The 135573-nt window shown below is 39.2% G+C and overlaps 2 protein-coding genes and 2 pseudogenes across 8 annotated transcripts in view; 1 reads left to right on the forward strand and 3 right to left on the reverse strand.

Annotated features, from left to right (window-relative positions):
* The window catches only part of SERPINC1 (serpin family C member 1), a 20376-nt gene extending 7328 nt beyond the window's left edge, over positions 1-13048 (reverse strand). Inside the window, exons 1-7 of the mRNA XM_008696498.2 lie at positions 12312-13048; positions 10017-10386; positions 9495-9710; positions 8499-8636; positions 6478-6868; positions 5403-5467; positions 1-2468 (exon numbers count right to left, since the gene is read on the reverse strand). The exon at positions 1-2468 is cut by the window's left edge and continues 7328 nt beyond it. Of these exons, the coding sequence (XP_008694720.2) occupies positions 2292-2468; positions 5403-5467; positions 6478-6868; positions 8499-8636; positions 9495-9710; positions 10017-10386; positions 12312-12352 (1398 nt within the window). The 5' untranslated portion in view covers positions 12353-13048 and the 3' untranslated portion in view covers positions 1-2291. The remainder of the gene's footprint in view (positions 2469-5402; positions 5468-6477; positions 6869-8498; positions 8637-9494; positions 9711-10016; positions 10387-12311) is intronic.
* An 8830-nt stretch (positions 13049-21878) lies between these two features.
* Positions 21879-105217, reverse strand: RC3H1 (ring finger and CCCH-type domains 1). Of its 7 annotated transcripts, XM_040636227.1 has the most exons (21): positions 104946-105217; positions 101458-101657; positions 71874-72252; positions 66848-66968; positions 65478-65717; positions 64863-65038; positions 60573-60773; positions 57255-57387; positions 51734-51852; positions 50162-50274; positions 45767-46048; positions 45215-45429; positions 42519-42889; positions 41540-41707; positions 37006-37158; positions 34822-35035; positions 33958-34048; positions 33546-33678; positions 31512-31682; positions 30500-30615; positions 21879-29533 (listed from the first exon to the last, which is right to left on the reverse strand). In XM_040636227.1, the coding sequence occupies exons 3-21, from the start codon at positions 72102-72104 to the stop codon at positions 29380-29382; spliced, it is 3402 nt and encodes a 1133-aa protein (XP_040492161.1). In that variant the 5' UTR covers positions 72105-72252; positions 101458-101657; positions 104946-105217; the 3' UTR covers positions 21879-29379. The 7 variants fall into 7 exon arrangements, with proteins under 7 accessions (XP_040492161.1, XP_040492164.1, XP_040492163.1 ...); XM_040636230.1 differs by lacking the exon at positions 101458-101657 and having other exon boundaries at positions 21879-29530; positions 31512-31655; XM_040636229.1 differs by lacking the exon at positions 101458-101657 and having other exon boundaries at positions 31512-31655.
* On the forward strand, positions 69611-70913 carry LOC103668879 (annotated as a pseudogene).
* A 12689-nt stretch (positions 105218-117906) lies between the features above and the next one.
* On the reverse strand, positions 117907-118697 carry LOC103668332 (annotated as a pseudogene).
* Positions 118698-135573: the final 16876 nt, after the last annotated feature.

Raw genomic sequence — 135573 nt, forward strand, 5'->3', positions numbered from 1 at the left:
TGGTTTCCTTCAGATGGACATGGTCTGAAAGAAATCTGTCCACCTGTTCTCTATGGTGCTTATATGGTGGGTGACAGCTGTCCCCCATCTACCTGTCCCTGGCACTGTGCCTTCCCACTGGTCACTGTGAAAAGCAGATCACACTGGACTCAGAGGCCAGAACCCAGGACCATTTTCCCCTTCTCATCTTGAGCCCATCACTTCTTCATACAGCTAATAATGTAGCATTTACTTCTCTTTGGAAAACTCTTGGGTTTGTCCCCCAAGAAATAAAGGATTTCAAGGAAAATAGTCAGAAAATAAGATTCTGGTGGTAGCTATCAAATAAAGAGATTATAGGACAATTTCTCTTCCCCTCAGCTGATGCCCCGTCTTCCTGCGTTTTTTAAAGGCTACCATGATATTTGTAAGCGACAAACTTAGGTAACATTTTTTCACAACTTGCTAATCAAAGATTCATATTAAAACAGACAATCAATTTCTAAAATGTTGTTATCCCTGAAAGGGAATGAGGTAGAATTTTAAACTATAAGAACCTACCAGTCTGTTTTTTCCCTTTGAAAAAACAAACATTTGAGGTTTGTGTCTTTCATCTGAAGCTATTACACCATTAATAGAGATGCCTCAGAAAAGTCAGTGAGCCAGGCGAGCGGTCCTCCACCCCCGAGGGTGCTGGCCTGGGTCCGTGCATCTTATTTCCTTAGAGAATATCTGTTTTTATTATGACCTTAATTATAAATACCTATATATAGGAATAGGATTTTCTCTCACCCCACCCTCTTTTAATCATTGTCACTTAAGTGTAAACCGCACCTCCCCTCACCCCCCTTTTACTGAACAAATGCACTTTAATTCCTAAGGAGAGTGGCTGTTCCTGGCCCTGAAGCCAGATTACTTCAGGAGGAGAGTTGAGGAGGGAGAACTCCTGCCAGACCCTGTGAAATGAACCAAATTCCTTAATGTCAACACACAAACCCCACCCATTTTTAAGCTGTCCCCAACACCCTGCCAAAGGGAAAACAGAAACAACCAAAATGAAGTTTAAAATGCCTACCCTGATTGTAGAAGTTTCCCTGGGGAAAATACCCAATATTAAGTTATTTTCTCAGCTACCAAACTGTCAGAAACTTCTAGATTGTTTTGTGGGAGGCTGAGATTTCTTTAAGCAAGAAGTCAAGTAAAAGAGGCTATAAGATATGATTCTGATTTGTGTCATTTCTAAATATTAGATTTGTTCTCTCCCTTAATTTGACAGGTGTTCTCAGTCTCTCCTCCTGTAGATTCTGTCCTTCCCCTGATGACAAGCCAATAGTACTTGGTGGGGTTGCATGTCTCCTAGAGCCCCAGAAACCCTGTCGTGTCGGGGGCGGGGGGAGGGCAGGAGGGCGGGCGAGACTGGGGTTGGGGGAGGGAGATTCAGAAAAAGAGTGAAGATATGGGTTTATATAAACATATTTAAAGCAGTTTAGCAAAAGCTTTCTCGTTGAACAGCTTTAAGAACAATGTGAATGAAATCTTAGCAACTTGGTTAGTAATTTGAAAAGTCTATTAATGTATACTTGAAATTCTGTTTGTATAAAAATACATTTTCCTCTTTATTTTAACACTGTGTAAAAGAACATTATGCATGTGAGTGGTTTGAGAATTAAATTGTTTAATACTCAGATTTGACTATCTGGTTTTTCTGTATATAGAAATTAATTCTTTTACAATTTTTGGATTTTTTTTTTTTTTTTTTTTTTTTTTTTTTTTTTTTTTTTTTTTTTAGTATGATGGGAATACTGACATTTCGGGCTCCCCCTGCCCTTTCGGGATGCTTACCAACCTACCATCTTTCAGGACTCAGCTGTAACGTATTCCTTCCATTACTTTCTTTTCCTTTTAAGATTTTATTTCTTTATTTTAAGAGAGAGCATGTGCGCAAGCGAGCATGGGGATGGGGGAAGTGGAGGGAGAGGGAGAAGTGGACTCTGCCAGGTGCAGAGCCCTACGTGGGCCTCGGGGCTCGGTCTCATGACCCTCACCTAAGCTGAAATCAAGAGTTGGAGGCTTACCCGACTGAGCCACCCAGGCTCCCCACTCCTTCACTTTCTTGACCCAGGTGTGCTCACTGGTAGAGAACAACTGGTCAAGCACTCGCTTGACCAAATGCCCACTAGCATCTCCATCCATATCTCCTGTCCTTGTCTTCATTTCATGGGGCAAAACCCATTCATAATTGGGAGTAGTTGTGTTTATTTTTACTTGTATCACAAACCAAAATAGGAAGAGGTGCAAAAAATAAGAAAACTTCAGTTATCACAAGGGTTGGCTACTCTGCCCATGAAGATAATAGTGTTCAGAGCAACTTCCCTTATAAGAACGAGGAAGGGCCTGTTGGCCTTGAAGGTCACCTTGTTGGGGTTCAGCGAACGGCCAGCAATCCCAATGGCAGTACTTGCCGCTGCCTCACTGCCTTCCTCATTGACCTGCAGACCAGACAGGAAACACAGAGCCTGCATTAGTTCCTCTGCAGTTCACTGGACACGGTAAAAACCCACAGACGCAGCAGTTCCTCAAAATGCTATTTGTTTTCCAGGGGAAAGTACACTTGGGTCAGGTTGCGTTCCCACCAGAACCTGACTTTTATGCCTTCTTTCATCCAGTGAATATTGATGTAAGCACTTGGGTTCCTCCAAGCCCTGTGCTGGGTGAGAGCAAGGATTCCATTCCGAGAACTCCTGAGCCAGGAACGTAGACATACACGAGGCGGTCTCGTGTCTGGCTTGCACCGTGGTATGGGGCATTGCAAGAGGGTTATTTTGTACCAGATGCTAAAAGAGATTTTGACTCAAGATTAGAACTCTAGAGCTGAGATAGTTTCACTCTTGGAGCATCAAGATCCCCGACAGAACTACCCCAAGCAGCCGCTCAGGACATTGGGCCTATGAAAAGACCAGGGTCCTCTGGCTGAATGAGGTGAGTATTTTTGGAGTAATAGTCTGACACAAGTTATACTTGCTGATAAGCAGAATTGCCAGAGAGAGACCTTCAGAAAATTTTTCTTGGGGACCCAGAATATCACCAAAACTCTGTCCCTGCTTCTTAATGAAAGCACTTCAGATCCCTGAGCTTTGGGGAGCTGGTTGAAGACAATTCTCTCCCTGTCACTCTTCTTCCCTGCTTCCTCACCGTCCTATGCCCCATCTCCCCATGCTTTTCATGGTCATTCAGGACTGGGTTTGTGAGCAGACTGGAGCTTTTGCAAGACAGGATCATCTTATTCAAATCAGATACTGGCTTCTAATGGCTTCCCAGGAGATCTACATCAGTTGGAGTCCAGTATATTGGGTTCCCAAGGTTCTCAAGGAAAACAACTTTGATCCAAGAGCTATGGAGAAACCTTGTGCCATTGTTTAGTGGGCTAAGAGGGATAAAGTGAATCCAAACCTCTGCTTCTTCCTAACGGTAACTCAAAGACCTCAAGGTGTCTAAGGTGACTTCTTCTATTTAGGGTCCTTAGAGGAGGATTTTTCAATCATAGTTAAAATACTGAGGACATAGCCTCCCTCGCAGTCTTCCTAAGTGTACTTCCCTTCATAATCCATATGGAAGAGGGTGTCAGTAGTGGCATGTGTACTTCCAAAACCATTAATCCAGTACTTTTGTAAAATCCCTAGGTCTGGTCTCAGTACCTTTAAGATACAGCCCTCTGCTCTTGCTGTTGTCCTACAGGTCACTGACATCTGTGGTCCTATAGATTATATCCCCACATTGAGGATTTCGGCACCTAGCTCATAGCCTTTCTGTCCACCCTAACTCCTGCTATCATTTGATGCAGACAATTAAAATATCCTGGTAGGAGACCCAGTCAACACCCTAACCTCCCCTTCCTTTCATCTTGTGAACCCCAATGAGCATTACCCTCACCCTACCTAAGCAAACCAGTCTCATGGCCATGCCTTGAACTAGCCATCTCTCAGACTTGTTCTACCTTTGAAATTATAATAATGACACCATCCTCTCAGACTATAACCTTTTTTTTTTCAAGCTATTGCGTTTCCTCACTCTTATGACAATTATTCTGCCTTCCTTCTGTCCTTCGATCCTTCCACTTTCCTCCTAACTACGTTTTCTCACTGAGCTTGGACTCTGCCACTATATTTACTAGCACCATGCTCTGAAACCTTTCTCCTTTGACCATAACCTTCTTTCTTTGTGGTTTCCTCAATCCTGTGACCATCTCTGACAGTGGCTATCTCCTTTTCCTCATAGCCCAGTTCCCCCAGAAAACAGTGCTTCCCAAACCTGGTTGTGGATTAAAATCTGAGGAGCTCTGTAAATATGCTGATTCTCAGGCCCCATCCTGGATTCTCGAAGACTCAAGCTTCCCACTTAACTAGTGCTACTGGTCCATAGTTCAGTATTTGTTTGAGAACCAGAATTTCTACAGGCTTTAATATAGCTATTACTCTAGTAAAGGGTTCCATGGGCACCTGAGTTGGGGAAACACTAGGTTAAGCAACATATTTAAGTTTCTATTTTAATTCCAGTGAGTTAACAGTGTTATATTAGGTTCAGGTATACAATACAGTGATTGAACAATTGCATACATTACCCAGTGCTCCTCACAACAAAGTGAACTCCTTAATCCCCACCACCTATTTCACCCATTGCCCCCACCCACCTCCCCTCCAATAGGTTAAACAATATTGAACCGGTTTTTTCACTGTGGACCTTAGACGCCAAAATGCCAGCGTGCATTGTTTATTTCCCAAGAGGAGGATATACATTTATTTCACCACCAAACTGTTTTTGCAGCATAGTCTAGAGTTCTGCTTCTTTGGAACACACTTTAGGACATGATCCACTCTCATCGGCTCCCCTTCTTCACCCTCCATTTGCTCTTCACCTGTTACAATCAGGCCTGTGCCCCTACTGTTCTGTCTAAATTCCTTAGGGAATGGTAACCTGTGGTCAGTTTTCAATCTTGTTACTTTCTGTTTCCTTAAAACTCCTCCCTGGGTTTCTGTGAGCACCTACTCTCCTGGTTCTCCTCCTCTGAATCCCTTCTCCGTGGCCTTTGTTGTCTTTTCCTGTGTCACCCTCCCCTAAATGTTCGACCTGCTTCAGGAGAAGTGGCGGGAGGGAGGGTGGAACAATGGGACCATGAGGCCTTCAGGGGAGGGCTCTCTTGCAGAGCCTCGTGGAGGAGGGGGCTACAGATCTGGGGTTTGAGGGACACTGGAAACATGCCTTTTTCCACAGTTGTGTCCTGCTGTTCACGCACCTGCTGTAAGACCATAGACGCAGTGGAGCAAGAACTTGGATCTCCAGGAACTCAGTTATAAATCACATGAGATACTGATATACTGAAAAATGAAGCGACAGCATAAGAAGAGAGCAAAGAAAGGTGTACCCACCTCAAGAAAGGCCTTATGGAATGCATCTGAGACATAGAGGTCGCTCCGGCCTTCTGCGATTATACCTAGAAGGAAGACCAGAAAAGGTTCTGTGGAATGGGAGAAAGTCGGCTTCAACCCACAGAAAGGAATTCAGTTTGAATTAAGAGGTCCTTTGGGGCTATTTTTGCAAAATAAAAATCCTGAACCCTGGCCTAATGATACTCCCTAAATAAATAATATTAAAAAGAATAAAGTTCTTTAGGCTTTTTCAGCCTGGATCCTGTGAATTTAATCTCACACATCAGCTCTTGGAGGGGGCAGGTGACTCTGTTCTTAAAGAAAAACTCCCACTCCACCTAGTAGGAATGTCTTTCTTTTCGGTCTGACAACGTTTTCAAGAGAGAAGTTGGTTAGACCTAGTTTAATTTTTTTTTCACCTTTATTTATTTAAGTAGTCTCTACACCCGATGTGGGGCTCAAACTCATGACTCCAAGATCAAGAGTCACATGCTCTTCCCCCGAGCCAGCCAGGGGCCCCTGGTTAGACCTCGTTTATAGGCAGCCTATTAAAGGTAAATTCAATTTCCTGACATTGTAAACTTCTCTTGTAAAAAGATATTTTAATGCATATTTTTGAAGGATGGTAGATTGTCGGACCCAAGACCACTATTGCTGAAGTCTCACAGCTACGGAAGGTTGGCCGCATCTGCTGTCCGAGTGACTTTAGGGGAACTCATGAGCCCTTTGGAATATCGAGCTGTTTAACATCAGCGATGCCTATTTCGTGGGACCAAGATGTCCCCAGCTCTGAATCACATCTCTGCTTTGAGTTCTGATGTCTTTTCATGATCTCCCCCTGGTCTCATCCCACACTTCAGTTACAGTCTCATTCCAGGGCCAGCTGCGCTCCTGGAGATCCGGGCGCCAACTGCCCGGGATACAGAAGAGAAGCCAGACCCCAGGACGGAAGGGTTAGCAGTAGAACCCTCGCTCTACTCCTGACCCGTTGCTCTTTTCCCCAATTCTTTCTCCTTTGCTCAGACCACCTGGGGGGGGGGGGCAGAGGGAAGAGACCCGCCCTTCCGAGGCTCACCTGGGAGCCGGGACTTGTCGGGGTTGAACAGGTCGACGAGGCCCATGTCCTGCAGCTGCTCCTTGACGCTGAAGCTGTCCTCGATGCGGAAGTGGGGCATGTGCACCACCAGCAGCGTCTCCGTCGTGTCATCCAGCCACTCCTGCAGCATCTCCGGGGTGAGCTCCTGCTCCACCTTGGCCAGGCGCTTCTCAGGCTTGGGCAGGATGAGCACCATGGTGATGTCATCGCCCTTGAAGGGCAGCTCGAGCACCTGGGTGCCTTCTGCCACTCGCCGGTAGCGGAACTTGCCTTCCTGGTACATCATGGAAGCCGAACACGACTCCCCGTCGGCCTTGTAGAACAGCTCCTTCCTTGTGTTCTCGGGGCTGAACTTGGACTTCCACAGCCCCTGGGAGGAGACAGCAGGGGGGAGAATCACCACGAGACCTAGCCCCTCCGTAGGCGAACACTGACGTGGGAAATAGTCACATGATTTTATCACGCTCACGTGTAGGCAGAACGAGCAGGAGGACAGATCACAGGGCTCTACGTGAACAGGTTTACAATGACTACGGCAGGGTGATGGGATTATGAGTGTTTTTTTCTGTGAACTTTTCTGTATTTCCCAGATTTTCGGCAGTGGCTGTTTATTGGCTTTATAACTAGAAAAATAAAAACTAAAACCGAGAACAACCTACTGGCCTCTTCACAAGCGTCTTTTTGAGTTTAAATTGAATTGCCTTTTGCTTTCCGCCTGCCACCCACCTCTTTCTCAAGGGCCATCCTCCAAAATGCTGGCCTCCGCCCGCGAGAAATAAAGGCCAGACACTGATAATAACCCAGGGGGTTGTTTCGGAGCCCTGCCCGGCAGAGGGTGAATCCTGGCTAACTTCTGCTCACAGACGGAGGGACCCTGGGATACAAGCCATCCCTTCGAAATTTCTGAGTTGTAATTACCATTCCTTGTCCTATTCTGGCTGGTTGATTTGGGGACAAGTCATTTAACTCTTTGAGTGGTGGGTCACTTACTCAGGCCCCTCAGGAAGCCCGTGAGGGAGGTGTATCATTATTCCCACTTTATACATGCAGCATTTGAGGCATAGAAAGTTCTCCGGGACTCACCTGAGATCACAGAGCAGGAATGGAAGAGGCAGGATTTAAACTAAGTAATCTTTCTGAGAGGCCCAAGGTCTCGTTGATGATATTATGAGAATAAAGAGGGCTAATAAACAGCAAAGTGTTCTGTAAACTGTAAAGGGCAATACACATTGGGTAACTACAACCTTCTCCACTCTGGGGGAGAGGGAGGCCCCAGGAGCCAGAGTGGCTGGCACAGCGGTGACTGGCTCAACTCCTGGGCTCTGTGCAGGAGTAAGGGGTAAAGAGCACAACCCAGGATGGGCAAATGTGCCCCAGTTCCCCCCATCTTAAACCTGTGGCCCTCCTATCAATGGTCTGTTTATTCCCAGTACCCTCCCCCTCATTCTCCTTCCTACATGTCTCAAGTTGAAACAGCCTTTAGAAACTCTCAACTCTGAGAAAGACAAAGCCATCCACACAGTCAAATCACAGGAACTCTGCAAAATTTGGAGTGAGCCTGGCACCTGGAGGTTCAGAAGCTTCAGGCAAGGGGAACTTTGAGTCACTGTTGAAGCTGCTCCAGATTACGGAGAAAAATCTCATGACCGAGGACTGTCAACGGAGTTTATCTTGCTGTTCCAGATTTCAAAATGGAGTAAACTGGATAGCAACAATTGTCACACGTGTATGAGAGTTCATCCCAGACCATACTTTGCAGCCGTGCATGCTAAGTTTGTGAGTGTGTACGCTCTTCCTTGGGCCCAGAGACATGACCAGGCCCTCCTGGACTTCAGACCAGCAGCCATGGCCCTAGACGCAGTCCTAGATTCTCAGTAAATTTGTATTTCTGCCCAGGCCATGCATGGACCATTTCGCAGAGAGGACCTATCTAATGCCTAATGGTGTGAAAGCAGGTGAGGTGAAGGACAAGAGGAAGTCCTCTGGGCGATTTTGAATACCTTGAAGTAAATGGTGTTGACCAGCACCAGGACCGTGAACGGGTTGATGGCATCCTGGGGCACGACATCAGTGATACGCCCTTCGGTCTTATTGGATACCCATTTGTTGATGATCATTCTGGACTGCTCTGCATTTTCCTGAGGAGAATAGGAAACAAATCTACCCACCTGTGCTTTCAGTGGGCTTCTCCACTTCCCCACGCAGCATTTCATTTTATTCACCAGCCCCTTGCCCTCTCCCACCATTTCCCACTCTGCCCCAGACTGGGGAGAACTTACATATCTAGTATAAAGCTATGAATCATCCAGATGGTTAGTGAATTAGTAGTTAGATTAATAAATTAGATGTTAGTAAAATTAACAGAAGAGAGAGAAATAAAGAGAAACAGAAATAAGGGAACAGAAAAGAAGAAAACGGTCTGGGAAAAATAAAACAAAATGTTATTTTTTTGGACATGTCCAGAAGCTAGTGAGTTATGCAGGGGTGAGGGGCAGAAGGATGCTCATGTGATCCAAAAAAAAAAAAAAAAGAGAGAGAGAGAGAAATGCTGATTGAATAAAGCCAACAGACTTCTTTGTTGCAAGGCTTCTCAGAAAACTTCATAGGCTTGGGTGCCTCACGAATCTCCAAGAGGAGAACACGGCATGCACCATACACCAGTTTTATTTGACCACGGTAACTTTTAAAAATTAAATAAGGTGTCTTGTAGGACTGGCATCTCCAGAGCCCTTTTCGGTCTTGGTGGACAAGAAGAATTTCTTTATACAACTTTCTCAGAGCAGCAGCTACAACCTAAGCCATAGACACCACTGATGTCTGGGGTTTCAAGCAAGCAGATCTATTCCAGGGGTTCTGACTTCCAGTCCCTCCCCACCCCCAACCTGCCTTCAACCAGCAGAGCCGCGTTCTTGGATCCTGGATCCTGCTTCTCTACCTTCTCTGCCTCTGAGGGAAGACGAAGAACTCTGCGCCCTGGGACGACATCTGCGACTCACCTTGAAGTCCAGGGGCTGGAGCTTGGCTCCGTACACCGCCTCGCTGATGTCCTGGTACGTCTCATTGAAGGTGAGGGATTTGTCTCCAAAGAGGCGGTTGGCCGATATTAACTCGGAGGATTTGTTGACTTTTCGATAGAGTCGGCAGTTCAGTTTGGCAAAGAAAAAGTGCACCTGGTCAGATGTCTTCTCGGAGATGGTATCGAACTTAAAAACCTGTGGAAGCCGAAAGACAGTGGTGGAGAAGCCTGGCTAACGCGGTGGGGAGCACAGTGCTGGTCAGTCCCTGACCAACAGCCACCCCGTCGAGGGGCTCCTCCAAGAGCAGCCCCCGACACAGCACGAGCGCTCCGCTCACGTCTCGTACGTGCACACACGGATGCAAGGAGAGGAAAGGGTAAGCAGGAGACGCCACAAAGAGCGGGGGGACCGCCTAACGTCTCTCCGGGGCTCTAGCCCAACGCACAGGTGGTTTTGCTGGCGACCAGGAACGAGGCTAGGCGGAAGGGCTTCGGACTCTACCTCCATCAGCTGCCTGAGGGTGTTGTCGCAGGCACCCAGCTTGGTCATCGCGAAAGCTGTGGAGATACTCAGGGGCGAGAGGAAAATGTTGTCGTTGTCATTCTTGGAGTCCGCCAGGTGCTGGTAGAAGGCGGTGGCGAAACGGGAATTGGCTCTGGACAGTTCCCAGACCCGCCGGTTGGTGGCCTCGGGGACCTTCTGCTCTGCGCCCTCGTCCTCCACGGCCTTCTTCTCTGCGGACCGGTAGATGCACATGGGGTTCACGGGAATGTCCCGAGGCTTGGCCGTGCAGATGTCCTCCACGGGGCTCCAGTGACAGGTCACACAGCCCCAGAGGCCAATGAGCAGCAAGGACAGAAGATATACCCTCCTAGAGGGGGGCAGAAAGCTGCGTTAAGCTTGCTGGGACAGCCGCTCTCCCGCCGCCCGTCGCAGACCTGCCCCGGTCAAGCACCGGCTTTTCCAGCGCAGCCGGCGTGGCCGGGAGGCGGGCCCCAAGCCTCGCAGAGCGCAAGGGCCCAGCACAGGTCCAGTCGTGGACTCCCGGCACGTGGATAGTTCTACTGGCCTGGACATAGGTTGAAATTAAAATCGACTGTCGAAGCAACCGATGGTTCTAAAGCATCGCGGGCCCAAGGCTGGAAGACACAAAGCACGCGCAGCTCCGGAGTGCGAGCCGGACATGCGCACAGGAAACACAGGCGGGCGCTTGGGCGCCGGCGCGGACGTAGGGCAGGAGGAGGCGCCGTTTACAGAGGCTGCTGAGGAGAGGCCCGCTGGGTGTGAGAGGGCTGGAGACTGGAGTGATGCCGCAGACGTTTCAGTCAGACCACGGGGGTCAGAAGGGCTGAGCAGGGCGAAGCCTCACCTGAGTGCCACAGCCTCCCCGGGCCTCCAACTCCAGCCCTACCCCCCCGCGGAGCTCCACACGGACCGTGTGCGGGACAACGCCCCCCGGATGGCCTGAAGATTCCTTAGTGACCACATTGTCCTTGTAAGTCCCCCCCACCCGCCTGCTTCTCCCCCTCCATCCTCCGGCTCAGCAAATGGGAGCCTCCCGCCGGCGGACATCCAAGCCAGGCCCCGGGGAGCCCCCCTGGATTCCTCCCGTTCTCCCGCATTGGTCAGAGCCTGGCTTCAGAGAACTGTGTGTCCTGCCCTCATCATTTCCCTGCCCGGGAATTTTAATGCTTCCAACACGGGTTCACCAAAAACAAATGAAATTAATCTCACTTTTTAAAAAAACGAGATCATGCTACTGGCAAGTGAGGAGAACGGCAACACTCAGGCCCACCCAGAGAAAATCTCTTGTAGTATTTTTGTGCAACGACAGGGTGGGCCGGGAGCTTGCTCGGCGGGCTTGGGAGTCCGTGTGGATACTGACGCTTCTCAGTTGCCCCCTGGCAGAAACAGACAGGCACGCAGTGCGGCATGGGCTCGCTGAGGTGGTCTGCGGGCCAGTGTCGGGCCGGCTGGAAGCTGGGGGCAACTGAGGGGTGCTCGGCTCCTTGTGTGAAGTGAGGCCAGCTCTGCAGCCCTTCAAGAACAGAGGCACGGGGTGGGAGAGAAGCAGAGACACCCGGGGAGATATAGAAGGCACAGTGAAGAAGCAGAGAGAGAGAGAGAGAGAACCTTCCTTGCCAGTCATCTCCCCATCTTGCTTGCCTTTAGTTTCCGTTTCTGTCCCTCAGCTACATTTGGAAATACGAGTGGAGGCTGAGGGGAATCTGGGAGTGTTGTTCATGGGGAGAAGAAAAACCAAGATGGTGGTTCACAGCCTCATTGTAGCCTCCCAAAACAACCCGTGTCAAGAAGGGCATACGTGTGGTGTCGAGGGAGGAGGGGACCTCACTGTGAGGCAAGGCAACAGGGCTGCTGTCCTTTAGTCAAAGGTCACTGAGATCTTGGAGCGGGGGCAATTGAGTGGAAGGAGAAGCAAAAAGGGAGTTAGGAGAGTCTCACAGGTTGAAATTTCCCTCTTTTCAGCTGTATGGCAGGCCCGGGAATTTGCGTTGGAGTGTCTCCTGGGCTGCTGTGGGGGCTGGTGCTGGCACAGCACCTCTACTCGGGGAAGACATCCCCTTTGTTTCTTGGGCTAAGAACCCAAGGTGTGGCTTACCCCAAGAGAGCGTGGGAGGGAGGGCGCTTGGATGATGTCCTCCAAACACATCTTTTATTGTAACTACCAGGGAGAGGGCCTGGTTTTCTCTAAGTTGTCGAGGCCATCCTCGGGAGAACTTCGAAGGTCAAAAAACCCAATGAGGGCATGCAAAAGAGAAAACTTGCCTCTCTTACCTTTTTCCAGCAGCTACAGTTCCTATCCCATTGGAAAACATGGTTGCTAATCTTCCACAGGGCCAGCCGGGTGGAGATAGTGTGTTCTGAGGCAATCGCTCTGAAAACTGGTTCTTTCCTCTAAATCTGACTGAGGTTCCAGAAGCTGAGGTGGGGGAGGGAGCTGGTGACGAGGGGAAAACTGAGGTCAAAGGCTGATGACCAGCTTCCAGGGTTAAGCAAAGTGTAGAGCCCAGTGTTGTTTAATTAGTAGAGAAGTTTTAAAGTTCAGTCAGGTCGAGGGAAGGCAAGGCCCACCTCTCTTAGCAATATTCCCTAACTCTCTTCTTTATAGAAGAGTAAAAGGAGGACCTGTTCTCAAATTCAAACTTGGTCAGAAAATGCCTGACTGAGAACTTTCTCTTCAAGATTCTTTTTTCTTGGTTAACCAAACCAGGAGGTAGAAAATAGGTGAATGTAACTAGCCAGGTTGAATATCCAGAAATTTCTAGCTTTCTCTCTGCTCAGCTCAATATGCTCTCTTTCACAGCTCTCTTTTGGGGGAGAGAGAGAGAGTCCGTAATATCTAGTCAGAGGAGAGTATTCTGAAACAAGGTACTACCTTCATTAAGGCTTCTAAGGCCCAACGTGTCCACAAACCAGACCAGGACACACAGGGGAGGAACTGATCCCACTAGGGGATCAGGAGACAAATATGGGGCAAGTAAAAAAATACATGCTACTTCTGAAATATTTTTTATTTTTTTAATTATTTATTTATTATTATTATTTTTAAGGATTTTATTTATTTATTCGACAGAGAGAGACAGAGAGGGAACACAAGCAGGGTGAGTGGGAGAGGAAGAAGCAAGCTTCCCAAAGAGCAGGGAGCCCAATGTGGGGCTCGATCCTGGGACCCTGGGATCATGACTTGAGCCAAAGGCAGATGCTTAACGGCTGAACCACCCAGGCGCCTAAAATATTTTCTTTTTAAGACTTTCTACATCCAACCCCAGACTCACAGTCCTGAGATCAAGACTCACATTCTACTGACTGAGCCAGCCAGGCACCCTTGAGATACTTCTTTAAAAGCAAAGAAACCAAATCCTGTTTCTTTGTGTATATTGCTTTTACTTTTAGTTATTGGGGAGATTAAATGAATTCAAACTAATGGAGATAAAGGGTAGGTTTATTTATATTTTCCTTTTCCTAAATAGCCAAAAACAATATCATAAGGATTGCTGCAACAGCACTCACAGGAAAAGTATGCCTCCTTCCGTGTGATTGAAGATTCTTTGAAAGTGGTACACTCATGGGTATAATTCATATGTATATTTATGTAATCCATATTACTTTCTGTACTATTTGGGAGTAAGTTGCAGATATAGTGTCCCTTTATCCCTAAATAGTGTGAAGTTCCTAAAAACAAGCACATGACCTTATGTGACCACGGGGTACAATGATCAAAGTCAGAAAAACCGACCGTGATATAGGACTATATTCAAATCTATAAACTGTACTCTAAGTTTGCCAGTTGTCCCACCAATGTTCTTTACATCAGTGGTTCTCAAACTTTTTGCCCTCAGGATCCCTTTGTAATCTTGTTAAATAACATCTAAGTATTATTAAAAACTGTACATTAAAAGTTTGACCTCATGCATCCATGCAGGAGTTCCCGGGGACTTCCTGGGGCTCCTGGACCACACTTTGGGAAACGTTGATTTAGTGCCCCCTCCTGCATTTTTTCCTTTTCTAGGATCACACGTTGCATTTAGTTGTCATGTCTTTCTCTCTCTCTCTCTCTCTTTTTTGGTTTACAGTCCAGAGGTCTTTTATATTTTCTACACCTGTCATGCCATGAGTTCATAGGGAATGGGTTCCATCAGCTCAGGCTCCTTTTAGCTGGTCCCCACGTGAGCTCCTCTGGGTGGGGCAGGCTGGCACTTCAGTTGAACCAAAGTCTCTTTCTCTCCGGCTTCTTTTTCTGATGATTTTCCTTCACACGCCTCACGAAGCTATCTCAGCTCTTAGAATGCTTAATATGCTCAACATGCCCATTCATTCTCTTGGCAACAATCTTGCCCTTAACTTGTCTACAGTAATGCCAACAGCATCCTGGGTAATGTGGCTGACTTTTCCAGTTTTACCATGTTTTAATATTCATGGGGCATTCTTTTTAGCACAGTGCCCATCCATTGATGTCTACAATTTCATCTTTCTTGTGGATTTGCATGTATGTGGCCAAAGAAACCACCCCATGTTTCCTGAAAGGCCTACAGAACCTACAGTGAGTGCCTCTCCTCTTTCCCTTTGCATTGGTCCTTTTACAGCTCTTCTGGCCGAAAGGGTGTCATGTCTCTAGTGTCTCCTGGTTTGAAAAAGTTGCTCTCTTTTGTCATTTTTTAAGAGTATAAGGCAGTTATTTATTATTTTTTTTTTTACCTTTTTTTTTTTCCAAGTAGGCTCCATGCCCAGTGTGGGTCTTGAACTCAAGACCCTGACTGAGATCAAGAGTCGCATCCTCCATTGACTAAGCCAGCCAGGCATCCCCAAGCCAGTTATTTTTGAAGAATGCCTCTTAATTTGAGTATGTCTGAGGTTTCCTCACAATTAGACTGAATTTATAATTTTTGGGGGGCAGACATATTACAGAAGTAATATTGTGTCTTTCTCAGTGCATGATATCAGGAGACACATGATGTCAATTTGTTCCATTACTGGTGTGATGTTAATAACTTTGATCACTTGGTTAGGATGGTGTCTGCCAAGTTTTGTTCTCTGCTGTAAAATGTGCGATTTTATCTTTTTTATTAAATAAGTATCTTGTGGGCAGATACCTTGAGAGTATATAAATACATTGTTTTTCATCAAACTTTCACTTGCTAATTTTACCATCCCTCAATGATTCCTTTGCAAGACTTTTTAAGCACTGTACTTTCCCAGTTATTTCTCATCTGAGTCCCTCAAAAGGATTATCACTAAATATTATTGGAATTAAAAGAGATTAAGCTAGCACACTCTCTTGAGGGAATGTGAGGAAATAGGCCCTTTTACCCATCGCTTGGGAGGGCAGAATGCTGTAACCGTTTGAAAGGAAATTTGACAATACCAAAAATTACAAATGAATTTAGCCTTTGAGCTGGAAATCTCACTTTAAGAAATGTATCCTACAGATATATCTGCATGGGTGTCGATGAGATTACTAATTGTAACTTGATTTGTAGTAATAGAAGAAGATTACAAACAACTTCCATCTACAAGGGACTAGTTAAATAAATAAACCAAAGTACATTCGGAAGACTATGCCACTGTCAAAAAGAATGAGGATACTTTCTCTGAACTGGTACGGAAAATTTCCAGGATAACTAAGTAGGGAAAAAAGTATGCTGCAGATCAGTGTTCAGTATGCTACCTTTTGTATCACAAAGTGGAGATGATGGGGTGAGGAGTGGACAGACAGGGGAGGACGCAAGGCTTGTCACTATGTACATTCTTATTTGGTGTTCTACTTTTTCTTTTTTTTTTCTTTTTTGGGGAGAGAGAGAGCATGCACACAAGCAGGGGGTGGGGGTGGGGAGGAGCACAGGGAGAGGAGAGAATCTTAAGCAGGCTCCACACCCAGCACGGAGCCCACATGGGGCTCCATCTCACAACCTTGAGATCATGACCTGAGCTGAAATCAAGGGTCAGAGGCTTAACCGATTAAGCCATCCAGGCTCCCCTAGTGTTCTACTTTTTAACATGCCAAGTATCACTTATTCACACAGGTCTTGACTCTGTGAGCAATAAGGGTGTCAGTGTTGTGTTCCAGGCTTGGGGAGAGAGAAGTACCAGGGCATGATGAAGGCGGCACCAAAGAGGGTCTGAAGCAGGCTGAGCCCCTGGCTGGTAACAAAGGAAAAAAGGAGAGGGAGACAAGCCCAGTTCCATGTCTGCAGGTGGAACAGAGGTGTTTAGGTGTCCCTGCTTGGCCATATAATTTCTAATGGCTGTAGAATATTCCATGGTCTATAATTTAACCATAACTTCACCTTAGCTTAGGTCAAATTCTTTACCTCTTTGAATACAATCAATATAATAGGTGTCACTTTAGAACACTTACTATACACCAGGATCTATGCTGAGGGCTTCACAGGCATTAGCTTCTACAATTCTGTCAGCTGTTATCAGTTAGATATTATTATGCCCAGTTTACAGATGAGAAAACTGCTATTCACAAGGCTTAAGAACATGCCCCAATTACAAAGCTAGTGAAGCTGAGATTCAGACCCTTTGTGCCTGTCTCACGGGTTCTGTGCTCCTATAAGACAGCTATGAAGAAAATGTCTCCCCGAGTTAAAACTCACAGGGTCCCGTTGTTTTTCTTGGGTTAGGGTTTATACGTCATCACATGGTTCTCCTCCTCTGGGTATTCTCTACCAAGTTTGTCCACGATCCAAGTTCCTCCGGATCCAGGGCTCCAGGCCCAGAAAGGACCCAAGGACTGCCACCTTCTTTGGTCACACATATTTTAATTAGAGAGCTGTTGTCTCCGATGCACATTCCAAACGAGATTTTCAGTGGGTCTTTGGGAGTCTTTAACACCAGCCTAGTCTCTGGGTCTTATACACCCCCCCCCTTGCCTTTGCACTGCCTAGATTTTCACGACCCCAAATCCCTTTCCTCTCAGTTCATTTCAGCCTGGTTTGATGAGGAAAGGGAAAAAGAGCTTATATGCTGGGCAAGCTAATCTGGATCTTCCCCCTCCCCCAACCCAGCCACCCACAGACTCAACATTCTGTAGTGCTTTAACAATGGTCTATTTTGAAATACATAAAAGTATATTTAAATTGAATTTTTCATCTTCTAACCATTTCTGGCATTGGGGGCAGACGCTATTTTTCTCTGAGTGGAAATAAGGTTGGAAGGAGCCAGAGGCTCTCTGTGCTCTGCTGTTTAGGGGTTGGTTTGAGGAGACACAGTATAGCATTCAGTCACCCTCTCTTTATTTATTTATTAGTTATTTATTGGGTTAAAGATTTATTTATTTGAGAGAGAGAGAGAGGGAGAGCGCACGCACGCGAGTGGGGGGAGGGGCGGTGGGAGAGGGAGAGCCGCAGACTCCCCGAGGGCGTGCAGTCGGATGTGGGGCTCGATCGAACTCGACATCACGAGCTGAGCTGAAACCAAGTCAGACGCCTAACCGACTGAGTCACCCGGCGCCCCACCCTCTCTTTTTAAAAAATACTACTTTGAAGTTGAGTAATAAAGTTTAAAAACGCCTCTTTCCCGATCTGCCTCTCGTCTCAGTAGCAGCTCTTGAGCAGGTAATTCGGCTGATCCTTGCTGTTCGTTCCCTTATATCCTGGGCTGTTCTATTCTTTGGCACCAAGACGATGACCTTGGCGAGTACAAACAGTAGAGCTGAGCTCCTGCTGCTGGTTACTGAGTAACTCAAAGCTTACCTCTTCGTGGAAATCTGGCGAAATACCTAGCACAAAAACCAGAGCCATCCCCAGCTCTCCTGGGCTTCTAGTGGATGAGGTGGTTATGCTATTTTAATTAAGGTGAAATAAAGTTTATCAAAATAACCCTGCATTATTATTGGGCAGCTTTTAGGTACGCGTCTCAAAGCCTCTCACTGGAATTCGTTCAAATTCTCACACAGGTTAGAAAGTCCAGCTTTCGTTTCAGGGACACCAAACCAAAGCCACAAATATTTATTGAACATGCCCAGTGCACATGCCACTGGGTCTTCCACGTACCAGGTACTCAATAAATATTTGTGTTTGAAGAAACCCAGCTTCAGAGTAGTTTTGCTAACTTACTAACAGAAAAATACTTTAAATTCCTCCTAAATGGTAAGTTGAGATTATTAAAAATGCTCTCTTATCCGGAGGGACTGACACCTTGCATGAACCGAAGTCTGGGGCGAGGGTATTCTCGGGAGGCTGAGCAGGACAGTGTTGCATGGAGTCAAAGCTCACTGTCCTACTTTAGTCCGGGAAGCTGTAGGTGGTGAAAGAGAAAGGAGAAGACAGAGAGCAGAAGCAGAGGCATGGGGGAAAGTCAGCCGGAGAAAGAGGGGTTGGCTTGGACAGACCCAGAAGCAACAGGAAACAGCTAGTGAAGCCAAGGCCGAGGGGGCGTGTTTGGTGAGTATGGGTCAATCATGTGACTGGGGTCTCTCACCCACCACTGCGGAGGGGGGGCTGCTTTAGCAAATCGGCCCAAATCCATTTGAGGGCAGAGGTGGAAATGAGCATCTAGGAATAAATGTGGCTTCGTAGCTTTTATCCCTTCAGGACACACGGTTGGTGTTGGGCCCTTTCCAGGCGGCTAGTGCTGAAAACCAACAGATGCTGCTGGGTAATAGGTTGTCCCAACTTTGAACAGAGACGAGCTTCAGGAATCCCACCGTGCGTGCTTACCGAAGTTCAGCTCGGCAGGGAACGGTGCCGAAGGCAAAACCCTCAAGCTGCTCAGTGGGAGAAATGGGCCGGCCCACTCTGGAAAGGTAGCCCGTCATGCCCGCGGTCCGGGATTCCTAGGTCGGGTCAGCTCCCTGAGCTTGTCAGGATAACAAAAGGCCGAATTAGTTAGATGAGGAGGAGGACAAGCTTAGGGACTGAGGAAAATCAGAGGGCCCTGTAATTTAGATCATAATAGCATGAACTCTTTAGACTTGAGAGGATAAGACAATGATAAGCTGAGGTGACAGGTTTTCCTTGAATTTTCAAGAGGTAATTTTTTCCCTTTAACCTGATGATGTAGGAATAGACCTAGTGCTTGGTGAAGGGAACCATGGGGAGCAGCTGACTTTGGTGGCACCTCCTTGGGTGTTTAGTAATGCCAATCACACTTGTACCATTTGTTGTCAAGTTGTGGCTCCATTACACACAATCTTGGACGTTCTTCCCTCCTCTTCATTTGCACTATCCTGGTGCTGGCCAGCCCTCGTTACTTCTCGGAAATCTACTGCAACAGATTCATAACTGGGTTTTCCCCTCAGGCCCTATTCCACTTCCAATCATGATAACCACATCTCACTCTGGCTTAGAATCTTTACTGATTTTAACTGCTAAAAGATAAAATTCAAAGGACTCAGAACTGTACACAAAGCTTTTCAAGGCCTGACCTCCACTTAACTTTTCTAGCTATCCCCTACTCCTCGAAGTTCATTACAAGGCCACATTCTTTCATGATTGTGTATGTGTTCCCAGGCTTGGAGCGTCTACAGTCCACCTTGTTCGTCTTATAAACCCTTTCGTGCCCTTAAGAGTCCACTCTTCAGACGTAAAAACCTCCCTGAATCAGCTTGCTTCCCCAGCTCCACGCATTCTCCTTGAAGTAGTCTGCAGGTAATGCTAATTGTGTCTTACATCTCATTCACTTCACGAAGTCTGATGATGGCAGAAACTGGATCTGCTTCTCAAACTGCTTTTTACTACTCACAAGTGTGGTCTTCGGACAAACAGGACTGGCATCAGCTGCGAGCGTGTTAGATAACACCAGGCTCCACTCTGAAACGGTGACTGCACCGTAACAAGAGCACCAGGTGAGACGTACGGACACAGAAGCTCTCCAGTAAATGCGAATAAGGAGGCACAAATCAGATCCCTTCGTTGCCTGACTCGCAGCCTTTCCTTAGATTCCCTTTACTTTTGGAATAAAATCCAAATACTTTAGCATTGTCTGCAGGCCCCTGTGGTCCAGCTCTACCTCATCTCATGCCATGGTCTCATTCCCTCTACTCTTGCCTCAATCACTGTTTCTGTAACACAGATTCTTCTTTCCAAATACAAACTCACATATTCTGTTTTCTCTAGCAGTCTCCGGTCTCCAGCATTACCTGCCATTCTGTCCGTTCTTCAAGTCTTACTTCAGTGCACCTTCCTCAGGAAAGCCTTTGCTGCTCAGCCAATCAAGGTTAAGTCTTGTGTACATTCTCACAGCTCTTGGCTCTTCTCTTTTGAAGACAATTGTGGCTGAATAGTTTTTTTTGTAATTCTAGTGTTTTGTTGACCATTGGTACCTGTTATGTTTTAAACAACTTTTTTTAAAAAAAGATTTTATTTGAGAGAGAGAGAGAGAGCACGGGCCAAGTGGAGAGGGAGAAGCAGGCTCCCCGCTGAGCAGGGAGCCCAATGTGGGTCTCGATCCCAGAACCCCAAGACCACGACCTGAGCCAAGGGCAGACGCCCAACCGACTGAACAACCCAGGTGCCCCTGTTCCCTATTTTAAAACTGTATTCATGTCAATTTCCATAACTGGAGTCTAAGCTCCTTGAGGATAGACAGTATTCTCTATCTTCTACAGTGTGGTACATATGACTAAATACTCAATAAATCACTTCAGTAAATTCCAAAGGGGGTGTTCAGTGAGTAGCTGAAAGTTCACTTTTGATTTGCAAGGTGTTCCAAATAAGGGTGGCACCATGTTGGAAAGTAGAGGGGATTAATTGATCATTGCAGATTAGCTGGTTACTGGGAGTGAAATGCTAATATACACAAAAAACAAATTCACATTAATGTATGTGAGTCTCAGTGTAAAGGGTCAGAAAACACCCTACTGCTTGTGGGCAGGGTAGGCCTAGAATAGTGGAAAAGATGGCACAGGTGGTTTTGGAATTCCCACTCTAGATTTTTTAACATTCCAAGGATGGTTGCAGTAGTTACCATCCTCCATACCCTCTGACTTTTACTATGGTTCCTTCCCTTGAGGTCAGGTGTGGTACCAAACAAAGGACACCTAATTGCTAACTGTTGGTAGGAGACGTAAATAACCTTCATTGTTTATGTGTACTACTTTTCTTTAAAAATAAAGGAAAGGCCAGCCGTTGTCAGTTATACACCTTTTAAAGATGTGGACATTTACTTATATAAGCATGTTGCTATTATTGAACCCAACAAAAAGGTCATTCATTCCTTGGTCTTACCTAGTACCCAATTTCCTTATTTAAAAAATGTCTTTGCACATTTGATTCGTTGAAATCAGGATCCAAATAAACTCCACATGCTGCATATTTTTTCTCTTAACTTTCTTTTGAATCTAGAGCAGTCCCTTCCCGTCCCCTTTTTTCTTCTTCATACCATTGAATTGCTGAGGAAGGTGTATTTTACATCAGTTCTCTAAGAGAAAATCAACCTACACTTCATCCTCTAATTGCAAGGAATGACTAATGGGTGGGGATTTCAGGACAATTAGAAGTCAGTAAGAATGGAAAGACAAAAATTTTGCATCAGGAAGGTACCCACAGGAAGTCCATGTCGCTTCAACATAAATAAGGTCCTGATTTAAGAGAAGCGGTAAGAACCAGCACTCTGGATGTTAGCCATGGAGTCTCACTGAACACTGACCCTGGGATCTCAGAACCATTTCCTAGTTTACTGTGCAATCACTGTACAACTCAGGAAGGAATGTGGACTGTAGTGTATTTAAGGTTGGAGTAATTCCTATGATATTTCTACAAAACTGGCTACTACAAGTATGTGTTTACTTATACATAGTATCTAATTCTCTATTTTTCACATTAAAAAAAGGTATAATAATCCCAAGGTTAGAATAAAATGGCACAGACTCATTTATAAAAAAAGACTACACATTTCTCCTCATTAATTTATCATTTAATATAAATGCTGACAGAAAGCAGATAAAGACCTTGTAGACACTTTCATGTATTTACAAACCAAAAGGTGAATCACCTCCTTCTACTTATTAAAATAACCCTTTTATCTGCAACTCATGGGAGCTTTAAACACTAGTTAGGAGCAACATGAGGCTGAGTCAGTTTCCAAGGTAATAAAGAAAGGAAATAGCATTTTAACAAAATGTGGCATCTTGGATATAAACAACATGCACACAAATAATACAAAATTGAAAAAGATGGCCTTAATCCTCTTAAAAACCTGACAAATGTAACATGTACTTATTCATACCCAGAATTCTGCTGCCCTAAACATCTTCCTATTACTCTTTATTTCCACCTCACTTGTTTTGAAGGCTGCTTAAAAATTGGAAATATAAACACATTAAAAAGAGAAGAATATGGTCCATTTCAAACACGGTTCTTTTTCCTATCCCAAAAGAACTTTCAAGAGATAGTCTTCAAATCAGATTTCACAGTTTGCCAAAATCTAAAGAATTATTCACAGCTTGTGAAATTCCAACCCATTTGTCTTTTTAAAAGTTGAAAACACTTGGCAAACGTAAAATTTCACAAACTAGCAATTTAAAAATCAGCTGTCACTTTAAGACTCAATATTTTTATTTCTGAACAGGTGGGTGGAGACAGGCAAGAAAAAACAGGGAGCTGAGGCAAGGAAAAAAACAGGAATGCAAGAGAACTTTTTAAAAATGTTATTTTGTCTAGCACTGATTTATAAGAATAGGAGATATAAATTCTCACTATCCAAAACTAAGTGATTTCATGAAGTCATTTTTAACCTGACTCAAATCTCATGGGCTCCTTTATTAACCTAAATTATTTTTGTCTTGTTAAATATACCTCTGCAGGGCACAATCACATACAATCAATACGATTGGTAAATTACACAAGCTCTATCCCAAGCAAATATGCATCAATGTTAAAAAGTTTTTTTTTAAAAAAAAACCAAAAACCAAAAACCAAAGTAAACCAAAATAAAATCCACCCAAAAAGGTGATAATGACTGCAGAATGTCTCGGGGGAGACTGGTATGAGCCTAAAGACCAAATTGACCATAGTCAGGGGAAAAGGGTGGCAAGGGTAACAAGGGAAGAGACAACACACAAAGAGGAATCTCACAACTGGAAAATGCTTCAGTGGGTAAAAGATTTTGCTCATCATCTTAATTCGCTTTTTCCACTGCTCTTGTTCCAAAAAGTCATAGTTATCATCATAAAGTAAGACAAGAAGGCCACTGGATCAGTGAATAAAATAGAAAAAAACAAACAAAAAACAAAAACAAAAAAAACCTCCCCCCAAGTTCCTTTCATTTCCAGAAGGTAAGAAGAGAAAGGACGAAGGGGGTCGGGGTGGGGGATGGGGGATGGCAATGAAAATGTGGGCAACAATACACCTGGAAAAAGCAGCTCTCAGGACAGTGCCTTCGTTGAACAGAGGATGTAAAAATGACATACAAAAGCTTAAAATACCTTTAAATCAGAGGAATATTTTATAGGATTGTTTAGATATTACTGTAAGAATGGCAGCCAATCAGTGATAACACTATAAATGGTGATTAAAAAAAAAAAAACAGGCAATTCCCCCCTCCCCCCACCCACATACCCCCAAATGAAAACCCAACAACAACTCAGCAACCAGTTATCCAATAGTTTCTTTCCATCCTTTTCTTGACCCCTTTATGCACTGGCTGGGGTGGGGGTAAGGGCTGCCTGACAGTTTCCAGTTATAAGATGACTCTGAGTGTACAACCTAAAATGGATGCCAAAGACTTGTGAGCTCTGTCTACGTAAGAGTGAAAAACAACAAAGCAAAACAAAAACCAGAAACAGAGAGACCTCAGTACAAGAAAACAAGTCACCTTATCTAGTATATAATATACTAACTCCACAGGATTTAACTTTCCTAAATACACATTTTTGGACACAATATTATCTTGAGGTTTAACTTCTCTCTCTTGAGTTATTGTGCCTTATAGTCTTGTGAAAATAAATGTTATTACTCTAGGGATGTTTTGTTCAGGAATAAAATTTAAAGTAAATTCAGTGTTTGGCTGAAAATTCAGAGGCTCTGAAAACAAGGATTCCAGTGGTGAGGTTAAGTCCCTTTATCACAATAGGATTTCAAAGGGCTCTACCCACTTTGTTCAGTGCAGTATTGAAAACCCACCTATTGGGAACACATTTATTATTAAAAGGTGTTACTTCTTCCTGGTGGTGGCAGTGTCCTATTATTTATTAACATCATAGCTAGTATTACTTATCAATTAGGATTGGTTACATATGAAAACATCTTTAACAGTCAAAGCAATAAAACCTGAAAAACCAAATCTTAAGTTGGTATTTACTACAATTAATAGTACCTTTTGACAAATACAGCTTTCTTTTTCAAATGGCTCAGAAAAGTTGAATTAAGAATTTAATAAAATATTAACTGCAATCCACCTACAACTCCCAATAAGTCCTTTCAGCAGGAAAATTTCATAAAGCTGAACTGAAGCAACAAATAAATATACAAGTCATAGCTGTCCAAGGTAGAAAGGGTATGAATGAGGACCAGCAAAATGGGTAAAATGATGACAGCAGTAGACTACTTGCTTGTTCAATCCCTAATGTTGAAAGTGAAATCTGCTTTAGTTTAATTGCTCTAATTTTTTATCTAAAAGGACAGGCTGATTTTTCAGGGAAGAGATCATCTTGCAACACTATTATCAGGTATCACCAACTAAAAAATAAACACGATCAGGCTCTTTTAGGGGACAAATTTAAGCAAACACTGCAGTTAAATTCCAGGCAGATTATTAATTTCTCCTAAAAAGTAACTGGGTCTTTCCTTTTAATAAAATATGTATCATTACAGGTGCTTTTTACAGGTAGATTTTATATTATGAAACCTTTACTCAATTCTTTGAAATGAGCAAAAACAAAGTGGAAAAAAGATGGTAAGACCTCCACCCATTACCATTTGTATTTAAAAGCAATCAAACACTTTAGTGAAAAGAATCTGTTTTTCTCCAAATCTAAATATAATCTCACATGCAGTGACTATAGTTTATTTCTCACCAGTCACATGCTCATGAATTCTTTTACCAGTCTCATAGCTTGATCATAGTGATACAGATTGTCCTTCAGACATGAGGAAAAAACCAAAACACACAAGATGCTATCCTGACAAGATAATCTCAAAAAACGGGGGGACTGCTTACATACAATATTGTAAAAGATAACATTCACTGGTTTAGAGAAACTGGTGAATTTTCATTACTTTTACATTTTATAAGGCCAGCTACCTTTAACAGTTAACTTTAGATAAATCTACTTACACAATACAATCAACTCACAAATACTAAAAGGTTTCACAATCAAAATGGCTATCTCCCCCAAAACCAAAACAGAGTAAAGCACAAGTCTTTGGCTCTCCTTTAAAGAAAACAGCAGGTTACCATTCTTAACCAGACCTTTGTTTGCCTACCAGTAGGGCAAATACCACATTTGTGCATCACTGAGTAATAACACCATTAGAAAAGGCAACTTCACAGAAGTTATTGGCTAAGCGAATTCATTTGAATGCTCTGTTTTGAGGCAGCAAACTGTCACTGTTGCAGATTGGGGAGGGCAGTGGGTAAGTCAAGGGGAATTTGCAAGAGAGAAAAGGGCCAGGGGAAAAAAAAAAAAAAAACAACTTTGAGCTCCAACCCTGAAGACCTACGGAAAGTCTGATGGAGTTACATATTCATGGTAGCAAATGAGAATCATATGAATTTTATGTCTTTTAGGCAAAAGAATAAATATACAGTAAAGTCTAGGAGAAGGGAAGGGACATAAGATGAGAGAAGAGAATCAGCCACATTAATGCCACACCAAATAATTTTTTACACATTCTGAATATTTGTATTTGTAGCTGGCATTAGAAATAGTGTCTTATCATGTGAGTATTATTACTAGAAACCTATGCTATAACTAACTGTTCTTTTGACTATAAAAGTAATAAGGAATGGATCTTTGGTCACTTTAGCTTCTGTAAATTACCCAAAACAGGGCAGCTATTGGACTTATCTTGTGACAATATCTATAAGGCAAAAGAACTATATGTAAGTTAGGAAACTGTGTGTCGATATTCTCAGTTCTTCTACTCTTTTCCAGAGATACCTTGGAAAAAAAATAAGTCAAAATACTTTTATATTCCTAGCGATAATGAGATTCTGGTGTCGTTCTATAATCAAGAGTGAACACAATGCTTATTATACTCCTAACTTAACCCTCTAAGAATTGCTCATGTTCATCTGTGACAAGTCTTGCTTCTGAATTCAGTGAAAAGCAAATACTCATCTCCAGAAGAAATTAATATTTTATTTACTAAGTAGAAAGCATAAAAACTGTATTTCCTATCTGATTGATTTAATCTCTTAACTGTCTCTAAAGGCATACATTTTAAAAGCAAAAAAAACAAAAAAATCAATGCCTTTCACAGGTTTTCACAAAAAAAAAAAAAAAAAAAGCAGTTGAAGAGTCAAGCAGTTAAAAAAAAAAGAGTCAAGCCGTTTTATCCCAAAAGGCCACTTACCTATAGGCTCATCATTTCACAAAGTATAACACAGAGAAAAGGAAAAAAAAAAAATCCAAACTTTGGAAGTTTTATTTAATTCCTAAAACTGCTTGTGAGTACTAGGAAAGTTCACAGAATTTCCATGAGATAAGGTAGAATGCCAATTTAAAATAGGTAAGTTATAGGCACAACGGGATAGGATATCATTCTTCTTTCTATCCAACCAGATGTCCTCTAGAGTGTGTGGGGCCTCACTGAGGTACAGCCAGAATTAAGGCTACAATTTAAGAGATCTGCCCCCCACCCCCGTCCCCAATGAAATAACCTTAAAAAGTGAAAGGGACTATTTTAAGTCAATTCAAAACAGTGGCTTTTCTGGTTTTATTCAGAATAAGAGTACTATATAAGTTAACATCTATTCCTGCCTAGCTTATAAAATCAAAATGGTGAAAGCAAGGAGTTTATTTGGAGGATATAAAAACAAGAATAACAGAAGCTGATTTATCAGATGTTTCAATGGATATCCAAAATAGAATTTTACTTTTTATTCTGAACTTCAACAAAATCAATACCCATAAATTCCCTTCCAATACCAGAATCATTCTGAGTTCCAAACTGAACCAACTGCTTCTAAAATTTAGGAATTTTCTAAGATGTCCAAAGGAGAAATAAGATCTGCCCAAATCTGCCTACAGAGGTTGGAGGCCAAGAATGTTGCCTTTTATAGTTGTACAAAGAAATGAAAAATCTTGGGACTCTGTCAGATGTACAAAGTTTCTCTCCTTCTCCCAAAAAACAATAAGCACTTACATGTAAGAGGGTTTTAAGCAAAAAAAGAACACAAAAAAAGCAAAAAAAGCAAGTGTGTATTTTTAAAAAAAGAAAATATGATACTAACTGAAAAAATGCCTCATCTTCATTCAGTGCTTCTACCTCCCAATCAGTCATTTTATCGCAACAGCTGCGCTCATGCGAAAAAATCCTTAAAACATACCCAATATATATACAGATATAGCTATGTATATATGTATATATATAATATATATAAATTTTTATTTAAATAAAAAAGAAAGCTCGAATCCCAAGCCAATATGTGTATATCAAATCCTTGACCAGCCAGGTCTGTAGGGCATAATCAAATTCAATGTGAAATAGTATATAAACACGGTGCCTTGACTGGGCAAATTAAATAATCGCTACTCAAAAGAGTGTTCTGTTTGGACTCTCCTACTGGTAGGCAATGGCAGGACTGTATTTCCCTCCCCCCTCATTTGTTTCCGTTAACAGTGTGATGGACACAGAGCTTACACTGAGGTTGTTATGACCTCAGCAGGAGTTAAGGGTTAAGAAAATAAGAAACAAGAAAAATACAAACTCTTGCTTTTACCCAACCAAAGCAATGCAGTAACTTATTACATAACCAGTGCTTTCTGTTTTAGTAGTATAATCCAGAAAGGGAAATTTTTTAAAAATGAGGCAAACAGAGGGATGAGGAGGGTGACAATATCAAATAATCCCCACCAAACATGTTTTATAAGGTCTTAGTTCAGTATAGACACATGCCATCAGAAGATGTGCAGCAGAACTAAATTTAAAAAATTCTTCCTTATTCTTTTCAACATTTTCATGAAGAATCTCTTTACTCTTGTAAAGTTGAGTCTATGAAAATGGACATTTAGGTACTTTCTACCTACTGGTGCCACTGATTCTGAACAACTAGTCGATTCATGAACTATCCTTAAGATCTGGGCAGTCTGTATTTGCCAAATCTACTGAAAGCCAGAGGCTTCCATTTTATTTTATACTTTTGGGTTTTGACAGTAAAACAAAACAAAAACATCCACTGAAATAACGTGACTGTTCATTTTCAGTTCAAGTCAAGTGCTGCAGTTTTAAAACATGGTTGATTTTCCTGTTTTGTTTTGTTTTTTTTTTTTAACATTTTATGATTTTAGCAAAAGTTTAATTTGAAAAAGCACAGCTCCAAATTTCCAACCATCAGTTCAGTACAGGTAATATACCAACCGTATATTTTCAGTACTAATAAATTACAGTTCATTCTTAAAATAATCTCCATTTAAATCTAATCAAACAGCCTACAATATTGGCCTGGCTTTCTGATTACATTAAGAGAATGAAATGGATTCATAATATGGAAATGAGGACTTCAAAAAATTAATTGGTAATTATTTCTTTGAAAAAGCTGAAATAAAAACAAAAACAAACAAAACCCTTCTGAACAACAAAAGTTTTAGTGCCATATGAAAAACATACACATGAAGCCAGTAACCAGAAAGGGAAAAAAATTATGGCTTTTAAGTAATAGCTCCTGGAAAAGTTGGTTTGCTGCACATTTTCTAATAACTAGTCTACTACTGTCTCTTTGTTTTTCAAGCACCACAGAATTCTCAGTCCGGTGCTTTATGTGTGTTTTAATTTATGGGGTTGTGAAAGTTGGAAAGGATTGGGGGTAAGGAATTATACACTGGGTATGTAATAATACCAAAATACAAGAAAAACCTACTTCATTAAGATCATACAATTAATCAAACAGAGTGTATATATAATATCTTCTTTTTTTTTAAAGCCCTGGATCCAAGGCGTCCAAAGTTATTAAAATAAAGTTCATTCACAGAACAAAAACAAATTTAATCTGAATTGCTTGCAGATACTGCTAATTTTCTTTTTCTTTTTCTTTTTTTTTAAATTAAAAAATGCATTAATGTGAACTATGTGCAGGGTTTGTTTTTAGTAGTGGTGTTTGTGCACATTGCCTCCGGTACTTTTCCTGGATTTCTCTGACCACTCTCAGAGAAGAAGTTTAGAAGTTATCTGTTCTCCTACCCCTATGCCCCACAAATTGATGAGGAGCGAAAGATAAAAGTTGGACTCTTCATAATTTAGGGAGCAGAAGTGGGTGTGACTCCTGCTCTCTGGGAGTCATTGTTGTCACCTCCTCCCTCAGGGTCCTCTGACAGGTTCAGAGAGCCGGTCTTGTTTGACAGAAGGCTGATATTCTCTTGTGTCAAAGCTGAGCCATTTGGTACATCACTGCTGGAATTTTAAATAAGGAGAGAGATAAAAATGATTAACAGAATAAAATCGATAGGGCCTTTCTTTTACGAGTAGGGAAAAATATGCAAGTAGCTTTTCGACTTTAATTTCCAGCTTGATGTCCATGCTTTAGCACAGGGGTTGGCAAACTAAGGCTAACCAGTGCCTATTTTTGTAAGTTTAGTTTTACTAAAACACAGCTTGCCCATTTGTTTTATGTATTGTCTATGGCTGCTTTCACACTACAAGGGCAGAAGTGAGGGTTTCCACAGAGACTATAAGACCCATAATTTTAAATAGTTACTACCTGGACTTTAAGAAAAAGTTCTGACCCCTGCTTTAGAAGGCTTACTAGTACAAGAAATTATTTTGAACCCAGGACAACGCATGGGTTTTAAATAGCTAAAACCTAAGCCTGAAAGCAACAGGGCATTAGAAATTATTGTTACACAATCATCAGGAGGGTAACTCAGGATTATGCAGCAAATGACTTCAAAATATCCTAAGGAAATAATTACTGCTGTGCAAATAAAGAATTACTACACATCTGTTTATTGCAGGGCTGTTCAATGATAGCTGACATGTATCCTTTCACACCTCTAGATGATATGGGATAGACCAAATTAAAAACCAAGGGGATGGAGTGGAAGGTGGATTTGAAAGAGGCTAAACATCCACATACTTTAAAAGGACTGGAAAGGTCTACACCAAAATGTTAACACTGGTTTTAAATAAATTAAAAAAACAGCGGAAAGAAGAAATGGAACAAGAAAAATTCATTTGTTAGGTATTAACAGACAATTCCACCTTGAATCTGTTCTAAAATAAGTTTTATAACTAAATTTATGTGAAAATATTCTTTTCTCAATGTATATAAAATGATATTTTTAAAAACAAATCATATTTATGAGGGCACTTCTGTCAGGATTGGATAATGTAAGACTATGACAACGTCCCTTCCTTTACCTGAATGTCAACGTAAGGTCCTCAGCGGAAACCTTATTCTGTGGTTCTGGTTGTCCATTTTCAGCTTGCTTACTTGTATTCAATTTGCTTTTCATGTCCAGAGAACACTGATTCTCCTTTGAAAGAGAAGGAAGTAAATTCAATTATCTTCTATTTAATAGTGCTAATGAAAGAGAGGCCAAATACAGATAATACAAATTGATAATTCATAAATCATATATAGTTTTATAAAATGACCAAAGAAATGGGCAGCCTAAAATAGAGATGTACACAGTTAGAGGGTACACTTGCTCACTATCCAAGCTAGAAAACAAGGGGGAGAATGTCCCAAGTCAGAAAAACTGATGACTTAGAAAGGTAAGCCAAAATATAATAACTACCTGTAATATACTGACTGAAAGCGGAAAAATGAAATACCCAATTTATTTGCTTAGAAAGAACATGAAAACTATGCACCAAGAGTCAATTACCATGCAACCTGGTGGAATGGCTCAATCCCCCAAAATCCAAAACTCACTAAAATCAGTATTCATACACTATGAAGCAAACCCTAAGCACATCCATGGATACAATTCCTCTTGAAGGAATGTGTAGATTCCATTTCACTTATAACAAAAAACAGGTCTTCCGTAACTAAAGGCCTATAAAAACCAGAATGCTATTTGTGAACACATATTTGCAAAATCATAAACACCATCCCCTCAGCTTCCCTAATCAGTATTGTTAATAGTAATTTAATAATGTCCAATTAACTGCCTTGTTTTCCCCGAAAGTTTTTCATAATGTAGAAGCCTAAGACAAAGAACACACTCAAACCAAAAGGGAATGAGAGGAGGAATGAATAGAATAGGGAAGTAGCCCATCTTCATGAGACTTATTCTAAGTATTAGCCATTGGAGTGCCTGGGGGTGATGATTCTAGAGCTCTGGAGCCCTAAGTTCTGGGACATCACTACACAGAAGCTTTCCTTTCACCTCTCCCGGCTCCCATCCTTTCCCACCACAACACTCACCATACTCAGTTCCCGGGTTCTCTTCCCGATTTCCCTTTCCACCTGGTGCAGTTCCAAGCTCAACTGCTCACTTGAAATCATTCCAGGCCATTTTGGAGGTGGTGGTGGGGGCTGTGACTGGCCTGCCAGGGTGTTCACCTCCCTCTGTAACACCAGCCTGTTACTAACAGCCTAGTGCATAAAGCCAAGCACACATACAACTCAACACATTTCACACTATGCACAGAATGACCAGGCCCAATTTCAGATCACTGCCTCAAGTCGTTTATCATGAAGATATTTGCAATAAAAATGACACTATAAGGCACGATCTCTTTGAGTGCCATTTGAATTAAAAAAGAAAAACTAGGAGATTTAAACTTAGCGAACAGTAATTTAATCTTAGGGATAAGTTGCTCTTACTTTATCTGAAAGAGAAGTCAAGTATAAACGCACATCTTTCCCCCTCTTTTTTAAACTGAATTTTCTGAAGTAAATCCTGCAATTTATTTCAATGAAACCTCAGTAATGGCAAGGACTTTTAACCATACTGAGTTAAATATGTGATAAACTTTCAAATGACGCTGATTATTCTTTTGGAACAGAAAATGGGTCTACAAATTTCAACTAAGACAAAAAGCCATGAATTAATAGGATAAGGAAGAATACTTGGGAGTTAATGGTCTGAATCTTTAAATAAAGTTAATCAACTAAAGAAGGACATAATCAAACACCGCTCTTTTTTTTTACAATAGAAATCAGCAAGAAGTTCTAGACCAATGTAAATAAAATGGTACAAGAAGACAAAATATGAATATTACAGTTAAAAAAAATTCTTAAGCCTTATTGCTTACATAAGAGCACAAGTCAGACATGTGTTCCAAAAAAAAACAATCTCCTATTGCTCTTCATAATATACGAATCTAAGATAGAATTAGCTAAAAATTTATTTCCAAAGGGATGCCTTCCTTATCAAAGATCTTTGTAGAAAGATAATGACTTTTTTTTTTTTAAGATTTTATTTATTTATTTGACAGAGAGAGAGACAGCAAGAGAGGGAACACAAGCAAGGGGGGTGTGAGAGGGAGAAGCAGGCTTCCTGCCGAGCAGGGAACCCGATGCGGGGCTCAATCCCAGGACCCTGGGATCATGACCTGAGCTGAAGGCAGACGCTTAATGGCTGAGCCACCCAAGCGCCCCAACGACTAATGTTCTAATAGTTAATCTTTTTCTCCAGGAGTGAACAATGTATTTAATCAGCAGAATGTCTTCAGTTTTCTTAATTCAAAGAATATGCTCCCATGTAAAGGGTAATGTAAACAAAACCTAGTCGTCTTCATGTGGCACTTCAAAGGATTTTAAAAAATCTTTGTTTTCAGATATTTTTTCTCTTTAATGTTAGGCAGCATCGTGGAAAGAACACTGAATTTGGAATAGCAAGACTTGGGTTTATATTTCAACCTCTATAAAACTCCTATCCTTCAACTGGAAGAGGTGGACTATACCATTTGCCTAATCTACCTGACAGGGTCATTGTAAGGGTCAAATAGGACCTGGGATGGTAACTTATAAACTGAAAGAACTATATTAATGAAAGGTACAATTGCTACACAGAGGCTATACTTTTTTAAGTTCAAGTTCTAAGCTTCTGCCTTTTAAAGATTTATAAATAAATGCTGAGGATTAAACGAAATAAGAGAATTTATTTTTAATTAAGAAAGGCAGTATGAAAAATGAAAAACAAATGTTACGCTAAAGCATTTGTTGACAAAAACTGTATACCTTAAATGTGCCATCAGGGAATATAAGTTTCTGCTGGGAAATTCCAGATAGCCTGTTTTCTATTCTCATGGAACAGACATTGTAAATTTCCTACTGTCCCACACTGAACTCTTAAGTATTTATATTCTTTGAAGAATGGACACCTATACAACTAACTCCTCAAGAAACAGACCTTAAGTTTTTATGTTCATAATACCTTAAAGGTTCTTCCTTTTAAAACCTCTCTGAGAACCCTTCAAAAACTGGAATGAAAAAGTATCTGTAGGCTGGTACCTCTAGTCCACGTAGCTGAGTCTGTTGGCTGATTTGATGGTTTAGTTGTTGCAATTCTAGTCGTAGCTGTTCCCTCTCAGCAGATGGAAGGGGTTTTCCATGACTGGCCACTTCTGACATGGACATTCTCTCCCTTTGGTGGGAAAGAAAAGATGGAATAAATTTTAAGTTTTATTAAAAAAAAAAATACTATTGACCTCATTGTGCCAACTTGTGCCAACTACACTTCAATTGAAAAAAAAAAAATCGAAAGGAAACAAACAAAAAAATCCCCCTAGGTTTGATCTACTACTGTTCTGACATAAAAACCTGTGTTACTTCACTATGAGAAAAAATAAAAATTACTGACAAGAAAAATAAGAAAAGCTGAATAATTTTAAAGGTTTATAAAAGTTACAAGAATGACTCATACCTCTCACTGAAGTGTCCCTGAGAAGGTATGTTTTGATGAGGTGAATACGGAGAACCTCCCCAGCCACCGTGGGTTCCATATGGACTGTAATCTATAAGAGAATAATTTACTGTGGGATGATGCAATTCAGAGATTTCATTCTTCTTTTAAGGTAGCCATAATCTGGGGTGCCTGGGTGGCTCAGTCATTAAGCGTCTGCCTTCGGCTCTGGTCATGATCCCAGGGTCCTGGGATCGAGACCCATATCGGGCTCCCTGCTCAGCGGGGAACCTGCTTCTCCCTCTCCTCCCCTGCTCTCTCTCACTATCTCTGTCTCTCTTTCTCAAATAAATAAATAAACTTTAAAAAAAATAAGGAAGCCATAATCTAAAAGGCACAGGCATGTTTTATACACAGCTATCTGGAAAGATGTCCACTAATATAAGAGGGTACTGATTGTTGTTTCCCCCACTGAAAGATATCAGTCTTTGTAACTGTTTCTTTCTCTTCCTTCCTTGGTAGAGCTTGAACTCACAACCCTGAGATCAAGACCTGAACTGAGATCAAGAGTCAGACACTTAACCAACTGAGCCACCCACGCACCCGTTTCAATTTTTTAAAATGAGAATATATTATTTTAATAAAAGCAACGAAGCTATTAACACAAAACCAACATAGGCAACCTTCACACAGAGACATTTTAGTTTTTACCCTCAGAATTCCCTGGGTTATAATTACCTTTCTACAGGGGTAATTCCATGGAAGAGTTTAAAAGATTACTGCTTTGGAAGATTATGGAAACCACTCATAGTAAATGGGGAGTAGGGATGGGGGCTGAAAGTCATGAATATGAACCCACTAGATCAGCTTACCTTCGAGTCTTACCTGAAATATTAATAGGTTTTGTGGGAGCTCCCTGAGGTGCCAGAGCCTGCATGGGACCAGCACCCTGATATATTGTTTTGGAGGTTCGAGAGATGGCACCAAACCGAGATACGGTTGGTCGGTCTCCGAATGGGATAAGGTCATCATCACTGGTTTCTGCTGCTCGTCTCTGAAGATCCAGTCGCTGATCTCTCATTCCTTTACTCTCCACATTCTGGTAAAAAGTAAAATACTTAGATCTCTAACATTACTTCCTCCAGCTCTGTGATAGAGTTTTTAAAAAAAGAGTACAACGTTCTTATTGGCAGGACTAAAATAATTTGCTTGTCATCATAAACACTGCTTTTTAAACTTTTTTTTTTAAAAGATTTTATTTATTCATTTGACAGAGAGACAGCCAGCGAGAGAGGGAACACAAGCAGGGGGAGTGGGAGAGAAAGAAGCAGGCTCCCAGTGGAGGAGCCCGATGTGGGGCTCGATCCCAGAACACCCCGGGATCACGCCCTGAGCCGAAGGCAGACACTTAACAACTGAGCCACCCAGGCGCCTCTGCTTTTTAAACTTCTGATCACTCCCCACGATAATATATTTTGCATCATGATCCAGTACATACATATACATTCTAATATACAAATATAATTTCATGACAAATATTTACCTCTTACCATATGTGCTCTTGTATTATTATTCTAAATTATTCCTTTAAAAAAAAAAAGATCCATCATAACCCACTCAATTTCAAAACTCAATATTAGAAAACCACTGCCTAAAGATATTAAGTACCAACACAGATTTTTCAAAGGGATTCCAATTAGAAATAAATAAGTACCAAGACAAATGGAAATGGAAATCTAATTGGTAGACCCTTGCTACTCAAAATATAGTTTGAGGACCAAACAGCAGCAGCAGCAGCATGTGGGAACTCATTAGAAATTTCAGGTCCCACCCTAGTCTTACTGAATCAGGACCTGCACTTTAACAGGTTCTAATTAGACTCCAACATAATTTATATGCATATTAATGTCTGAAAAACAGTAATGGTCTTTCACCCATTTGGGAGATTTTCAATTACATCTAGGTTAGATTGACAAATATTTTTATTCTTTAGTGATTTAAGGAAATGAGCCTTATTTTGCCAATTTTTGTTACTTTAATATCATAACCCTCCTCCCCTTTTAAAAAAGATTTTACTTACTTATTCGAGAGAGAGAAAGAGAGCATGAGCAGGGAAGGGGGCAGAGGGAGAGGGAGGAGCAAACTCCCTGCTGAGTAGGGAGCCAGGAAAATAAACAAATAATAATTTGTTTATATATTTACTGTATAATACCAGTTATCATACAATGGTATTTGATAAAAGCAGTTAAAATGAAAGAACTTGACCTATAAACTTGGATACATCTCAAAAACAAAGTTGAATGAAAATGCAAGTTGAAGTATATAATATATATTAAGGCCTATAAACATAGAAAACAAAATTGTTTAGGGAATAGTATAAAAGTATCCATGAAATGATAAACTTTCAATTCAGGATAAAGGTTACCTCCAGGGAAGAAGGGAGAAAGAAAAATGAAATTAGGGAGGTATATACAGGAAGATTTAACAATTTTTATAAAGTTTTATTTTTTTAAAAAATAAAGAAGCAATTAAGATATATAAATATATATAATAATAAACATATAATATATAAATTAAGCTTGAGTATTAGACATATAAAAATAAAATGAAGTGTAATACATTTCAATATACCAGTTCACTTAAAGCTTAGTAGCTACAATTCCGACTCAAATACTACTACTACAGTTCATTAGATTCAACTTCATTGTTTAAACTTCAGAGTTGTAAGAGTTATAATTTACTTGAACAAGAAATCCAAGATCTTGATTAATTATGCAAAGTAATTTAGTTTTGGTTCTAAACATTTGTTGGGTTAACTGCTGGCTGCTCAGAAATATAACAAATGCTCTTCTTTGTCTATCTAGATATGTATTAGAAGATTTGTGTTTATACCTGAAAGAAACAAACAGAAAACCCATATAGTTTAAATGTAATTTGATTCACATCATAGCATATGGCCTGAAATTCTTAAGGAAAGCTCAAATATTTGTGTCTACACTATTAACGGGGTCTGACTTATTTGGCTTATCTTCATTTGTATTAATTATGGCTTAGTTACATCACACATACCATCATTTCCGCACTCCCCGCTGCCACCACATCTTTGGGTTTTGCATCTTTGGTTCCAATGTAGGAGCCGATGGTGTCACATGACCAGGGAGAATATTGGCTATAATCATTTCCTTTGTATTTCCCAGCTACCTTCAAGTCTTCATCCAAAAACTACAGATGGGGGGAAAAATACACACACACACACACACACACACACACGCACACACACAGACAGAGAGAAAATGGGTCTTATAAGTAACAACACAGAGAAAGCAGGAATTTCTTAGAACATTATACTAAAGCAACATAATGATGGTTATCTGATCTGTTTCAACAGAAGACTTTTGTAGACTATGAAAAATATAAAACAAATGAAGAAAGATGTTTAGCTTTTACCCTTTGTTAGCAAACAAGTATCTCAGTATCTTTCAAGGAATCAAGCCAGGATTTCTGAGGTTTGCTCATCCTCTTCTTCATCGGATGGAAGTCAACACAAGCTATTATGTATCAGGCCCTACTTTGCTGGACATTCCTCATTGTTTCTTTCAGTAATATTCCAGGTAAACAAGAGCATTAAAAACTACTTAAAATGTAACTATATCATGCATCATGATACAGTAACTTTTTTACTGAAATCTCTTTAATAGCATTAATTCGTATTTTAAATAAATTCTGGTCCTTAGGTTGATTCTGTGAAGTGAAAAGGGTAAGATACTGAATCTTCTCAAGATGAGTTCTGAAATTATATAATAACAGAACAGCTATTCTAGGTCTAAAGTATTTTCATTAAAATCACAATATTCACATTTGTGTAAAGTTACGGTTTTCAAAGTGCTTTTATGTATACTACCTCATATGTTCCTTGGTCCATGTGAGAACACAGCTGATCTAAGGCTATACCATTATAGGGCAGTACCAGAACTAGAACTTTAAAATTATTGCTTTCACTTTATCACAATATATATACATTGATATACTGATAACGTAGGCTCTATTGATATACCTAAGTGGCTCTATGCCTCCCCCAACTAAAAAAAAAACAAACCTCTTTTTTGAGTCATCATTACTGGTTTTCTATAATGACAAAGGGTTTTGCTGTCCATAAATATTGTTCATTTTCAACCATAACTCCCATTTCTATTGTTTATAAACCGTTTTTATCCTATCTCATTAAAAAATGTTTATCTCCTTTATTTCTCCTTCACATGTAAACTTCATATAGAACAGCTAGCTTTTTAAAGATATGACCTACTAACAAGAGTGCTTACCCTGCCCCACCCTAATATATTATGTGGCTGTTAAAAAGAATGAGATGAATTCACATACTGACAAAGAAAGACATCCAGGATAATCGGTTAAGTAAAAACAATAAACAAAAAAAAGTAAATATAAACAAAACCTCAGGATATATTACTAAATCATCCTACTGGTTAGTTCATGCACACAGAAGTTGAAATATATTTAGAAAGTTGAAATTTATAATAAACTTACAACGATACAGAAAATGAGATTTTGGAGAAATTTCTCTATTTTATGTATTTTTATAATGTATGAATTTATTTTTATTTGAGAGAGAGCAAGAAAGAGAGAGAACAAGCGGGGTGGGGAGGAACAGAGGGAGAGGAAGAAGCAGGCTCCATCCTAGAACTCCAGGATCATGAACTGAGCCAAAGGCAGATGCTTAACCAACTGAGCCACCCAGGTGCCCCATAATGTATGAATTTAATACAATTATATGTAGGTTGTTTATAATCAGAACTCAAGTTTGAATATACAGCTTTGTATGTTAGTAACTAAAATAATTCTAGATAAAGTTCCTTAATAGCAAGGCGTTATTATAATATTTATTAAAAGTAAAAAAAATAGCAAATACAAACAATTATTATTTACTGAATGCCTGACATGGGCCGGATGCCTAATGTCTCATTAAGTCTTTACCAAACCACTACGAAGTGGGCTTTATTATGCTGGATTTACAAATGGAGAAACCTGAGCTTCAGAGTTTAGGGAGGCTGAGTAACTTAGAAAACATCACACAGAGTGACACAGCTGAACTTCAAAAATAAGTATGTTTGATTCCAAAATTAGCTTACTTTTTGCAATGTCACATCAGTTAAAAAAAAAAATTAGTATAGTATCACAAGGTTCTAGGAGGACTCTAACATATAATGTTTGAAAAAATGTAATATTTATACTTAAAAGTAAAATTACATTAATAGAAGATGTTGACTTTCCTAATAAACCTACACCGTGGAAAATTCATATAAAGTTTATATAGAAAAGCTAGATAACGGTCAACAACTTTTATTTAGTAGACCACTTTCAAAGACCCAAAATATTACTGTTTTTTATATGCAATGTGATGCACTTCACTTTTCACTGTTCATTATTCGTAATTTGTCAGACAGCAATGTTGTTTAGAATCATAACTCTATCCATTAAGGATGTAAGACATTTTCTCTACATAATATCAATTGCAACCTTGCTGAGAAAACTGAATGGATTTTTTAAAAAACTTATACACACTATGGTTGAGGCAGTACATACAATCAACACACCAAAATAAATAAATAAGATGAGCAAAGCAAAAGCTGGCTTTTTGAAAAAACAAAATTCATAAATTCCTAGCAAGACTGACCAAGAAAAAAGTTATTACCAATATCATAAGTGGGAAACTGAACACCACTATACACCACGTACACACAAGACAACATTCATTCATGATAACAATCAGCACTGTCCCGTAGAAACACAAAGATAGTCCCCAAGATTATGGTTTAAACCCTGCAGTACATTAACTAATTTATTCTAGCAACTTCGTATTAGTGGTTTTTCCTCTGCCTTTCACACTGCCATATTAGCCTGTCTCTCTTCTTTGAATCAACTTTACCATCCTACTATTTTCCTCATTACTGAGTTAAATAAATCCTTGACAAGTCTCACTTACAAAAAGTCTAAACTAATAATAGAAGGGAATTATTAAGTTGATAAAGATCATCTACCACAAAACCTACAGCAAACATCATAATGGTAAATTATCAAAAGTTCTACTTGCTCAAAGACTAGAAATAAGTCAACAATACCTGCTGTCATCCCTTTTATTCAGTATTAAACTGGAGGATCTTAGCTAGCACAAGGTAAGAAAAAGGAAAAGACATAGAATTGAAAAAGAGAAAGTCAAATGTTCATTATTCACAGAGGATCTGATTGTGTGTATAGGTAATTCAAAAGAATCCACTAACAAATACTAGAACCAAAAAGGAAATTCAGCAACACTGCTGAATACAAGGGTCAATACATAAAAATCTACTTAATTTCTCTGTATTAATAACAAAATGAAATTTTAAAAAGGATTCCATTAGTTTCAAAAAAACATCAGTTATCTAGAAATGTTTAAAGATATGCAAGACACTAAAAACTGAGAGAAATTAAGTAAGATTCAAGTAAATGAAGGGAATACAATGTTCTTGGAGACTCAATATTGTAAAGATGTCACTTCTCCCTAAATGGATCTAAAACGATGCCCAATAGAAATATAATGAGACCTACATATATAATTTTTAAAATTTCTAGCAGCCACATGAAAAAAAGAAACAGGTAAAATTAACTTTAATAATACATTCTATTTAATCTAACACATCCAAAGTATTGTCTTTTTTTTTTTTTTAAAGTAGGCTCCATGCCCACCGTGGATCCCAACAAGGGACTTGAACTTATGACCCTCAGATCAAGACCTGAGCTGAGAAATCAAGAATCGATGCTTAACCAACTGAGCGACCCAGGGCACTCCTAAAGTATTATCATTTTAATATGAAATTAAGAAATATATTAATGAAAAAAAGGAAAAACATATTAATGAAATATTTTACTGCTGGGGTGTACTAAATCTTCAGATCCAGTGTATGTTTTATGCTTACAGTATAAATGAATTTGGACTAGCCACATTATTTTAAGCACTCATTAGCAATATGTGGCTAGTGATTACCATACTGGACAGCACAGGTCCAGAAATTCAATATAACCTCAATAAAAATTGCAGCAGATATTTTTGTGAACATCAACATGCTAATTTAAAAATGTTTGGAAATGGCAAGGACTAAGAACAGGAAAGGTTAACACTGAAAAACAAAACTGGAAAACATACATCACCACATACTAAGATATATTATAAAACTATACTAAGACAATGCGGTGTTGGTGCAAAGACAGAGAAACAGATCAATGAAACAGAACAGAGTCCAGAAACATTTACAGTCACCTGATTATGATTACAGTGACTTCAGGGCACTAGGGAAAAGATGGTCTTTTCATTAAATGGTGCTAGGTCAAGGAGATATCCTTTGGGGAAAAAAATGGATCTTTACTCCTAACACAGTAACAAGAATCAATTCTAGATGGATTGTAGATCTAAATGTAAAATAAAATAAACCTAAGAAGAAAACATAGGAAAATATCTTCGTAAAATTAGAAATAGCCAAGATTACTTAAGACACACAACAAACAACTGAAGGAAAAATTGATAAATGGAACTAAAAATGATGTGCTTACTTACTTCCTCTTGATGAAAGGTAGGAGGCAATGTTGGGGAAGGTGCAAAAGGAGGTGGAGAGATAACCTTCCTTTCCTCTAGCTGGGCCATTATTTCCTTTCGTCTGCGATGGAGCTCATCTAGACTAGGATGGGGCTGAGCAGGAGGAGGAAGCCGGCTATAAGGAGGGTCCTGGAAATGCAAAGATTAGTAAAAACTGAAAAAGAATTTCAAAACACATTAACTCATTTAGCACATATTTTAAATAGGTAGCTGCCTGTGTACTCATTTCAGTATCTGAACATACTAAGACTTAATAAAACAAAGCAAAATAAAACAAACCCCCCCAAAACGCTGAGGTTTTCCCAAAGAGCTAAATTTAAATTTCTTTTCCTTGGCCAGAGACCATAATTTCCAAATACAGTTGACCCCTGAACAATACGAGCTGAACTGTACAGGGCACTTAGACATGGATCTTTTTCAACAAAAACAGTTCTGGAAATATATTTTCTCTAACAATTTTAATAACCTTTTCTCCAGCTTACATATTGTAAGAATACAGTATATAATGCATGTAACATACAAAATATGTGTTGACTGTTTATGTTGGCCTCTGGTCAACAGTAGGCTATTAGTAGTTAAGTTTTTGGGGAGTCAAAAGTTATACGTGGGTTTTCAATTGTATGGGGGGCATTGTGCCCCTTAATGCCTGCATTGCTCAAGGGTCAAATGTAGATCTAGAAATGTTAGTAAAACTATCTCAAGTTCAGAAACTAAGAAGGGTTAGTGGGAGTGGGGTGGGATTTTTTTTCCCTTTAATAGTTAAAAAACCCCAAAACAAAAAATCAACCCTAACCAAATCATGAAAAGATGAGAAAAAAGGAGGGGGGAAGCTTTCTCATAAAAAAGAATTGATCAAAGGGTTACTACCATGGCAAAAAGGTAAATCACTGCAACCAATAATCAAATTAAACGGTATAATAAGAAAAAAAACCCAGCATACTCTCATGTACGAAGGTCTGATCTGAGCTGGATGAGGAGCCACGGGATAGTAACCCTCCATCTGCTGGTATCTTTCTCTGGAGTCTGGTACATAGGATGGTACTGCTGCAGGTGGAATCTCAATGGGTATAGGGCTTTCTCGGAAAATCTCCTCTCTTGCGTAAGACTGAGCAGGGTATACTCGGCGGCCATCATAGTGTGGTGGGTACATAGGTGGGTACTGTTGTGGCTGTGTGCCATACTGAGAGTTTACTACACGATCTTGGAGATATGGTGGATAATGATCCAAGTAGGGAGGACCAGGTTCAGGAGCAGATGGTGGAGGTCTGACAAAACGAGATACACACTGTGGTGGTGTAGTATAGTACATACCTGTACAATACAAAAAAGGAACCAAAAGCAACAATAAGCCAATCTATTTTTCTATATTTTCCTTTTAATATACTTCAACACTAAACAATTAATAATCCACTCATTTCTTTACATGTTTTCCCCTCTGCTTATGTAGTCAGGTTAGCTTTATGAAAAATAGGCAAAAATTAACCTTAATCCTTAAAAGTCATTGATAAAACGAATCTATTGACAATCCATGACAGTAGATTGGCTCTCTCAGTTGTCTGACCATCTTTCTGGTGTGCCTTAATGCAATGCAAACATGGAAAGCAGAAGACTACATTTCCCTGAAATTCAGTTTCTACAGATCCCTTGCGCGAATTCTGAATGGGAAATGGAGTTAACAAGAAAGGAATGCGGCACACACGGGTCTGCTGCTGCAGTGCTAGGAGCTGCTGCACAGCTCTGGAGTTCTGGAGACACCAGTTGCAGAAGTAGCTTCCCAATTTTCAGACTTTGGCCTCAAGTGATGTGATCCCGGAGCATAGACAGGCCCACGCTTTCTATTTCTACTGCTTCCTTTTTTTTTTTTTTTAAGATTTTATTTATTTGAGAGAGAGAGAGCGAGAGCCAGTGAGTGCACAAGCTGGGGGAGAGGCAGAGAGAGAGAGAGAGAGAGAGAAGCAGGCTCCCGCCTGAGCAGGGAGCCCGATGTGGGACTTAATTCTAAGACCCTGGGAATCATGACCTGAGCCGAAGGCAGATGCTTAACTGACTGAGCCACCCAGGGCCCGCCCCCCCCTTCCTCACTAGTAACAGCAGCTACTTCTGGGACTCACTCCTGGAGGCCTAGCTTAAGCCTGCCTTTGCAGTACTTCCACTGATTCTGTAGGCACCTAAACTCCCTGCATTAAACCTCTTTCTGCTTAATACAGCAAGACGATTTCTGATCTCTGCCACTGGACCTTGACTGATACAGTGTATTTAAGGTCACTTTAACAAAAGTAGCTCAATTTTTCCTGTGGTGGATGGCCCAAAGGAAGATCCAAAAAACCATCGTATTTTTACATGTATTAATAATGCCATACCAATTTAAAAGCTCTTCCTTTGATAGCAGAGAAGACATTTCTGATTCAAAATTAAGACAGCTTCGGGAAAAGGAAATGGAGAACACCTTTAATCTACTCCAGTTTAAAAAAATAATAGCACCAGAGGGTCTCTGACAGAGATCCAACACTTTAAAAAATCAGTGTTCCTATTTTTCACAGGAATTGTATATGTGAAGCCTCAGTCATCCCCACTTCTTCACTTTCCATACCTAATATCATCATTAAAGCTGGCTAATTTTTTCAAATTTGACTATTTTCTCAAATCCCTTCTTCTTCTTTCCCACCACACTAATCCAACAATAGTCCCCTCACTCCTCTACACTAGACTGTAATCTTTGCAATCCATTCATAAATCTATCTTTTTATTCCCATATTTCTATTTAGGGCATTCTTTCATAACATCTTTTTGATTCCTCAAGTTCTCCGTGATCTCCCTTGAGTCTTGCAGTTAATCTCTACCACATTAATACTAACCACAACTGAATGCTTACTTTTTAACAGACATATATGCACACACATATACAACGTATGTAAACTCATACTATTTCTTTACTAATATTTTTTTTGTTTTTTTTTTTTAAAGATTTTATTTATTTATTCGACAGGATAGAGACAGCCAGCGAGAGAGGGAACACAAGCAGGGGGAGTGGGAGAGGAAGAAGCAGGCTCATAGCGGAGGAGCCTGATGTGGGGCTCGATCCCATCACACCAGGATCACGCCCTGAGCCGAAGGCAGACGCTTAACCGCTGTGCCACCCAGGCGCCCCATTTCTTTACTAATATTGATTCTACACTATTAACTCTCTACAGTATGTATGCTGCATTTTTTCATATATATTACAGGGTCCCCCAAAAATATAAGGTGATAAATGAAAGCAAGAAAAGCATACTGTGTGTAATTTATACCCACTGTAACATTAAATTCTTTTTCATGCTCAAAGAAAATTTTGGTAAGGAATATATATATTGCCTTAGTTAAGCAAATTTCTACTGTCTACTTGGGTGACTTGTTATTTCCATAAATATATATGCGCATATTTAATACACAACTAGCTCAGTGATGGGCAGTTTGCTTTATATACCTCTGTTAATTTACTTATGCTATACTATTTAGTTGATCATGAAATCTCTTTTTCCGAAGTATTACATAAATGCATTTATTTTCCTTGAGGCTGCTGCAAATATGATCACTCTTTCTTGGAACTGTTCTCTTAACTCCTAAGAAAAGACAGCAACATAAATAAAAGATCATTACCCTGCTGATAAGGTGCTGGTTCAAATGGTGGAGCAGCTCCTCGAGGATCCTGATAGTAAACATCTGTCTGTTGTGCTGGATATAACTGAGAGCCTCGTGGTACCATCTGCAGTGGTTTGGTGACTGGCATAGGAGGCAAGTCTGTCGGCCCCCTTGGAGGTACAGGATGTGGATTCACAGGTAAGGCAGAAATACTCTTAGGGACAGATTCTAGCCTAAAGGAGTAAGATTCTACAAGTCAAGTTTAAGGTCTCGAAAATACTTCTAATATACACCAACTGCTAAATGTTTTTTTTTTTTTTTTTTTAAAGCCTTAATTTGGGAAACTTTTCCCCCCAATAGTCCTTTCTTCTACAAATTTCATAAGCTTTGATCTTATTTCACTTACGCTGCTTCTTAAAAATCACTAGCACAGGAAATAAAAAATAAAATAAAGCCAAAAATGAAGTATTTGTTTTTCTTTTTTTTAAAAAAAGCATTGATTATTCTTTCTTCCCTCTACTTTGTTTGTAAAGGAGAAACTTTAAATAAAAGTTAGGAAAAATGACGTACAGGTCAGGAGGAGATCCAGGGGCACTACTGCTCAGATGATCTATCTTTCCCGGTTTCAGACTAGAATCGTAGGTGGCGTCTGTCCCTCGTGGAATCAGCTGTGTTACTGTATTCCCTGCTGACACAATTCCATTTGGCAGAGCAGGGGTTTTTCTGCTAGGCAGATCCACTGCACCTTCATCTGGAAGGACAGATGCTGAAGGCAGGCCCACCTCATTAAGCTGACCCAAAGAGGCACTCAGGGGTCTTCTGGGAACTAGGCGTTTGTTCATTTTACGAAACCTATATAGAAAGCAAAGTCACACACCAAAAGCCAAAATTATAAAAGGAAAACCAAGAACTAAAATGTATTTGAGAAACAGATACAAAGGAAAAGATACTAAGAACATTACTTTCTAGAAATTCTCTTGAAACACTGGCTATAGCTACCAACTTGAAAACTTGTGTGTGTAGATAAAATCTGAGATAAAATCTCAGGCAACAAACTAAGTATAAAATTCCTTATAATGAGTATTTGCAACATTGCAAATCATGCTAATTAATATTTGCATTTTAACTTACTTTTATTGTAATTTCTGTTTCTGAAACATTGGAGGGGGTAGAAAAATCTTTAGAAGATTGTTTCCAAAATATCTTACATTAGCTTTCCCTCGAATGCCTTGGCATACAGTCAGCCTATATTATAAATTAACAATAAAACAAAAAGCCAGTGTGCAGAGAAAATTTACCATTTATTCTGTTAAAATTTTTAAATTAAGAGTAGTAATTTGTATCAGATATGATTCAGAGATGCTGATGCTATGTGTGCCTACACAAAACTGGAATTATTTTAAAAATGGATTAATATAAACAATATAGAATAATGCCTAAATTTAAACAGACATTGAGTCTAAAAGGCATGTAGATTCTAAATTTAACCAAAAGAAAAATATTAAGCCACCCGACTCTAGGACCCTTGTTCCTCAACAGTGAAAGCGAATCTATTTACACCAGCTAGGACACTTTAAAAAATAATCTCAGGGGCGCCTGGGTGGCACAGCGGTTAGGCGTCTGTCTGCCTTCGGCTCAGGGCGTGATCCCAGTGTTATGGGATCGAGCACCACATCAGGCTCCTCCGCTATGAGCCTGCTTCTTCCTCTCCCACTCCCCCTGCCTGTGTTCCCTCTCTCGCTGGCTGTCTCTATCGCTGTCAAATAAATAAAATCTTAAAAAAAAAAAAAGAATTATTTAAAAAATAATAATAATAAAAAAATCTCAAAGACAAACCCCCATAAGAATAATGCTATTTTTCCGAATGTTTCCCATATTTGACAAATTGCAGAGGGGCAGAGAGGAGACACTACTCCTCAGGTATAATCACTGTTAACAGTTTGGTACATAATCATACGGATTCTTCCCTCCATACCCTGCCTTAATATTAATATGTATGTAAAACTATTATTAACAGAAATAGGGTTGTATATGACTGCTTAATAACTTTCCTTCTACTTTGTAACTTGGATATTCCTTTATGTCAGTACATTTTAGGTTGTATCTAGTTTTTTGCTATTAAAACAATGTAGTAACAGATGCTTATGTACACGTACTTGCACCTTTGTGTGACTAAGTGACTAACCAGAAGCAGAACTATAAGTCTAATGTATGAACACTGGAAACGGTTATAATGCTCTAAAACTATTATAACTCCTAATGATAATACGAGAAATGTCTTTTTCCATTATCTCATCAAACACTGGGTAGTATCACAGTCTCTCTTAATTTGCTAGTTTAAAGTATCATTTTTCAAAAAGATTTTATTTAGGGAGGGAGTGCACAACACACATGCACACGCATGCACGGGGGTGGGGTGAAGGGATAAACAGACTCTGGCAGAGCGGGGAGCCTGACACCCCGCCCCCCTCCACCTGAGGACCCTGAAATCACGAGCAGAAACCAAGCATCCTACGCTTCATCGACTGAGCCACACAGGTGCCCCCCAAAATATCATTTTGTTTTAATTTGTACTTAACAATCAATGAAGCTGACATTGTTTTACATGGTTTTTTTTTAGTATTCTTCTGTGAATTGCCTATATGTTCATGATCCATATATTTACTGGTTCTTCTCCTTACAGATTTGTAGTGACTCATTTTATATTAGGGATGTCAGTCCTCTGGATGTCATTTCCCCACCAATCTTTTTTTTTTTTTTTAATTGTGGTGTTTGGGCCATAGCTTAAGATTTTTTATGTAATCATATTTATCAATCTCCTTTACGGATGCTGGGTTGTCTTTCAAAAGTTCTTTCCTATTATAAGATTAAGTAACAACAGGAAAGATCTCTAAGTACAGTTTCCTTCTTAAAGATTTAAACCTCTAATACATTTATAATTCGTTCTGATATAAAGGTAAGAATTGAGTTCTAATTATTTTTCAAATGGATAGCAGTTGTTTCAATGTCACCTTCGTTACTGATGTGAAATGCCACCTTCAGCACAAACACTCAGTTCCTACTGTGTCCGGCATTCTTTCTAGATTTTCCGTTGTACTTCATTGATCTGTTTGGTTTTTTTTTTGGTTTTTTTTAAGATTTTATTTATTTGACAGAGAGAGAGGCAGCGAGAGAGGGAACACAAGCAGGGGAGTGGGAGACGGAGAGGCAGGCTTCCCGCTGAGCAGGGAGCCCCATGCGGGGCTCCATCCCAGAACGCTGGGATCATGACCTGAGCTGAAGGCAGGCTCTGGCACCCTGAATTATCTGTTCTTATGCTAATACCACAGTCTGTGTGTGCACTGCAGCTCGCAATACACCTTAATAGTTGTTAGTCTAGTTCGTGGAAAACTTACCTTTTCGGAAATTTTCTGGCCATTTATACATATTTACTTTCCCAGTGAATGATTTTGTTAGGTCTTAACAATTATCATGTTAAGATTCTACTTAAGATTTCACTGAATTTACTGTTAAAGAAAAGATAAAACCTATATAATGGTGAGTCTTTTCCAAGAACACTGTACGGCTTCTTCATTTATTCAATTCTTATCTTACGTGCGAGGGTAGCTTACTAATTCAATCCTCAATAATTCTTATTAGTTTATTATTTGGTATTTATCTTTTTTGTTGTTGGTGGTAATGCCAAAGAGATCTTTAATTTCCTTTGCTTTTTAACTGGTTATATTTCCCTTTTTAGTTTATATGAGAGTAATTCATTGCTCTAAATTCATTCATTTGCTAAAATTTTCATTTCTTTTGTTTCAGTACTTCTTGAGTTTTTACATGTAATGGTTTTATGACAATTTTATTCTTTGGTTATGTACAGTGGCTACCGCTCCCAGAATGTTCAATAATAGTCTCACCACTACTAAATTTTGCCTGTCAACTTCAATGAGACTGAATCTAATATTTTACTAATCGAGCATCATGCTATCATACTAGCTTTTGACATACAATTATGTTGAGAAACTGTCTATGATAGCTTTCTTTTTTTTTTTTTTTATTTTATTTATGTATTTGACAGAATGAGAGAGCATAAGCAGGGCAAACAGTAGAGGTAGAGGGAAAAGCAGGCTCCCCCCACTAAGCTGGGAGCCTGATGCGGGCCGATGCCAGGGCCCTGGGATCATGACCTGAGCCGAAGGCAGACACTTAACCATCTGAGCCACCCAGGCGCCCCATGACAGCTTTCTTCTATTAAAGAATTTTGGTCTATTATGGACATTTGATTTTACTCAAATGCCGTTTGGCATCTTCGCATGTAATCACATGGTATTTCTTCTCTAACCGTGAAGTAATTATTTTGTGTTACCTTTGCACCTCATGGTGTCTACTTTAATGTATTACTGAATTTTAATATTTGGGATTTTTAAAATATTAATATGTGAGATGGATTTGTATTTTCTTTAATTGTGCTATCTTTGTCAAGTTTAGTGGCAATGTTACACTGACTTTATAAAAAAAATTAAGTAGTTTTCTTTTCTTTCTACTATGTGCTGGAAAATTTAACATCATTGGAATTATCTGATCCTCAAAATTTAAAAGAATTTAAAAGAATCTGTGAAGTTACGCCGGGCAATAAAATAATTTCGTGAATAGAGCAAAGGGCAAATTTTTCAATTGGAAATACATTATTCAATTAGTTAAAATTGATGAGAATTTTTAGAGTTTTAATTTTTTTTGGTAGTGCAAATGATTCACTTCTATATTTAGTTTCCTATTTGTGGGCACGATATAATGAAAGCTGAAGAAACTGCTTCAGTTTTTTTTTTTTTAATCTGTATTACTTTCTAAACATTTCCCATTCATTAAAGAGAAGGCAACTACTCCTTTTCTGTTTCCTAACAGTGGCAAAGTATTCTACTTAGTAACTACCTTATTTCATAACAAGTTATTAGAAGGTTGAGTTTAGTAACTTTCACTTACTTCTCCAGTTCCTCCTGTGAGTGTGCAAACGTACAGCTGGCCCCACGAGGGCATCCTCCTCTCTGCTTCATATCTCGACACATGTATGTTTTGTATTTGCTATGCTGTGGAGGCTGAGACCAAAGTTGAAACATTAGACACTGATTCAAACTAACTCACACAATTATCTAGACTGCCCAGAGCAGAAGTGTTAGAAAGCCATTCTGTCTGAAGTCTCAGAGTCCAAAAATAAATTATTTATAAAGAATGGCAACCTGATTTTTTGATCTGTTGGCATTAACTCTCAAACATGTAGCATCATATAAATCCTAGATTAAATCTGATGACGGCTTTATTATTTTCTTTCCAGGTTTATAATGGACAAATAAGCCACTGGAGTTTAGGGCTTTCCAATGTTTAATATGTGTTCTAATATTTGTTTTGGACAATGTTTAGTATAACTGTATTTACAGTTAGGTTTTCCTATGACACAACATGAATCTACAAGAGGCTCTATAACGAAAAATATGCTGTAACCAATTCTCGATATGCAGAAAACATATCGAGGACTTAAAATACCACTAAACTAAATGAAATCTGATGCATTTTATCACCTATCACCAGAACTTAGAAGATTAATCTTATTATTGTTACATTCTTCATGATGTCTAATAGAACATGGAGTTAAAAATAAGTTTTTAATCTTTTATTTCTTATGATAAAGTTTGGTCTATGCTTAGTTTATTTAGGAAAACTGTATCCATATTATTCTACTCAGGATACTTTTTTAAATAAAGATTTTATTTTTAAGTACTCTCTACACCCAACATGGGAGCTCAAACTCACAACTCTGAGATCCAGAGTTGCATGCTCTACCAAGTCAGCCAGGTGTCCCCTACTCAGCAGGATACTTTTAATGTTTTTTGCCTCTCAAAGAAAAAAAAAATTGAATAATCTATTAATATTTACCTGAACCAGATAAATGAGTAAGGTTTTAATTTCACAAGCTTACTATTGCAAAATGAAAGATCTAGTGAATCTAACATAAATCCTGAGGGCAAAATAAAATTATTGGGAATAAAATGAAAAATAGCCATAACACAAACTATTACATTTTCCTGCCATATACTTCATTTAAAAGTATCTGAAGAAAATTTGGCCCGCTTGCACAACAGACATTATATGAATGAAAAATGTTAAACTACTACTACAGAAAAAGCATTTACAAATATGTGAACAGTACTGGACAGATACAGCATTGAAAAGTGATATATATTGTCAAACTAAATGTAACAGTAACCAAAGAGAATCATTTTATTTAACATAGAACGTTTAGCACAGAATCAAATGCTGCTATATATCCAATGTGAAAAATGACTCCAGTACAACAACAGATCGACAGGATTATTTAGTTCCACTGTTGCCAGATAAAATTACTACACGAATCCATTAAACTGGCTGTAAGCCATGTTAAACTAATTTAGAGTTTCTACAGTCAGAGTCTCAAAATATTCACGTCACCTTGTTGGTTGTGTTTGTAGCAGTCATAGCCTCCGCAGTGGCTTACTTCTACACTCCCAACTTCCCCCTTACCTGCTGTTGATCTGCTCCCTTTTTGCTATGGTTCTGGATATAGTCTACTAGCCCATGTACCACGGTCCGCACAGCAACCAGCCCGTTTTCTAGCTGCTCCCAAGTAGGAGGAGGAGCATCTACACAACAAATTAAAAAGATATTATTTAATATTTTGCCCAAAACTAAACTAATAAAAGAGTTAGTGTCAGCCCTTCAGTGAAATAAAAAGTTAGGCTTCACACAACTTTTTAGGTAATAACGTATTCACCTGAACATCATTTTAAGGAATGGATTATAAACTAAAATAACTACAGAGACAGGGGAGGTAACATAAAGAAATTAAGCAGGCCAGACAATAAATGGCAACCACCAGTAGACACTCAGTGTTGGGAATGACAACACAGAGACAGACTGTGCTGAACTGGAGAGTATTTAAGGTTATGGTCACTATTCAACTTTAGCTGATTGCTGTTATGTGACGATGCAAGGCTGGAACTCCAGATACACTGCTGTTTCCCAGAGAAAACTAAAATTTGAGATTTTCATGTAAAATTATCCAGTTTTAAGTTTTACCTAAACAATTTAGAATATTGTGCAGACCACCACTGTGTGGGCCAAACAAAACTTCACTGTGAACTAGCCAATTTGTAATGTCCATTTTGAAATTCTGCATAAATCAAGTATTGGTAAACAGTGTGTTTAAAAAGTTTTAACAGGGGCGCCTGGGTGGCTCAGTCGTTAAACATCTACCTTCGGCCCAGGGTATGATACCAGGATCCTGGGATCGAGCCCCGTATCAAGCTCCCTGCTCCGCTGGGAGCCTGCTTCTTCCTCTCCCACTCCCCCTGCTTGTGTTCCCTCTCTCGCTGCCTCTCTCTGTCAAATAAATAAATAAAATCTTAAAAAAAAAGTTTTAATAGAAGAGTCACTATATAAAGCAACTCTGCTATATATCCTCTTCATTTAATATTTGTCCAGTGCCAGTGCTGAGATTTTATAAAGGAAAAGTTCACCACAAATATGAAATGTTCTCTAAGAGAAAATATAAAAAGAAGTGAGAACACAAATATAGAGATGACTTCCTGTTGGAGACATTCTGAAAGACTTCTAGGCAATGGCTGTGAATGAGGCTTTGAAGGACACATGGAGTTTCACTTGGGAAAAAATGAAGATACAGAGAAGGTGACAAGAACAGTCATACAAAAAAGTATTGTCTGGAACACCTACTGAGTCCCAGGTATTGCTCTAGTTGCTAGGGAAGCAAAAGTGATCAAGACAAAAAACCACTATATCCAAGGAGAGGAGACAGACGATAAATAAGATAATCGAAATATAAACAATTTAGATAATGAGGACTTGAATCAATGGAGCAAAGGGTATGTATAAAATTTTAGACTGGGTGGCCTGAGAATGTCTCCTTGAGGAGGTTATATCTGATTAAAGACCTGAAAAAAGGGGATGAGTGTGCCTTGTGGATATATTAGGACAAAAATGCTCTAGGAAAAGAATAAGTGGAAAGGCCCTGATGTGAAAGTATGCCTGGCACGTTCCACAGAGGTGAAACTGGAAAGAAATGAATTAGGTGGAAAAGAATGGGAGATAAGCTTAGAAAGAGGTAAAGAATCCCAGATAATGTGAGGCTTGGTAAGTCACGGGAAAGATTTTTGATTTTACTGAACAATGGAAAGCACTGGAGATTTTTTTTAAAAGATATTTATTTATTTATTTGACAGAGAGAGAGAGAGAGAGAGAGCGAGCGCATGCACACATACAAGCAGCAGGAGCAGCGGGCAGAGGGAGAGGGAGAAGCAGACTCCCCACCAAGCAGGGAGCTGGACGTGGGGCCCAACCCCAGAACCTGGGGATTATGACCTGACCCAAAGGCAGATGCTCAACCAACTGAGCCACCCAGGCGCCCCTGGAGATTTTTTAAGATTTTATTTATTAATTTTTAGAGAGCAGGCAAGTCAGAGTGCACATGTGTATGCGAGCAGGGAGAGGGGTAGAATCTGAAGCCGACTCCGTGCTGAGTGTGGAGCCAACACAGAGCTCAACCAGTTCTGGAGAATTTTTGAACAGACGGGTAACAGGATCACTCTAGCTCCTATGCTAAAACCAGACGAACAATTGGAGGCTATTCTGTAATCCCTGAAGAGAGATGAAGATGGTAGCAGTGAAGGTGACAAGCAGAGGGATTCTATAGATGGATTTTAAAGGGAAGGGCCTACAGGGTATGCTGGTGGATCAAATGTACAAAATGTGAAAAGAGCTGAAGAAGTCTCCAAGGTGCTTAGACTGAGGTAATGAAGTTGCCACTAAAAGGAATGGGAGGTGGAGTGAGGGTGGTGCTTGGAACTCACTGTTGGACAGATTAAGTTTGAAATCCTTTTTGTTTTTTTTTAAGATTCTTTTAATTTATTCATTTGAGAGAGAGAGAGAGAGAGGCAGAGAGAGGACAAGCAGGGGTAGAGGCAGAGGGAGAAGGAGAAGCAGACTCCCCGCTGAGCTGGGAGCCCAACGTGGGGCTCGAGTCCAGGACCTGGAGATCATGACCTGAGCCGAAGCCAAACACTTAACCATCTGAGCCACCCAGGTGCCCCTAAGTTTGGAATTCTTACTACATATTCAAGTAGGCCTGCTGGATGTTGAGCAGGCAGGCGGATATACAAAAGAATTCAGGAAGAAGGTTTGGGCTAGATATACTTACTACATGTTTCACAGACTTCTAAATCAATTGCAACACACACCATTATTTCATGTGCCACCAAAATAAGATTGTTGATTAAATTACATGTCATTACTTACATAGATGCATCCCAATTTCAGAAATGTTAAGATTGAAAGAAATGTGGGCGTCAGAACTGATGAAATATAGTAAATTTGTGAGTGATATAAATATTTAAAGGTATGAGACTAGATGATATTATCTAGGGAATGTGTATTAGAAAAGGGATACATTTATTAAACTCTCAGAGCAATCAAAAAGTGAGAGGCTATGGAGATGAGAAATTAGCAAAGGAGGTTCAGAGGAGGTTCCAAAAAAATGAGAAGGAAACTAGAAAATGTGGTGGCCTGGAAGCCAAATGAAGAAAGTGTTAAGAGGATCAGAAAGTGAACAACATTAAATGCTGCAAACAGGTCAAATAAAATGAGAACCAAGAACTGATGTCTGGAATTAACTACATGGAAGTAACCTGTGACCCTGACAAAACAGTTTTGGTTGAACAGCAGAGATAAATGCCTGACTGGAGTGAGTTCAAGAGCATGTTTTGGTTTTTGTTTTTTTTTTAAAAGGAGAAAAACAGAGTAATAGGTAGATGGCAAATGCTGTCCAAGTAGGTTATATTGACAGGAGTAATAGGATGTTTGTATGTTGACAGAAATACTCCAGTAGAGAAGGAAACCTGATGATATAAGAAATACAGGATACTTGACAAGATGATATTAGGAACATGAGAAGGGAGACAGGCCTTAGCTCAGAGGTACAGTTTATCCACTGTTACACAAGGACAGAATATATTGGCACAGATACAGATAAATAGGTTGGTGACTGATGGGGTGGTGAACTTGTGGAAGTGCTCTTTTAATTGCTCAGAATGAGCAAAGCACAACAGTGAAAAAAGAAAAATGACTATGTTCTAGGAATATATCCGACCTTGTTTAAGTAATTTAATTAAGTAATTAAAAAAAGAGATTGTGTTTATTTGAGAGAGAGAGAAAGGCAGAGAGAGAGCACAAGCAGGGGGAGCAGCAGAGGGAGAAGGAGAAGCAGGCTCCCCGCTGAGCAGGGAGCCCAAAGCAGGCTTGATCCCAGGACTCTAAGATCACAACTTGAGCTGAACGCAGATGCTTAACTGACTGAGCCACCCAGGCATCCCATTTACAGTAAATTCTATAAAGGTAGATTGATAAAAAAAATAAAAATTAGAGGGCCCCAAATGCCAAGAGTTCCAAACCTTATTCAATAAGTAATGCGGTGTCACTGAAAGGTTATGAGCACAGAAATAAAATCAGAGATGTGATTTATTTGCAGCAGGAAGTGGACTGGACTGAAAAAATTAAGAGTAGAGGAAAATGGAAGGCATCCAGTCTCAGGAAAAAGAATAAGGCCCTCACCAATGCAGTATTAACCAGCATGGGATAGAGGGATATTGTGAAAGAACAGACAGATCCTGTTGTCTGAAATGGTATGTAGAGCAAGTAAAAGGAAAAGATATGAGCTAAGACAAAAGACTCAGGTTTTAAGGGTAGATACCTCAGACAATGAGGTCCTTTAACAGAGAGCACAGGAAGAAGAGCTGCTATCAAGTGAAGAAGAATTTGCTTTGAAGAACACAGAGGAGATGATGAGGAATTTCAGAAAGCATTTGGGATAGGAAGTCTGGAGTGATGAAGAGATAACAATGATAGAGATATTTGGGAGTATATTTTCTGCAGAGAGTAATACCCAGTGCTGGGAATGAATGACCATAATCAACAGAATGCAAAGAAAACAAAATTCCAAGAACACAACTGGCCTACTCCTTAGTGGGCAGAGAGGGAAGAGTGGTCAAAATAAGACAGAAGCAGCATTTAGACAAGACAGAAGGAAACTATGAGAGTACAGAAAGATAAGGTATGAGGAGAGTTTCTATAATGAGGAATTAGTTGACAACATTATCAAATGCTAAAGAGAAATCAAGTAATCTGAGGACTGAGAAGCTGCCTCTGGAATTCAAAACAAGGAAATTACTTGTGAATGTTAGGAGAATTTTAGCTCAGGAGCAGGAATAAAACACAGGGACAGCAACAGGACACAATCTAAAATACCTTAGATGTGAAAAATGAAGGTTGGGTGATTTTCTGGTCAAGGGGAAGGAGCAAAAAAGGGTTGGCAACGTAAAGATATGCAAGAGTGGATACTTGATGAATGAGACATTATCATCACAGAGAAGGAAAAAAAATGGGACCAAGAAAATGCAACTAAGGACATAGGCTATAGAAAAAATTAAAGAACTTGTGTTTCGTCAAAACAGATGAGAACAGTAAATACAGCACAATTCGGTGATGTGAGAAAGAGAACACAAAGGATCCCAGAGGAATCTATTTCCCTGGTAAAGTGAGCAGTACAGTAAAAAGGTTTTATTTTATTTTATTTTTTAAAGATTTTATTTATTTATTTGACAGAGAGAGAGACAGCCAGCGAGAGAGGGAACATAGGCAGGGGGAGTGGGAGAGAAAGAAGCAGGCTCCCAGTGGAGGAGGCCGATGCGGGGCTCGATCCCAGAACACCAGGATCACACCCGGAGCCAAACGCAGACGCCTAACGACTGTGCCACCCAGGCGCCCCTAGTAAAAAGGTTTTAAATAAATATTGGTTGAAGCAATAAAGAGATAGATGGACAAGGCTGGGGCCAGAAGCTTAAATACTGTGTAAAAGGTCTGGAGTAACTACTCTGGGAAATTCTCAAGGAATGTAACAAAAGATAATTAAAAGAATCACTGAGTAGCACTGAGGCACACATAAGACAGTCCATTAATTTCCCTTGGGTTTATTTACCTGGACTAGGGTCAATGTTTGCCAATAGCTCCAAATGGGGTCTTAGTCGGTTCAAATTTGCTGGATCTCCAGTTCGCTGGAGAGCAATTGTTAGTTCCTGAACACTTTGTGCAAAAGAGGCTGGGGTCTGCAACTTAAAAAAGATAAATATTAACTTTCAAAAACCACCTAATCCTTTTAAAGTAAAGATTATTTACAATATTGCAATCATTTTTGCAATTTATTACATTTAATTTTATCCTCCCACACATTCCAGGCTTTGGCCAGACTGGATTATTGGTGCCTGAGCAAATCCTGTACTTCCCTGCATTCATAGCTTGGCAGATTGTAAACTCTCTTCCTTCTGATGGCACATTCCTCAAATGTGAGACCTTTCTCAATTCCTCAGTTTGGAAGTATACTCTTTCCATCTTATGTTCTTAGAGCACTACATTAGTTTGGCTCTTGGAGTGCTTCCAAATAATTGAAATTTGGAGTCTAGAGATAATGCTATATAATACCAAGAATAATGAAACTGAACTCAAAGTGAGTTTGAGTTCTGTTAGAGACCTAAAATCATGACACCAGGTATAACCTTTACAGACTCAATCTGAAGTTCATCCGCTATACGAACTGAATAATTTCAATAAAGTCCATTCCAGCTCAGAAAGAATCTTAAAATGGTTTGGGATTCTCGGAAGCTATCGGGTTGTGTATTTTCCTAAAGCTTACTTAATGACATGCTTTCTTACATTAACTCCCCTAAGAGGCCCTACATAGAGGACCTTTAATAGGGGGGAAATGATTAGGTTATGGTAACTAAAGGTTCTTACTTAGAAACATTTAGCTCTCTATGCAGTTTATTAATATAGATGAGAATTTTTCTCCCCTAAAAGGTCACTCTTTAAAAGGCAATTCTTTTTAAAAAAAGCATACATTTTAAAAAACATGAAAAATTACCATTAGAATGCTAACATGCCTTTATTCAATTTTTTCATCTTTGCATGCTTTTTTTACATGTATAATCATTTTCAAACTTACGGTCTGGGTTATCATTAATATTATAACAAAAGCACTTTTCTATTGCTAACCATTTTTATTACGAAATATTTCAAAGTGTTTAATATAATGACAATACCCACTGATACTTAATAAAAATATTTCACTGAATTTTTTTTAAAGAAACTGTTATTTATCAGCTGAAGAGAGTATCTGTCTTGAAATAACTAACTTTAAAGGCCATATAACCATGTTCTCAGCAGAGAGATAGATAAACTTCTTTAACCATCTGCTTATTTTCTACTTTATAAATAATGTGGCTATTAACACTTTTGAACTCATAACCTTTTTGAAAGTTTGGATTATTTCCTTAAAATAAGTTCCTGGGAATAGTAAATCAGATCAAAGGACATGACTATTTTGTTTCTATTCACTGACAAATTGTTTCTGAAAAGATTCATAATGTATTTTATAAACCATAAGCAATGTATGGCAATATGTCTCCTTTGCTAATTTAATAGGCAATATTTGTAATGTCAGTTTTAAATGTGCATTTAATTATTATTGGAGCTGAATTCTATCAATTAAATATATTTCTTCTTTGTGAACTGATAATTCATGTTTGTCCATTAATTTAGCATGATTATTGCTTTTTCACATCACTTTTAATAAATTCTCTGTAAGGTCCAACACAGTAGCCATTAGCAATATGTGGCTCTTTAGGTTAAAATTAACTAAATAAAATAAAAATGTAGCTCTTCAGTTGCACAGTCACATTCTGGGTGCTAACAGCTGTGGGTGGCTAGTGATCACCATATTAGACAGTGCATACATAGAACATTTTCATGACCACAGAAAGTTATACTGCTCTAGATAATAAAATGCCACATACACTGCAAAGTTTACCAGTCTGTTTTAAGGGTCTCTGGATATTAAACTCATGATGTGAGGATACTGTTAACAGGATAAATTATATAGTCTAGTCCACACAAAAAGGTCAACCTCCTTGCAGAATCTTTACAAAAGCAAGCCAAGTTTCTCTTCAGAGGTAGAAAGTTACTCCTTTAACAGACCATTACTAAAGTTTCAATACATTATAATCATTCAGTTGCATAATTTCAGACTTAGGAGTTGCAGGTAAAGTTTGGGCAAAGGTATCTAGAAAAGATTTATAGCACAAAACAAGTAATATACATTATACTGTAAATTATGTAATAAGCAGTTACATTTCCCAACTGTCCTTTGACATCAATACACTACTCATTCAAATAATCCTATCTTGGGAATAACAAAAAGTGAGAATAGTCTGGAAAGATTTGGTGGTTAAGAACATGGATTCTAGAGTCAGTATACCCAACTTCAAATCCAGCCCTGTCACTGATTACCAATGTGATTGTGGAGGAATGTACTTAATCTATCTCCCTGGGACAATACAGGGTTATTGAACAGATTAAATGTATTATTTACAATGACCAGGCACCAGTAAACTCTCAGTAAGTGCTAAACAGTATTATATTGATCTACCCTTACATCTTGATCTTATTTCTTTAAATTAAATGGGAGTGGACTCTAAAGTATAATCATCTCTCTGGTTATAAGTATTTAAGGTAAAATAGTAAAAGTTAATGCTATTATAACATATATATTTACATGGTGCTTTAAGACTTTTTTTTATACTTTCATCTATTTCATGTTGAATTACAACAAAGACAATTACAGGATTACTCTAGTTTTAATAGAATTAAATACAGCACTTAGAGCCAACAACAAACAATGGAGCCTGACCATGTGTACTCTAGTGAACTTTTTATCCTAACAAAGAAGAGATAGAGTAGAAATAAGTTTATAAAAAATTTGATCAAACCTAGAATGATTGGTAACTTATTACATGAAATTGCTATGGCTGAGAATCATAAACTTCAATGTATACATTCTCCAGACCACTGAACGGCTGTTATAGGAAGACAATAAAGGCATTTAGAAAATAGGTTTAACTAATACAATGATTAAAACTCAGGGAACAAAACAAGGGAGAGAGGCAACAATAATAGAGATGGAAGACTCTCAAAAGAATGCCAGAATGTCCTGGATAAACGACTGTAACACTAATCAAATCTTTCATGAATGATTTCAATTATACATTAAATTTAAAAAACCCTTATATAAACAAACTGGTATTACTACCTGACAAGCTATGATACTCAGCTACAGATAATGCAATTTATAAGAGCCTGACATACAGTATTGACTTAAACATACATTTGTTAAATAAATTACTAAGTTATGAATTACCAAAACTCCAAGATCAGTCCAAGAACTAAGGAACAAAAAAGGGTCTACCTTGTCAATAATTGACTGCATATGAGACTTGTGAGACTGGTCTCCATAAAGCAAAGAGGACCATTGGTCTGGTGCAATTCGTAAGCCTGCTTCCATAGCAATTTGCACTATCTGGGAGTCATGTTCTCGCCGCAGAGCTTCATAGGTTCTAAATTCTTCTTTTAGCTGCATCAAAGAAGAATCCTCATCACGTTTGGTGACCTAGTAAGACACACATAATCTCATGAGTCAGGTAAGAAACAAAACTGAGTTTATACTTTATATGAGCACATATAGAGAACAGAGAATTTTTAATATAACACATTTCTTTAAACAACAATAACGAGATTAAAATGGAACACACTCTTTTGCCTATAAAACATTTCTCCCTTTAAAGATGTCAAAATCTTGTGAATAGGTCTCACGAAAGAATGAATATATGCTGGGGCAAAATCCCAAGATTGGATAGATCTTAACACATATAGAGAGCTTAAATTGTGTATGTGTATATATGCATTTTTTAAAAAAGATTTTATTTATTTATTTGACAGAGAGAGACAGCCAGCAAGAGAGTGAACATAAGCAGGGGGAGTGGGAGAGGAAGAAGCTGGCTCCCAGCGGAGGAGCCTGACGTGGGGCTCGATTCCAGGACTCTGGGATCACACCCTGAGCCGAAGACAGACGCTTAACAACTGAGTCACCCAGGCGCCCCTGTATATATGCATTTTTGAAAAGAAGAAAATACTCAAGGGACCTGTCTGGCTCAGCCAGTACGGCATGTGACTCTTGGTCTCAAGACATGAGTTCAAGCCCCACATTGGATATGGAGCCTACTTCTTTATATATACATACACACACACACACACACACACATAAAGCAATGACTTTTAAAAAGTGAAGAAAATATGTAATTATTCTGGGGGAAAATGTATGTTTCTTCTTCATAACTGTGAATTATTAAACTTGGGCTTGTCTGGCATTGAGCTGGCTGATACACCTAACTGAAAGAGCTTCATACAGAAGCTGGTATGATTCTAAAGATGATTAATCTGAGCTTAGCTTAACTTTCCATGGAGTTTTGCAGGCTGAGCCACCATCACAAAGTGTAAAATAATAAGGATAATATCTTTCAGTAATTAAAATGATTAACCCTTACTGAGCCCTAAGTATGTGCTAGTCAGTGTGTTAACTTATTATCCATCATACTGACATATTAACTTATTTAATTCTCTAAACTTGTTGAGGTAGGTACTACAGTTATTTTTGCTATATTGCTACATTTTGAATCAAGCTGGATTTAAGCCAAAGGCTCAAGAAATCAGAGTCAAATAATTTTTTAAAAAGATTTTATTTATTTGAAATACAGCGTATGAGCGCATAGGGGGGGGGGGGGGGGGCAGAAGGAGAGGGAAAAAAAAGAAGGCTCTCCACTAAGCAGAAAGCCCAACGCAGGGATCGATCCCAGGACCCTGGGATCACAACTTGAGCCAAAGGCAGAAACTTAACCAACTGAGCCACCCAGGTATCCCCAAAGTAAATAATTAATTCTAGTCCAGGATCCCCTGTATCCTAACACATTTCAGAATATATTTTACACCTTGTTAATAACCTTTTATTCCCATAATGACTCAAATTCCTGTAGTAGAAAGTTCCTATTTTTTTCTTTCACCAAAGAAAACTACAGCACAGGTTAGTTAAAACTTCTAGGTCATCTTGATTATATTTTTAAATGTATTCCATTCTTTTCTCTTTTTTTTAAGATTTTATTTATTTATTTAAGAGAGAGAACAGGAAGGGGGAAGGGTCAGAGGGAGAAGCAGACTCCCTGCTAAGCAGGGAGCCCAATGCGGGACTGAGCCAAAGGCAGTAGCTTAACCAACTGAGCCACCAGGCACCCCAAATGTATTTCATTCTTATTATAAGAAGGTCTAACTTAAATTTTGTTAGGTAAGTCCATAAAAGAACAAGTAGATTTAAAAACTCAAGAACCAGAGCCACAAAAACAAAGTATATTTTGCCACTGTTTAAAGGCAAGTCAAAATACCAAATGCGTATGTGGATGTACAGAAACATCCTCTCAATATAGGCTAAACCTTATTAAAATGTAGAATGTTTTCTATATGATATACTAGGGGTCCCTGTCTTGGTTCTCAAAACTGTCTTTTAACTAAAAACAGTCGAAGATTTCTAAGAGATGCAATGTCTAAAGTAAGTCCTGGAACTATACTGTACTAAGAAGGATTAGAATTATCCCGGTCTGAAAAGATTTTTCTTTAAAGATTTTATTTACCATGACCTGAGCCAAAGGCAGACACTTAAGGACTGAGCCACCCAAGCGCCCCTGAAAAGGTTTTTCAAATGGAAATAAATAAAAGAGATGCTAGAAGGATGCAGCTAGAATACAGCTCTATGGACACACACAGCTACAAGGAAGAATGGAAACTGCCTACCAACGTGAGTTTCACAAAGAAAATGAAATAGGTATTGGTAGGTACTTAACAGAAACTCTGCCATAGTGAAAAAAACTTAGGGTATGGACCTATTGTGATGAGAGAAGACAAGTCTTTTCATGATGGAGATTGTTATACATATTACCAACAGGAGAAGCAGGTAGACAATGAAATAAAGGTAAATAATCATCACCCAAATGAAAAATAATTGGATTTTTACACATTTCCAGTCTCTTTTTAATTACTATTAATGCTTTTATTTTATTTTATTTTTAAAAGATTTTATTTATTTATGTGACAGAGACAGCCAGCGAGAGAGGGAACACAGCAGGGGAGTGGGAGAGGAAGAAGCAGGCTCCCAGCGGAGGAGCCCGATGTGGGACTCGATCCCGGAACGCCGGGATCACGCCCTGAGCCGAAGGCAGACGCTCAACGACTGCGCTACCCAGGCACCCCTATTAATGCTTTTAATTAGGATTAAAAGAGGTTCACTGTGGGTATTCTGGGGTTTTGGGACCCCTTATTCTTCATGGGGGAAGGATGGACTTCCTTTTTCTTTCCTTTTATTTTTTAAGCTTGCAATATTGTGTCTGTCCGGTGCTGTTATTAGAGAACAAAGAACTTTGGAAGCAGACAGACATTCTGAAGTGTATTCCAGATTACACTGTACAATCATGTTATTATAATCATTACAACAAATGTGAGTTATTTGGGGGACAATCTCAACTAGCTGGGAGTTATTCTGGCTAGAGTTTCTGACAGCTACAGAGGCACCTAAGGCCAAGGACAGGATTGGGTACAGACCTGGAGTGCACACCTCATTTTCAGTATATATATAATCTGACTCTAGAAAGAAACATAATAATGTGGGCATTTAGTTAGAGCTTTAAAATTTTTTTAAAATTAAATTGGTATGCTTTTGGGGCACCTGGTTAAGCATCTGTCTTCAGCTCAGGTCCTGTGATCGAACCCCAGGTGGGCCTCTCTGCTCAGTGGGGAGCCTGCTTCTCCCTCTCTCTCTGCCTGCCACTCCCCTTGTGCACTCTCTGTCAAATAAATAAATAAAATCTTAAAAAATATATAAATAAATTGGTATGCTTTCCTGTTGATTCTGCAAACTATTCTATCTTTCTCAGGAAATGAGAAAATAAACTATAGTAGACTATAGGATTTTTTAGTTTTGAATGTCAGATGAGGGGACATGGTGACCCAGGAATGGATATCCTTACATTCTGTATGAATTAAAAAATTTTTTAGAGGCATGCCTCCCTGGTCCATGAAGTACTAGTTATGTGTGTGTGTCGGAAGCAAGAAGCCTTGACATTAAGAAGTCAGGAAAACAGGATGAATGATAAATGATACATAGCACAGATATTTGAAGTAGTGCTGATTCAATTTGGGATACAAAACAGTATGTCCAGCATTACTATATATACTGAAAATGAAATCCAGTTTCATTTGACAAATGGAATCCAGTACTGTATATGTGGAATTACAGCAGGAGCAAAGAGCAAAAATGAAACTTCTTGCTTCAATTATTCTCTGTTCAGACCAATTCTGCATATAGTCTTGGTGGAAAGATGACACAGCTTATCAGCCTCTTCAAATATAAAAATCTATAAACCTCAGTTTGATCTATGTTGTTCAATATCTAATACACAAAATTTAATATAACAAGATTTAACTTTAATAGGACACCACCTACATTCTTTTATTTATTTATTTATTTTACATTTTTGAAAAGAAAAATAATTATTGAAATTTTCTGAGGGGCAACTTTATTAAACTCAAAGTTTTACTACTTAAGTTTGGGGAAAAGACAATGTTTCCTTTCAAGCTGAAATCTAGAATTAGTTCATACCTTGAAGCAGGAAGCTCTATAAAGGAGCTGGACAACATGCCCAATGCTAGTTTTAGAGGCCTGAGGAAACCGCGGCTCCAACCTTTGCACCACAAAGAGAACCAATACTTTCCTTGACAAAGCAGAACCATCTTCCAAGGCCAGGAGAACCAGCTTTAGGGCTTCCTCCTGCATTGCTAGGAAAAGTTAGGCAAAACCGAAATTTATCATTTACAAAGATATGGTAAATTTATTTATTAGAAGGGCAATATTTAATAATTTCTGCAGGTACCACTTGATGGCCAACACAACACAGTAACACATATTCACAGTTATACTTTCGAACCACTTTGGGGCAATTTTATATTCCACTCTGCATATTTTATTTAAGAAAACAGATGAAAAATTAATACATTCAAGAAAAACTTCTATCAAATTGAAAACTTTTGACATCTAGAAAAGTTTTACACGCTCTAAAATGATATGGAAATACCCAAGCCATGATTGTCAAGTGCGATATTTCTTGGTAACAACAGAATATTACAAAGAACTAGGCTTTATACATCACACTTATAGTTCTTAACACCATACTTTCAGAATTACAGGTATAGTAAATATCAAACTTTGATCACATACCTGGTCCAAGGAACTGGCAACCCCTAGCCCTGACTGCTGCCCAAAGATTAGAGGAGAGTTGCTGAGGATTCTGGTGCTGAAGAATGAGTTCTGTAACTGTTCGTTCACCTAAAGATCGAGCTGCTCTCATAGCACGAATCCTGCCTTCTTCTTCCACTAGCTGGCAGTGGACCAGAGTCACCAGCTTCCTCTGCATTGGGCGACTCAGAACACTCTGAGTAGTGCTATTCAGACCCACTCCTTTAAAAGAAAGTAGAAAGTTATTTCTACGTTTACGATGCAATTTTAAGAGTCCAGAAAAACTTCCTCTGAAGGCCTGACTGACTTATGCATATGTGAACAGTTCCCAGTTCTGCTAGAATGTTTAAATAATAGATAAAATTATATAAAGCCTAGTTTTCATTTTAAAAGTATACAAAAGCTGTTATCTCATTTAAATATAACACTCATTACAACATTAAATATATCATTATTCATCATAACCATGGAGGAAAAGGGAGAAAAAGCCAGAAAACAATAATTAGTTTAAGACTCAAATCTTGAGGTCATAACAGTTCTGGCATACTATTTCATAATGGTTAATTTTACCTTCCTAATGAAATAATAAGCTATAATGGCAAGGCAGTAAGATCAACTTCCAGTTTTAATTCATTCCCTATGGCACACCATATAAAACTGAATAGAATGCAGACAATCCAGAGCTGTCACATGATGGACAGCCCTTCTGAAACCATTAGTATATTCACGCTTACTTTTGCAACTCATTCAAATGTTTCCAACATCACATAAACTCTAAATTCACCTATTTGATGTGGTTTGTAATGATATTAGTGTTTGTGGGTTTGATTTATAATAAATAAGTGAATTTCATTAGCATTCACTTATAGCCCACAATTTTTAAAAAAAATATATTTACTTATGGGGCGCCTGGGTGGCTCAGTCAGTTAAGGGTCTGCCTTTGGCTCAGATCATGATCCTGGAGTCCTGGGACTGAGTGCCACGTCAGGCTCCTTGCTCAGTGGGGAGCCTACTTCTCCCTCTCCTCCCCACTTGTGCTCTTTCTCTCACTATCTCTGTCGCGCTAATAAATAAATAAAATCTTCTAAAAAATAAAATAAATAAAAACAAAACAGATTTATTTTAGAGAGGAGGGGGAGGGACAGAGGGAGAGAGAAACTCAAGTAAACTCTGAGCATGAAGCCTGACATGGGGCTCAATCTCATGACCCTGATATCATGACCTGAAATGAAATCAAGAGTTGGACGCTTAACTGACTGCACCACCCAGATGCCCCTATGGCCCACAATTTTTATGATAATAAAAACATCTTTAATAAGCATGTTTAGTATGGATAGTTGCATCCAATTTACCTCTAGCACTGCTGAGTGGTTTCAGGTACAATGCTAATTCTTCGACACATTTCTTGGCTTCCTCATAATGCTTTGTATCTTCAACTCCACTACACAAGGTAATGGGCTGCTGCTCAGGGACCTTGAGGTCAAAAGAAAAAGTATGTATGAGTACTCATTATTAAATGTTTTATCGAGTATACTTTATGCACTGCTACTCTAACTGTGGTAACATCAAAACTCCCACTAAATTTATTGAATTCTTCCAAAGGCCTTTTCTATAAAATACATAAAATTTAATGCATTATTTTGGTTTTAAAATAGCTTTACTAAAATATAATTTGTATACCATATAAGCGACCAATTTAAGATATACTATTCAATGGTTTTTAGTACATTCATAGTTGTACAACCATAACCACAGTTTTAGAACATTTTCATCATCCCTCCAAAGAAGACCATACTCTTTTAAGTCTCCCCTCCCATATTTCCTCCCAACTCCCCACCAACCACAGGAAAACACTTATCTACTCTCTGTCTCTATGGAGTGAGTTGCCTGTTTTGGACATTTCACATTAACAGAATCATAGAATCATACAGTAATTTCCAAAGTGGCTATACTTCTTTTATCCTCATCAGCAATAAATGAGTTCTATTGCTCCACATCCTCACCAGCATTTGGTATTGTCAGTGTTTTGGATTTTAGCTATTCTAACTGGTGTGCAGCAGAATCTTTGTTGTTTTAATTTGCAATTTGTTAATGACAAATGATGTTGAGCAATTTTTCATTTACTCATTTGCCATCTGTATATCTTCTTTGGTGAGGTGTCTATTCAGATCTTTTCCCATTTAAAAATTATGTCCTTTTTATTATTGAGTTCTAAAAGTCTTTTACATATCCTAGACACAACTTTCTTTCAGATACGAGTTACAATTATTTTCTCCCATTCTGTGAGATGTTCTTTCACTCCCTGATGGTGTCCTTTGAAGCACAAAGTTTTAAATCTTGATTTAGTTCAATTGATCTGTTTATCCTTGTGCTTTTCATGTCATATCTAAAAAAAACAAAAACAAAAACCACTGCCTACTCCAAGGTTATAAAGATTTATACCTGTATTTTCTTTTAAGAGTTCTGTAGTTTTAGCTTTTACACTTAGCCTTTGGTTCATCTCGAGTTAGTTTTTGTCTATGGTGTGAGGTAGGGGTCTAAACTCATTCTTTTGCGTTTGCGTATCCAATTTTCCCAGCATCATTTGTTGGAAAAACTGTCCTTTCCTCACTGAATGGTCTTGACAACACTGTCAAAAATAATTTCATATATGTGGGTTTATATTTCTGGGCTCTGTTTTATCCCGTTGATCTAAATGTCTGTCTTTATACCAGTAGCACACTGTTTTCATCACTATAGCTTTGCAGTTTCAAAATGTGGAGTGTGATTCCCCCAACTCTGTCCTTTTTCAAGATTGTTTCGGCTATTTGTGGTCCCTTCTGATACCATATGAATTTTAGGATGGGTTTTTTTGTTGTTGTTTCTACAAAAAGAAAAACCACCATTGGGACTTTGATAGAGTTTGCATTGAATTTGTAGATTGCTTTGGGTAGTACTATGATCTTAAGAATATTAAGTCTGGGGGCGCCTGGGTGGCACAGCGGTTAAGCGTCTGCCTTCGGCTCAGGGCGTGATCCCGGCGTCATGGGATCGAGCCCCACATCAGGCTCCTCTGCTATGAGCCTGCTTCTTCCTCTCCCCTGCTTGTGTTCCCTCTCTCGCTGGCTGTCTCTATCTCTGTCGAATAAATAAATAAAATCTTTAAAAAAAAAAAAAAGAATATTAAGTCTGCCAATCCATGAACACACAATGTCTTTCTATTTACTTATGTCTTCTTTAAATTTCTTTCAGCGGTGTTTTGTAGTTTTCAGTGCACAAGTCTTTTGCCTCCTTCGCTAAATTTATTCCTAAATATTTTTTTGATGCTACTGTAAGTGGATTTGTTTTCTTTTTTTTTTCTTTTTCTTTTTTTTAGATTTTATTTATTTATTCGACAGAGATAGAGACAGCCAGTGAGTGAGGGAACACAAGCAGGGGGAGTGGGAGAGGAAGAAGCAGGCTCCTAGCGGAGGAGCCTGATGTGGGGCTCGATCCCAGAACGCCGGGATCACGCCCTGAGCCGAAAGCAGACGCTTAACCGCTGTGCCACCCAGGCGCCCCTGGATTTGTTTTCTTAATTTGCTTTTGGATTGTTCATTGCTAGTGTACAAAAACGGAACTAATGTGTTGACTTTGTATCCTGCAACTTTGCTTAATTCACTTATGAACTCTAACAGCTTTTTAATGGAAATTTTAGAGTTAAAATAGTGGCTATTATATATTAAAATGCCCTATCCTTGTTCCTCAAAATGTTAAAAACAGAACTACCCTACAATCCGGCAATTGCACTACTAGGTATTTTCCCAAAGGATACAAAAATACAGATTTGAAGGGACATATGCACCCCAATGTTTTACAGCAGTATTATCAACAACAGCCAAACTATGGAGAGAACCCGAATGTCCGTGGACTGATGAATGGATAAAGAGATGCAGTGTATGTGTGTAAACACACACACACACACACACACACACACACACAGGAATATTACTCAGCCATCAAAAAGAATGAGATCTTGCCATTTGCAATGACATGGATGGAGCTAGAATATATTATACTAAGTGACATAAGTCAGTCAGAGAAACACAAATACCATATGATCTCACTCATATATGGAATTTAAGAAAGAAAACATGGGAAGGGGGAAAAGAAAAAAAAGAAAGAAGAAACAAGTCATAAGAGACACTTAACTATAAAGAACAAACTGAGGGCTGATGGAGGGATGTGGATGGGGGGTGGGCTAGATGGGTGATGGATAGCAAGCAGGGCACTTGTTATGAGCAGTGGGTGCTGTAAACAACTGATGAATCGCTGAATTCTAATCCAGAAACCAATATTGTACTGTATGTTAACTACTTAAAATTTAAATTAAAAAAATAAAATAAAATGCCCCCTCCTCAAATATAAACATTAGTTGTTTCAGTTAAGATATAACAAGATCTTACTCATTTTGCAGAAAGAGTTAGTTCATCTTTAGAAAATTTTACGAAAAAAAGCAAGCCTTGGTTATTTGCTATTAAAACAGTATATTTCTAAAATTATTATCCTTAATAAGTCTACTTTTAAAATGTTTCCAAAACATAATAGTGGGATTTTCAAAATAAAGAGAAATGATTATGAAATGAAAAATTAAGTACAAGAAGCAAAAGGATCTACTGCACTTTCCCTTTAGGCAAATATTTTGTAGTGCTGTTGGTGACATCACAAGAGAGGTTTATAAATTAGTTTTCCCTTTGAATAAGCTATTCTAGAACTGCTCTCTTCATCTCCAACATATGTAACATCAACCTTTCCTACATTTTAGCAGCTTATATCAAGACTGATCTAGAGAACATTAATGTGGCCAGATCCAAAGTTCTAGCATATTATTCAGAAAATGATTTATGGCCCCCAGTCAATGAGCCACCATCAAGGACTCAGCAGCCTCCCCCTTGAACCCACTCACTTCCCGACACTTGGCCCCCGCCCCACCCACCAGCCTTCTCCAGCCGCCACCTTCCACAGGTCTGCTTTCCAGAACCTCCACTCTTTCGAACCCTTTGCTGACGCAAGTGAAGGTGATAATCTGCTTCCTGCTGGCACTGAGGATTATATCCATGTAAGAGTTCAACAGAGAAACGGCAGGAAGACCCTTACTACTGCCCAAGGGATCGCTGATGATTATAATAAAAAGAAACTAGTGAAGGTGTTTAAGAAGAAATTTGCCTGCAGTGGTACTGTAACTGAGCATCCAGAATATGGAGAAGTAATTCAGCTACAGGGTGACCAGCACCAAGAACATATGCCAGTTCCTCGTAGAGACTGGACAGGCTAAGGACTACCAGCTGAAGGTTCATGGGTGTTAAGTGCTTTTGGCTCACTGAAGCTTAAGTGGGGATTTCCTTGCAATGAGTAGAATTTCCCTTCTGTCCCTTGTCACAAGTTTAAAAACCTCACAACTTATATAATGTAACTATTGGGGTTTGCTTTTAATTTGGACTAGTGTAACTCTCTCATGCAATTAACTGAAAAGAACCATTAAAAAAAAAAAGAAAATGGGGGTGCCTGGGTGGCGCAGTCGTTACTGCGTCTGCCTTCAGCTCGGGGCGTGATCCCAGTGTTCTGGGATTGAGCCCCACATCAGGCTCCTCTGGGGGGAGTCTGCTTCTTCCTCTCCCACTCCCCCTGCTTGTGTTCCCTCTCTCGCTGGCTATCTCTCTCTCTGTCAAATAAATAAATAAAATCTTTAAAAAAAATGATTTACGGTAGAGAATATGGCATTTCAGACTCACACTATGCAAATTTAGTAAAGAATTACTTAAGTAAATTCTATCTAGCTTTCAAAAACCCACCTCCCTTGGCTTTGTGAAATCTTCTGAAGATACTGCTAGTCTCTAAATTTGAGAATATGGACATTAAATTTTAGATCATTACCATCAGAATTGCTAGACTAACTTTTACATTTAGACACCTAGGGATATTTGCTCCTACTCTAGAAAAATGGTCTCCAAAGGCTATGCTCTATAGTACTTGTCACCGTTTTCATCTTTCATTTCAGTTCGTGTCTACTAAGGAAAACTGTCTGAAGTAGCTTCACTTTTCCTATTAAGTAAAATGCAATGGTTTTATGAGTAATATTTTCCTCTATCCTCTTAGGTTTCTCTAGTGATCTGAACTGCTAAGATTGTTGAGAAAGGCTGACCACCAGATTAAATGACTTCCTGTGCTATGACCAAGGAACACTGCACTACCACAATATATCTCCCAACACACTGAAATAAAGGATTTGCACAGTACTGAATAGAATTTTATCTATTTAGATAGAAGGCAATGTTGCCCAATTTTAATTCAACAAGTTTCCCTTAGGAGGAAAACACATACACTCAAGAAATTAAAAAGAGTAGTAGTCACCCATCTTACCTGAGCACCCACTAGCTGCAGCAATGCTGAGTTCACGGGGAGGAGCTCAATGTCTGTATTGATAGTGGTCTGGTCAAATGGGCAAGCCTTGCGGTGGAGTTTATTCAGGCACATCTTGCAGACAGTATGGCCACAACCCAAACTGATGGGCTTTCGAATTGTTTCATCGAAAGTCTGAGTGCAAATCGGGCAGGAGAGGAAATCCGTCCATTGTGGAGCTTGTACAGGCATTGTTACTGGAGTTACAATTCACTAACACACACACACAAAATAATCTAAAGCAAAGATTCCACTGGAATCAAAATCTTTGAAAAAAGTTTGTTTTTTTTTTTTTAAATATCTTCTGTAGATACAGTCAGCACATAGTGTGAAATATAACCTGGGGGAAAAGAAAAGAGAGAGAGAGAAATTAGTGTGTTTTCCTTTTCAATTAAACTGTGCATTCACACTCTCCACCTACATACAACCTTTTATACCACATTTATATCACTATAGTATATTGTTTTGCACTTTTATAGAATTAGAGCCATAACAAAACATCTAGTCTCATCCCCTCACTATAGAGATGGGGAGTGGATCCCAGAAAGAAAATTACTTGCCCAAGGTAACAACTGAAGTCAGTAATAAAGTTAGATCCAGTATCTAAGTCTCTGAAGTTTACTGAAGTCTATGATTATATTGGAGAATTAGCCTTTTTAAGGCGGTTAATAGTATTATTTCTTGATTTGAACACCAGTTGCATCAATCTGCTCAGCTGTGAAAATTTATCAAGCTCTACGCTGATGATATGTACACTTCTATGCATGTTTTTTAAAGAGTTTTTAAAAATTGGCCTAAAGTAAAAACTACCTTAAAATACTTTATCATCAAATTGGGTATGGGTGGGGCACCTGGGTGGCTAGGTTGGTTGGGCATCTGCCTTCGGCTTAGGTCATGATCTTAGGGTCCTGGGATCAAGCCCCGAGTTGGGCTCTCTGCTTGGTGAGGAGCCTGCTTCTCCCTCTCCTCCCTGCTCTTGCTCTCTCTAGCTATCTCTGTCTCTCTCTCAAAGAAATAAAATCTTTAAAAAAATGGGTATGGGTACTGAGATAACAAAGAGTCTGTGGGCTTTTTTAAAGTTTGTTTTTAAGGGTCTTAGATATTAAGAATTTTATTTACAGATAGTTAGCTGTCTTTAAGCCCCTGGTATGGCCTATTATTTATTGCTATTGTGTGCTGTATATTAGAACAAATGCATAAATTATTTACTTCAAAAGATTTTTTTAAATTCTCAAATTTATGAATGACAGAACAATTATAATAATTCAAATTGTAATCAAATTTCATTGCCTACCCTCTGTTTTTGGCAGAGGACAATAGCCAAATCGCAAACTCATCAGCTGTGTCTAACTGAAATTCTTTTTATATATAAAATTCAACCTAAAACTTCTAGCACATGTCTTAAACAATACCTACTACACTTACTTTAACTGTAGCTTCTAAAAATGAGAACTGATGCACAGAACAATAAAGTAACAATATTACAAGGTTCTTTAAGATTTGATTATGCTGGAGACTACCTACAAAGATGAAAAAAATTATTTAAGCTGTAATTAACTAGGAAAGTAAATCATCTAATTACCTTATTCTTTGAGCATTACATTTAATTCTTGTTTTATTGAAATAACTCAACCTTAAATGCAAGCCCATTATTGATGAGAGCAGTTTCCATCAGGTATGCTAACAATGTATCCACTCATTCAACAAACATTTACTAAGCACTACTATGTGCCAGACTGAATTGCTGGAGAAACAGTGAAACAGCACAGTCCTAATATCTGCCTTCTGAGTAATCTTAGTTCTGTTTGGGTTTTTGCAAAGTGTGCTATAAGATAAATGGATTTTACCAAGTTAATTTCAAGTTCAGGACATAAAATTAAAGTTATCTGCATGTGTGTTAAAACAGCCCCTGCAATAACAAGAATGAGTAAATAAAGAAATTGCTCACATTTTGATTTCTATACTGTTTTAAAGAAAAAAAACTTCTAATAAAATAGATTTAATCAAATAGATTATGAGTAGCTACACGTATGTTTATATTAAATTATTACTACTTAATAAATTGAAACTCTCATCTGGAATGGTAAAAAAGAGAATACAGTATCTAATTACTCTATTCAACTGCAGACTCAAATGCTACATTTGTGTATGGGGTTAAAGAATGCTCCAAAATAAAGAGAAAAGGGGTAAATTTTTAGAAGACATAATACTCAGAAAAGGAAGTAGGAATTAGTCATAAACTGCTTGCTGAACCTGGTTAAATCAATAAAGTATCACCCACATTAACTGGGCTATAGATTAACACAGCAATATATATTAATGCCTGCGAAGAATCTGATCTTGAGTTAATCTCTGCGAAGTAGAGTTTAATGATCCCTTCCTTTTTATTAGTATGGCCTTGGAGACAACTTAAAAATTGTTAATCATAAAGTAAAGAAAAAACACAGCACTTTATTCTCTCAAACACTATAAAAATTATACAAACCCCAAAGGGCACAAAATGTAAATATTTTATTGCACATCATTATATTTTTTACTATTTACACAGCTGTGTGCCACATACTATGCTAAATGCCTTACACAGAGTACTTATAAAAGGTAGATAATTACTGTTATCCCATTTTATAGATTTGGGAAATGGAGGTTTAGAGAGGCTGCATAAGATAAAAAGAAATAGAGCTAAGATATTAAGCCCAGATATTCTGGCACAAAACCCAAACTCTTAACCATATCACCACTCACAAATTAAATATAAAGAGGGAAGAACTACTTGTGACTTCATTCAAAAACCAATGTCACAAAGCTGTCCTAACAGCTATTGACCTCACAGCAATTCTGCTAAACTTATTGCCAAATCTAATGGTCAGGTCATTGTTCTAATCTCATTTGTCTTCTCAATAAGATATGAAACAGATGACTACTAACTCCCTGCTTCTTGAAAGTGTCAATGAAACACATTCCCTTCATCCTTTCTAACTTGCTATGTTTTTGATCTCTTAAACTCCTAAATGGTAGAATCATCAGATCTCTCTTTTGAGTTTCCTTTTCTCATCATTCTTCAGCTAAAATCCTGAAACAGCTTTCTATCAAACTTAGAATAAAATCTGGATTTCTTATTCTGGTTTACAAAACCCTAAATGATATGACCTATAATTCTACTTCAACTTCATTATCCAACACTTATCCCCACCACCATGGTACTGCCCAGCTACTCAAGTGAAGCTTGTTCCCACCTTAGTATGTTAGTACGAGGTATTCTCTCTAATCTTTGAGTTGGAAGCCACTCTTTATCACCTAGATGCCACCAAAAATGTAAGTCCTCGCTAACCACTTAAAACTCTAAATCACTCTCTGGTCCATCACTATATTTAAATTCTCTATAAAGCATTTCCATCATCTATAAGTAGCATTTTCTTTCTTATATTTTTATCTGTTTGCTTAATATCTAACTTCTATATAGATACACAAGAGCTGAGACCTCATCTGTCTTGTTCACTGTGAAAGCTATAGCTCCTCGCTACAATTTAGGCACACTAAAAATTTTGTGTATAATTTCAGAGAGTTCACAGACCTGTGGAAATCTATTCAGAAATCTCTAAGGTACTTAACTCTAAGAATTTCAAATCTATATTATTCCTCAATGAGTCTTAAAATTACAAGTAAATATTTGAGATTTATCACATGTCAGACACTGCAATATGGAAAACAGGTAGAAAATACAGTCAACATCAGTTTTACAGACTTGAAAACTTATGGCTCTCCTACATGATCTCAGATCTGTGCTGCCATAACAAATTTTCCAAATTATTCTGTTGTAACAAGAATTGTTTAGGGACACCTGGGTGGCTGAGTGGGTTAAGTGTCTGCCTTCAGCTCAGGTCATGATCCCAGAGTCCTGGGATGGAGCCCCACATCGGGCTCCTTGCTCAGTAGGGAGCCTGCTTCTCCCTCTGCCTGTTGCTCCCCTGCTTGTGTTCTCGCTCGCTCTCCCTCTAGCAAATAAATAAATAAAAATCTTAAAAAAGAATTGCTTAAAATTGAATCATAAAATTTTATTGGTAAAAGATACCTTAAAGATCATCTGGTTCTAGCTTAATTTTTCAAAATGAGATACCTAACATTTACTTATGTCCCTATCAAAAGCAAATATTAAGCTTTTTCAAATACCTCTTTTCACTTAATCTTTAAAACCCAAAGAGCAGGATGCCTGAGTGGCTCAGTTAAGAGTCTGCCTTCAGCTCATGCCATGATCCTGGGCTCCTGGGATGATTGAGTCCTGCATGGGGCTCTCTGCTCAGTGGGGAGTCTGCTTTTCCTCCTCCTTCTGCCCCTCCCCCCTGATTGTGTGCATGCTCTCCCTCTCCCCCTCTCTCTCAAATAAATAAAATCTTAAAAAAAAAAAAAAAGAAATTATACCTAGGAACCTTTCTCCATTCCCAGTAACAATTAAACAGTCCATTACTTGCAAAAAAAATGTTTTATTGGTCTTTACTACGTACCCAGTACTGGGGGATAAAAAACAGTGAACAAGCAAGTCATTCCAAGTCTGCATGGACCTTACATTGTTTCCTTCATTACCTATCTAAACAATAATGACACAAACTAAGTATGTGATTCCGAGGCATAGTAAATGGTATTAAGGTAAAGGTAAAAGGCTTATATGTATTAAGTACATATAACAGATAATCTAAACAAATTGGGGTGAGGTTGTATGGGGCATTGCTTTCCTGAGGAAGTGATATTTATGGTAATACCTTAAAGACGAAGAGTAAATAAAAGTTATGGGAAGAACAATGCATAATATGCATGCACAAATTCTAGGTAAGGAAAAGCATAACCACAGGCTCTGAGACTAGAGACAATATAGTACAATTGGGAAGCTAGAAAGAAGCAACAGGGAAATGAAAAGCAAAGAAGAGAGCAAGAGTAATAGGTATGAGATGAAAGAATCAGCAAGGGCCAAATAACACAGGATCTTTTATTTTCTATTACTGTACTTGGTCATAATAAGAAGAGTAACACGAGGGCACTGAAAGAGGCAGGAAGGATCCCACTTCATTGTTTTTCATACTCCTCAAACTGCATACCATTCTCACGAATCATTGTTCACGGAGATCTCCTTCAAGGCCCAAACTGGAAGGAGAACCTAACACTGTGATTTCTCTCTTTCACTATTGGGCCCTGAACCACCTAAATGCTGTTACACCAGCATCATGCCTACTTTAAGAAAATCTGGTATGTAAAAATTCTAATACTGGGAAGAAATAGGTTACAGTGACTATTCGTATTACAGAAAGATAATCTACTTTACCAAGGTATTCATAACAGGATTCTTTTAAAAGGCTAGAAATCTTTGTAATTGAGAAAAATTGAAAATATTCTGTCCAAAATAGGGGAACAGCTAAACAGGGGTACACCTGTACTATGGAAACAGATGGAATTATCAAAAAGAAATTCATGCATCAGAAATAAAAAGGGATCCAAGACATATTGAAGCAAAAACAAAACTTGCTGACCTATGTATGGTATCATTTGTGTTTGAGGGAAAAATCCTATATATTAGTCTTGGTATTAATGGGTGTAAATGGATGTAAGAAAAAGGTCTGGAAAGCTAACCTAACAAACTTAACAGCAGTTACACAATGGGGCAACTTATAAAATGTATATAATCACAAATTATGTAAGTGCAAATAAATTTGAAAAAATGAAAACAAGAGAAACTAGAGTACATTTGGAACACAGTTCAGGCTATTTCTAAGATAAATTATTATAAGACTAAAACATTATTCCTTATTAAACTGACCATTTTACACATTTGGATATCCATATCATCAAAACTTATGAATTCTTTTCAAAATTTATTAAAAGTTCCTTTATAACTTCTCTATAATTTACCTGGTTCAAAGAACTAGCACAGTTTATTACTTTTATATATCATTTCATCTCACTTAACCTAGTAAAATAAGGTATATAGTTGCTAATCTCTTACATTTCCTAGTAAAATAGTTCTTAGAGACAACTAAAACAAACTTGATAGAATAAACATACAGAATCAGCACCAGGTTCTTCACTAAAAATAAAAGCATTCTTTTGATCAGAAAGATAGGTATGAAGAGATGGAGGGAAAATAGTATTTTAAAAGCTTGACTTTGCTTGGGAAATTTGATGATTATGAATAATAACTCACTCTTTGATGATTCTATTTCAGGAACTACAAAATCATGAAGCAAAGATTTTTTTTTAAAGATCATCAAAATGTCATTGGTAGTTATTAGATCTAAAACAATTTGCACTTCCTCATTCTTTAAATATCTTTCTCCAGGGGCCCCTGGGTGGCTCAGTTGGTTAAGTGCCTGCCTTTGGCTCTGATCATGATCCCAGGGTCCTTGGACTGAGCTGGCATCAGACTCCCTGCTTCTCCCTCTCCCTCTGTCTACCACTCCTCCTGCTTGTGCTCTCTGTCAAATAAATAAATAAAATCTTTTTAAAAATTAAAAAATAAACATCTTTCTCCAAAGTCATCTTTTTAAACATTCTCCAAGCTTTCTCAGAGACAGATGTTTACATCATCTTCAACCACAAAACGTATCTAAACCACACAGGACATATGGCTTAGTGAATGTAATAAACATTCTTTCAGGCAAGAGTAAACATATGAAATAAAATTACTAAGATACCAAATACCAACATCCAAATCCTCTAAGCTTCTTCACAGCAAAGTTCTGTCAGGAAAAAAAAAAAATCCTAAATAATTCTACTAATCAAAGCACATGTGCTCAAGGCCTCCAGATAAATCATTATGTGTTAAGGGGTGTGCCCAAATCTAGCTCAACAGGAGTAATTCTACTGGAACCCTTCTAATCAGAAAAGCATGAATGATGGTCCTCTTTACTAAAATCTAACAAAACCCAATGAGGGGCTGCTGCTCAATGATGAGAGCAATGGTTAACTCTCCTATCAGTTAAAGTAAGGCCTACTCCCCTACATAAATGGCAAATAGTAATTTTACTGATCCTAAGTGAAAATACAGAATACACATGATAGTTAAACAGCAATCAATCCACACTGATGAAGGCCCAAATTTTAAAGTATCATTTAACTTCCCCAATAATATGCACATTTTTATACCAGGAATAGTGCTCATAGCTACTACAGACAAAATGCATGAAAGGACAGGATGCATGAAAGAGCCTGGTTTTCTGAAAATAAACTGTGGGTCAGGCATTACGTTAGGTGTTTTCAGATGCTTCTCTTTTTAAATGTGTACCATAAATCTAAACCACAAAATAAACCACTACCAGCCACCAATATTTGTTAAGTACCAAGTAGGTGCCAGCACTTTCAGTGCTCTGTATATAGTATCTAATTAAATAAACGTTCACAGCAATGCTGTAATGCAGTTATTATCTTCATTTTAATGATAAAGAAACCAAAGTACAGAGAAGTACCCAAAGACACAAAACTAGTCAGTGGCAGGACTATGATTCAAACTTGGCCAGCCTAACTCCCAAGCTTGTACTTTTAAATACTATAACTTGTGCCATCTTACAGATGAGAATTAGTAGTCCTTAAGGCAAGGGAACTTTTAAGGGTGATGGAAATTTCTAAAACTGGACTGTGGTGATGACAGCACAGTTCTGCAAAGTTACTAAAATTCATCAAGTTACACACTTAAAATAAGTGAATTTTATAATGTGTAAATTATACTTCAATAAAGCTATTAAAATAATCATTAAAGGCTTTTAAATAAGTCTTAGTTTTCAAATTTTTAAATGTAATATTTTAAAAATATAAAGAATCTTCGGATCTGTTCTACAAATGCAGCAGTAGCCCTATTAAAAGCTAAATTATATTGCTTTGAAGATGTCATTGAAATATATTAAAAACTGACATTCAAAAAATTGTTAAAAGTGTATTACCATCTTCTCTACACAGGTTCATTTTATCTGCTTCTGATTTAGAGGGAGAAACAGAGAAATAAAATTCATCAAGTATCTAGTCTGGGCCAGTCACCCCGCTGAGGCATTTTTATGCCCATTTTATACGTAACACTTAAGCTTCAACAGCATTAAATAACTTGCCTAAAGCTAATAAATTGTGAGCTGAGACCACAACTCAGCTCTTAAGTGAATCTGAAGTATAAGTTGCATTAAGAAAGACATATTAAACAAAACTTTATTGTCTGTAAGAAGAAAATCTTGGATCTCCTCTCTGCCCTATGAGATGAGTTTAACTCTTTATTCTTGGTCTTAATTTAATTTGCCATTTCTCTGGAACATTTCCATAGCAACTAATATGCAGGGCAACTTCAAACAACATTTTTAACCAACTTGAAAAACGAAGCTAAAAGCAAGAAATCAAAACAGAAAGAAGAAAAATCAATGAAGACTTATAACACTTCTCAGTGTTCTAATTCTCAGCAGAGTATCAATTAATTTACAGATGAAATACTAATCTGAGATTTTTGAGGAGGCTCAAGGTTTTTCCAGCAATAATATCCTGTGAAGAAAGACACTATTTTGATTGCAAAAAATCTCTCTTCCCAAAATATACGAATTTGTAACCCTATATTGTACACAACATTCTAGATATAACTAATGTAATATACTAATGTTAGTACAAATGGACAAATACTTGGGACAGGAATAAAGAGAATGGCTTCTGATTTAGAGGGAGTAAAGCCTGAAAGACAGAACATGACAAACAACGGTTGAGAAAGCAGCAAAGGGTTGTACTTAGCTGGCTTACTTTCCCAGTGTTCAGAACAACAACAACAAATTTCTATCTGCAACTTAATGCCAAATTTAGGAGAAGAAACAGTAAGGGAGAATAAAACAATTCATGGGGAAGCTGTGTGACCTGAAGTTGAAACAGTGCTCTATAAAGTGAATGACAACTTCTACCTCTATGTACACAGTTTAAAGCTCCAGGTTTCTATTCTACATAAAGTTATGCATTGTGTGTAAATGTGCTACACCGAAGAGGACATCACCAGTTATTAAAAGGTGGCAGAAAAGCATCATCTTGAAAGTCCCTGTGAAGTAGTAAGCAGGGAAAACTTACCCATTATAGCAAAACAGCCGAAGGTTATTTTATTTTTTTTCAGCTTTTGCATCAATATTCTGCTGAATATTACATATACTATATTGTCAAGTAAGTATGTCATCACCATTTAGTGGTATTCCAAACACTGACAACACAACAAGACCTAATAACCAAAATCGGGCATATTTTGGAACACTAGGCATTTTAGTTGATCTGTTATCTTGTTAAGTGCTTTCAAATTAAATGCACATTTCTGATACTGGTTGTTTTCTTTGTGAATATGGATGTCTCCTTAATTTGGCCTCTTTTCTAAACCACAAAAATAACTCAGTCCCAACACAAAAGGATCCACGAATAATTTTTGGTGACTAGGCCAAATATTTTAACCAGACTTTAAATAGTTTTTCAGATCACGTTTAGAAATCTCTCCTCCTACTACAATAATGGCTCCTTTGGAGAACAGGAAGTTTGTTCCTCCGGTCTGCACAAGTTATTTTGAGACACAATGACAAATCTGATTGGCAAGTACTCAGTAATCTTGGATGTAGGGGTAAATGCTCACAAGGAAAAGAAAATCTAACTTGTACCTCATAACTCATATTTCAGACTGTTAATTACAATGAAATTGAGACATTATAAGAAGCAGCACTAATAATCCGTTTCTTCAACGTACCCCTCTTTACTAATTCTTTCCCACCCACATGCTTAAATCCTTGTTCGGAAGAACTTTAAAAAACCCACATTTCTATCTCCAACCTGTCTCTAACCTTTAATTAAAAAAAAAAAAAAAAGTTGGGGCAGTTGACTGGCTAAGTGGGTGGAGCCTGCAACTCTTAATCTCAGGGTTAAGAGTTCAAGCCCCACACTGGGCACAGAGTTTATTTAAAAAAAAAAAAAAAAAAAAAAAAGTCATTCAATCCCTGTCCTTATTTTCTTCCTAGGTTCTATTCTTTACTCCCTCACCTTTCGGTTTTAAAACTACCACTCTATTCCAATCACTATGTTGAAACAATTTTTTTTTTTTTAAGATTTTGTTTATTTATTTGAGAGAGAGAGACAGCCAGCGAGAGAGGGAACACAGGCAGGGGGAGTGGGAGCGGAAGAAGCAGGCTCCCAGCGGAGGAGCCTGATGTGGGGCTTGATCCCAGAACGCCAGGATCACGCCCTGAGCCAAAGGCAGACGCTTAACGACTGAGCCACCCAGGCACCCCTATGTTGAAACAACTCTTAACAAACACATCAATAACCTTCTTCTGAAGTTGAACAGTTATATCTCAGTCATTATCTTCTTCTTATATAGCATTTAATAATTTTGACCAGTTATTCCTGCAATCGCTGCCCCCTTTTGGTTTCTATAATGGCATACTGTCCAGGTGTTCCACTAATGGCAGGCCACTCCTTGTGTGCCTCTGTTGAGGGCTTCTCCTTCTCTGCCCATCTCTGGAATATATGTGGTTTTACAGAATTCCTTCCTCAATTTTCTCCTCTACCAACTTACAGTGAGAGATTTCATCTATTTTTCAGCTTTCAAATACCAACTACATGCTGATGATTTTCAAATCTATGTCTCAGTTCCGACTTCTCTTCTGAATGCCAGCCAGGGCCATATAACCAGTTCGCTACTAGCCATCCATGTCCAACTAGTGTCTCAAATCATCTCAACTTTACCAAAAACCTTTTGTTCCTATGTCAATGATCAAGTCACTTACCCAATGACAGAAGCATGGGGAATCATCACTGACTCTTCCCTTTTTCCTCAAACCCTCCCCCCTCAACTAATCAGTCACCATGTCCTATCATTTTATTTTTTCAATGTTTAAAACCTTCCCATTCATTCCCAAAACCTAAATTTAGATTACCAACATCTCTTACCTAGATTACTAAGATTTCTTAACTATGGTATTGCTGTTAACAGTATCCTCAATAGAGCAAAGCTAGGCTATAACTAGACTCTAAGTTCCTTAAAATCAGAGAACATCTTGGGTTGTTGTTGTTTTTTTTTCCTCTCTTGCTATTTTCTTTATGGTTTTAATACAGAAAAAGCCAGCCAATATACATTAGCAAACCTATCAAGCTGGAGTATTTGTTTTCCCCAACATTAAGTCAACTGAGCTAATGAAAAGCTAGCTGCTAGGGAAGAAACCTAGGGCCTTACCATCCAGAGTAGTATGCACAGATCACCAAGAATTTGTAAGACTTGAATAACAACACTATGAACCAACTAGACCTTAAAGACATCCAGTGAATACCTAACAACAGCAGAATTCTTTCCAAGTACCTATGGAACATTCCCTAAGACACACCACATGCTAAACCATAAAACAAGTATCAGTACATTTAAGAGGACTGAAATCACAAAAGCTATATTCTCTGAACACAATGGAATGAAATTACAAACCACTAACAGAAAGAAATTTGGGGAACTCACAAACAGGGAAATTAAATAACATACTCCTTTTTTAAAAGATTTTATTTACTTATTTGGGAGAGTGTGAGTGAGAGAGTGAGAGAGAGCATGAGCAGGGGGAGGGACAGAGGGAGCGGGAGAAGCAGACTCCTCACTGAGCAGGGAGCCAGCCTTGGGGCTTGATCCCAGGACCCTAGGATCATGATCTGAGCTGAAGGCAGACACTTAACAGACTGAACCACCCAGATGCCCCTAAATAACATACTCCTAAATAACCAGTAAGTCAAAGAAGAAATCATAAGGGAAATTAGAAAATATTTTGAGATGAATGAAAATGAAGACACACCATACAAAAACTTGTAAGACACAACTAAAACAAGGTTCGGAGAGGAGTTAACTTCTTTAAGTGCCTATATTAAAAAAAGAAGAAAAAATAAAATAAAATAAAAAAGAAGAGGAAGGGGTGCCTGGGTGGCTCAGTCTGTTAAGTATCTGCCTTCAGCTAAGGTCATGATCCTGGGGTCCTCGGATCAAGCCCCTAGTTCTGGCTCCCCACACAGCGGGGAGTCTGCTTCTCTCTCCTGCTCCCTCTGCTCCCCCCGCCCCTGCTCGTGCTCTCTCTCTCAGATAAATAAAATCTTTTTAATAAATAAGTAAATAAATAAAAAAGAGGAGGGAGGGGCGCCTGGGTAGCGCAGTCGTTAAGCGTCTGCCTTCGGCTCAGGGCGTGATCCCGGCGTTCCGGGATTGAGTCCCACATCCCGCTCCTCCGCTGGGAGCCTGCTTCTTCCTCTCCCTCTCCCTTCTGTGTTCTCTCTCTCGCTGGCTGTCTCTCTGTCACATAAATAAATAAAATCTTTAAAAAAAAAAAAAAAAGAGGGAGGTGAGTGGGGGGGATGGGTGAAATATGTGAAAGGGATTAAGAGTACACTTACCATGGTGAGCACTAAGTAACATACAGAATTGTTGAATCACTGTGTTGTATGCCTGAAACTAATATAACACTCCATGTTAGTTATACTGGAATTAAATTTTGAAAAAATGGATAAAGCAAAAAATTAAATAAATACATAATAAAAATTAGAAAATTAAAAAGAAGAAAAATCTCAAATCAATAATCTTACTTTCCACCGTAAGGCACTGGGGGGGGAGAAAAGATATTCTAACATCAGCAACATAATGACAAACTCTCTGTGGCCAAAATGTAAATTCTGAATTTACATTGGTAGCAAGTGATGCCAATTTTAGACAATTACTTCCCTAAACATTACAAAATAGAAACTTATAAACAGACATCAAAAGCTTAAAATTAAAAATTAAAAAAATAAAAATAAATAAATTTTTAAAAAGCTTAAACATTCAAGTATTCTTATACCCTGAACTATTTAATATTAATTAGTTTAAGAGGCATACATGCAATCTTAAAAAATCTTAGTAGTTCCTTTTCCCAATGAACACCCACACACATTTCCATTTGGGAAGAAGGAGATAAGATACCTCAAGGTTTATAAACTCAAATATAAAATCCAGGTTTTTCTTTATTTTAGGCAAACAACTTCTAACATGAGCAAATGAGTCTTAATACATAAAAGCTGGCAAACAGAAAAACCTTCAACTTTACCTTTCAAATGGCTTCTGGAATACCACTTATTAGCAAGCTATGCTGCCATTCCTATCTTTGAAGGAGATTTTCGTAGGTTCAAGATAAGCAAATGAACTTAAAAGGAATGCTAAGTTTTACAATAATAATAGGTTTATTATGGGTTAAAATATTCTAAAAACTTAAAAAGGTCATTATTTTTTAATCATCATAATAACCTTGCAAAATATTATTAGGCCCTTGAGAAAATCAGGGTTAAACCATATTCTCCGATTCAAAGCCAATAAGGGCTAGTAGAGTTTAGACTTCAACCCTGGTATGTCTAACTTTACTATTGTTAAGACTATCTCCTTCGGTTTTTATTTATTTTTATTTTTTTTTAAGATTTTATTTATTTATTAGACAGAGATAGAGAAAGCCAGCGAGAGAGGGAACACAAGCAGGGGGAGTGGGAGAGGAAGAAGCAGGCTCATAGCAGAGGAGCCTGACGTGGGGCTCGATCCCACAACGCCAGGATCACGTCCTGAGCTGAAGGCAGACGCTTAACCGCTGTGCCACCCAGGCGCCCCCTCCTTAGGTTTTTAAATCATTTGTTTTTTTAGTCTGCAAAGATGGCCACAATTCCTCCCTTTGTAATTTGACTTTGCTGCTCAATTAGGAGAGAGGATCTATTTTCCCCCCTCTTGAATCTGGGTAACCTTGACTTACTTTGAATAGTAGGATGCAGCAGAAGTGATGTTGGAGGAGTTTCAGAGCTTAGCCCTCAAGTGACCTTGCAGCTTCTACTCTCACTCTTGGAACATGGTGCCACTATGTGAGGAAGGTTGAACCAGGCCCCAAGGGTGAGACCAAAAGAACAAAGAAAAACTGTCCAAGCTCAGACCCGAGAGCCATCGGCGCCAATCTGAGCTGCCAGATGAGTGAAGCTACATGAGTGGCCTCAGTGGAGACTAGCAACAGGACCACAGAGCTAAATCCTGCCCCAAATGTGACTCAAAAGTATAACCAAATATAGTTATTGTTTTGAGCCACTAAACTTTGGGGTGGTTTGTTACTCCATGATAAATATCTAATAATTGTTTGTATAATTAAGACATAACAACCAACATAACATTTATAAATTTCATCATAGCCTTTTGAGAATATAGTAATACTGAATGTATTATTGACACTGGAATTTGAAAGGTTCTCTCAACTGAATTACAACCCTTTAAAAGAATGAATCTATCTATCCTCTTTTTTTAAGGCCCTAAAAATTACTAATACATTGAAGTACCTTCATACACACAATATGCCTAAATTTAGTTTCTTAATCCTATAGCATAAATTAACAGTAACCAAGGGGAAAAGCATTTAAGTATACCAATGGAACATTTTAAAAGCACAGCATGGACAACAAATCCTCTAGACAAAACATGTACCACTTTGGCTGATTTTAAATCCATCTAAAACTTTTTACTATATTCCAACTTAACGGAGTTGTCATCCATGCTAACAGTCCTTCATGCTGATGTGCCAGAGAAGCATTAACTCTTAATATTGATAGCTTCATATGCTCTCAAGCTAGATGTTGTTAGTCTTTACCGGTTATAACCTAAAGACAACTTTCCTTAACAACATCACCTTAGTGATGATCTTCAGCAGGTTATACTTATTTTTACCTACTCAAACTATCTTTATATACTCTCCAAATCTATTCCCTCCCCGTCCCCAAACTGTGGGATTTGAGTGCCAAGCACTTATAGATTATCTCCTTTAATCCTCCAACGACCTTCTGAGATAGCTATCACCTCTACTTTACTGATGAAGGAAGGAAAGAAAACTGAAAGTTAGGGGAGGGGGGTGGGGGAATGGGATAGACTGGTGATGGGTAGTAAGGAGGGCACGTATTGCATGGTGCACTGGGTGTCATACGCAACTAATGAATCATCGAACTTTACATCGGAAACCGGGGAGGTACTGTATGGTGACTAACATAATGTAATAAAAAAACATTAAAATAAAAAAAGAAAAAAAAGAAAAAAAAAGAAAACTGAAAGTTATTCAGCTAACTTAGTGGTCTAGTAATAATTTGAACCCACATTCGTCCAACTCCAAAGGCTGTACTTTTTCCACTATAATACAATGTCTTCCAACTTTTGGCACCAGTAATCTGTATTGCATTTATTAATAATTATTTTATTAGTTAGCCAAAAATAAAAATCTAAATTAAATGGTGCCTGTTTTAGGTTTAACCTGAGCATGGTTAGTTTTAAATAAAGTAGATTTAGTACAGGAACCCTGGAACTATTTAAGCCTAGGTCATTCAAAAAAAATTAGGTTATAGCAACTACTCTATTTCTTTTGAGGAGAATCACAAGGAACATTTTATTACAACATTTTACAGAAATAATCAGAGGACTAAAACAGAATATGAATCTTAATTTCATATATATTTTAAGATACTTAAAACATATTGAAGTATGGCAAACATACAGAAAGGCATACAGATCAAGAATGTTCAAGTCAACAAATTATTACAAAGTAAGCATACCTGTACAGTCGACCTGTACAGCTGACCCTTGAACAACACCAGTTTGAACTGCATGAGTCCACTTACATGACGATTTTTTTTAAAGAGTTAACAGCAGAAGCCACAAGGTATTTACTTACAACTTGCCTACCCCAGTCTCCACAGAACAAATCAAAGGCAACTAACACAGAGGTTATGCCTATTGTCCTGAGAACCCAGGGAGACCTGTAGAGGTAGTCAGCAGCCCCTGGGTGCCCTGGCAATGGGGCAGGGCTTCAGGTCACCCCCAGGGTGAAAGGGTTGTGTAGGTGGGGTGGTTGGGTCAAGCACCAGGAGGCTGGCAGGCAGGAGGCTGAGCTGAAGGAGGAACACATCCAGTGCCCTCAACCTCCAATCCTCCAGCCACTCCCCCAACCCAACAGCACCCAGGCCCCAGTGTCCCTGGTAGACCCACTACACTCACATGTGGCCACAACTGCCAATGGCACAGGTCAGCGCCACACGGCAAGGCAGATGGGACAGCTATACTGCGCCTCCAGGCCTCTGCCACAGCCAGCAAGTCACCCAAGAGCTGCCCCTGCTGAGCCAAGGCCACCAAGCTGCAGAACATTACCATCCCAGGACCAGGCCTGCCCCTGGTACTGCCCCTGTCCTGGCCTGCCTACACGTGGGACTTTTTCAGTAATACAGGTATTGTACTATAAATGTATAGTATGATTTTCTCAATAACATTTTCTTTTCTCTAGATTTATTTTAAGACTACGGTATATAATGCATACAATATACGAAATATGTTAATCAACTTTATGTTATTGGTAAGACTTCTGGTCAACAGTAGGCTATTAGTAGTTAAGTTCTGAAGAGTCAAAAGTTATAAGCAGATTTTTGACCACCTAGGGGTTGGCATCCTTAACCCCCATATTGTTTGAGGGGCAACTGTATACCCAAGATATACAACATTACTGGCACCCCAGAAAGTCCTCTCACCATCCCTCCCAATCATTATTCCTTTATTCTTCCTCAAAGGTCACTACTATCCTAACTTCTAATACCATAGATTAGTTTTGCCTGTTTAAAAACTCTATACAGCGTATTCATCAGTATATATTCTTTTGTATTTTGGCTTCTTGCATTTAACATTATATTTGTTAGATTTTTTTTTTCTACATTTGTATTTTTAAGCTGTTAGAAAACACTCCAGGTTAAACTGGTTACAGAAAACTACCCTTCATAAAGTCATTTTTGAAGCAGTAATGACATTTGGATTTTGACTATCAGCAGATTTCTGGTATTGAACTGAAAGGGACAAAAACAGGTGTCAGTAACAAAACTTGAGAACAGAGAGTCCCCTCTTTACTCCAGAAAACAAAGCAGCATATCTGCCACACTAATAACCCCCACTTCTTTCCTTTTACTTGCTTCTATTCTTTTCCAGGGAGCTTGTGCTTTGGACTTTCTTGGAGGCTACCACAGGGCCACCTGCATTGCTTGAAAAACAATGCAACAAAATAAGAGATATGGATTCATTTTCCAACTTAGAATTATTTCTAGACTGTTATAAAAAAATTCATTTTGAGAAGTTTAAAAAAAATGGACAAACTGCTACATGACTCCAAACACGTAAGCTTGTAGATACAATGCATTTTATTTATATATATAAAGCGATTCGGAACAGGTAAATTGTGAAAGAAGGTATTTTGCTGATTCCCAAGTTAGTAGCTACTTTTAGAGAATCTACCGATTTGTTGCTACTATATCAGAATTAAACACAAAACACTTCCTTCAAAATACATAATAATGACCTTCTGGGGACTAAATTCACGCTCAGGTTTGTGTTGTATGTTTATGTGTGATGCAGACAGCAAGGGATAAAAGGTTTCAGAAAGTCTAACTGCTGTGGGTTGCACAATAAACAGATTACTACTAACATTACACTTTTTGGTAAAAACAGGGAGCTCTGCTTTCTTATCTTAGAGAACTAAGATCAGTTTGCCCACTATTCCCCCAATCCTGAACCTTTTCCTCATTTCCCTTTAAGCATTAACCTATGAATTCTCTTATGAAAGGTCTTACTTGATCCAAACCTTATTTAAAACTGATCTCTCAACCCCAACCCCCCTACCACCATACACAAACTGTTGCTTCCCATCTTATTCTTGATTAATTTTTTCTCATAAAACTTCTCACCATTCAATATGCTCTTTTAATTGTTTTGTTATAGTGTATACCCACCACTACTAAAATGTAAGCTCCACAAGGACAGGGGTTTTTGTTTGTTTCTAACTTTGAGTACATTCTATGTGCCAGGCACTATTCTAAGTGTTCTACATGCATTAGCTCACTTAGTCTATTAGACATCATAATGAACCTCTTACATATCATTATAAAGCTTAATTTTAGAGTTGAGGAACTGAAGAACGGATGTTAGGTGATATGCTCAAGGTCACATGGTAACTAAACATATCCCTATTTTTAAACTGGTAATTCCTTCTGTAGTCTTTGCTGCTTTGGTGACATTACTATCCAATTTGACACTCAATGTACAAATCTGGTAATCATCCTAGATTCCATCGTTTTCCACTCCCATTAAAAAAATTTTAGTATCTATTGCATCTATCTATTCCTTTCCATCTCTACTTCCCTAAGGACCCATATTCATTCACTCAAAAAATACTGAAGGGGCACCTGGGTGGCGCAGCGGTTAAGCATCTGCCTTCGGCTCAGGGCGTGATCCCGGCATTATGGGATCGAGCCCCACATCAGGCTCTTCCACTAGGAGCCTGCTTCTTCCTCTCCCACTCCCCCTGCTTGTGTTCCCTCTCTCGCTGGCTGTCTCTATCTCTGTCGAATAAATAAATAAAAATCTTTAAAAAAAAAAAAATACTGAAAACCTGGGGCGCCAGTGTCCTAGGATCTGAAGTTACAGCACTGCAAGAAACAACCCTACTCTCATAAAGCATCTAGTCTTCTCACCTGGATCACACAATAACCTTTTAACTGATCTCTGCCTCCAGCTTTGTTTTTGCCTTCCTCTATCCTCCTCATAGTTGCTGGTCATTCACCTATGTTTTTCTTCCATGGCAATCAATTAAAAAACAACAACAATAGACAATAGACTTGAACAAACATTTCACAAAAGAGGATATCCAAATGGCCAACAGGCATACCATATGCCAGCTGAAGTTACAGAATAACATTACAGAGGGCGCCTGGTGACTCAGTCCGTTAACGTCTGCCTTTGGCTCATGTCATGATCCTGCGGTCCTGGGATGGTGCGCCCTATCGGGCTCCCTGCTTAGTACGGAGCCCGCTTCTCCCTCTCCCTCTGCCCCGCCCCACACTTGTGTGCGCATGCGCTCTCACTCTCAAAATCTTTAAAAAAAAAAAAAAGAACAGCATTACACATGAGGGGAATTTAAATTAAAATGACAATGATACCACTCCATATATACCAGAAGGGCTAAATTTTTAAAAAAGATTTATTTATTTTTTACAGAGAGCAAGTGAGCATGAATGGGAGGGGCAGAGGGAGAGAGAATCTCAACCAACTCCATGCTGCGCACAGAGCCCACGTCGGACTTGATCTCACGACTCTGAGATCATGACCTGAGCTAAAACCAAGGGTCGGACCCCAAACAACTGAGACACCCAGGTGCCCCGGGCTAAAAATTTTAAAACAACAATACAAAAGAGGATAGGAGCAGGTGAAATTCTCATACAATGCTGATGGCAGTGTAAGTTGGCACATTTTACTTTGGAAAACCGGCAGTACCTGCTTAGGCCAAACAAAATTCTACCAATGACCCCACAAACTCCATTCCTGGGTATATATACGAGAGAAATGACTAATCATGTCCATCAAAAGCCAAGAATGTTCATAGCAGCTTTATTCACAAAAAGCTCAAAACTAACTGGAAACAACCCAAATATCCAGCTACAACAGAATGGATAAACTGTGATAAATTCACACAATGGAATACAATATAGCAATAATAAAAGAAAGATTGATCTGTTACATATAATATGGATGAATTTCACAGATATCATAATGAACAAAGCCAGATACAAAACAGGACCTACTGAAGGATTTAATTTATAGAGGAAGGGAAAGGACTACATCCTGGATGACTTCATTTAAAAAGAAACAGTCTATGGTGCTGGAGGTCAGAGAATACCTGTTGGAAAAGGTGGGAGGCAGTGGGGAGGGTATTGTCTGGGAAAAAGAAGAAAGAATTCTGAGGTGCTAGAAACGCCAGATATCTTGATCTAGGTAGTGTCTGGTATATCACAAGCATATTATGTAAAAAAATCAAGACAGACCCCTAAGACATTTTTACTTTTTTTTTAAAGATTTTATTTATTTAGTTGTGCGTGTGTGTGAGAGAGAGAGAGGGAGGGAGAGAGAGAGAGAGCGCACAGAGGGAGAAACAGACTCCCTGCTGTGCTGAGAGCCCGCTGCCGGGCTTGATCCCAGGACCCTGAGATCATGACCTGAGCCGAAGTCAGATGCTAACCGACTGAGCCACATAGGCACCCCAAGACGTTTTTACTCTTTACTGCATGTATCTTGTATCTCAACTTAAAAAACAAGTAACATCAACAACAATTTCTTCAATGGTGCCCGAAGAGGATCAATTCCAAGTACCTGAATACTCCATAAAGGTCTTTAGGATGTGGCCCCCACTGACCACTCCAGTCTTACTTTTCATCACCATCTGCCTCATATTTTATTCTCTACCAACGGAAGTATTAGGGTTTCCTTGCACACAATATATTCTTTTTCACTCTAGGTCTTGTTTGGTTCAAGAATTCCCCTAAATCTAATGTTAAATATCTACTCATCCCCTAGGTCCCACTTAGTTCAAGAAGCTCTTTCAAGAAATCTTTTTTAGCCCAGCCTGTATTAGGTACTCCTCTGATGTTTCCAATATATTCTATGAGAAAGTCCATATTGTTGTACGCTGCACGGCGTATAATATTTGCTCAATAATTGTTGAATGACTGAAAAAAATCACTATTCTGCCTGACTATAACAAGTTTCATATTCCTAAAGGTAATGTTGGGACAATTCACATAAAAGATAAAGCTGAATGGCAATGGGACTTAGGACAGCAGATGTACCACCACACAGAGCTAAATTTTTTAATACTGGTACTTAATGTTTAGAAGGAAGTATGCCTCCAAAATTAAGCATATCCTTAAAATTATCTATAAGCTAGGAAAACTAAAAGTGAAGTGGCAGACCAAAAAGGTAAGAATAAAGAAGCGAATCTGAGGGACACCTGGGTGGCTCAGTCAGTTGAGCACCTGCCTTCAGCGCACTCAGGTCATGATCCCAAGGTTCAAGGATTGAGGCCCACATCAGGCCCCTTGCTCAGCAGGGAACCTGCTTCTCCCTCTGCTTGCCATTCCCTCTGCTTGTGCAGGTGCGTGCGTTCTCTCTCTCTCTGACAAGTAAATAAATAAAATCTTCAAAAAAAAAAAAAAGCGAATCTGAAAAAACTATATATTGTATGATTCCAATTATACAATATTATATTCCAGAGCACCTGGGTGGCTGAGTTGGTTAAGTGTCCGATTCTTGATCTCAGCTCAGGTCTTGATCTTGGGGTTGTGAATTCAAGTCTTAAACTGGTCTCTACGCTGGGCATGGAGCCTACTTAAAAAAATTTTTTTTTAATTATATTCCAAAAAAACACATGAAAAGATACTCCACATCATAAATCATCAGGAAAATGCACATAAAAATGTCATACCACTACACACTCAGTGGAATGGCCAAAATCTGGAACACAGACAACACCAAGTGGTGACAAAGATGTGGAACAACAGGATCTCTCATTCAGTGTTGGTAGGAATGCAAAATGGGACAGCCACTTTGGAAAACAGTCTGGTGGTTTCTTACAAACTAAACATACTCTTACAATACAATCAAGCAGTCACTCTCCTCACTATTTACCCAGAGCAGTTGAACCCTTATGACTACAAAAAACCTGTAAACGGATGTTTAGAGCAGCTTCATTCATAACTGCCAAAACTTGGAAGCAACCAAGATGTCCTTCCGTATACATAAACTGTGCTATATACGACAAGTGTTAAAAAGAAATGAGCTATCAAGCTATGAAAAAACATGAACAAAACTTAAATGCATTGCTAAAAGAAAGAAGCCATCTGAAAAGGCTACCTACCGTATATACGATTCCAACTCCAGGACACTATGGAAAAGGCAAAACTAGGGAGACAATAAAAAGATCACTTGTTGCTAGGAGTTGGCATGAGGAGAGATGAATAGGCAAAAAACAGAGGATTTTTTGGATAATGAAAATACTCTGTATGAAACTATAATTGTGAATACTTGTCATTATATATTTGTCCAAACCCACAGAATGTACCACACCAAGAATGAGCCCTCTGTAAACTATGGACTTCAAATAGCAATGTAGATTCATCAATCTTTTTTTTGGTAATAAATGTACCACTCTGGTGGTGGATGCTGATAATGGATGAGACTGTGCATATGTGGGAGCAGGGAGTGTATGGGAAATCTCAGTACCTTCTTCTCAATTTTGCTGAAAATCTAAAAACAGTCTTTTAAAAACAAAAAGAATTTTAGAAAATCAACAATTGAACCTGAAATCTTTCCTAAATATGGAGAATATATTGACAGGATTTTACTCCCTACTTCCTTCCCCTCCACCCCCCTTACCACTTTGTCATTTCGCACCTAAGAAGCTGTTGAGTTCTATCCTGACACTGAGTAAAATGAATTAACTAACGCATGTCAATCATTAGAAAACTAGGTGTTACTACTACAATATTCAATGATGCTTTCATAAAAATATTATCTAGTCTGGCCTTTGGGATATTCTAAGTTGCTCTTAAATGCATTTAGAGATCTATCTATTCTAAGGATTTTTTTATTTCGCAAAACCATCTTTTTTTTATAGCAGTAGGAAGAAAATAAATTGGCCTTCTGTGCTCTTACAAACAGGTTTTCATCAACTGCAGACGTACTGACCTATCATAATAAAATCCCATTTCTGAAAAAATTGACTCAGATAATGAGTCAATCCATAAAACCTACAACTCAATTTTTCTAAATATATGGAGAACCTTTTATTTATCTCTTAAGTCGCTGATAAATTTAAAGAAAAGCTAAATTCAAGCAAAGAATGTTTAATCAAAACAGTTCAAAAACTTCTTTCAATGGGGTCATTAATGTAAAATTTGACATATAAAATCGGGGTTTTAAAAAAGTAATTATAGGGAAAGCATTTCAAAAGGAAGGTTAAAATCAAAGGTTTTTTTTTTCAAGTACAGCACTTAAATATGGAAGACTACTACTCTTTAACAGAATGTCTCCACAAAAATGGACTGTTAAGCAAGCATGACCAGTATACAGGGAAGGTCAAATCAAGACCAAACACAATATGGCTACTTTCAGCAAAAGCAGAGGTACAGCTTATCTATTAAAAGAAAAAAAAAAAAAAAAAAGGCAAGAGAGACTGACAAAAGGTTCTCCATTTTTCAAGCTCTGGAAACTTCAACATGGTGAGTTAAGGAAGATACAAATTCATGTGGTGACCAATTTGGATTTTACAGATTAAAATGTAGCTTGAATACAATCTAAGTGTAAACCCAAGTGCCAAGAGAGAATGCTGGATGCCAACATGTTTAGTTAAATTCCATTCACCCTCACCAGCCAACTCATATCAGTCCTGGAAATTAATTTTTTTTATCTAAAATGACTCATACTCAAAAATATTTTTCCATCATAACTGAAATATAGAAAGAAATCAGCTAAATGGGATAATTTTCTTCAAATAAGATTCTAATTATTTAAAGAGTAAAAATAATATAACTATTAAATCTACAGTTTTCATCTATAAATACACTATTTAAAATTAGATAGTATATAATCAAATGGTCCCTAATGACCTCTTCGAAAGTGATTTTAACTTCAAACATGACTGTAAAGGCAACCTAATTAGTGGGGAGCCCAAGAGAGAACTAGGATAAGGAGATCTAGATTCTAATCTCAATACTGCCATTTATTAGCTCTGATATACCCTTGATAAATATGGTTGAAAGGTTTAGAGAAAAACAAGAAAAGATTTTAGGAACACTGAAAAGTGGAGTAAAAGATGATACTCTAATAAGAAATCAAGGAAACCATTAATGGATAATATTTATTTGGTAAGGCTGTTTTGTTCAGGGAGTAAATTTATTACGTAAAGTTCAGGCCTGCCAGCAACACAAGCAACAAAGCAATGAAAATGTAGGCTTGAGGACAAACTGAGATCATGTAAAGAGGTAAGTTTTCCGTGAGAGTGAACACAAACAGAGAATCGGACCTTGGGAGGATAGTTTACATCAGCACTCTTCACTAAAACTACCTGAGATGTTGAAAATGTCGTCTTCGGTTTCCAGTATGGTAGCCAGGAGCCACATGTGGTTATTGAACCACTGAAATGTGGTTGGTGCAACTGAGGATCTAAATTTTAAATTTTATTTGATTTTAATTAATTAAAACTTAAATTTAACCATAAAATGGAATATTATTTAGTAGTAAAAAGAAACATGCTAGGGACACCTGGGTGGCTCAGTCAGTTAAGTGTCTGCCTTCAGCTCAGGTCATGATCCCAGGGCCCTGGGATCGAGTCCCACATGGGCTACTTGCTGAGTGGGGAGCCTGCTTCTCCCTCTGCCTGCTGCTCACCCTGCTTGTACGCACTCTCTCTGACAAATAATTAAATAAATAAAATCATAAAAAAAAAAAAAGAAATGAGCTATCAAGCCACAAAAAGACATAGAAGAATCTTAAATGTTATACTGCTAAATGAAAGAAGACAATCTCACTCATAAAACTATACAGTACAAAATGTGAATCCTAATATAAACTATGGAACTTAGTTAATAACAATTTATCAACACTGGGTCATTATAACAAATGCACCACACTGATACAAGACGTTAACAGAAGTAACCGTGAGAGGAAGGTGTATATGAAAATTCTGTATCTTCAGGACAATTTTCTATAAACCTAAAACTGCTCTAAAAAATTAAGTCTATTAAAAATTTTAAATTTAAGTAGCCATTTGTAACTAGTGGCTGGTACTGAATAGCACAGATCCATATCAATGAAAAGACTGATGTGGGAAGAAAATGAGGATGTATCTCATTCCTGACCACTACCTTCAAAAGTACACATACAGGAGGACCTGGCTGGTACAATCAGTACAGCATATGACTCTTGATCTCAGGGTTGTGAGTTCAAGCCCCACACTGGGTGTGCAGGTTACTTCAAAATAACATCTTAAAAAAAAAAAAAAGTACAAATACATTTATTCCTGAATTACACAAAATTTATATGCAGCTTCAGTAACAAAACGATTTCAAATAGTCTAGAGGAGTAGCTTTCTAAACTGATGATTTTTGTTAAACAGAATTTAAGGAGGAAAATAACATTTACTGAATGAGTACTCGGTATCAGGTACTATACTGAAGATGTATGTTTATCTCATTTAAACTTCAAAACGAATCTTTATTTTTTTAAAGATTTTATTTATTTATTTACTTATTTGAGAGAAAGAGAGAGAGCAAGCACACACGCAGGTGTGTATGCCAGCAGCAGGGAGGTGCAGAGGGAGAGGGAGAGGGAGAGAGAAAATCTCAAGCAGGCTCCACACTCAGCTCCGAGCCTGAGGTGGGGGGAGGACTCGGTCTCAGGACCCTGAGATCATGACCTGAGCCAAAATCAAGAGTCAGTTGCTGAACTGACTGAGCCACCCAGGCGCCCCCAAAACAAGTCTTTATTTATTTATTTATTTATTTATTTTTAAAGATTTTATTTATTTATTTGACAGAGAGAGAGACAGCCAGCAAGAGAGGGAACACAAGCAGGGGGAGTGGGAGAGGAAGAAGCAGGCTCATAGCGGAGGAGCCCGATGTGGGACTCGATCCCGGAACGCCGGGATCACGCCCTGAGCCGAAGGCAGACGCTCAACAACTGAGCCACCCAGGCGCCCCCAAAACAAATCTTTAAAGGAAGGTATCACCATTTCTATTTTTAGAGATAAAGAATCATAAAGCTTAAGTGATAAAAGATGGGAACCTAGATATTTCTGACTTCGAAGCCTGTGTTCTAATATATTCTGTACATATTTTTATGACTCCCAAAATTATGAACATAATTGCATTTTCCCACAAGGAATTTATCATCAGGAATATGTTTTTTAAAAACAGGACCAGGTTATATAGCACAGTAATTAAATAATGACACTCAGAGTCTAATGAGGTGTTGTCCCTATATTACATGGTCCCAAGCTAAGATGTTTTTTATTTCTGTCACCCCCCCCCTTGCTGACCCTTTTACCTATAAAGCCTCTCTACTCCCACACCTAATTTACACCTTTTAATCTGATGTGGGATTAGAGAACAGATAATCAAATTTATTAGAATTATGTACAAACAAAGAGAGCTCCTAAATCAGTACCTTAGTGCAGATGATCTGGTTCACTAATCTCATAACAATTAAAAGTCTTTTTGTATACTTCTTAGTCTAAACTGGGACCTGGATAGGTAAAATACTGTTCTGTAATAAAGCTAAGAATGCAATAAGCCTATTTCATTCACAAATCTTCCACTAAGCCGTATTTTTAAGCATAGATCTCTAAACATCACCTCATTTAAAGATGTTAATGATTAAATGTATTGGGGTGTTTTTTTTTTAAAGATTTTATTTCAGAGAGGAGCGCATGTGTGCACATTTGCACGTGGCACATATAGGTGGGGAGGGACGGAGTGGGAGAGAGAGGGAGAAAGAATCTGAAGCAAACTCCACACTGAGCCTGGAACCACACGGGCTCAATCCCAGGACTGCAAGAGCCTTACCTGAGCCAAAACCAAGAGTCTGACGCTTAACTGACTGAGTCACCAAGGAACCCCAACGATTAAGTGTATTTATTTAGTACACTAGTTTTCCAATGTTACTATAAAAATTTAATGAGGTATATATAAAAAAACAGAAATATTTACAAAGAGTTAATACTTTTCTGAAAAAAGTCCCCCTATTAAAGAAAAAAAGCACTGGGGCGCCTGGGTGGCACAGCGGTTAAGCGCCTGCCTTCAGCTCAGGGCGTGATCCGGGCGTTCCGGGATCAAGCCCCACATCAGGCTCCTCCGCTATGAGCCTGCTTCTTCCTCTCCCACTCCCCCTGCTTGTGTTCCCTCTCTAGCTGGCTGTCTCTATCTCTGTCAAATAAATAAATAAAATCTTAAAAAAAAAAAAAAAAGCACTGAGTTGTAAATATTCTTAAGTAATTCTTTCTCATCACTTTTTAAGTTGTTCTTATAACTAAGTTTTCCCTTAAAAAGGGTAATATTAGTAAGGTGACTTTTTATAAGCCCTTCTGGTCCCAAGATTATGGCCAGAGGAGTATCACAGTCACCAAGAATACTCTGGAGGTTGCTAAGAGCTTGTTTTAAAGTGTTTTCAAGTCTGATGGAGAACTCTGACATTTGGAAACAACTAAGAAAATATGAATATTTAAAATCACGTTTAAAGAAAGGGGAGAGGGAGAGTAATATCAAAATCTAAAACTTTCTTCCCCACTTACATCTCCTGGAACTCATTACAATCTTTACTAGTAACATGAAATCTGTTTTGCACTTATCACCATAAACTTTAAGATTTCAATTTAATTGGGGGGGGTACCAATATGAATTTAAGATAAGGGTAAAATAGTATTTCCAAAGCCCTAAATCGAAACTTCAAATTAAGCAATTCTAAACTTACAGAAATCTGGGACACCTGGTTGGGTCAGTCAGAAGAGCATGCAACTCTTGATCCTGCGTGTAGAGATTATTAAAAAGAAAAAAAAATTTTTAAAGGGTGCCTGGCTGGCTCAGTGGGTAGAGTGCGTAACCTGATCCTGGGGTTTTGAGTTCAAGCCCCATGTTGGGTGTAGAGATTACTTAAAAATAGATAAATAAAATGAATAAATTTTCAGAAATCCAACTTTATTACACATTATTCCAGAAAGAAAAGAAGCCTAACAGTTTTCTCTCTCAATCCATGAACTAACCAAGCAAAAAAAGCTACAGATAAATTGCTTCCGTAACACCATCCGTGCTTTTTGGAGGGAGTCAGGTAGAGAGCCAAAACCTAGGTTAAATCTTATTCAACATGGGATTAAAAGCAGAGTATTAGGCAAATTACAACTCTAAATATTCTCAAACATTAGCTGAGTAAAATAATTATAAAGTCAGATTCATAAAGATCAAAGAATTTCAACCTAACAATCATTTTCCAATACAATCTCAAATAAGTCCTGTCTGTTAACATTCCAAGTTTCTTCTACACATTAAGAAAAAGGGGGGAGGAGCGGAGAGAAACCAAAAAGGCAAACAAGTTGTAGAGAGCAAACTAAGTATTAGTTGCTCATATTTGTATATAACATTATAATTTAGTTAATTCCCATAACCCAATAAGGAAATATAAATGAGTCTGATAGTTTGAGTAGAACTCCTTTGGAATGATCAAAACTAGAACTGCAAACTGCTGTGACTTTCAACTTTTCTTCCATTAAGAGTCCCTGGCAGTCTGCCTACTGTACTCAAGAAAAGCATGCAAAGAATGAGGTGGTTTTTGATTCCTAACAATCATATCCCAAAATTTTTTCTGCAATTTTAATTATACACAGTACTGCTCCTTAATCTTGACTCAGTATAATTTTAAGTTAATTCCACAGAGACAGAAAGTAGAATAGTGGATGCTAGGGACCAGGGGGAGGAGAAATGGGGAGTAACTTCCTAATGGGTACAGTTTCCTTTGGGGGTGATAAAAGGGTTTTGGAATTAGAAAGTGGTGTTTGCACAACATTGTGAATATACTACTACTACTGAACTACTTACTTTTAAATTACTAGTTTTATGTTAAATGACCTGAACCGTAATTAAAAAATTGTTTATGTTAGGGGCGCCTGGGTGGCACAGCGGTTAAGTGTCTGCCTTCGGCTCGGGGCGAGATCCCAGCGTTCTGGGCTCGAGCCCCACATCAGGCTCCTCTGCTATGAGCCTGCTTCTTCCTCTCCCACTCCCCCTGCTTGTGTTCCCTCTCTCGCTGGCTGTCTCTATCTCTGTTAAATAAATAAATAAAATCTTTAAAAAAAAATTGTTTATGTTAAGATATATATTAAACTCTCTCTCTCTCTAATGACCCCTTTAGAAGTCTTCTTCAAAAACACTGCTACCATTTTCAAACACTACTTAGATATTGGAGATTTTTAGATGCATTACAAGTTAAATTATTACCATATATGCACAGTAATAATCAGTGAGATGAGTACTGACGTCAGTGCTAAAATGCTTAACATCAAAATACTGCTGACATATGACATATATTTGTTAATAATCTCAAAGAAAAACGTAAATGAACCTTAAAATATTTTTTCCTCTATGGCAGGTCACCATTTCAGTCAGCTCAACTGTGCATGAAAGGTCAACTCAAATTTTTTACTAGAATTCTTTTCCTAAACCTCAACCGATTAAGGAAACATTGTGAACTAATAAGAAGTGTCTAATATTATATAAAGGGTAAACAAGAATATTATATAAGAAATGAACAGGCACAAGTCTGACCAATAATGGCTATAAATAAATATGCTAAAGTTAACTGTCTTGCGGATGGAGGGCATCATTACTTAGAATTAGTAAGCTGCCCACTTAAAATATATATCATCTATTTAAGAAACTATGGAATAAGAAAAATTCCTTTGTATTATGCCAGACAAAATCAATCTTAGGGCATAACAACCTCCAAAGCTAGCCCAAATCCAGCCTAGACTCCAGGATTAAACAAGAGAATGAGGTCTTCAAGAGCGTCCTACAAGAACGGGCTGATCTGGAAATCTACTGTGACCGTTTTGATGCAGGCCAATGTGAGAATTTAAATCCATCTGAATCTAACCCCGAAGAATACCTGAATTCCTGAGCGTTGACAGGGCCAAAACTAAACCAGGTCAATATACTCTGCCAAAGAACATCTTGCTCCAAGGTATCCACCAAACAAGGATCATTTATCAGTGTATTCTTCACCTTGTGGAGTGCCAACCACTCTCAAGATATATCCAAGGGTAGACTGATTAGACCCCCATAAAATTCCATTTCAAATCCCAAGATCTAGAGATAAAAAAAGGTGCAGAATTCTAAATGGTTTATGGCTTTAAAAAATTATAAATGAAGAATTTCAAATGTTAGCTGACCCAGCTTGAACATCCCCGAATGTTACTAAATTTTAAATTTCCATGAAGTATTTCAAAGGCACAATTTAGTAACTGTTTACATAGCAAATTAAAGCCATGAAACCATTACAGCAAAACCATAAATCTGTCCTATGTAAATGGTATGAGTTTCTAGATCAACAGCATTTATATTTGCTGAAAGCAAAAGTGTTTCATTTGTAATTCACATGAATACTTTCTCAAACTTATAAGTGAATATCTGGCAGTGTATAAATAATGTTAATAGAAAGGTATTAGAGCTAAAGGCAAGTACAGTATTATAAAGCATAGCTCCAGATCAAAACAAGGAATCTGTCAACACAGGAAAGGCTTCAAAGTTAAATCTTGAGACACATGGTGGCAGTAGTAAAGCATCTAATTTGTGTCACAAGACCTGGGTTTGAGTAAGCTCTTTCACCTATTAATTATGTGGCTTTTTTGCTACTTACATAGCTTCTCCTAGCCTCAAATTCTTCATATATAAAGTGAGAACAATACCACCAATATTACAGCCCAAATACGAGGATTAAATGAGAATGTTTCAGATGCTTTGAAAAACTAAATTTTTTATGTACAAAAAATGCTTTCAAATATCTTCAAGTAAATCAAATAGATATTAACTTTTAATATTACCAAGAAAATGCACATCTAATTCTTAAGCTATGGTTCCAAAACCTTACAAGGAAATTCTTAAATATTACTTAAGAAACTGAAATTATCAGAATAAATACTTATAAAATATAACAATGCAGGGATCATATCTTAAAACAGTTCTGACACCTATTAAAACCAGAGCTCTCTAAAAGATTTTTCAGTATTCAACAGAAATAGGGATCCAGACCCAACCCATAAACTGTTGGGTCAACATCCAATTTCAAATACAAAACCTTAACATTTAAAAATCTTTTGTTTTGGGGACGCCTGGGTGGCTCAGTAGGTTAAGTGTCTGCCTTTGGCTCAGGTCATGATCTCAGGGTCCTGCCAGTTGTCTGCTTCTCTCTCTGCCTGCTGTTCCCCCACTTGTGCTCACTCTGACAAATAAATAAATAAAATACTTTTTAAAAATAAAAAAAATTTGTTTTTCAGGAAAATGATATTAAGTATGAGGCAAATTAGTCCTTCACACAACAAGATGAGATTTTTTTTTTCATAACAAAGCAAACTAACCACTTACAATTTTCAAACTTGTACATTGTAATAGGTTTAGGGTCACAAATAAATATAAGCATCATGATAGACAAGATAGACTTTACTTGCATTTTATGCTCACCCAACAAAATTCAGCATAAAAAAAAATTATGGATTTGAGCACTTAAAAAAAAAAGGGGGGGGTCCTTTCTGAAACTATTCCCTGAAAATTCACATTAGGTGAAGCCATGTGAAAGTTGTTCTCTCCCCATACTTTAAAGTCAAAACACCCACATTATTTATGCTAGGAATAAAATGAAAGTTATTCATATTTTCCCACTATACTTCAATCCTAAACAACAATAAGATAGTTCAACCTCCACGTTTGTTTGTTCGATTGTTAGTGTACTTACTGTCAATTCTCTTGAAAGAATTAGACTAGCTCCACCCATTAAATTTCACATAACCTAAAAATGATTCGAATTAAAACACAGACAATTCTAAGCAGAAATTTACCCTAAAAATGGATGAAACATATTAACTGGCATCTTCTCTGCACAGGTCAATCTTCCTTTTAAGAACACAAACTAGACGGACCACGCAAATGAATGTTAAATATTAGAAAGCAATCTTCGCGGATGTATCCAAACAACTTTAATATAAATTTCTGCACACCTAGGTAGAAACTGGAATAGAAATAACTTGAATCATTCCCCCCGCCCCCACTTGGAAATGGACGAGGTAGACGTCTCAAAAAATTAAATTTAGGAGTAGTCGCAGTGAACTGAAGTTACAGGCACTACTACCAGAGGGCAAATGCGGGAAAAGAGCTGCCTCTCCAAAAGCCTAAACATTCAAAAGAGAACGGTCGTTTCTAGTTTTGAAAGTTACAAAAAAGTTTAGAAATCTTATTAAAATCTGCTTTAGAAATCAAATACCAAACTCAAAGGAAAGGTTAGTCTTAAAACAAATTACTGAAAGGCAAAAACTAGAACATAAGACAGGACACAAGAAGTTCTACCCTGCAGATGAACGAACCACTTCCCTCCTGAAGAAATGCTTCGTTAGTTCCATTCAGGGCTAATGTTGTTGTTTCTTATGCGGCACATTAATAATTCAAAACGGTTCGTTTAAAGAAAAGTTCTATTCAAACACTACAATTTGTCTTCGCGTTGCCAGTTAGTGGCTTTGTTTCCAGTTTCATGGACTATTCTGGGATGTCAAGAGTTATATTATTACTGCTCCAAACGAGCCCTTGTTTCACAACCTCACCGGGGACGTGGGCATAACTGATGTTCAGAGAGAACTGGTGCCAAGATATGTTTTAAGAAGAACATCCCTTAGCCCTCCATCCCTCCCCATCCCTTATCGATAATCGCGTTTTACCTTGTATGTTTTTTGCTGCTGCACTTATTTTTGTTTTTAAAAAAAGACACTCGCTTACACAATTCCCCTATCGCCATCAGGAAGAAAGAAGACCATCTGGCTCGATCTCCAGGAGCTCCAGGAAAACAGACACAGTAAAACCCACCGGGCCGAGGAAGGGGAGGGCTTAAGGGTCCGGGAAGGGAGCAGCCCTGAGGTGCAGGAGCAGCCCGAGCGCAGGGACGCGGAGGCGGTGCCAGTTTACGGACGCCTTCACCTCCCCACCCCCACAGACCCGGGGTCCAAAAAGCATTTCCTGCGCGCACCCTCCAGCAGCCGAGGCCCTCGGAGTAACCGCCGAGCCGGGCGACCTTCTGGCCCCCTCCCTCCGGTCGAAGTCTCCCGCGCCCTCCCCTCGTCCGGGGCGGCGTCCGCACGTCCCCACGGCCTACGCACCCCAGCAGGCCCTCTCGGCCGCGCTCCAAGGCCTAAGGCCTAGGGACGCCGGGCGCTGACAAGCCCCTCCGCCACCGGCGGGGCTGAGGCCGGGGGGGGGGCGGGGGGCCGCTACCGCCGAGGGGCGGAGGGCGGGCGAGGCCGGCCCCTTCCCCGCCGCGGTTGCCTATTGTTCCCGACCGAGGCCGGGCGGCGGCCGCCGCGCTCCCCATGCCGCCGCCGCCTGCCGCTCGCTCACCGCGCTGGTCCGAGCAGCAGCTCCTCTCAGCTCCGAGTCCCCGCGGCCGTCGCCACCGCCGCGGCAGCCGTCGCCGCCGCCGCCGCCACCGTCGACTCTGACTCTGTCCCAGGCCGCTGGGCCACGGCCGCCGCCGCCACCACCAGCGCCGCCTCCGGCCTCCCACCTGCTGCTGCTGAGGCTGCTCCTGCAGCAGGGGCCATCTTGTTAGTCGGCCTCCTCTTCCTCCTCCTCCTCCTCCGCCCCGTCGCTCGTTGTCCTCGTCCCCTTCCTCTTCCTCGGGCTCCGGCCCGCCCCGGAGACTGGGGCGGGGACAAGGGCGGGGACGAGGGCGAGGCCCCTCCTTCGGGGGGCGGGGCGGGCGCGGGAGGAAAGCTCTGAGTCACCCGCAGCCAACGCCCGGGAGCGAGGCGGGCGATGCTCTGCGCCAACCCCAGGGCGTACCCCCGCCCGGAGCCGCCGAACTGGTCCGGCCGACTGCGGGCCCTCCCCCACCAGCGCCTTTGCGCCTGGCGGCAAGTGGCTCGCCGGCGAGGGGGATTGAGAAATTCCTGACGTTTCCATCGAACCCCGCACTCCCTCTGCCCCTAGGATTTCTCAGCTCTCGTCCCTCTATCCCGTTCCTTCTCACATCCCCCCCTTCCCCAAACCCCAGCCAAAAGAATTTGTTCTTGTGTTATCCACGTTCTGGATCACACCAGCTTTGCCCTAGACACCAATCTCACCGACCCCCGAAAAGAGTTCGGCTTCCCAACGTGGCGAAAGCGCCCAAGGGCCTGGACACTCGCTGGTCCAAAACGTCTCTCCGGACCTAAGTGAAAGATGATAGCTGTCTAGGGGGGGACGGGAAGATTCGGCCCATGGAAGAGTTCCTGGATCTAAAAAGCTAACCTTGCGGTGATGAAAGTTTCTTCTCCCTTACAGAAAAGAAGCCATTTTGATTTGGGGTGGTGGGAGACCCCTTCCAGACAATCGCTCTTCACCAAACCCGTGCTTTTAAAAAAGGGAGAGACAGGAATTCTTTTTCGTATCATACAGTCCTAATTTCAAGATAAATCGTCTAGAATAGAGATGGTCCTCATATAAACACCCAGTTAATACTCCTCTGCATTATTCCCTTTTTTGCTTCAGGTCTTGGCCAAGAGAGCAGAGATTTCGCTTTCCTATCCTTTCTTCACTGCAGACATCACCAATACCAAAAACAGTATTATATTTAGAGAAGCTACTGCCTTTAACTCAATAAATTCAATCATTATAAGTGTTTTATAATATTTGTAAAACACAGATCACACACCTTCCTAAACTCTGAGCGGCGGTCTTTTTGGTTGCTGACACCTTCCTGCTACTCAGATTTCAGCTTCTTTTTAGAAGACTTATTGATGTCTTTCTATTGACTGGAATTTACTCCCTTTGAAGTGGCTAAATCTGTAACCTTCCTTTCAATTTACTCAACAGTAACCCCAGTCAGTCCTACAAAGAACTAACTTCTAGCTATCAGAGGGATTAGGTTAGTGTATGCTAATCTAAAGGATATCTATCTCTTGGACAGCCTTTCCCTCCTCATTCCCCTGCTAGGAAAGACATTAATCTGTTCCTCCTGTTTTTCCTCCTCTCTTCTCCCTCCTAGGGAACCTTCCACAACAGAAGGTTTTAGCGGCCGTTGCTAGGCAAACATGCCAACTTCCCTGTTTAGGTGAAGCAAATAACCCAACTTCCATTACAAGCAACCTAGATAATATAATTTCTTTAAACTATTAATAGTTGCACCTCAGTTGGTAAATCCCTTTCAAGGTTAACTTATAAAATATGATGCTAAAGTTTAATTTATTTTTATTTCATCAATATTTCAGTTAAATACAGGTTTAAAGCCAAGGGGCTTCCCAGAATTCACTTTAATAATATAATTAAACAGAAACATTTGGCAGAAAAAGGAGAAAAGCAGCTTTGAAAATTACTTCAGTGTTTACAATAAAAGCTAATCTATGAGAAACATTTATATGCTTTGAACTCCCCACTTAGGGTAGATGTATAAATTACAGAGAATAATTTGTTCCTTGAGACTGGGCCTATTTAGAAGAAAGATAGTATGGTTATTTGGCAAGAAAAAAAAAATAGTGATTCTGGATTTTATTCCAAAATTAATAACACAGTAAGAATTTTAGCTACTGAACTAAGCTCTTTTTTTTCCCGATTTTGCTGTTTAAGATTTTTGCTATTGTTACGTAGTAAAGTTTTTCAGGGTGTTGAGAGGTAATATAAGTAAGATTTGAAAAGATATGTTGAAACTGATATATATATATATATATATTTAAGGTTTCAAACACTTAAAATTGTATAATTTGTTTCAATCCAGCTATTTTTATTAATCCAGTGAAATAGTGTTTGAGAACTTTCTTGAGCTAAGATAACACTTTAAGAGCATATTACTGAAGACAAACAGCTTATATATTTTATAGTCATTTGTGCTTAGAAATCACTCCTCTGTAGTTTTAACACAACTTAAACAATTTAGTTTTATTTTGTATTTTATTATTTAATTCTGATATAGAATGCCTAGAAATTTAGACTCTGCCCTGGCTTCCATCATTGGTATTCTATGAAAATTAAATGAGTCATTTCATGTAAAGGACTTAAAATAGTTCATGGCATTATAGTAAGTACTTAAATGATTTTTAAAAATCCTTTTTATGTTTACATCATTATAGTCTTTAGTTTTTTCATTAGTCAAATGAGGATGACAAGTCATCAAATACGTTTTTGCTCTTAGCATGAACTGTAAAAAAAATTAATGCTAGTTTTTAGATCACAAATCAGTTAAAATAAAGCCTTACGAGTTTTTTCAATGTATTTTCTAATATACTGTACTCTATTGTTCTTCCTTTAATTTTGTCCTTTTTTGAGACTAAACTTTGTTTTTCAAGTTATGCAGTGTGATTAACCTAGCACATGCTTAAATAATACTCTGGAATGTGTAATTGTCAACCTAAGGCATTGTTTGTTTATTTTAAAACTAGAAAAGATTTTTAGGTACCAACCAACTTATATGAAACAGAGACTAAGAAAGGTTGGATAGATCATGTATCTACCCAACTCCTTTGTAGATAAGTATCATATTATTGAGGAGGGGGTTAGAGAGCGAGAAGGACTATTCCATCCTACAAGGATGAATAAGTCATTTGTCCCTCCCCTAAAGAAATTCAACAATCTAGTAAGAGCAATACAATAAAATATACGTATAAACAACTACAGTATAAAATAAACTGGGTCATTATTGCATAGAAAGTATAAAGTTCTATGAAAGTTAAAGGGAAGAATTGGTAGGAATCATCATTCTAATGTCACAGAAACTACCTTTGACAGGTAAACGTCACTATGTCTGATATTAGATGTGTACCCAGAGCCACAGAAATACAATAGCTCTCAGTTCAGGGCAGGATTCGGATGAAGGATAAGTTTTGGGAAACAGAAGGTATGTGAATAGAGTTTAGATTAACTAAAAAACTTGGTTAAAGTATGACTAGAACCTGAGACCTCTCCAATGTAAATGATTTATGTAGGGAGAGGGAATGACATCCTCAAACACAAACACATGCACAAAATAACACTAGAGCTGAGTCACCTGTATTTTCTAGACTGCTTTAGTTAAAGTAAGGGTGGGAGTCCAAATAAGTCCTCTTCATCCTCCCCACCCCAACCCTCTCTCATACATAGATTCTCCATTACTTACTCCCTTCCCCGGTGGACAATCCTATTACCACTGTTCATTAAGATAAATCTCTAGAAAATAAATGGAAAAGAAGAAGATATTCCAGGCAATTACACTAAGGAAATATGAGGAAAGCAATAGCTTCTGACCTACCCTTCACTTTAGAGATCAGTCCCAAACGAGGCCCCAGTCAGCACCTGCAAGACTAGACCCGAGGGGTTGCCTTAGATTTAGGGTAACAATCCAAAGTAATCATGGCAGATGTAGCCCAAGCCAGTTCTGGAGTTTCTGGAGGTAGGTCGCTGTAGGCTTGATTCCAGAAGAGTTAAAAAAAAGTGATGTTTCTGAGTCCCTCCTGAAACTGCTTCTGAACCTGTCAGCAAGCCCCCTTGCTCAACTGTAGATAGACCCAATCAGTTAAAACCAGAAGCCCACCAAACAACTTAACTCATGATCTAACTAAAACACCATTGTGCTTATTTCTTATCACACTTTCTTGAGGCATTGATGAAGGCGTTTTACTATGACCCAGAACATACCACCCACCCAACCAGAAAAGCCCTGATAGCAATGGAATGCCTAGAAGACCATGCCCCACATATCCCCTCATACCCCTTTCCTGCCCATGATCATGGGCTGAACACACACTGACCCCCCCACCTGTGACCACATGCTCTCTGCCTACTTTCTTACACTCACACCCCTGAACCTCTCTCTATCAAACTCCAGATGTCCATCTTGCTGGCAGAGAGGTCAGTCATCAAAACTTAAGCCACATCCCCAGGCTGCCCACACCCAAATAAATTTCTCTCTTCCTCTCTTCCAGACTCTCATCTCTTGAGTTACTGGCTTCTCTTGTGACAAGTTTATCTGAGTTTGTTCAGCAACATTGTTGGCAAACCCAGCCAGGAGCTGTGATTTCAATTTATCCCCCCTTGGGATTTTCCAGGATGGAGCAGTTGGGCCCGGAAGTGTGCTGGGGCTCACCAGTTTGTTTCCTGAGTTAGCGGCTATGATAGATCTTTAGATAACAAACTGGTCTACCTTTCAGGAAGTCCTTCAGCCCAACATTGAGCATCTCTGAACTTCAGCTGACCTTTTGAGACTTATTCTGGGGTGATAGTAAACAGAGCACCTCTATGAAAGAGACATCAGACAACTTTCAGGCAAGAGGCCTCTTCTAGGCACAGTTTAAACAGGGTCAAGAGAAAGCAGCTCCACTTTTCACCTAGTAAAACTCACTGAAGTTTTGTTGGATTTCATTATCGTACTAGTTTTCTAGGGTTGCTGTAATAAATACCACAGACTGATGGCTTAAACAGCAGAAATTTTCTCAGAATGCCAGACGCTGGAAGTCTAAGATCAAGATATTGCCAGGTTTGGTCTCTTCCAAGGACTCTCTCCTTGGCTTGCAGCTGGCCATCTTCTCCCTCTGTCACATTGTGTTCATTCTGTGTCTATTTGTATCCCAGTCTCTTCTTATAAGGACACTAGGCATATTGGATTAAGGTTTACACATCTGATCTCATTTTACTTTAATTACCTCTTTATGGGCCCTATCTCCAAATAAAGTCACATTCTAAGGTACTAGGGGTTAGGACTGTAACACAGGAATTTGGGAGTAAGGGACACAATTCAGCCCATAACAATAATAAATACTCACTTTAAGAATATCATAATTATTAATAAAAGGCACCCCCTATGAAGGTTCAATTTCAGATTTATTCAGTTAAACCTGAAGTTTTTCTTTCTTTTTTTTTTTTTTTTCAGATTTTATTTATTTATTTGAGAGAGAGAGTGAGCAAGAGAGAGAGAGAGAGAGGCAAACTCTCTGCTGAGCAGGAAGCCCAATGCAGGGCTTGATTCCAGGATTCCGGGATCACGACCTGAGCCAATGGCAGAGTTTAAACCAACTGACCCACCCAGCTTTCCTCATTGCTCTTTGTATCATGAAATATCAGTGCTTTCTGGGTATGAATTAGCAACAACAAATAGGATACTAAAATAAAAAAACTGATTTACAAGAATTATCTGAGTTATACCACAATAAGAGTTATCAAAAAACGGAACTTGAATTCTAGTCTATTCAGATAGAACTTGAATAGACTCAAGATTAATATGAAAGGATTTATATATGACCTTCATTTAAGAGTTCTCTCTAAATAAGCAATTATAGATATATTGACATCAAATACATTTTGTAACCAAATGACATCCTCTAGCACAAATGTATGTTCAATATCTCTTGGGTAATATTAGGTTTGGCATGTCATGACTAGCCAGTTAAAAAAAAAAAAAGTTTCATGTGTAAATCATTCTGGAAACCAGAACTCAAAAGGTATGCTTTAAGCAAAATGAAGAGGAACTTTCTTTTGCTCCATGCCTTACTTTCTAGGATCTGGATTTGGGGGGAGTCTTCAGAGTTCTTTATGATGATCCAAGAGGTTAGGGATTAAAGATGAGCTGGCTTAGTTGGTGGATTCTCTCCCTCCGCCCCTCCCTTGCTCTCTCTCTCTTTCTAAAATAAATTAATTAAAAAAAAATAAATAAATAAAATAAAATAAAATCTTTAAAAATAAATACATACTGACATACATACATACATATGCACATAAATATGAGCTCTGCCACTTGGGGCAGATCATGAACCAGATAGGAAGATGTCCCTATGGTGGTTACTTCATTGAAGATGAATATTCTGCTACGTGCTACTCCTTGAGTCTGTTTCCCTTTCGTTATCCTCTGGGTTGGAATGAAATCTTGTTTGAATGTTCCATTGTTTTCTCAGCTATGCTACTGTCAATCAATAGGAGAGTTCTGCCATCAAACTTAGGCCAGTCGTTCTCATGCAGACCAGTGTAGCATCAGCCATGGGAAATACCCACAGTTCCCCCAGGGGAAAAGCAAATCTCAGGGGTAAGTGTCAGTTTTTCTCCACCTGGATATATGTCTCCTGTTGTCGATCTTGGACGGGTAAGAAAACCTGGTACAAACCCTTGCTGTACCACTTAGTGGCTGTGTGAGCTTGTATAAATTAAGCTTAGAAAACTTCAATTTCCTTCACTATATATTAAGGATTGTAAAATGCATCTAAGATGGTTTTTATGGATATTAAAATGAGAAAATACATGTAGAGCATCTAATGCAATGCCTGACATCAACTAGGCCCTCAGTGAGGGGGAGTTATTAAAATTATACTAGGTAGTATGTGTTGCATTAGGCTGATGATTCTCAGTTTTGCAGTGTACGTTTAAAAACTTTGTATCTCCAGCTCGGACCCTGGAGATTCTGGCTTGAGGTATTATTGTGGGGCTAGGGATCTTTAATTTTTTTGAATTTTATGGGTTGATCCTATCCTACGGTCTGAGGTAAGAACCACTGATGTATATCAATGGTCAGGTCAACAAGCTTTTTTGGTAAATAGCCAGATAATAAATATTTTAGGCTTTGCAGGCCACACAGTCTCTGTCACAATTACTCAGCTCTGTCTTTGTAGCAGGAAAGCAGCCCCAGACAAAATGTAAATAAATGAGCATGCCTATCTTCCAATAAAACTTTATGTGTAAAAACAGACAAAAAGAGTTGGTGGGCTGGACTTGGCCCCCAAGCTGTTGTTTTCCAACCTTGTCTTATATGAAGAGAGGTTTTATTTGCCAAAGTCAGGGAAAGTATTTTATTATGTTCAGCCATAGCATTAAAAGCTTTATATGTAATAATGACCACTGTTTGGTGTTACACATGATTAACTAAACAGAACTCCTGCCTTCCAAGGAATTAGTTTCTAAAACAATAACAGCACAGACATCATGTTTGTAAGTAAACCCATATGACTAATTCTCATATAAACAGATGACTATACGAGACTAAACGTGAAACTGAGTTCAGAGGTGGGCTGATTTTCCTAATGCTCTCGATTGACAAATATCAGATAAAATAAAAGGAGCATTCAGTAACCAATGTAAAGAGGAGAGCAATACCCCAGATTAGCTCCCCTCTTTGAGCAGGACGCAATCAGAGAGCATCTTTTAAGAGGAGTCCTTTAGGGCACCTGGCTGGCTCGGTCAGTAGAGCATGTGACTCTTGTTCTGAGGGAGGTTAGGTCGTGAGTTTGAGCCCCATGTTGGGCAGAGAGATTACTTGGGAGAAAAAGAGAAAAGAAGGGTCTTTTAAATAAGACTTCATGGCTCTCTGCATGGCCAAATCTGCCCTCTCAATTGTAACTCCTTCATCAAACACATTATCAGGGGCTCCTGGCTGGCTCAGTCTGTTAAGCATCTGCCTTCAGCTCATTTCATGATGGGATTGAGCCCCACATCAGGCTCCCTGCTTGGTGGCGAGAAAGGGGAGCCTGGTTCTCCCTCTGCCGCTCACTTCCCCCTTGTGCCCTCTCTCTAGTTCTCTCCTTCCCTCTCTCAAATAAATAAATAAGTACAATCTTAAAAAAAAAAACAAAACCCACATTATCCTCAGCTTTATCCTCTGAGGTAAAGGGCTATGTTGTGGTTGCAGCTTAATGAAACATGTGACTATTTCCTTCATTTAACCTGGAACAAAGAAAAATATTTCCCTTTTTCAATAGTAATGGTAAATTAGAAGAAAAATCAGTGGATCAATTTGTGTGTTGGTGTGTGCGTGTGTGTGTGTGTGTGTGTGTGTGTATACGGGTATGTTTAAGACAAGTGATTGGTAACTTAGTGACCCGCTGCCTACATTTGTAGAAACGATAGAATAATAGTTGTCGGATAGGGCAAGAATCTCCTATATGTCCTTGTATTTCTGAAAGATGGACATACATAATGAGTTACTTACAATTTTATGGCTGCCCAGCATCTTAACCTCCCCTCCTTACACTGCTTGGGAATTTTCCATTTGGGGATTTTTGTGGGTGACAGGATCTCTTCTCCCACTACAGGGGCCAGAAAGTCCAGTTACTTGCCTTCTGCCCTTCCACATGCCACCCCTGCCCACCCCCACAGTCATCCTAGGGTGAGGGAAAGTGACCCAAGCTTGGTAGACTGGATGCTCTTACTTGGAACTTTGAATCAGGACTGAGTTACACAGACTAAACAGAATCATCCCCCTCGCGCCAGTGATACCCAGAGTCTGGTGGTGCAATGGCAGCAATCTCGGGGTGGTTTCCAGCATTTATTGGCAATGGCAGTGGTACCCTAACCAGACCATTTCAAGACTGACTTTAGCTGTGGTTCTGGCTATCTGGTTTCACCCAGCTCCCTTCCTTACCATCAAAACTGTGATCCACTCAGTGTTCCTCCAGAAAATTCCTTTTCTGCTTATGTTAGCCGCTGAGATGGTTTAACACATAAAGGAAGGGTACAGAAATCAGAAGATAGTAGAAATAATCCATTTTCCCATTTCTCATATAGTTTCCCTTTACTCAGTTTAATGGACGTTATCCATGTTTGGGGTTTTTTTGTTTTGGGAGGTTTTTTGGCCCTGATTTTTATGACTCTAGTCATTAGAGTTTTCAAAAGAGTACATCTGTATCCATTTCAGTTGAACTTAAGTGAAGGTGTCCTAAATAACACGTTCCCTTCTTTACTCAGTTCATTGATTATACCCAAATAATAAGCACTCCTCTCAAGATTTTGACTCACTCTGCCAAGAACGTTTAGTGCTTACATTAAAAACTACTATTGCACACATTTCTCAAGGGGGAAAAACTCTATATAAATCTCTGTTAACTAAAAAGTTTTACGAATGCAAAGTGCTTTTTTTTCTTGAATTCCTTCTGCTAGCAAGAATCTTCCTAATCAAGCATTTCTTTTGGGGCAATCAAAGCCCTCTTTGCTAAAATTACATGGGAGAAGGATTCTTTTTTCCATTTTTGCAAAAATATTTCAACTACTACAGTTGAAGTGTTCATTTGTGGTCCTTTTCTGCAGAGACTTATAACCTTGATCTGCAACATCTAATTGAGCCCCCAATGTTCTCAACTAAGGATATGAAAGTCACAGAATGAAATTAATTTGCACCCACTTTATCACAAACAATCACAATAAATATCTGATAACTGGTTATGTGTCAGTCATGGTGCTATGATAATACAGCAGTGCACAGGACAGTCTATTCCTCCAGAGCCTATGGTTTAGCAGGGAAGATGGAATACTTATAAATAATTAAACAACCACAAGTGTGGAGGCCAAAGTACATGGCATATTTAACAGTGAGAATTGATGGAGTCTAAGACGAACAGAGACTTCCTCAAGAAAATGACATTTAAGCTGAAAGCTACAGGATGAGTAGAAATGAGCTAGGCAAAGAGAGAGCAAAATGTTTCAGCAGAAAAAACAACATATGCAAATGTACCCAGGCAGGAAGAATGGTGGTTCGTTTCAGGAACAAGCAGAAATCCAGTTTGGCTGGAGAAGGCGAAGAGATTCAGAAGGAGCCTAGCTAAGAAGATGGGTACAGAGATAAGCAGGTAGGCATTGGAAACCAAAGTGGGCTGAACTTGCCTTTTCTGGTAAACTCAGTTTTCATAGCCCAGAAGGGATAAGGACACAAAAGACAAAGCAAGAGTCAAGATTTAAAGTCTACCATGAGACTTTCCTTTCACAAAGCCAAGATCCAAAGGGTAGCACTCTCAGTATTAGGGCGAATGATAAATGAGTAACTCTACCCTCCTTGGAACTGCAAAAAGCTACCTATTTTAAACTTTGGTGCTGAATGGAGAGAAGAAAATTTTTCCCTGAGAATTCATTACCACAAGCAAAACCCTTTTGCAGGTTTATAGTTTGAATTCACGTTTCTTGGCTAGGCCAAAAATATCTCAAGTCAATAATTTCATTTAGAGAGGCTCTTTGCTAGTATGCCCCAATCACCTGAGAGAAGTAAAGGCAAATCCTTTTTGAAGGCTCGAGCCCTCTTGCCTCCCAGGCCTCAAGTTTCTGAGAAGGCGCTCCTGGGTGGCTCGGCCGATTAAGCATCAGACTCTTGATTTTGGCTCAGGTCATGATCTCAGGGTCCCGAGATGGAGCCCTGCTTGAGATTCTTTTCCTCTCTTCTGTCCCTCCCCCCACTGCCACTCATGCTCTCTCTCTCAAATAAATAAATAAATAAATAAATAAATAAATAATTCTTTAAAAAAAATAATTTCTGCTGAAAGTTCAAAGGGATAGCATAATTCGTAGTAAAACAACATCACCACCAACAACAACCACAGTGTCAATCAGCAATAATCATCCAAAATAATGAGCATCATGAGCCCTCATGGCAGAATCAGACCCACAGAATTTTCAGATGTTGAAATTATTCAACACTGAAAATCAATAAGTAAGTTTAATGTTTCTAAGAATAAATGAATCTTTAAAGCATGACTCAAAAGTGGGCAGTTAAAAAGAATGAAACATCTATTTCTGATACCAATGGATAAGGAATGGAAAAATCAATCCTCTTTTGAGAACAACCAGGAAAGCTGGTCAAAAAAATTGTTTTTAATTGGAGTCCTGGAAGGTTGAATACCCTAAGTTCTCCTATCAATGGACCCAGGGAGCTTATTTGGAGGTTCTAGCAGAGGAGTGCAGCTACTCATATCCCTTGACTCAAGAACAGTCCCGCTCTGTTAGGTAGGTGGTCTTCTTCCACTGAACATGCAGCTTTGGGAGGCGTGCACTTGAAGCGTGAGGAGGGAGGAAGGAGACACCTGCCTAGGAAGCCAAATCAGCCAAATCAGCCTTGGTGATCAATGAGGTGACACATATCACAGCCAGATTGCCCTCACATCCATGGTCAAAATATTTTTAGAATCTTGAACACATGGGAGAACTTATAAGGCAGAGAAGAATTAAAACAGCATTATGTAATAAAGAATTAAAGAATTAAAACAGCTATATGTAATAAATTTGAAAATCTAGACTAAATGCGAAAATTTTTAAAATATATGAAATTTTTAAATTGACAGGAGAAGAAATGGAGAACTGGAATAAATTATAAATTTAAAGAAATTAAAATGGTAGTTAAGACCTCCTCTTACAAAAAAAACAAAAACAAAAAAACGTCAAAATGATTTTATGGAGTAGTTTACCCACCGTTTGAGGAGCAATTCATTCTGCTTTTACAGTTTATTCATAAACTAGAGAAAGAACAAAAGATTCCCACCTCTTTTTAGAAGAAAGCTATATCTTAATTTCAAAACACAAGGACAATATAATAAAAGAACATTATAAGTCAATTTTGCTTATGAATATAAATTTTAACAATGAACTACAGCTATACACAGTATGATTGAATTTCACAAACAGAATATTGAGCGGAAGGGGCAAGTCATAGAAAAATGTAACCACTATGATTCCACTTAAAGTTCAAAAACTTTCCAAACCGTATAATACACTGTTTAAGGATATATACAAAAGTAATCAAGAACATAAAGAAAACAGATATAACTAAACCAAAATTCAGGATAGTGTTCATTTTGGGAGCAATGAGGGGTTTTTTGATAGAAATATTCTGGTTTTTGGCCTAGGTAGGGAGTACTCACGTATCACGTTTTCATTATTCTTTAATTGCACATTTTAATTTATTCTTTTATGTACATTATTTATAGCACACCTTTAAAAATTTTTGATGAACTGAAATCTTTTTAAAAGTCATAGCAGCATCAGAATAGAGAGCCAAAAACACTGTCTTCTCTTCTTAGGGAATTTACTAGTGAAAAGGAGATTTAACTTAAAAAAAATAATAAAACGGGTATGTGACTGGCTCAGTCAGTGGTGTATGTGACTCTTGACTCATGAGTTCAAGCTCCACATTGAGCATAGAGTTTACCTTTAAAAAAAAAAAAGACAAAACCCTACAGTATTTTGAATTTGAAACTCCAGATAATGACAAAGAAGTTAGTGTGAGTGTTTTTCCAAAATTTGATTAAACCACCAAAACTTTTCCTATTAGACTATCCCCTAACTTCCTTTCTATTGCAATGGATAAATCACTTGTTCAAAATCACATTCATATAATTCCCTGAAGAATGCTTGCTTGGTCTTCTCATATGTATTTGTAATTCCGAAGCTACCAGTCCTTGATTTATTCTTTCTATCCTTCCTTCCTTCCTTCCTTCCTTCCTTCCTTCCTTCCTCCCTTCCTCCCTTCCTCCCTTCCTCCCTTCCTCCCTTCCTTCTTTCCTTCCCTTCCCTTTCCTTCTCTTCCCTTCCCCTTCCTTTCTTTCTTTCTTTCTTTCTTTCTTTCTTTCTTTCTTTCTTTCGTACAGGTCTTGACTCACTTTATTTTTCTCATATAAAACTATGTGGTGGCCACAGAAGGAGCCTGGGTCCTCTGCGTCGAGACACTGGTGTGGGTCTTTACCAGATGGTCAGTGAATGCCCGATAGGGAGAGTTGGTGTACACAGTCTCTTTCCAGAGGTCAGGGGTGAGATAGCTGTGGGTCTTGGAAATGGTTTCAAAAGCGACCTTGGCCACGCGGCCCAGGGTGACAGTGCAGCCCCTGGCTGAGGTGTAGCCATCATCAAGTCATCAGTAGCTTCTTCGGTGCAGGGGCTGGGATGATGCCTCAGGGGCAGTGATGAGATATACCTGTGCAGAGCCCCAGCGGCCGGTCACCTTGTGAGGGACAATGTGGGGCTCGCTGATCTTATTCCCTTAGTAGTTTCACAGCATGGGGACAATGGAGAGCTCGGCCAGGATGATGGCTCCATGGATGGCAGTGGCTACCTCCTTGGAGCACTTAACACCCAGACTCACATGTCCACTGTATTCTCTGATGGCAACAAATGCCTAGAACCTGGTCTGCTGGCCAGCACGCATCTGCTTTTGCGCAAGTATAATCTTCAAAACCTCATCCTTGAGGGATGCGCCCAGGAAAGAGTCAGTGATCTCAGATTCCCTGACAGGCAGAGAGACAAGACAGATCTCTTGTAGGGACTTGATCTTCATGTCTTTGACCAGGTGGCCTGGCTTGGTGACCGGGATCCACTCCTCGTCCTTGACCTTGCCTCCCTGAGCTCCTGGCCTCTGAGGAAGCTGCCTGGCTTCCCATTCCAGGGCCCTCCCACACCACCTGCATCATCCATCATTTGGTGTTTTCTCCAAGAAGTTTTTGTACTCTTTCCTCCCTTTTTTTTAAGGTTTTATTTTTAAGTAATCTCTATACCCAACATGGGGCTTGAACTCACAACCCCAAGATCAAGAGTCTCATGCTCCTCTGACTGAGCCAGCCAGGTGCCCCAGTTTTTGTACTTTTTCTTAAATGGTTAATATTGTGGTATGATTGTTGCTGTGTACACAGGCAAGCATTTTATACAGTCATACCTTAGAGATATTGCAGGTTCGGTTCCAGACCACTGCAATACAGTGAATAGCATACTAAAGAGAGTCAAATGAATTTTTTGGTTCCCCAGTGCATATAAAAGTACATTTACACTATACCGTAACCCATTAAGTGTGCAATAGCATTTTATCTTTTAAAAACACAATGTAAATACCTTACCTAAAAAATAAAGGAACCAATCCTCAATACGATTTAGTGCTTTCTTATTTTTTGTGAACAGGTAGGTCTGTCTCCTGGTGGGGATGAGGCCAAGGCTGTCTTATCTCTTTGTTGTCTCAGCTTCATGCTAGAACCTGGCCACGGTTGAAAGCCTGGCACCTATCCTTCACCCCACCTCAAGAACGGGGTTGGGATATTTCCTGCCCCAAACATCCCTGGATTTTAAGTATTTTAACCGTGCCCTCAGTTATCTTCCATGTTGCTGAGGTAAATGAAATCTTTTAAAATGTTAACATTAAGTAAATAAATAAATCAATCTTAGTCCCCAAAAATACTTTACTGCTTAAAAATGTTAAACATCATCTGAGCTTTCAGAGAGCCGTAATCTTTTTGCTGGTGTAGGCTCTCACCTTGATGTTGATGGCTACTGACTGATCAGGGTGGTGGTGGTTGCTGAACGTTGGGGTGGCTGTGCCAGTTTCTTAAAATAAGACAACAGGTGAAGTTTGCAGCATTGATTGACTCTTCCTTTCATGAAAAATTTCTCTGTAGCGTGTGATGCAATTTGATAGCATTTTATCCATAGTAGAACTACTTTTAAAATTGGGGTCCATCCAGGTGCCTGGGTGGCTCATTTGGTTAAGAATCTGCCTTAGGCTCAGGTCGTGATCCCAGGGTCCCGGGATGGAGTCCCACATGGGGCTTCCTTGCTCAGCAAGGAGTCTGCTTCTCCTCTACCCTTACCCCCTGCTTGTGATCTCTCTCTCTCTCAAATAAATAAATAAAATCTTTAAAATAAAAAAAAAATTGGGGTCAATCCTTTCAAACCTTGCCACTGCTTTTTCAACTAAGTTTACGTAATATTCTAAATCCTTTGATGTCATTTCAACAATCTTCACAGCATCTCTGGCAGGAGTAGTTTCCATCTCAAGAAACCACTTTCTTTGCTCATCTTTAAGGAGCAACTCCTCGTCCATTCAAGTTTTATCATGAGATTCCAGCAATTCAGTCCCATCTTCAGGCTCCACTTGTCATTTTAGTTCTCTTGCTATTTCTACCACATCTTCAGTTCCACTGAAGTCTTGGACCCCTCAAAGTCACCAATAGGGTTGGAATTAACTTCTTCTAAACTCCTGTTAATGTTGATATTTTGAACTCTTTCTATGAATCACAAATGTTCTTAATGGCATCTCAAATGGTGAATCCTTTCCAGAAAGTTTTCAATTGACTTTGCCCAGATCCATCAGAGGAATCATGTCCGTGGCAGCTATAGCCTTAGGAAATGTATTTCCTAAGTAAGAAGACTTGAAAGTTGGAATTACTCCTTGATCCATGGGCTACAGGATGGATGTTATGTTAGCAGGCATGAAAACAACATTAATCTCCATCAAAGGTCAATGAACTCTTCAAATGAGCAGTAATATTTTGAAAGAAATCTGTTTTCCTGAGCAGTAGGTCTCAACAGTGGGCTTAAAATGTTCAGTAAACCATGTTGTAAACAGATGTGCTGGCATCCAGTCTTGGTTGTTCCATTTCTAGAGTACAGGCCAAGTAGATTTCACATAATTCTTGAGAAATCTAGGATTTTCAGAATGGTAAATGAGCATCAGCTTCAAGTTAAAGTCACCAGCTGCATGAGCCCCTGACAAGAGTTAGCCTGCTTTTTGAAGTTTGAAGACAGGCATTGACTTCTCCCACATGGCATTTTCTTAGAATATAATATAAGAATTTCTTAGAATATAAGAATATATTTTCTTAGGCTCACTCTCATGTTGGGTGTAGCCGCCTTCAGGAATGAGCTTAGAACTTGCTCAGCTTCTGCATCAATGCTTGCTCTTTCATTTGCTGCAGTAATGAAGGTGGCTTCCTTCCTTAATCCTCATGAACGTCTGCTAACTTCAAGCTCTTCTCTTTCAGGGTTCTCACCTCCTTCAGCCTTCATGGAACTGAAGAGAATTAGGGCTTTTCTCTAGGTTAGGCTTTGACTTACGGGAATGTTGTGGCTAGCTTGATATCGTCTATCCAGGCCACTAAAACTCTCCATACTAGCAATAGGCTGTTTTGCGAGAGGCTAGCAAGATGGCGGAGGAGCAGGAGACCTAAATTTCGTCTGGTCCCAGGAATTCAGCTAGATAGTTATCCAACCATTCTGAACACCTACGAACTCTGCAGGAGATCGAAGAAGAGAATAGCAGCAACTCTATGAACAGAAAAGCGACCACTTTTTGGAAGGTAGGACTTGCGGAGAAGTGAATCTAAGGCGATGTATGGGAATGTAGATTGTGGGGGGAGGGAGCCTCCGTCATCCGGCTACTGGCAAGCCATAGAGCCCCAGAGCACAAAATCAGAACTTTTAGAAGTCTGCTCCGGTGAGAGGGGTGGGGGGGGTGGGGGGTGGAACCCTCCCTGGGACGGTGCGGTCTCAGGACTCTCGGGGTCACAGAAAGACTGAGGGTGCCTGAGTGCGTCAGAGCTCCCAGGTATCGGCCCAGGGAAGCTGACTGTGAAACAGTGAGCTGAAGAGTGGGCTCTCAGCTCCGGGTGGCCATAAACCATTATCTGCGGCATAGTCGAGCCACTGCTCTTCGAGCAGGGGCCCAACAAGTGGGGGCAGATCCGGGAACACTCCTCTTCCTTCCCCAGGAGAAGTGGCTCGGGAGCACACTGCAGGAATCTACTGGGTTTGGAGACTCCAAATAGGGTCGTGTGCCAGAGATAGAAATGCTCAGTCACAGGCCAGGTGAGCATGGAGTGTGGCCGGAGACCAGGGAGACAGGAGTGACTGACTGCTTTTCTCTGAGGGTGCACAAAGGAATGGGCCCCAAACTCTTGTCTCTTCTGGGGCTGGAGATTGGGAGGCTACCGTTTTCATTCTCTCCCTCTAAAGCGGCGCAGAAAGCCTTCAGAGAACAAAAGCTACGGAGAGCAAATCTGAGCAGATGACTTAGCCTGGCCCCTGGCAAGGGCGGCGCAATTCCGCCTGGGGCAAAGACACTTGGCGAATCAGTGCAACAGGTCCCTCCCCCAGAAGATCAGCAAGAAGATCCAGCCAAGACGAAGTTTACTGGTCAATGAGAACTGCAAAACTCCAGGAAAAAAGAGGCTTTCCCCCATGATTCTGTAGTCTTTCAAAGTTAATTTTTTTAAATTTTCTTCATTTTTTCTGTTTCTATTTCTTTTTTTTGAATTTTTCTTCTTTCCTTTTTCAACCAACTTCTTATCTCATCAATTCCTTTTTTAAAATCTTTTTTAATTTTCATTTTTATAGTCATATTCCATCCCTTCATTGTATTTACCCTTATTTGTGTGTGTGTGTGTGTATAGTATATATATACATATATATGCATATACATATATATAATATATATACATATACACACACACACACACACACATATATATATATATACACACACACACATATACACACAAGTTTTTCTTTCTTTAAAAAATTTTGGGAGGCAGTTTCTTCTAACAGACCAAAATACACCCAAAATCTAGTGTGTGGCTCTGGTCTATTCACCAGCCTGATCGCCTGATCACATTCTTTTTTTTTTTTTTTCTTTTCCCCCCAGTTTCGGGTCTCTTCTGATTTGTTTAGTGTATATTTTTCTGGGGTTGTTGTTACCCTTTTAGCATTTTGTTCTCTCATTCATCTGTTCTTCTCTGGACAAAATGACAAAATGGAAAAACTCACCTTAAAAAAAAACAAAAAAACAAGAGGCAGTACCGACAGTCAGGGACCTAATCAACATGGACATTAGTAAGATGTCAGAAATAGAGTTCAGAATGACAATTATAAAGATACTAGCTGGGTGTGAAAAAAGCATAGAAGTTACTAGAAAAGCCCTTTCTGGAGAAATAAAATCTAACCAAGTCGAAATCAAAAAGGCTATCAATGAGGTGCAATAAAAAATGGAGGCCCTAACTGCTAGGATAAATGAGGCAGAAGAGAGAAGTAGTGATATAGAAGACCAAATGATGGAGAATAAAGAAGCTGAGAAAAAGAGAGATAAACAACTACTGGATCACGAGGGGAGAATTTGAGAGATAAGTGATACCATAAGGCAAAATAATATTAGAATAATTGGGATTCCAGAAGAAGAAGAGAGAGGGGCAGAAGGTATATTGGAGCAAATTATAGCAGAGAACTTCCCTAATTTGGGAAAGGAAACAGGCATCAAAATCCAGGAGGTGCAGAGAGCCCCCTTTTAAAATCAGTAAAAATAGGTCAACACCCCGACATCTAATAGTAAAACTTACAAATTTTAGAGACAAAGAGAAAATCCTGAAAGCAGATGGCAACAAGAGGTCTGTAACCTACAATGGCAGACCTATCCACAGAGACCTGGCAGGCCAGAAAGGACTGGCATGATATATTCAGGGCACTAAACGAGAAAAATACGCAGCCAAGAATACTATATCCAGCTAGGCTGTCATTGAAAATAGAGGGAGAGATAAGCTTCCAGGACAAACAAAAACTAAAACAATTTGCGAGCACCAAACCAGCCCTACAAGAAATATTGAAAAGGGTCCTCTAAGCAAAGAGAGAGCCTAAAAGTAACATAGACCAGAAAGGAGCAGAGACAATATACAGTAACAGTCACCTTACAGGCAATACAATGGCACTAAATTCATATCTTTCAATAGTTACCCTGAATGTAAATGGGTTAAATGCTCCAATCAAAAGACACAGGGTATCAGATTGGATAAAAAAACAAGACCCTTCAATATGCTGTGTGCAAGAGACTTATTTTAGACCCAAAGACACCTCCAGACTTAAAGTGAGAGGGTGGAAAACCATTTACCATGCTAATAGACATCAAAAGAAAGCTGAGGTGTCAATCCTTCTATCATACAAATTAGATTTTAAACCAAAGACTACAACAAGAGATAAGGAAGGACACAATATCATACTTAAAGGGTCTATCCAACAAGAAGATCTAACAGTTGTAAATATTTATGCCCCTAACATGGGAGCAGCCAATTATATAAGCCAATTAATAACAAAATCAGAGAAACACATCAACAATAATACAATAATAGTAGGGGACTTTAACACCTCCCTCACTGAAATGGATGGATCATCTAAGCAAAAGATCAACAAGGAAATAAGGGCTTTAAATGACATAGTAGACCAGATGGACTTCATAGATATATTCAGAACATTCCATCCCAGAGCAACAGAATACACATTCTTCTCTAGTGCACTTGGAACATTCTCCAGAATAGATCACATCCTGGGTCACAAATCAGGTATCAACTGGTATCAAAAGATTGGGATCAGGGGCACCTGGGTCGCTCAGTCGTTAAGTGTCTGCTTAATAGAAAACCTAAACAGACCCATAACCAGCAAGGAAATTGAAGCAGTAATCAAAAATCTCCCATCAAACAAGAGCCCGGGTTCAGATGGCTTCCTAGGGGAATTCTACCAAACATTTAAAGAAGAATTAATACCTATTCTTCTGAAGCTGTTCCAAAAATAGAAATGGAAGGAAAACTTCCAAATTCATTATGAGGCCAACATTACCTTGATCCCAAAACCAGACAAAGACCCCATCAAAAGGAGGATTACAAACCAATATCCCTGATGAACATAGATGCAAAAATTCTCACCAAAATACTAGCCAATAGGATCCAACAGTATATTAAAGGGATTATTCACCACGACCAAGTGGGATTTATTCCTGGGCTGCAAGGTTGGTTCAACATCTGCAAATCAATCAATGTGATACACTACATTAAGAAAAGAAAGGACAAGAACCATATGATACTCTCAATAAATGCAGAAAAAGCATTTGACAAAGTATAGCATCCTTTCTTGATTAAAACTCTTCACAGCATAGGGACATACCTCAATATCATAAAAGCCATATATGAAAAACCCACAGTGAATATCATTCTCAATGGGGAAAAACTGAGAGCTTTTCCTCTAAGGTCAGAAACGCATCAGGGGGGCGCCTGGGTGGCGCAGTCGTTAAGTGTCTGCCTTCGGCTCAGGGCGTGATCCTGGCGTTCTGGGATCGAGCCCCACATCGGGCTCCTACGCTGGGAGCCTGCTTCTTCCTCTCCCACTCCCCTGCTGTGTTCCCATTCTCGCTGGCTGTCTCTCTGTCAAATGAATAAATAAAATCTTAAAAAAAAACAAAGAAAAAAAAAGAAACACATCAGGGATGTCCACTATCACCACTGCTGTTCAGCATAGTACTAGAAGTCCTAGCCTCAGCAATCAGACAACAAAAAGAAATAAAGGGCATCTGAATCAGCAAAGAAGACATCAAACTCTCACTCTTTGCAGGTGATATGATACTTTACGTGGAAAACCCAAAAGACTTCGCCCCAAAACTGCTAGAACTCATACACGAATTCAGTAAAGTGGCAGGATATAAAATCAGTGCACTGAAAGCAGTGGCATTCTATACACCAACGATAATACAGAAGAAAGAGAAATTAAGGAGTCAATCCATTTACAATTACACCCAAAACCGTAAGATACCTAGGAATAAATCTAACCAAAGAGGCAGAGAATCTGTACTCAGAAAACTATAAAATACTCATGAAAGAAATTGAGGAAAACACAAAGAAATAGAAAAATGTTCCATGCTCATGGATTGGAGGAACAAATATCATGAAAATGTCTATGGTACCTAGAGCAATCTACACATTTAATACAATCTCTATCAAAATACCATCCACTTTTTTCAGAGAAATGGAACAAATAATCCTAAAATTTGTATGGAACCAGAAAAGGCCCTAAATAGCCAGAGGAATGTTGAAAAAAAAAAAAAAAAAACCCCAAAGCTGATGGCATCACAATGCCAGACTTCAAGCTCTATTACAAAGCTGTTACCATCAAGACAGTATGGTACTGGCACAAAAACAGACACATTGATCAATGCAACAAAATAGCCCAGAAATGGATCCTCAACTCTATGGTCAACTAATCTTCGACAAAGCAGGGAAAAATATCCAATGGAAAAAGGACAGTCTCTTCAACAAATGGTGTTGGAAAAATTGGACAGCCAAATGTAGAAGAATGAAACTGGACCATTTCCTTACACAACACACAAAAATAGACTCAAAATGGATGAAAGACCTAAATGTGAGACAAGAATCCATCAAAATCCTAGAGGAGAACACAGGCAGCAACCTCTTCGACCTCAGCCGCAGCAACTTCTTCCTAGACACATTGCCAAAGGCAAGGGAAGCAAGGACAAAAATGAACTGTTGGGACTTCAACAAGATAAAAAGCTTTTGCACAGCAAAGGGAATATTCAACAAAGCCAAAAGACAACCTACAGAATGGGAGAAGATATTTGCAAATGACATATCAGATAAAGGGCTAGTATCCAAAATCTATAAAGAACTTCTCAAACTCAACACCCAAAGAACAAATAATCCAGTCAAGAAATGGGCAGAAGACATGAACAGACATTTCTGCAAAGAAGATATCCAAATGGCCAACAGACACATGAAAAAGTGCTCCACATCACTCAGCATCAGGGAAATACAAATCGAAACCACAATGAGATACCACCTTACACCAGTTAGAAAGGCAAAAAGTAACAGGACAGGAAACAACAAGTGTTGCCAAGGATGTGGAGAAAAGGGATCCCTGTTATACTGCTGGTGGGAATGCAAGCTGGTGCAGCCATTCTGGAAAACAGTATGGAGGTTCCTCAAAAAGTTAAAAATAGAGCTACCCTACAACCCAGAAATTGCACTACTGGGTATTTACCCCAAAGATATAGTGATCCGAAGGGGCATGTGCACCCCAATGTTTATAGTAGCAACGTCCATAATAGCCATCTGTGGAAAGAGCCTAGTTGTCCATCAACAGATGAATGGATGAAGAAGATATGGTATATACATACAATGGAATATTATGCAGCCATCAAAAAAATGAAACCTTGCCACCTACAATGTTGTGGATAGAACTAGAGGGCATTATGCTAAGCAAAATAAGTCAGTCAGAGAAAGACAATTATCATATGATCTCACTGATATGTGGAATTTGAGAAACAAGGCAGAGGAGCATAGGGGAAGAGAGGAAAAAATGAAACAACACAAAACCAGAGAGGGAGACAGACCATAAAAGGCTCTTAATCTCAGGAAACAAACTGAAGGTTGTTGGAGTGGAGGGGTGTGGGAGGAATGGGGTGGCTGGGTGATGGACATTGGGGAAGGTGTGTGCTATGGTGAGTGCTGTGAATTGTGTAAGACTGATGAATCACAGACCTGTAATCCTGAAACAAATAATACATGATATGTTAGTAAAAATAAATTTTTTAAAAAAGAGTGAACCTTACGTAAAATATGGATTTTTGTTAATAATAAAAAAAATAGGCTGTTTTGCTTTCTTATCATTTTTTTGTGTTCACTAGAGTAACACTTTTCATTTCCTTTGTGTTCCCAACTTGGCTAACTTTTTGGCTCATGAGGCCTTTCTTTTAGCCTGTCTGGGCTTTCAACATGCCTTTCTCACTAAACTTAATCATTTCTAGCTTTTGACTTGAAGTGAGAGACATGGGACTCCTTTTTCACTTGAACACTTGCCATCGTAGGGTTATTGACTGGATTAATTTCAATATTGTTATGTTTCAGGGACTAGGGAGGCCTGAGGATGTGGAGAGAGACAGGGGAATGGCTGGCTAGTGGAGCACTCAGAACACACACAATATTTATCGATTAAGTTGGCTGTCTCATATGGGTGCAGCTCATGGCACCCCAACAACTATTATAGTAACATCAAAGATCACCAATCACAGATCACCATAACAAATATAATAATGATGAAAACGTTTGAAATATTGCAAGAATTACCAACACATGACACAGAGACATGAAGTGAACAAATGCTAATGGGAAAATGTCACCAATAGACTTGCTCAATGTAGGTGTTGCCACAAACCTTTAATTTGTCAAAAACACAGTATCTGTGAAGTGCAATAAAAAAAATAGGGGCACCTGGGTGGCTCGGTCAGTTAAGCATCTGACTGTTGATTTCAGCTCACGTCATGATCCCAGGGTCGTGAGATCAAGCCCTACATTGGGCTCTATGCTTAGTTGGGGCATCTGCTTGAGATTCTCTCTCTCCCTCTCCCTCTGCCCTCCCCACCCCCGCTCATGTGTGCTCTCTCTCTAAGGGAAAAAAAAAACAGAAACACACGAAACAGAATAAAATGAGGTATATCATATGCACAAAGCACCTCATGAGTTTTTTGATGAGACACAGAAAATTTCATGGCATTTTATCAATTCAAACTTTTTAACCTCAGGTAACCCTGATATTGGTTAAGATTACTCAGAGGCCCAGTAATGTCTATATTTTTAAGTAGCTTGGAAAAAACTGCTAAGACAGGCTGTTGGAGATGCAAAAATGAAACATAGACTGACAGGGGCAGACAACCACCATCACCACCACCATCATCACTGTCAACAATAAAGCATTCCCCATGTCTAGACGTTGTGTTGAAAGTTTTCTGTTCATTATGTTGAATCTTTACAATTCTAGAAAATTGGTATTATTATCACCATCTTACAAAACAAGGCACTGAGGTTTGTAAAGGTTAAGTAACTCACCCCAAATAAAACAGAATAAATAGCAGAGCTAAGATTCAAAACCAGTTCTGGTCATCCCTACGTATTCAGTCAACATTACAACCATGGTGACCCTCTTGGCCATCCCCAAGTAAACTGAAGATTGGACTCCGTTAATTACGTACAGAGCTGGTCCTGAGCCTGTGTGCCCTCAGATGCATTTCTTGCCCTCCCTCACCTCTCTCTCACAGGGAGGACTGACCTTCTTGTGTCAGCTGACTTCCTAGTGTGTGTGGCTAATAGGAAGAGTTTGGAGAGCGGCAGGAAAAAGAAGCCAGGTTGTTTGTCATCAAATCCGCTCCCGCGTGCTGGGGGTGGAATCCTGGGCATCAGCCATTTCCTTCCTTACTCCAGCAGCAGCTATGCAGGCTTTCACCAGGTAGCTCTAGTCCCTGGGTTTCCTTAACAGTCCTCCCTCCCTTTGTCCCTTTAGCCTAGTGGCATCCTACCGTGCTTAATCTAAAGCAAGAGTCTTGGGTATAGAAATAAGTGAGTGTGTTTCTTCCTCTTGGCTCTATCACCATGGCCACCACTAACTGGACCAGTGGAGTGGCTCTAACTTGAGAATAGCCCACAATTGGCTGTCAGGCTTCCTGTGAGGCAAACAGGAGCAAGAGCTTTGCCATCACGTCCTTAGCAAAAATCTGTCTGGTGTTTGATCTGTGGATTTAGGGGGTCAGTTAGTTGGTAGCAGGAGTAAAGGCAGAAAGGTGCTCTGAGAAAAACAAAGGCAGAGAGAAACGACATTATGTCGATTGCAGGGCACTCAGGAAAAGTTAGCAAGCTCGTGTGGTCGGGATTGAGGGGAGGATGATTTATCTGTGCTGGCCTCTGAAGAAACTTCCAGTTTGGAAGCCACATTACAGTTTCTGTCCAGTTCAGCTATCCTCAGGTTCCCATTACTCTTGTGTGACCCACTGACTATGTCACTTCCTGCTTTCCTGGCTGCCTGAAACTTGTGGCTGAGTTTTCTGCTTCTATTCTCTCTCTCTCTCTCTTTTTTTTAAGATTTTATTTATTCATTTGACAGAGATAGAGACAGCCAGCGAGAGAGGGAACACAAGCAGGGGGAGTGGGAGAGAAAGAAGCAGGCTCCCAGCGGAGGAGCCTGACATGGGGCTCGATCCCAGAACGCTGGGATCACACCCTGAGCTGAAGGCAGACGCTTAACGACTGAGCCACCCAGGCGCCCCATGCTTCTATTCTCTTTTTAAAATTTTTCCTTAGATATCCTTCCAATAAATCATTCACTTCCTGACATAATCTGAGTGTGTTCATTTTTTTTTTTTTACAACCAATTTAACCACCTACGACAGTTTTTAAAGCGTGTCTATATCTCTTCCATCTTACCTACATTGCAACTCTATGTGCTAGGCAGGGTAGAGGTTTTTATTACCGTTAAAAAAAATTTCAAGCTGGGGCTCCTGGTTGGCTCAGTTGGTTAAGCGTCCAACTCTTGATTTTGGCTCAGGTCATGATCTCAGAGTTGGGGATCAAGCCCCATGTCAGGCTCCCCTGCTGGGCATGCAGCCTGCTTAAGATTCTCTCTCTCCTCTTCCCACTGCCCCCCCCCCCAAATTCAAACTTCGGATTAGCTAAATAACTATCCACAATCACTGGGCTAAGTAATAATTGATAGAACCAGGACTAGGAACCAGGCATTTTGATTTCTGTGTCAGGTACTACTGGCCTACTTTGTGTTAGTTCCCTGTGAACACACAAGTATACACACGCACCCATCAATGATTTATTTAGCAGGAAAACAGATGTTCAGACATACTGGATATCAGATGTTCACTACTGGGTATCCAAGTGTCCTTCGACTTCTGTGGATAATTTACATCTCTAGGCATCTTTATGATAATGCCTCTCCTATTCTACAGAAGGGTCAAGGTGAGTCATAATAGGCAAATATTCTGCAACTGAAAACCACACAAACCCATTTATTTTTTCAGAAACATTTACTGGGAACCTACTGTGTGGTGAAAACTTGCTAAGTGCTGGGGACACAGAGATGGAAAAAAAAAATCCCTTGTGGGAATTTTCAGCCCAAAGGGAAAGAGATACAAGTAGGGATAAATAACACAGCACAAGGGCAACAAGCACAGACAAAGCACAGATCCAGACCAGATGAAGGTTTGATCAACTCTCTGGGGGTAGTTGACAGGGAAGAGTTCCTGGAAAAAGTAACAGTTGACTGGAGTTTAGAAAGTGGAACTGGAATATCAATTTAAAAAATTTTTTTTAATTCTCTTTAAGTTAACTCCACACCCAAAGTGGGGTTCAAACTCATGACCCTGAGATCAAGAATCTCATGCTTTACCAACTGAGCCAGCCAGGTTCCCCCTGGAATATCCATACTTAATGGTAAAGGGGAAAGATGCTACAAAGAGATGAAAAAGGATAGTCAGAATGCAAAAAGAGGATGAGGAGGGGTGGTGGCCCAAACACCATGGGAGACGGCTTCAAGGAAGGTTAGAGGAACACTGTAAAAAAACTCAAAAGTATCTGTTAAGTAATATACAGATACAGTAATATACTAATACAGGCTCAATGGGCCTGGCAAGTAGGAAGTTCTTGGCAACCTGATCCAGGGCTGTTTCCAAGGGAGGAGGGGGTAGCAATTAATCCAGAATTCAATGGGATCCAGAGTAAAAGGGAGGTAAACCAGTAGAGGTATCAAATGTTTTAGGAATCCCAGAGATGAACAAAAATTTTGTCAGACTTCTCTAAAGTTGGAAGAGGGTTAGAGAACACACAATGTCTATGGGGGAATGAATGGAATTTGGGAGAAGGATATCTAAGGAACTAACCTAAACTGGAGAATCTTTGATGACTATAATTTTCTGGTATGCCTTCTGTTTAGTAGATACAGGAATATAATTGGCCTATTTGTTCTTCCCTCTTCCCCATTTTTAAATTAGTACACATGTATTATGTGGGCCACTTCCTATGTCCTTCGTAGTGCACACTATGGAGAGTTTAATTCCTACCAACGTATATGACCAGTGATCATTTTGCACATGGTTAGGCACAGAAATGTGGACCCTGGATTCAGACCACCTTGCTCTGAATCTTGTATCTACATGGTCTTCTGCAAATTAATTAATCCCTTTATTTCTCTCTTTCTTCATCTGTAAAGTGAGAATAATGATAATACCTACTTTGCAGCATAGTTGGGAGCTTTAACTGAGTTACAACATGTAAAATGCTTAGAACAGTGCCTGGCACTTACAAAGCGATATAAAGGATAGATATTATTAGCAGTATTAATTGTGGAAATAATAAAACAGAATGTTTGAAATTGGAATTATGCTGGAAAATCCAGGATGTGTGTGTGTGTGTGCATACGTGTGTGTGTGTGTGTGTGTGTGTGTGTGTGTGTATGTGTATGAATGATAGAAGCCCCATTCAAAATAGTTTTACTAAAAGGGCGAATGTATTGATTCATGTCACTGTGGTAGATTGTTTAGGCAGGGAGAAGTTTGTTCTCTGCATCTCTTGGAACTATCTGCCACTCGTTGTCTGATGGAATCATTCTCTTCCATAGCAGAAAGGGGAGGGAAGATGTGGCTGGTAGTCCCAGGGCTTCATTCTTATGGTACATGATGCAAAAGAAGAGAGACTCCCTCTCAACCCCATCCTCAGCACAACATTCAGTAAAGTCCAGGAGAGGAAGGGATTGGCCCAACCCATGGCATGTGCCCACGCTTGTGATTGGGAATATGGGGACCTTGCTTAATAATGCCACCAAGACCACGTGAAACCAGAGGAAGCAGTCTAAGCAGATAAATCCGTGCTAAAGTACCTTTTAAAATCATATGCTTACCACAGTTTGCCTTTTAGGTAAGCCGTATTAAAACTCATTTTTAGATACTTCCATAAGTGACAACAATAAAAGTAACACTTGCAACTAATACTAACTGAGTACTTACTATGCATTGGGCATTGTCCTAAAAGTACTGACATTGAATTCTTACAACAGACCTATAAACAGGTATTCTTGTTGTTGTTGTTGTTGTTATTTTATTATCATCACCAGTACTTTACAAATGGAGAAGTGGAAGAAAGAGAAAGACTGAGTTGCTTGCCCTGAGACCATTCATCAAAAAGTCGTAGATCTGGGAAATGAGTCCTGATAGTTGGCTCCAGAATCTGGACTCTCAGGTTGTGCTGCCAAAGAAGAGGAGGGGAAAAAACAGCCCACTATATCTGGATACGAGAAAACATATTTTCAAATACACTTAGTGGAGATTTTGGAATCAAACCAAAAGATCACTTTGGTTTTGAGCTTGTTTCTAAGATGTTGAAGACTCAGAAATGTTGAAGGTTGGAGTAGATTTTCTAAAAATTCCATCAGTGTTTTAAATCATTCAAAGAATATACCGGATACAATGTATCTCAATCTCCCGGAGAATGTCCACAAGAAAGCATGTTTTATTCATTCTTGGGTATTAACTAGGAGCTCACTTGTATTACAAGTAATTCTATCTACTGAAGGATTGAAGACTATCTCTTTGCAGAGCTGAGAGAAAGCATTGAGTAGACCTTTCGTGAAGTTAGAAGCTCTGGTTCACAAGGGGATCATGGAGCATTTCTGGAGATCCAGCAATACCTCTGGGCACCTTTCTTCCCTCAGGTTCATGGGATTCTTCCTGTATTCCTTTCTTCACAGTTGCTACCACCCATGTCTGTTCTTCCTCACTATGCTTTATTTGAAACTACTTCTTCAGCTTTCTCTAATCATCCTCAATGACCTCAGGAAAGAAAGCACAGAGGTCCTTTTTGTTTTTAAGGAATTGCTGTTAATTGCTATGGGGAAACAAATTTGTGGCCAAAAGATACTGACCAAAAAATGGAAAAGTAGCAAATATTCACAAAATGTCAACAAGTTCTTTAAGTTAGTCCTCACAGGGGGCACCTGGGTGGCTTAGTCAGTTAAGTGACTGCCTTCGGCTCAGGTCATGATCCTGGGGTCCTGGGATTGAGCCCCACATCGGGCTCCATGCTTAGCAGGGAGTCTGCTTCTCCCTTTCCCTCTGCTCTTCCCCCCGCCGCTCGTGCTGTCTGTCTCTCAAATAAATAAATAAAATCTTAAAAAAAAAAAAAGAGTCATGATTCAAACTGCAGCTGCCTGGCTCTAAAGTCTACTTTCTTGACCTTCTGGTGTAGCGAAAATCAGGACTGATGCTTTCACAAGCAGAAGCGTGTAACAGTAGGTGACATGGAAATATGGCTTAGGACCTGGCTGCTTTGGCAGGCCCTCTTTGTCAGAGTACTTGGCAGGATCGGCATTGCCCTGTGATTGTGCCTCGGCTCTTTTTATAAATTGGATTTTCTCAATTACCCAGAGATGATGAGTGTCTTAAAGACGGTTCACACTGACCAAACTCATAGGACAATAATGTATCAGCCATAAGGTCAAGTGATATATTCCTTACCAGTGCCTGGAAACTCTTACCCTGTGTCCAGGACTCACTTTTCCTGGTATAGGGGAAACTGAAAAACCAGAAAGTTTATTAGTAAGAGTAGAATTGCAGCAAGAGGAGTAAAAATTGAGGGAATCATATCACTTTAGGCTCAGGACAGAGCTAATAAAAGATTTTTTTCTCTCATGCCAGAGGATACAACCTGATGGCTCTTGTGTCCAGATCTGATGTCTTCTTCACTGGTCAGAGGTAGGATGGGCATATCTAGTATTTGTCTTGGTAGCTTTGGGGATGTCAAAAAATAAAAGTCATACCCACATTCATGCAATAGAGGCGGTATTTAAGTGGCAGAGGTGGAATTCTCATTCAGTCTGACTCCAAAGCGATAGTTCTTCAGAGGACCCCATCATCTGGTCTAAAAGGGAGATGACAGTAAACCGCAGTCAAGATCAGCCATTGACTGACAGCCAGACACTGACTGTGCTTCACGCTATCATGCTAAATGTGTATCAAGGACAGTCCTTGCCCTCACTTGTGTAGGTAAGAGCAACAAACAGGAAAGTCTGTCACACAAACTCTAGGTGCCCAGATGCCGAAAAGCCCAAAAAAGAAACAGATGACTAACAGCTACCATAGTCAGGGAAATTGGTCAAAATTTTAAGAATGGGTTATATGCATATTGGTAGAGGGAAGGGATAAACATCTCCATGGTATGAAGATTACGAAGGAGGGGTAACTTCCAAGGAGAACAATGTCACTGAATAGAGAGTTACTGCAGGCTAGGTAGAGGGGAGGCTTGAAGAGCTCAGGCCTTCAAAGGCAGTGACAGGGCTTGGGTGTGATGAATTTGGTCTACAGGGTGAGTGTTCAGGGAGGCCAGCCAGGAGGCTACTGTGGTAATCCACATCTGAGATGCTGAGGGATCCATTGTGAGATAGGTGGGAATGGACAAGAGGACCTGATGCTCAGAAGGAGGTATTATTAGGCCTTCATTTTCAGAAGGACTGCAATAGAAGGATGGGTTCAAAATAACTCTCAGGTTTCTCCCGTGTGCACTGATATTTATGTTTAACCAGTTTTTCTTCCCACGTTCCCTTCACTTTCTTTGAACTCTCTTCCCCCAACCACATGGGAAGCTATGAGGAATAACATAAGATCAAGTATTTCCGATAAACTTTTTGCCCAGTTTATAAATGTTTATCTCAGTGGGAAAAGAATCTCAAGAATCAAGGATCTTCATTACTGTTTTCAGGCTGCCTTCTTTGAACATTAAGCATGTGCTTTTTATCTTTCTCCTTCTTTCTTTCTTTCTTTCTTTCTTTCTTTCTTTCTTTCTTTCTTTTTCTTTCTTTCTTTCTTTCTTTCTTTCTTTCTTTCTTTCTTTCTTCCTTTCTTCCTTTCTTCCTTTCTTCCTTTCTTTTTCTTCCTTTCTTC

Source organism: Ursus maritimus, unplaced genomic scaffold (genome assembly GCF_017311325.1).
Source record: "Ursus maritimus isolate PB19 unplaced genomic scaffold, ASM1731132v1 scaffold_2, whole genome shotgun sequence".
NCBI classification, from domain to species: Eukaryota; Metazoa; Chordata; class Mammalia; order Carnivora; family Ursidae; genus Ursus; species Ursus maritimus.

Excerpts from the sequence above, each read along its gene's own strand:
- RC3H1 (XM_040636226.1), bottom strand. The coding sequence starts at position 72,104 with ATGCCTGTACAAGCTCCACAATGGACGGATTTCCTCTCCTGCCCGATT. Across the intron at positions 35,036-37,005 it reads CGGGGAGTGCGGAAATGATG|AATGTGGAGAGTAAAGGAAT; the intron begins GTATGTGTGATG and ends ACTTTTTACCAG. Across the intron at positions 33,679-33,957 it reads CAGGGACACTTCAGTGAGAG|GGAGAGAATGTCCATGTCAG; the intron begins GTATGAGTCATT and ends TTCCCACCAAAG.